The following is a 117,143-nucleotide window of genomic DNA, read 5'->3' as shown; positions in this document are numbered from 1 at the left end:
AGTATTCTCAGGGGATGTTTGTCAATTCTGCCTCTCCTTATCAGTAAACAGGTCAAAGAAGGGGTAGGTTTGGTTCGCAAGTCATCAATCGACACAATTTCATTACGTGACAACTTATGAACCAAAGGACACAATTTCAATAAATGGATAACAAAAGACCAACAAAACCTTCTCCCTATCATGGATTGATCGAGGGAAGTGGTTGACCTTGGAAACTTTAATCATTTCATCACTAGCAAGTATAAAATGACCTAAGTTTTCATGTGTTCAATTAACGTTTGATTGAACACAAAACCTTTTATTATCTTGCATCACTTTTAGTTCCAATTTTATTACTTGATTTCAATTACCATCCATTCATTAGTTCATTAAGTCCAAAAATGAGCTTTAAGTCCTCTAATGGAAATGAGCATCAAACAAAGAGTTGTTTTAGGCATGAGAGAGACACCATGTCGTTGGTAATGAACCCCAAAGGGATTAAACCATTAAGCACAATACCTCTATCTCAAGCTTAAACAAGCAATTAGTTTGAAATAACTTTCAAAACAAAGAAAAAGCCAAAAAAGAAGAGAGGTTGCAGAGGTGATTAGAGATGAATACAAGTATGGAAAGCAAAAAATAAACACTATCAACTCAAATAGATTGGTAGCTAAGGCCTAAACCACCAAACCTATGAGGACCATTATACTACAAGCCTACAATACAAAGCATGAATGAAGCTAGCTCATAAAAACAGTCCTAAAACAGTCTACAAAAGTGCTGGAATTAAGACAAAAACAACTAAAACAAATAGCTAAAATATTGAGGCATTAAAACTAGTAGACAAACACAAGAAGGGGAGGCTAACCCCTCCACTTTTAGGACTTCAAAACATGATTTTTGCCTTTGAAAAACCTTTGAAAATTAGTGGTAAAAAGATCAAAAAAAGATGATGAGAAGGTGGGAAACACAAGGGCAAAGGCCTTGCAAGCAAGGTTCAAAGAAGGGTTATCAACCTCTCTACCTTAAATGACCTTAAACCACAAGTTTCAGCCCAAAAACACAGGTAATAAACAGCTCAAAAATAGCAAGAAATGATAGAAAACAAATAGGGTAAAGATGGTACAAAAAGCACTAGAAGGTATACCTCTTGAAAAGGAATGAACCCTTGAGTTACAAACCGCCAATTTCACACTCTCAAGTGCTTTAAGAGCTAAAATTCAAGCCCCAATCACCTCAGCAAGGAACTCTCTAGGTTTGGTTTAGAGTGTTTGAACAAAGGCCATGTAAGTTGCAAGAAAGAGAGAGAGTTGTAAATAGAGAGAATTTTGCTCTTCCAAAAATATTTTCTCACTCCTCAATTTTTCCAACCTTGAAACCAAGAGAGGAGGTCATCTATATATAGAAAATCATGTGTCTATCTCGAAAATATCTGTATACATACAGTTGGAATAGTGCATGCACATGGGGGGATAGTTGGCAGAAAATATTTAAAAAAACACACAAGTGGCCAACAGGCTACTAATAGTGAACGGTAGGCCACTAACAGTGGGTTGTCGGCCACTATAATGACCGGCAGTCCATACTAGTGGCCGACAGTCCATACTAGTGAGTCTGCAGGTCCCAGGATGTTTAGGTTTGAAAAACACTGTTTTGGTCCAAAACAAGGCACAACGTTTGAGGGTTCAAAACTGAGATTTCTTACTGAGGAAGTCAAGGATTCGACAAGCATACACATTCATCATTGAGTGATCAATCAGTGACGCTCAAGTCTTAAGGGTTGTAAAAAATGGGGTGTCTACAAGAACATGGTAGGTTTTTCACACTTTTATAAACGATAGATACATCTGAATGTGTGAAAAAGTAAAAGAACTTATTGTTCAACAATTGAAAAAGTAACTCAAGCAATAAATCCAAACTTTGGAGGTTCCTCGAGAGTATCATTCTTGTGCAGTTTTTTTCCTCTTGTGAGTTGTGATTATATAAAATAATGTAGGAAATAAAGTATAATTTTATATATAGAATCACTCTAAAATTTAAATGACAAATCTATAATTTAGAATAATATAAAATTGGTATTGAGTATAGAATAATGCACGAAAAATAAGAAAAAAATAGAGGCAATTTAGCATTAAAAAAAATCATAATACCCTTGAAAGAATTAAGAAGAAAAACGTAAAATGCAAAATTGGTATTGAGTTTGTGAATTATCTAAATTTACCATGAAAATTATATGTAAAAGAAATATTTGTCAAATAGAGTTTATATAAAATAGGTAAAGTTAGTATAATTTAAATTAAGTTTAGATTTGTGTAGAACTCTATATACAATTAAGAAAACACATGTTGACGTGACTCTTTTAGAAAAAATAGGCCCTCATAATGTGCCACTTGAGCATGGAAAAACACTAGTTTTCATAATACATATATATGATATGATGTTATACAAATAAATATATACATATATATTTACAAAAATAATTAATATAAAATGACGTGATTGTTATGTGGTCCTATCGTTTCAAATTAAAAAATCCCACTAAATTGATTGTTAATCAAGAAAATATTATATAAAACCCGCTAAATTTTATTTAAATATATTGTAAGAATATATTTTTCTATTATTATCACTAGCAAATCAACATTCCTATTTTATTTATTTTAGATTAGATAGTGGACATTGTCCCTTTAACAAACCACATTAATTGGGTATCTCTCACCAATTATTTCTCTTTTTATTTATAAATTATTTTCTCTTCCCGTTAATTCCCCATTAATTGAAATATTTCTCTGGCACGCATAGGATTAGTTTTCTGTTGTGCCACGAATGTCACAAAAATATCACCATCATCATCATCGCAACTGGAATATTTCATTATCTCAATTTATGTATTATTCTCATTGTAAAATGTCGACCTCTATGGATTTTATTAGATAGGTGAGTGAGTTGCATAAAGATTGCTTTGGTGTTTCTTCGTGTTGGATGGGAAATTACAGCACCAGGTTTATCTTAATAGGCTTTAGTTTCTTATCCTTAAATTTTGTTATCTAATTGATCTTAAATGCAGTTGTTTCCCTTGTTTGTTGAGCATGCTATTGTCTTGATATGTTTGCATGTCCCTAATGTAGCCTAAAATTTGCATGCTATGAACACATCCAGCTTGCTCAGAGGCTTCCATTGCTGATAAACCTTTTCTTATTTTCTTTACAATAAATTTTCATCAATTGAATGATTCCTTTGTGCTGAAAAAACTCTTTCTCAGTATGCTTGGACTTCATGAGATTAGCAATCACTTTGGATTGACAAAATTCTATCAATTTTATAATTTAGCCAAAATTAGTCTGAACATCTCTTTATTCCGGACTTTGTATGTCACCCCATTTTCGGTAGACTATTAGTTTGGGCTTTAATTTTTTAGCTAAATGTAAGGCCATGTTTACCCAAACAAACGTTGCTTATATTCATTGATTCTTTTTTGTTTGGGTATTGCCTTTTCAGAATTAAACCAGAAATTTGGAGGGTTGTAGTTTGGGTGTTCAAATTTTGAAACGAAGTGCACAGGGTATTCAAATTTTAAGAATTATAGGCTGAATTTACCATATGTCGCAGTAAGTAAATATGTATTGGCTTTTGACAATTGGTCAACAAATTTAAAATAATTATATATTTTGCATGAAATTACATATTGCAAGAACTGGATAATCAATTTGAAATTTTATTATTTTAGAACACTGGTTAACAAGATCCATATTAAACATTGAAGGTTTGTTTTAAAATTTAATAGCAAGGGGTTTGGAAAGAGGGGAAGGCACAACCCGGGCAATCAAGAAACCAAGATGGGGGAGAGGTCGGAGAAAAGAGGTGAATGAAGCAGCTTATACTTTCATGTTGGCAAGGCCAATAACGGGACAAATAGATAAAAAGGATTACTAATTTTGTTTTAGGACGAATTACATTAACAGTTCTTATAGTTTAGGATTTGTATTACTTTGATCTCTGACTTTTTAATTGTGATACATTTGACTTTGAATTTTGAATCTCGTTCCAAATAATGACAATTGAAGATATTGTTGCTCCATTTGAAGGGCAAAGTAGTAATATAACTTATTTTGTGTTGGTTAACTTATATATTGTTTGAAATATACTGACTTTTTTTTTAAAAATGAATAATATTGAAACTTTTTTTGCTATAAAGTTCTGTTTGGTTTGATTTTCAGAATCTAGTTTCAAGGATTTTTCTAAGAAGCTAAAAATTAAATTGGTGAAAGTAAATTAAAAACACATCATTTTTATATAAATGGAGTAACAATGTCTTCAATTGTCTTTATTTGAAAAGAGATTTAAAATGCAGGGTCAAAGGTATTACAATTGAACGATCATGAATCAAAATGACACAAGTTTTAAATTATATGGACTATTAGTGTAATTCGTCCATTTTCTTAACTATAAACCAAAAGAAAGAGAATGACATAACCAATAACGAACTGGGTACGTGCATTTGTACAACTGCATACATATATACTCGGTATGTAAACGTATTGGATACTGGATATCCTAACCAGTAGGGAAGACTACAAATTTTGTTTCATTCATTCATTAAACAAAAGAAAAGAAAACCTCAAACAACATTGCCAAGAATTCCAAATAATTAAAGATCTTTGATCCAAGGGCATCATCAAGGCCACACAGGACATGACCAATAAAGAACTAGGTAGCTGCATGCGAAACATGTATACCGGATAGATGAAATACGCAACCAGGAGGACTACAAATCTTGTTTTCATTCACTAAACCAATATCAAACGCGTCAAACAAGCATTGCCAAGAAATAGCTCAAGAAAATTCAAGCAAACCAAATAACAAATGTGTTTGGAAATTAAATAGTTGTTTCCACAGTATTCTTAGAGTCATTTGGATTCAAAGAGAAGGAACACCCAGAAAAAAACAAAACAAAACAAAACAAAAACAAAAAAACAAACTTTGAAGTCAGACCTGAGGTAGCACAACTACTTCCATAATGCTTCACATTGAAGTACCTCTTTTGAAACCTTTGGCTTGAAGCTTGGAAGATTAGGGTTTGGAAAATTAGAGGTATAGTTGGTATTAAGGTGGGGATTCAAAGAGAAAATGAAGGGAATTTATTTTACTAGATGGAGGTCCAAAGAAGTGAGAGTCCAAAGAATAAATATAGGGATAAATAAAAGCCCTCTTTTAAAATATATTGTCCATAAAAACAAGTTCTTACAAAATGACCAAACAACTCAATATATATATATATATATATATATATATATATATTGTTTCCTAAACAAACCCTAACCAAAACTGTCGTTCTCTCTCTCTCTGCTCCATCTCCTTCTTCCTCCAGCGATCTACCTCTGTTACCAATCTCTTCTATCTCCGCTGAGCCACCACCGTCTCTCTCTCAACGCTCAGTTCGATATGCTCAAATCGAAACTGAATTCGGTGAAGAACTTCAACTAGGTTTGGTTGTTGCATGCTTAGATCTGAAATATAATCTGGCCTCACCACCGCCATTCATTGTTGGATTCTATGTATAAGATTGTGAGAAGAGCTCTCCCTTTGGAAATCGATGAGTATCCGAATTTTCTTATGTGGATTCTGATTTCATAGCACTTCAAAGACAGCACAGATCACTCCAAAAAGCACACATCATCTCTCTTTCTCTCTCTACACTACTTTCTTTTCCTATATATATGATTCATACATATATAAATATATATAGGCACGCTCTTGTTCAATCGAACAGTGGTTATCCAAATCTAAACTAGAGTTTCTGAATCGAATCTGTGGTTTCAATTGTGAAATTGAGACTGTTGAACTGTGTGTTATGTAGGTGGATAATGCTCCAGTTCTTAGAACTTGTTTCATGGGCAAAAAAGAGAGGATGTGAAGGAGAAGCCTTGTTACATGTCCTTGCTATGTGGATCACAGTTCAAAAAATGTTGGGTTTGAAACTAGGATTTATTGGTGGAGAGTGTTGTTATGTAGATCACAGTTCAATAATGTTTGTTTTGGATATACTTTTCTTGCTTATTTAAAGCCATAATCAAAAGGATTAGAACTTCCAAAATGCTAACCAACATTGCATTTTGTTTAAGAAATGAAGAAAGTTATAACTTTTTTATGCATTTTGTTTCCAGAAACAAACAAAGGGGCAATAAGATGAAAACACCAGATAACTGCAGAAAGTTTTAAGGTTGTTCAAAGCTATGAAACAGATAGAAAAACTGGATAGGAAAAAAGTAGAGAAATTTAAACAAATAGATTTAATTTGGAGAAAAAATTTAGACAAATAAAAATTATGACAGAAATTTCAACAGATAGAATTTCACACAGAGCAAAAAATTTGAACAGATAGGGGAAAAAACTAAACAAATATGTGCAAATTTAAACATATAGTCAAAAAATTAGGAAGATAAAAAGTATTTGAACAGATAGATATAAATTTAAACAGATGGTCAGAAAATTAAACAAATAAAAAAATTTGAACAGATAGTCAAAAAAAATTTAACAGATAGTCAACAAAATTCAACAGATCGATAAGAGATAAAATTGGAAATAAAATTTCCTCCAAACAATAAAAGAATTTCTCACCAAACTATATCATAAAGGGTGGATTTGTCACCAATAAAAGAAATATGTTGGATCTAATGTCTTATATTCTCCTTGAATTGAACTTTTCTACAATTTTTTCTTTTTAAATTTGAATTGTGATTTTTTTAAATAATAAAATAATTATTTCAAAAAAATTTGCAACTATGTGCAGCCGCACTTAAAAAAAAATTTAAGAAAAAAGAAAATGCATATTTGAAGCAGCTATAGTGATTTCCTACAATAGGGAGCAACAACTCTTATATTTGGGGGTTGGATGCTGGGAGTGTTTTTTTAACAAAAGAACTCTTTATTTTAGCTAAAAAGTAATATAAGGGAGCTGATGGTAATGCTCTTACACTCATTTAAAATTTGAATTTTAACATTCTCAAATTCAGTCTGACTCAAACTCAACTTATTTACAGCCATATATATATATATATATATATTGTTGGTAATTTTTTTATAATAATACTAAAAAAATATATAAAATAAATTAAATAGAAATGGCAAAATAGATTTTTTTTTAATTAAAGAATGAAATACAGAATAAATTACAAAACTAAAAATATAGAAATGAATTAGACTACATCATGAACATATATTGCAAGACAGTTCCACATACACATACAAAATAATGTACAAAGAACAAAAGATGAGATGCAAATCGAAACTTGTGTGATACTACAGTTTCTTTAAAATAGATTCACCGTCTCCCGATGGGTGTTTGAGGTACGCTGGCATTTGTCTCCAAATATACAACGGTCGAAACTAGCTAATGTATAAACACCTTCCGAATAGTTTTGGCGAACTTGACAATGTCAGCATTCTCTCTCTCTAACAAGAACCAAAGAAGAGGCTAGCAAAAAGAAGATAGAAAAATTTCTTTAGTGTAAAACCATTTCTAATTTTGTCTAAAGAAAACCACAAATTTTCCATCTCAAAAATATTTCTATATCATACATCTAAGTTGGAAGGAAAAAGGTCCTTTCTATACTTGTAGGGAAAGTGTTTTAGCCATGAAGGCTTCCATAAAACCTAGCATCAATGGCTATCAACTCTAGCCATTAAGGCTAGAGTTACAAAGATGCAAAACTCCTATGTGCATAATATATATATATATATATTAAATATGTATATAATGCTATTTAAACTCAATGGGTCGCAAAACAGATATGGGTGTTGGGTCATAACCCGATCCAAATGCAGTCTAAAACATATGCACAAGACAGGCCTAGTCCAACATAGCATAGCCTGGCCCATGTCCAAGACTAAGTCCAACACATGCACATACATGAGCTTAGACCAATCCATATCAAGATTAAGACTAAGTCTAAGTCCAAACCTAGGCCCAAGCCCAACTTCTGTTAATGCCCACTTTATGAGACAAATTCTCATTCACAACTCAATAGTTTTGATTCATTATTTTTATATTGTAATTTTCTCACCTAAGAAAATATAACCCTACCTTAACTGACGGCTGTGTCCCACTTTAATTTCAAATTAAAGTTGTCGAAAATCATTATTTTCCAACATATATCACAATTAAAACAAGAATCAAAGGAGCAACATTGAACTCAAATCAAAGTAAACAATTCCAAATTGCAATTAAAATTACATTAAGGCAATATTGTAACCCATCAAGTTGAATGAATTTATCAGAGACATATATGTTAAACGATTAATTTTTGATGATGAACAAAAGGATAAATCCAACCTTAATACGTAACTAACGAGCAAACTTTAATGAATGAAAGAGGGAGAGCTCTGTGCATCTCTAGTTTTATAGTACCGTCGCAACCATTAGGGCTTTCTATTGTCCGTTAGATTGTTTCAGATCCGGCGACAAAAAATATTACCTTCCTCAACACGCCAAAACATTTACGAAGTATTTGTGAAGAACGGAAAATTGTACGATAGTCTCAGAATATCACGTGACTATACTCTCTCACCAATTATCATTCATTATGTTCCGTTATGTTCCTTAATCACTCAATATAAATAATTAATACTCCATCTTCTCCACCAATCATACCATCATAGAGCACCATGTGGTCGTACTCCCAAATTACCGAGTAATCACCCATGAAGAACAAGGATTCTATCCGCTCCAAATTTGGATTCGAAAGTGTTGCTTGGGTTGTGAAATTCAGATTCTAATAATTAATGCTGATAATTCTTATATTTAATTTTTATATTAATTTTATTCTCGTAATTTTAATTGATTTAATTTTGATAATAAATTTATAATTGTGTCTCATTTTAGTCTCATTGATTATAATTGTTTGTATTTTTTTTAATAAAATTCGCACATAATTGATATTGTCATGTTTTTAGAGGCAAAACTATAAAATTGTGCAATCTCAACAAACTTAGTGATTATTTTTGTCAAAAGTTCTAACAACATTATTAATTGGACCAAATGAACATAAATTTAAAATTAAATCTCAAAACTGGGTCAATTGAAAATGTAAGGGTCAAAATAAATTAAACCGATGTAATTTGCCCCTTTTTTTTTTTTCAGATTTGAAGAAAATAACTTAGTAAGCTAATTTTGGCATAATCACAATGGACACCTTAGTTCACATATATTTAGTTTCATTTTCATCAGTAATTTATTAGTCATTGTTTGTTATTGTGTTTTCATATTATCTACATTAGTTTTGTCTATTTAACCCTATTAAAAATAAAATCAATATAATTATGTCAAAACTGTAGAACTTGACGTATTTTCTTTAAATCACAACAAAATCACTAATACACCCTTAATTTTTTGATAACTTTATTTTGTAAGTATTATATATGTATATACCTAGTCGCTCTCTCTCTCTCTCTCTCTCTCTCTCTCTCTCTCTCTTACCAGATCTAATCCCAACACACCCATCTCAACCTCTGTTATCCTCCTCCGATCTCCCTCATTGCCGATCTCCCTCACCGCCATTGCCGATCTCCCTCCGTTGTCCTCACCGCTGATCTCCCTTACTGCTGTTGCCATTCTGCTGTCCTCCTCCGCAGTGCCTTTGCTAATCTCTTCGCTGCCGCGTTGGTTCTTTCTCTGGTTCTTTGGTTCATCTCATCTTTTTGAAGCCCCTGTGGTTCATCTCTTCGTCACCGCCGCTGTGCCTTTTCCAATGTTTGGTTCATTTTTGGTTTTTTCTCTAGTCAGATCTGTATTTTTTTTCATAGATCTAAGGATTGACTGAAGGTGAATGTATGCATAGTGTTAGATCATCTATGTTTCTTCTCTATTTTTCTCTATTTTCTTCTTGTTGTTTACTGTTTGTGTTGTATATTTGTTCTTCCCTCTGCCTCAAAAAAAAAAAAGGTCAAGGATTTTTCGGGGTCGGAGAAACCCGATCCCCATTGGGGGACGGGGACGGGGAGTATTTACATTCGGGGATCGGGGATGGGGAGTGTAATCCCCGGCCCCAGCCCGCCCCGTTGCCATTCCTACTGCTAGGACATGATCTGAATATTGTAAACTCTCATTGTTATACCTTCATGAGTGATAAACAAAAGGGTTTGATTGATGCAATGGCTGAGTTGTTCCCAAATGCTTTACACAGGTTTTGTGTGAGGCATTTGTACAACAATTTTAAGGGTGAACACAAGGGGTTGGTTCTAAAAGATCTGTTGTGGAAGGCTACAAGGGCAACAACTGTTCCTGCATTTACCAGGGTGATGACAGAGATTAAAGAAGTTGATTGTAAGGCATATGATTGGTTAGTTGACAGACCACCAATTTATTGGAGTAGGAGCCACTTCAACACTTTTCCAAAATGTGACTTTTTGCTAAACAATCTATGTGAGTGCTTCAATGCAAGCATCTTGGAAACTAGGAGTAAACCTGTGGTTACAATGTTAGAGAAAATTAGGTTGTTGTTGATGGAAACAGTTCAAAAAATAAAAGATGTAATGCAAAGACACAATGGTCCTATATGTCCTAAGATTCAAAATCATTTGGAGAAAATGAAAGTGGATGCAGGTGGATAGATTCCTAGATGGAATGGCAATGAGCAATTTGAGGTTGTAGGGCCATATGGTGAGCAATACAAGCTGGATTTGCAAGCTTGGACTTGTGGCTACAGGAAGTGGGATCTATCAGGCATTCCATGTGCCCATGTTGTGGTTGCTGCAAATTTCTTGGGTCAAGAACCAAAAAAATATGTTCATCAGTTCTACAAGGTGGAGACTTATCTGAAGATGTATGACAATATGTTGACTCCTATTAATGGTAAAGAAATGTAGCCAAGAACTGAGTATGCAAAGATGCTGCCACCTGATGTGAAAAATAGAGCTAGGAGGCCTAAACAAAATAAAAGAAAGGAGACTGAGGCACCAATTCAAGGCACAAAGCTAGAAAGGCAGGGCACTAAAATGACTTATAATAATTGTGGGAAGGTGGGACACAATAGGAGAAGTTACAAGGTCAAGGGCAGATTAGGTTACATGCAAGAAAGCCAACCTCAGGGGAGCCAAATTGAACCAAGCCAACCTCAAGGAAGCCAAACTAAACCAAGCCAACCTCAAGGAAGCCAAACTAAACCAAGCCAACCTCAGAGCCAATTAAGTGTAGAAGCACCTAAGGTCAAGAGACGTATGAGACAAAAGAAATTGGCTGTCAGTGTTCTTCTTTCTTTCTTTTTTTAAATAGTAACTTAACTGTCCTATATTTGATTGTGTTTAATTGTGGATAATTCAATCTTATTGCAGGTTAAAAGGAGAGTGGTACAAGGAAGTCAGTCAACTTCATCTCCAATAAGTTCAAATAGCACACCAAAGGATCAAATGGTGTGGAGAGGCAAGCCAGTGTACAATGCTAGTGGCATTAAATCAGCATCCACTGGACAAAAAGATGGAGCACCTAGACCATTCACTTGAATTTTTTTTTTTTTGATAGAAGAAGGAAGCATCTACATGATTTTCTCATTGGGGCTTTTTGTATATATAATGATTTTTTGTTTGGAATGGTTGCCCTGAACTTGTTAACTATGTAAAGGTAGTATTTTGGTTGTCACAAACAATTGTATGTTTTGAAAACTTGAATGACAAATTTATGACTGTTGCTTTTGTGCGTGATGCTCTATTTTAATGGATGGTACTCCTCATTTCTATGTAAATGTAGCTTGTGTTGGTTTTGGTTGCCATTATGATTCCAATTGTGTGTTTTGAATGAATGCCACTGATAAGTTTTTTATTCATTAAATGAATGTCATTTGATGGATGGATGTCAGTGATAGGTTTTTTATTCATTGGTTGCCATTTGATGGATGGATGCCAGTGACAGGTTTCATTGGTTGCCATTTGATGGATGGATGCCAGTAATAGGTATTTTATTCATTGGTTGCCAAGGGGCTATTCAAATAGGCCACCAATTAGTTATTTTGATAAATGGATGACAAATAGTTAAAGTAACACACAATGCCACTTTCGTTTTTTTTTTTAATTAAATGATAATGCCCCATTTTTGTAAGGATGAACACAAATTGTTTTTTAAGGGACAAACAAAGGCTGTGATGCTCTGTTTTTTTTTCAGAGTAAAACCTTAACACAAAATTTGAAATTTTCATCCAAAATACTTTCCTCATTACATTTCATTCATAATATTTCCCTTATTACATTTCATTTATAATATTTCCCCTCATTACATTTATTCATTTATAATAGTCCCCCCTATTACATTCTTTCTTATACTACATTACAAATCACATTGATAAAACGATGCACCATGAGGCAACCAAGCATATCCATAGCTTTCTCTCTCTTCTATTCCTTGTCTGCAATATTGCTTCTAGCTTATTAACCTTCTTCAACAGCCCATGGATGATTTGCACTACCCGTGAGCACATAGGTGGGTCTATCCAGGTGTACTGATTACAATCATTCGTGAGACAACTGAGGAACCTCTTACCAGGATTTGCATCAATCCATGATGTTTGTATCACCTTTCGTCTTCCACAGCAAATACATCTCAGGTCCTCCATGTCACTTGCATTCCATCTTCCTTCAGTTGAGCCCGATCTTCCCAGAATTCTTGACCTTATATTCCTCATTATCTCTCACCACCAAACAGATGCTCTATATTTTTTGGTTGAGAGCTTGCCTGTGTTATATAGTAGAATAAAGAGGTTGCAAATAGTAGGAAATTCACTTATATTCCCTTCAAAAGATAGTTCAAGAGGACAACTCATCACATTCCGTTTAATTGTGGATGAAAGGTAACGGGAGAGGTCTAATTGATCAATTTATAAATAAATTCAAGTATTAAATTGAAATAAATAGAAGCATAGGAGTGCGTGTGAAAAACAAGTGATAGTTTAGGTGAGAAGATAATGGCTTCGTTTGGGAAGTTGCTATTTTAGTAGGCTATTTTAGTTTTTGACTATTTTAGTAGGCTAAAATTTTTGTGTTTGGGAAGATGATTGGATTTTTTTATGGTTGGATGTGATATTTGTGAGAGAAAAAGTGAAATGATTATGAGTTTGATGTGATATTTTATCTTATTAACTATTTTAGCCTATTTTATTTTTTTATAAATTTTAACCTAAATTAAGCTATTTTTTTTTCTTTCCAAACACCCCCATTACTCAATTTAAAAATGAAAGTGCCCTAATTAAAAACATGCTTACAACTCACGAGGCGGAGGTTATATATAAATAGAAGAAATCGGAACAGAGTTTAAGGTCGTTCGCAGCACTTCAAAGCGAAGGGTAGTCGTCGCCATGATCTCTCAGTTCTTTGTGCTGTCTCAGAGAGGCGATAACATCGTCTTCCGCGACTGTGAGTCCTCTCTCTCTCTCTCTCTCTCTCTCTCTCTGTACATACATATATACATCTGTATATATACATGCATACTCGCAATTTTGCTTTTACCGATCTCATCAGGAAATAGGGTTGTGCTTCTAATTCCACTTGCTTTTCATTACCTGATCATCATTTAGTGAAAACTGTACTGTTTTAGGATAAAATTTTGCAGTATCTGCAGGAATCAATCTGAAAATCCAAATATTTTTTTTCACAATTTTACTGAATCTTGTGTTTCTCGCCTAAATTGGTGAGATTTGGTGTGAAAGGAAGTCTTTGTGTATAAAATTTTTGTATTATACCTAAATGGGCACTTTGTAGCCTGCACTTTACATCCATGCCCATTATACTCTTGGTATTTTAATTGTCCCACTTAAAATCCTCTTTTTTGCTAAAATTCCATTTTAGTACATTCACATTGGTACTTAGCCTCATGTATTTTAGTGAAATCTCACTTTAGTCCCTTGGTATTTGAAAGTGACTAGGTTCAATTGCAATTTGACTCAAGTCTAGGGGTTGACTGGGCAAAGTGAAATTTGGTGACTTTAGTCCTCCCTTCGTATTTGAATGACGTTATACGATTAGGTCCAATTGTAACTTGACTCAAGTCTAGGGGTTAACCAGGCAAAGTGGAATTGGGTGTGAAGTATGGGGTGCTAAGTGGAATTGGGTGTAAAGTGTGGGGTGCAAAGTGAAATTTGCCCTACCTAAATTGCTTATTTAAATACCAAGCAAATAATATAAGAAGTCACGTCCATTTTGTTCTATTTCTTGTTCATCCAAAGAAAATGGTGAGAGGCAACAAATGTGTTTTTTTCTTTTCTCACTTAGGTGGGTAAACTTAATCTTCTCATTTGCCAAACGGAGAAAACCAATCACAAGTCTGCAGGGTGACACAATTAGGCTAGCCGTTTTGGGGCTACCCTAGTTAAATATGAAGTTCACAAATCGTAAGAATTACAATTCAACGTAATTGAACTGTAGGTTTAGTAATGTTTTTGTTAGTATCAGTAGGTGAAGACACTGTTTAACCTTAAGTTTTTGCTTGCTCTGATTTGGGTTATTTGGTGTACACTACTTGGGAATTTTGTTTGTTAGACATAACGTAATATTTTGTAATCCTGCTTTATTTTACTTATTTGTTTGTTTGTTTTTATTGCCAATGTCTACATTAAGGCTGAACCCAATTTCCTGTAACCATTTGAATGTTCTTTTTTTTCTCCCTCCTCTGAAGACCTTTCAAAACTACTGACTGCAGAGATAATGGCCCTGGACTGCCTGGTCTTGTGGAGGAGTTAATCCACAGTTTTGGGTTGATTTAATATACATCAATTAAAAAACAAATAATGGTTATGTGCACAATATTTATAAATTTATGATGTACAGAAACTAACAAACTATGCAATGCGAGGTAATTAGCTGATTTTGGTATTTGAATTCATTGTTGTGTTGTGCCTATGTACTTTTGTGTTGATTTCCTAGCATTCATTTGTTCTATTAATCTACTTCAAATGGACACCCTCCCTGTGTCATTTTTTTGTGTAACTGTTGTTGGGCCTACATTCAAGAAGTATTTACTTAATTTTTCCGGGGTTCTTAACTAAGCAATTGGACTTGTTTAGAAGTTTGAGGATGACTCAGTTTGACTGCTAAGTGAAACTGTTTCTTCGGAACCCTCCCTTATTGTTTACTATGGAGACTTTTATTGGTTATATAATTGTACTGATGCAGATCGTGGTGATGTACAAAAAGGAAGTGCGGAGATATTTTTCCGTAAAGTGAAATTTTGGAAAGAAGATGGTGAAGAAGAGGCACCACCTGTCTTTGTAGGTATTTTTTCTTTTTAAATATTAATGGCTGCCAAATATATACATATATATATATATATATAGTGTCCTGTTGAAACAATCTCTCTTAATGACTTGTACATCGGTTCTCTATCTGTTCTGTAACCTTGTTGCTCTTTTGAGACTTATAAGGCATATAATTTGAAAAGAAAGATTCATCCATCTAACTTGTAGCATCTTTAAGACTTTAACTGACCTACTTGTTGATCCCTTCTTGGCTTACTACATAGTTTGTTTTAATTATTACTGTCAAACTTGAAATCTTAAAGTTCACACCATATGGACCCCGCAGTTGGGATAATTACAATCTGCTGCAATGGCCCCCTTGTCTCGTTGTTCTAGCTTTTTCATTCATTGCCATGCATTATTGTCTCTGGTGGCGCAAGTCATGAAAACAATTGCTCAAAAAGTGGGGTCGGTTGTGTACATCTTGCCTTTGCCCTTCTAAAACCCCACTTTAGCGGGAGTTTCACGCACTGGGTCACTTTTTTTTTTTGCCACGAATTTATGTCCTAATATCGGCTAATTCAATGCATACTACTGACATTAGCACATGTTTCTTCCTTGTCTTCAATAGAATGTGGATGGTGTGAACTACTTCCATGTGAAGGTTGTGGGATTGCTGTTTGTTGCAACCACGAGAGCCAATGTGTCACCTTCCCTTGTGTTGGAGCTTTTACAAAGGATTGCACGTGTCATCAAAGATTATCTTGGAGTTCTCAATGAAGATTCATTTCGAAAAAATTTTGTGCTTGTGTATGAGTTGCTAGATGAAGTTATTGTAAGTACTCTGTCATGTTGTGTATCTGTGTTGTTTGTTTTGTTTTCTGAGCATCATAAATGGGGAAGGTAGATGCCCTTCACTATGCTACTTGTCATGCCTTTTTTTTATGAAAGATAATTCAATCACTTTGTTCCTGCCATCGAATTCAAGTAAGCTTTATAGTTCATTAAAATGTGTTTAGGATTCATTATTCTATTTGATGGATTTTCTTTTAACATCTGGTTTCTACAAAAATTAATCGCATGAGCACTTGGTTAGCTTTAGAACTTTTTCATTTAATGAAAACTTCACCAGATACAAATCAACTGCAACATTTATGAAATGCTTAGATTTATTTTTGCTTAAGAAGAGTTGCTTGTGTAAAGACCAGAAAATGAACAAGTTTAGTAACTTGGTCATGGCATCTAGCAATCTACTTATTGTTGAATAGATAGTACCACAAAATCTGAGTGAGTTTTTTGTTTTTTATTTTTTTATTCTTTTTATTTTTTTTTTAAAATCTGGAAGCTCGTGAGTTTAAATATGACTTGATACTCTTCTCTTTGTGCCAGGATTTTGGTTATGTGCAATCAACATCTACTGAAGTCTTGAAGTCCTATGTATTTAATGAGCCAATTGTGGTTGAAGCTGCACGCTTACCAACCCTTGGCCCTGCTGGCATCTTTATGGTATTGTGTTTGCCTAATCACATAATCAAATAAATAGACTCAGGTCGCACTGTATTCTAATTTTTTCCTTATGTTATGGTTGGCTTTACAACTTGAACGCATGCAGCAAGGGACCAAAAGAATGCCCGGAACAGCTGTCACGAAATCTGTCGTAGCAAATGAACCAGGGGGTAGAAAAAGGGAGGAAATTTTTGTGGATATAATTGAGAAAATAAGTGTTACGTTCAGCTCCAGTGTAAGTATCTATGTCTTTCATTTAATCAATTTTGGTGATATTATTTTATCCAAGTGCTGCAATAATTGTGGTATTGTGTCAAGAGAAGACAGTCAGGAATTCTGTGAAAATAATGAGAATGGGGTGAAACAGGTCAAATCATGTGAATGGGACAAAAGATGACAATTAGCAGTTTGTTGTTCTGTGTGTTATGCCCTTTGATCAAGGAAGCTCTTGGAACTGTGGTGGTTATGTCCTGTAGAGAGACATTGATACTTGATCACTAGTTAAAATAATGCATACGAAAATCAACATTATTTATTTCAATTCAAACATGATGGATTCACATGTACATCACTTTCCTCTGTCAATATATGGAGTTGTAAACCGTACCTTCTATTAGGGTGACTGTTATCGTTCTACATATGGGTATAGGTGGTGGGGTATACTTCTTTTTTGTTGGCAGTGTTCTACTGTAATTTTGTTACTTAACTACTCAAAAAGGAATTAAAAAGAAGAAGAAGAAGAAGCTGTGGTACCCTTAGTGAGCAAAACCTTGATGGGCTATATTAGTAGTAGGATTTATTAACCACTTTCTGAATTTGTTCTTGTGTATCCACCATTGTTTTGGTTGGTGTTGTTATTTTGTCTCCATTTTCCTGAGTTTAGCAGATTCCTTGGTTTTACAGACTTGTCTTAACTATTTGGCTTCAGCACAATTTCTAGCTGCACCTTTAGATATGACCCGAGAAAGACCTGGGTGATGTAGGACGAGTAGGGATTACTTTCCTGCAAGTAGTGAGCCCGGTTTAAGTATACTAGCAGTAGCAACAATAGACTTATAGAGCTGGATTTGGTGGGATTTTGTAACTGCAGAAATATTTAAAGGAATAAGAGTTTAAGGGTTTGTAAAAGAGTAGGGTTTTGAGAATGAAAACACAAGTGTTCAGGGGCAGTTGGATGGTTGTTCTAAGCACTGTGAACAGTGACGTGAACAGTAACCTTGCTGGATAAAAGAAGAAGAAGAAGAGAGAAAGAAAGAGAAGTGCTTCACCCTCACAAGGGATAGGCCAATCACACAAACACAATCTCAAATTTTCATAATATTAACTCTGCTCTTGAATTATTGAGATTATACATATATTTATAGGCTAAAGACTTTCCTAATTCTATAAGGACTATTTCTCAAATTTAGAAACTAAAAAATATTTAGCAAACTTGGACTTCAAATTCTAGATCAACTATGACTTTAAATTCTATTTCAATTATAATAGGAAACTTTAATGACTTCTAATTCTACTTCAATATCAAAATAGGAAACTTCAATTTTTGACCACTAAGATTATTTTAGACATAATAAAACTCATATATAATAACCCATTTAATAACTTGACCCAAAATAAAATCTATGGGTGACCCCTACAACCCATGTCCAACAATTATTGGAATTACTATTATACCCATAATTACTAAAACTTACTATAATGGCATGAAGACTCAAAATTATAATCCAAATCTTTAATTCTTGATGTATTAAATGTGCTTCATGTGAAATTTTAGATTTGTTCTTTTTCTTATTTCCATGATCTTTATCATTCTCCCCTCCATTCGAAAAAACTTGACCTCGAGTTTTATAATGTTAAAGTATAAGGATTATAGAATCTTGCACTTGCAACTATTTAACTTGATTGTTTAGAACGAACGATGAGAAAATCAAAAAGTTCAATGTTGTCATCACTCCATTTACCACATTGAATTTGTCAGGAATAATAAACTCAATGTGAATTTCATTTTTCTTGTGAAGAGTAGAAAGTTCAGTTGCATTCTCATCATTCTCTTTGGCTTCCTTGGCTTTAAAACATTAATCATGATGATCTTTCATGCTTTCTTTAGTAAGCAAATTAATTTTCGCCTTCCTTTCTTCAATATCCTCAATATTAGTAGCATTGTTCATCTTGTTCTTTCATACCTTCTTCAAAATCTTTAACACTATTATCCTCTTGCTCTTGGATATTAGTCTTCTCTAAAACAGCAGCCAATAACTTCTCCATGGAAGTTTTCAATCCATTTAAAGTTGTTTTGATAGTATGCACATCACTCTTTATTGTTGCAACATCCTCCTTAATTATCGCAAAATCCTCTTTTAACATCGCAACATCTTCCTTGGTAGCCTCATAATCTTTTGAGGAGACTTCGAACTTGGAATTCAATTCAGCGTTTGTCACCATCGTACTCAATAAAACATCTTTGTCAAAAAAAACCAAAAACAATGGAGACTAAAAGTAGGATCTCGAGGCTCTGATACCATAGCTGATGTAGGACGAGTAGGGATTACTTTTCTACAAGTAGTGAGTTCGGTTTAAGTATACTAGCAGTAGCGACAATAGACTTGTAGGGCTGGATTTGATGGGATTTTGTGACTGTAGAAATATTTAAAAGAAAAGGAGTTAAAGGGTTTGTAAAAGGGTAGGGTTTTGAGAATGAAAACACAAGTGTTTAGGGACAGTTGGATGGTTGTTCTAAGCACTGTGAACAGTAACCTTGCTGGATAGAAGAAGAAGAAGAAGAAGAAGAAGAAGAAGAGAGAAATAAAGAGAAGTGCTTCACCCTCACAAGGGATAGGCTAATCACACAAACATAATCTCAAATTTTTATAATATTAACTCTGCTCTTGAATCATTGAGATTACACATATATTTATAGGCTAAAGACTTTCCTAATTCCATAAGGACTATTTCTCAAATTTAAAAACTAAAAAATATTTAGCAAACTTGGACTTCAAATTCTAGACCAACTATGATTTCAAATTCTACTTCAATCATAATAGGAAACTTTAATGACTTCTAATTCTACTTCAATATCAAAATAGGAAATTTCGACTTTTGACCATTAAGATTATTTTAGACATAATAAAACTCATATATAATAATCCATTTAATAACTTGACCCAAAATAAAACCCATGGGTAACCCCTACAACCCATGTCCAACAATTATTGGAATTATCATTATACCCATAATTACTAAAACCTACTATAATGACATGAAGACTCAAAATTATAATCCAAATCTTTAATTCTTGATGCCTTAAATGTGTTTTATGTGAAATTCCTGATTTGCTCTTTTTCTTCTTTCCATAATCTTTATCACTAGGGTATATATAGACCTATTTTTTATGCTGTTTGTGTCTCTGCAGTCTTTTTTTTTTTTTTTTGGATGACCTGCTCCCTGCAATGAGAGAAGAATGCATTGGGTGAACAGCCGACAAAAATGTTGCAAAATTATTTTTGAGTCAAAATAACAACCACCATATTTTATGGGCAAATAATATTTTTTGCTTTCTTAAGCAGCAATGATTTTATACCGATAAGTTATTTTAAAATGTAGATTTTGTCTTGGATATATTCAAAACTGGATTATAATGTTTGATTCTGTTGTCAATCTTTTTCCTCAGTTTATAATCATTAAAATGTTATTGGTTGAACAGGGATATATACTGACTTCTGAGATTGATGGCACTATTCAAATGAAGAGTTATCTTAGTGGCAATCCTGAAATCCGGTTAGCTCTCAATGAGGATCTGAGCATAGGAAGAGGCGGGAGATCAATCTATGGTATTGACATGTTTTACTTCCCTTTAAAATATGACTTATTGTTTTTTAATGCTTTTATGTCATCATTCCAGAGGTGGAAAAGCATGGACTAGCATAGAAGTTCAAATATAAGAAGCCCTTTTAGTGTAGTCTTATATATATATATATATATATATTTGTCTTTTTTAAATTTAATTGAACGGTTAATTTTGTTTGGATATTATTGTGTTTGTCTTTATTTTTCTTTTCAACCTTAGTGCAGTTAGGGGTGACCATTGGTTCAATGGTAAAACCTTGGCTTAATAACCTTGAGATTATGGGTTCAAGTCTTGGGACAACCACTTTGTGCACTATACGAAAGGTTAAGTGCGTACCCAATCTTTTTCCTCCCAAACACACATTAATGTGTACTAATTGGGCGTTATTTTTTAACCTTAGTACAATTATGCATTTTAAGTTTGTTGTAGGATTATATATTTCCTTTTTATTCTTTTATCATTTCTGCATTTATGGTGTAGTGGGTTGTGATTGGAAATTATGATGTTATCCTGTTACAAATAAGTTCTTTGTAGTGTTTGTCAATCTTTTGTATATGTTCTTCATCACCTTAATAAATATTTACTTTCTGGACAGACTATAGTGGTTCCTCTGGGTCTGGAGCTGTGATTCTAGATGATTGCAACTTCCATGAATCTGTACATCTTGATAGTTTTGAGATTGACAGGACTCTCAGTTTGGTGAGTAATTATAAGACAATGTAACCTTGAAAGATGAATTTCAGAGTGTGCCTATTTAAACTCTCTATGGTTAAAACGGATGCCTCATCTTGCCAAAATTTTCAGGTGCCACCAGATGGTGAATTTCCTGTCATGAATTACCGTATGACTCAAGAATTCAAGCCTCCTTTTCGTATTAACACTTTGATTGAAGAAGCTGGGGCACTTAAGGTAAATGTTAACTTTCTCGTGTAGTTAATTAAATGAAAAGGTTGTACTTGCAGCAGTGATCTGGAAATGCCAGTTATTCAGATAATTTCTGTTAGGAATGCCAATTCTCAAAATTTCTCGTCTAGTCTTAATCTTCTTTTGCCTGTACTGTTTAAGGCTGAAGTGATTCTGAAAATACGTGCTGAATTTCCTTCAAGCATCAATGCAAACAGCATTCAAGTGCAGATGCCACTGCCAAAGTATACCGCTAGGTATTGTTCACTACGGTTAATTTCGGTTTGGAAGGTTATATATAAAATTAATTTTTTTTTTGTTTTGGGGTCTAGTACCTAGATTTTGATTGTCAGCAATATTTGTGATATTATTTGATACTTTTTAATGAATTGATGATGTTTTCACCAAGAAAGCATACGTCTGGCACAGTTCAGAGAATAAGTAAGCGCGGCATGCTTTTGGAGATGGGAATGGGAATTATATTTGATGCACCTGGTATTAAATTGTATTGAATACATAAAAAGGAATGGCCAATGCACAATATGTCTGAAGATCATTAGCATCTCTTTTACTGTTAAGATAATCAGATGGGGAAGCAGCATGTCTTTATTTTTTAATTTAAAATCCATAAGGGCATCTTGCCCCAACAATAAGGCTTGTCGTTAGCGCCCCTGGCGGCGCATGTTCGAGTTTTGGAAACAGCCTTTCTAGAAATGGGAGTTAGGTTGTGTACATCTCTTGCCTTTCCCAGACCCCATTTTAATTTTATTGGGAGCATCTTGCACTGGGCCATCATTTAAAAAAAAAAAAAAAAAATTTAAATCCATATTGAAACAATTTTTTGAATTTCTGGTTCTGTGTGAGAAATTCAGTTAACAACTTCACCAATAATCTCACTGAGAGTTCTTCAGATTTTATTAGTTTTTGTGTTTTCAAAAAATTGTTGACTGAAACATAATACATAAGCAATGAGAATTGTCAGAATTAATGCTAGCAGACCAGTCTATTTTTGCAGCAGCTTCATTTTTATCTTAGTATTGATGTTTGTTCATGCTCCGCTTCGTTTTTCAGAGTTAGTTTTGAGTTGGAACCTGGTGCAGTTGGTCAAGTGACTGATTTCAAGGAGTCAAATAAGAGACTTGAATGGGCTCTTAAAAAGGCAATGGTTCTTCTTAATGCTCTCATGCTTTTGCATCCTAAATTCAGTGTGAATTCAATTTATACAAAAAGATCTGGTATTCAAGCAGTAGCAATTATTTTTATGGTTTAAAGAAATTACTGAATGGTGCAATGCACACCAGGTTGTTGGCGGATCTGAACATACACTGCATGCAAAGCTGACATTTTCACAGGAATCACATGGTATGATTTTATTCTTATCAAGCATCTTGAAAAATTAATTCTCACCGAGAGCTTTCAGCGAGTTTATTTATCTGTTCTAGTGATAGATTTAACCTAATATTTTGCTACTGTAATTGTTCAAATAGGAAACATCACAAAGGAAGCTGGACCTGTCAGCATGACCTTTACAATACCAATGTATAATGCCTCAAGGCTTCAGGTAAGATTCTTCCTTATTTTTCTGATTACAATTTAGTCATTTTATCATGAATTGACAATTTAGGTCACTATACTATGAAGCACGGGTACTCCAAAAATAGTGCCGTACGAGTACCGGGTACTTACCGGGTGCGGGTATGCGTACCGGTACGGCGGTATGCGTACCGGGTACGGCAAAAGAGGGTCCGGTATGTTTGGCTTATTCGGGTACGACATGGGTACGCCATGGGTACGGCGTGGGTACGCCAAGGCCAATTTTTTTATTTTTTTTTATTTTCTGCCCTTGCAAATTAGCAATTATTATTATTTTTTTTTATTTTTTTTGGTGCCCTTGCAGATCAGTAATTTTGATGTTTCTCTGTTGACCTGTTTGTCTGTATAAATTGTAGAAGCATATCAACAAATGATTTTAATGTTTTTAAAAAGCAATTTGAACAAAAAAAAATAACAAGGCCTATAAAGGGTAGTTCTGTGTATGACTATGCATTATGCTTTTGCTTTAGATCCTCCTAGAATTTCTTTATAAAATCTTTAATCATAACAAACTTTTAAAGTTTATGCACAAAACATTAAAAATTGATACTGTATTAGTTGATTAGTAGTTGTTGGGAATGATGCAATTTTATGTATTATGCAAATTGCAATTGACAACCTGCACCAATTGAGAATTTTTTTCCTTTATTGTTGGTAATTAACTTTAAATCTTTTTTTGGTCTCCTGTTATTTCTTTGGTCTCACCCTATAAAAATAGCAAATTGATGAGCAAAAAGAAAGATTTTAAAAATAAATTATGATCACAAATTCACAGTGCATAACATATCAAAGTGAGAGATTTCACAAATATTATTTTTAACGCTTAATGGTTTTAAATTATAGGAAAATGAGTAGTTCTTTTTTTAGTTTTGATATTTAATTTTAATTTGTAGGTTGGATCTTTTAATCAAAATTATATTTAAAAAAAAATAAAAAAATATCGGCGTACCGTAGCCGTACCTGTATCGTACTTTTTTTGAGTTTTGCCGAATCGGCGTACCCGCACTCGTACCCGTACCGTACTCGTACCCGCACCCGTGCTTCCTTGTCACTATATATGTGTACATATAATGTATAACTAATTGTTGCTTATCAAAAATAAATATTAACCAATAAAACTGTTTTTTTGTTTTTCTCTTTCATTGTATTTTTTGCATCATCTTGATGCTTGTTCTTTAAAAAAACTGTTTCTTATTTATCAATAAATAAATAAATATTAATCAGTAGTGAACTCTGGCTGGATTGTTTCTTTTATTTGATTGCCTAGTTCTTGCTGTTGTCCTTTGATGCAGGTGAAGTACTTGCAGATAGCCAAGAAATCGAAAACATACAATCCATATCGATGGGTAAGATATGTTACCCAGGCCAATTCTTATGTTGCTCGCATATGACATAGGGAAGACACTCGTCTCTTTTGTTTCCATTTTGTCTTCTTCCTTTCGTTCTGTTTTCTTTTGCTTGACTTGGTTATGTTGTTATGTTATCAATTTGATTATATAAATTATTGTAACATCATGCATATATTCACATACACATGCTGTTAAGAATCATTCACTAAAAGACCAGGGAACATCTATCTTATCTTCTCTCATTTAACGAATTTTGAGCCTATCAGAAATTTTTTAGTTGCTGGTGATGATTTTCTTATTGTTATTGACTTTTTGTCAAGACTGCACCTCATATTGTCAACCCTAGTTCTTATACACCAACCTATTTGATAATTTTGGAAGTGCGCTAAAAAGTTCAACTAACAGTACCAAATGCTTCCTAATAACCATGCGTTTTAGTCACCCTACTAGTCCTATCCCTTGTATAAGAACTTCCCTAGAAAACCTTTGCACGTAATGCATTCTCAATTAGAAATTTTCAGACCTTTGGCCATAATTGCATCTTCTAATCAAATGGGCTAGTTATCAACACACTGCCTTAGTTCTCCCTTCCTCACTTACTCACCCACTAGTCATTGAGTTTCCGGACCAAGCATCCTATCATCTTCAAGTCCTTCCAGCACATATGGGATTTGGTGGTACTGTTCTTGAGTAGGCCTAAAATTGATAGTGTTGTTCCTCACAGTTGATTAGCCTATTGATTAGTACGGATGGTTGGTCTATATTTGTTTGTTTTTGTTTTTGTCTCTGTCTTTCTAGTAGAGCATGTCTTCTTGTGGTGTTTGCTTTCAAAGTTTCGTCTAAGATTGGTTATGTTTGGATTGTATATATTATCTTCTTATGTTAGTTTGTGTTGTATTTGTTAGTTTGTGTTGTATTTGTTTCTTCTACTATCCTTGCAGAAATTATGAAACAAGAAAACAAAACAAAAAGAAAGAGTTTAGAACAGGTAATGTGAATTGTGAAAGCCTTCTGGGTTTTTAGTAAAGAGAAAATTGTTGAAAAGTTCAATTTAGCAATTGTTAAAGCATTAGGTCCAATGGATATTTTTTGGTTGGTGAGAGATTTATCTTTTGTGTAATAGTTTGGCGAGTAGTCTATTCGTTGTTTTGAAGGACATTTTATTTCCATTTTTATACCTTATCTATCTGTTGAATTTTTTAACTATTTATTTAAATTTTTTGACTATCTGCTTAAATATTTTTTTATTTGTTTAATTTTTTGACTATTTGTTCAATTTTATCCTTTATATGTCCAAATATTATCTAAATTTTGTTTTTTGTTTAATTTTTTTAACTATCTATTTCCATATTTTTATTTGTTTATTTTTCTATACAAAATGTTCATATTTGTCCAAATTTTATTTGTTCAATTCCATGGTATGTTTAAATTTTTTTTTCCAGATCTCTTTTCTGTTGAAATTATTCCTCACCAAAACAACAACAATTATATATATGATCAATCTACACAAAGACCAAAAAAAAAAAAGCATTTACCTACGAGTCTTATTTTGTGAACTTATAATTTATTAGGTCTTAGATAAAATTATTTGTTCCTTCAAGTCCTATTAATTTTTAATAAACCAACTTTTCTATCCGAACCCCTTTCCTTTTCTATCAAATTCATCAACGATTTCTCCAAGGAAAGCTCAATTTACAGGTAACACATCCAAACCTCACCTCAATCAATCTTCTCTCTCTCTCTCTCTCACTAGTTTTTTTCTCTCTCTAAAGCATTCAACAATCTTTTTTAAAGGAAAAATGCAAAATCGTATTGATTCGTTGGATTGTAATCAATACGCGTTTGGTTCTGTTTTGCTTGTTGATTTCGTTTGCGCCTGTATCGTTAGGGAAGGTAAGCAAAGGGGCTAGGGAAGAATTCCATGGAAATGAAAAATATAGCAGTAAGCTAAGAAAGAAAGCTATAGAAAGGAAAGGGTCATCTCAGATAAGAAAGATTAGTGGTGCTATCTTACTATATATAATATTTTATATGCATGAGTCAGATCTATTACGGGGATTCGAAATGAGAAAAAGAAAGACTCGCGAGAAAGCACACGGTTTTGAAGGACACAGGCTCGAGGAAGTCAGTTTGAAAGATAGAACAATAAGGCGATCTGTTTATGGGTGTGATCTAGAATTTTTTAAAATTGAGAATCTTTTCAATTTATAATATTATTAATTTTAATCATGAAAAAAATTGAGAAAGTTTTCAAAATTAATAATTATAAATTTTCTAATTTTGATAATATTTTCAGTTCATACTAGAAAAAAATTGAGAAATATTTTAGTTTTGATAATTATAATTTGAGAGCATTCTCAATTTTGAAAACAAAGGGCAAAACGTCTTTTTACGTCTAAATGTGATTTATTGGTTCAAATTTTTTTTGATAGGACCTAAGTTATTAGGACTTTTGGGTAATTAATCTAAAAAATATAAATATAAATATATATATATATATTTATATAAAATAGGGCTGGACAGTCCATAAATAAAAAAATTAATGATTGAGGCCTCAAATTTTTTGGCTCAAATTTGGCTCCAATTTTTTTTTTTTTTTTGTTGGGTTGATGCTTTGCTTGTTATTATTATTTTTATTTTATTTTTTTTTTTCTGCAATGTATTAGCCCAAAAAAAAAAAAAAAAGCATTCGAGTAAATTTCGACCTCATTTTCGCGGCCTCAATCACAGCCGAAATAAAAAATTGGATCACGTCCGCTATCTGTCGAAAAATGGTGAACATGTAAACGAATAACAATCTGACACAAAAAAAATACAAATTTGGATCTCAAGTTTTGAACCAAAACTCGAAACACTGTTCTAAATCTTGAGCTTCTCAGCCAAGAATTGACTTTTCTCAGCACGTATTTTCACAAAACGTGTTTGTATGTGCTGCTTTGTCAATATACTTGAGTATTTGTCCATCACCTGCAATTAAACCAGAAGCATTTGATTGGTTCTCTCTTCTTAAAAAAAAAAAAAAAATTTAATTTTTTTTTTGTTTTTTTTTTTTTTTATATTTTTGTATTTTTATTGATTTTTTTGAATATTTTAAGTAATTATTTTTATTTTTTAAACATTCTTAACATAAATATACTTTAAAAAAAAATATGAAATTTTTTTTTAAAAATTTACTAAGTATCAAACATACAAAAAAAATACAAAAAATTCAGTACATTTTTTTAATATTTTTATGTATTTATAAATTTTTTAAAATATTTTTTACAAATTTTTTATTTTTTAAATACATCTAAGTAAAACGTATTTAAAAAACGTAAAAAAAATATTTAAAATTTTAAAAATATTCACTAAAAACAAAAAAAAAATTAAAAATTTTAATTTTTAAAAAACTTAATCTAAAAAATTTAAACCAAACGCACTGATTTGTTCTTGCTTTACAAACTGGAAATTTAGTGCTGTCATTTGGGCTCTTTTGGCTCTTTGAGTCACAAAAGACAGAATAGGTTATTTGAGTCACAATAGACAAAACATCACATCCAATCCATAATTATTACACTCTTCTCTAAAAAAAAAATTCAAAAAAATTAAAAAAACAAAAAGTCATTCCCAAACTAAACTTTTGAGCCCAGACTCAAATAATCAAAAAAAAAAAAAATCAAAAAATCCACCCACTTCCCAAACGGAGGCACCCTACCTTCAAATAAACCACAATTTGGTCAATCATACCCACAATACTATGGAGAAAAACATTAAGATGACGTGCAAACTTATAATGAAGGTTTCAAATCTGTTTCACGACAAAAAAAATTGATATGTTGCTCAATTTCGAAACCTATGGCAGAGAAGATGACGGTGCGGGTAGGGTTTAGATCGTCAGGAGATCGGTGGTTTGCGATCGAACCAAAGGTCTACGATCGGTATAGATCGAGTATATATTTGAGTGTGGGGCTTCGCTGCAGTGGCGATGGAAGTGGGAGCGGCGGGCCGGTCCAGGTGTTCTCAGCGGAGAAGAAAAATGCGTTGTGGCGAGAGAGATAGAGAGGAGAGAGAAAAATGGACCACTTTGGATGACCCTTGTGCTACGCCGGCGGCGACACCTGCATCGTCGCCGTGGACCACAGCACCACTCTCTCCTCTCTGTGGACTAGTTCATTGAAGGACTGAGTCGGAGGCAAAGAAGATGAGGGAGAAGAGAGAGGGAGAGAGAAGAGAGACGGTTTTGTTTAGGGCTTGGTTTAGGAATACAATGGGGGTGTTTGGGAAGAAAAAAAATAGCCTAACTAAAAATCACAAAAAGACAAAATAGGTTAAAATAGTTAATAAGACAAAATATCACATCAAATCCATAATCATTTCACTTTTTTTCTCACAAACATCACATCCAACTATAAAAAATTCAATTATCTTTCCAAACACAAAAATTTTAACCTATTAAAATAGCCAAAAATTAAAATAACCAACTAAAATACTCACCTCTCAAACGAGGCCAATATATATGCATGGCTATTTTGGTCATCTCGCTTAAGCATATCCTTCTAGATAAAATATTTTAAAATGTGACGTTTTGACCAAATAAAATTTAGATTTAAATTTATGGACAAAATGTGTGTGTGTTTTTTTTTATTTTTTATTTCTCTTCTTTTTTTTTTTCTTTTTTTTTTTTAATCTTGAGCAAAGTTTGACTTATTTTTGTTTATAGTTTTTTTTTTTCTTCTAAATTTTAAAATTTAAACATCAAGTCAAAATTGTAGGTATGTCTAGACTAAAAGCAATGCTAAAAGTTTTTAAAAATTAGAGGCTCTGTTTGGCTGTGAATTCAAAATGTAATTCCACATGTGTATTTCAGTATGATGTTTGGTTGTGTGTTTGGAATCAACTTTCCAAACTTCTGCAGAGAGCTCTGTATTACAGCCGCATTTTTTGTTCAAATTTTGGCCAGGGGAAGACCACGCGGACGTCCTTAGGGACTACCGCCCGGACGTCCATGGGGACATCCACCTGGATGTCCTCTGCTGTACAGGAATTTTTTTTTTTTTTTTTTTTTTTTTTTGCAATTGATTTATATAATTGGAAAAAAAAAAATTCTGAAATTTTTTTAATTTTTAATGTGCTTTAAAATAATTTTGAGTTGTATATTTAGTTATGAGTTGTAAATTTTTGTATCACATATCAAATATCACATCAACAATTCCCCACTCAAATCAAACATCTTTTCCAAAACTATTTTCAAAACTCTTTACCAAACAAATTTTCTACACTCAAATCATAATTTTACAACACACAAATTCAAAATACAATTCATACTCTCAAATCACATTTACAAAACACAACCAAACGCAACCAGAGTTTTTTTTGTCTATAAAATGGTTTTAATTATATTAGGTTATTGTAATGCTAAAAGCAATCCATTTGTTTAGGTAAAAAAAGGCAAAAATATTTATCGTCTGAGCCATTTTCTCATGGTATTATTTATTTCCAAATTATGACCATAATCTCATGATATCTAATAATCCTTAAATTTATTATGGAGTTTCAAGGCACATTTTAAGAAATTTTTACATGAACAAAATTTTAAGAAATTCTCATTTCCATTGTAGTTAATAATCGTTACTTTGAGTGTCATTAAATTTTAATAATTTCATTGTTTTTTTCAAATAATAATTAATTATCCCCAAAAACAATGAATGATATTCACCTTTCCACCTTCAATATTTTGTTTTTAAATTTTAGTTTTTCACAAAAATGTGAAAAATTAAAAACTAGACTATGATTATTATAAAAAATAAAGTTTTTTTTCTTTTATATTGTATTTAGTTAGGAGATTTGGGAAGAGATTTGGAAATAAAAAGAGAAAGGAGATGTGAAATTAGGTAAAATATAAGTATACTACCGTATGCCCGTGCCTGAAGGCACGGTACACATGTTTTACAAAAATCAATTAACATAAATTATTAATATTGGTATTACATCATTTACAAAAAAATCAATTCAAAATGATAATAATTTCACCATTATAAAAATCAATTATAATAAATCAGTTCAAGATATCGTACAATGGCGGTTCATTTAAGTTAAAATATAATTTATCAAATTCATTAATAAAAGTTTAAGTTAAAATATTAATTTGTATTTGAAATTTTTATTAAACATTTTATAGAATTTCACCATCTAAAAAGTACAGTATTTAAAATACTCTGAGAGCTCAAATAACAAACCCTTTATTTTCTTTGTTCGATTTTCCTCTCTGTATTTTTTTTTTCACCCTATTTTATCTTAAATTTGTGATTTGATTTTGTTAAATCAAATAAAATCAACACCCATTTCAAAAGCTTTTTTCAAAATCATAAAAAATCAACACTCATTTTCCATTAAGAAATTAAATCTATTTCATAAATCAAACTGAAAATAAAAATATATTTCTAAAATCAAAACCCATTTTATAAAGATCAACTATTATATCGGACCTAAAACTTTTTAAAAAATTAAATCCAAACCCGTTTTATAAATATCAACTATTACTCATCATCAATTTTGATAACAACAACAATAAAAATTGCAAAACCTAGATTATCAATACCCATAACCCATAACCCTTAACAAACATAAACAATTTTAATCAGAAGTTAAAACACACATTCTCAATGATTAAAAAATGAAAAATGAAATATAAATCAAATTGATCAGTCGATGAACCCAACAAAACAGTGAAATTTTGAGAAAATCCACAACAAAATTACAAAGAAAGAATCATTTTTTTCCATAACCCTGACCACAAAACCCTCATTCTTTCAAGTAAAAACTCTTGAAACCACACAGATCTCCACCCATCCAATATTCAAATTAAGCAAATTCCAAAATTACACAATAATTATCCTTTACCTCCAAATACCCCCAAAATTTGGAAAATTTGTGAATTAATTGGGAAAACCCAATCCCCATAATACAACCCGCTTACATCATCAATCAATCACCAAAAAAATCCAACGAAGAACATCATGCCAAAATACATAACGAATTCTCAAATAAATTGCAGCATTTACAACCAATTTTGAAACCCTAATGCACCAAATTAGCTTGAACACAGAATCAAGAAACCCCATGAAATTATAGAATTATAGAAACCCAACCAAGCAAATCACATGCTTGAATCGAATATATCATCCGAGTGGTTTCCAAGTATCCAATCTTCCACATCAAATTCAACAATCCAAAGACATCAAAAGAAACAAAACAAACACAAAGGCACAACCCAAAACATAAATTAGTGAAACGATTGAGACAAAAGCAAAACAAACCCAACATTCTAAATCGAACAAAGAACAAACCTGGTGTATTGGAGGGTACATTGAATTGGTACAAACTGGGCATTCGAGAAGCTCATGGACACTCGTTGTTGGATGAATCGCAGAAGAAACAACGTTGTTGTGAAGCTTCGAGGACGAAAACTGAGGATGACGATGGTGATGGATCTCATCCTCATCCATACCATCCGATACGCATTCAATTCTATCCAATTCCATATTCATAAAATATATCTACAAACAGAGAATTAACACGAAAACATATTCTCAATGATTAAAAAATGAAAAATGAAATATAAATCAACCTAATCAAGAAACCCCATGAAATTATAGAATTATAGAAACCCAACCAAGCAAATCACATGCTTGAATTGAATATATCATCGGAGTGGTTCCCAAGTATCCAATCTTCTACATCAAATTCAACAATCCAAAGACATCAAAAGAAACAAAACAAACACGAAGGCACAACCCAAAACATAAATTAGTTAAACGATTGAGACAAAAGCAAAACAAACCCAACAATCTAAATCGAACAAAGAACAAACCTGGTGTATTGGAGGGTACATTGAATTGGTACAAACTGGGCATTCGAGAAGCTCATGGACACTCGTCGTTAGATGAATCGCAGAAGAAACAACGTTGTTGTGAGGCTTCGAGGACGAAAATTGATGATGACGATAGTGATGGATCTCATCCTCATCCATACCATCCGATACCCATTCAATGCTATCCAATTCCATATTCATAAAATATATCTACAAACAGAGAATTAAGGGGAGATAAAGATAAGGCAAAATCTGAAACTGAAATATTTTTCTGCAGTTGGAGAGAAGGAAGAGATAAAAAAGAGGAACAAAGAGGGAGATAGAGATAAGGATGAAATGGGAAGAGACGTGCAACAGAAAGGGAGGGAGAGAGATAAAGATGGAAGGGGAGGAGACGTGGGAGAGAGAGAGAGAGTAGAGCGTGCTTGGGCGGGAAACAAATTAGAAACAAATTAAGGGGTCATCTCAACCATCTATCTAAATAGACAAATGAATCATAACCATTGAAATGTCCTAGTAGGACAATTGTGTCTAACATATTTTCAAAATCCGTTCTGCTTTATTATATAGATTTTATTCTCATTTGACTTACTTTTTCTCTTTCTCTTCTCAAATCTTCCAACCAAATACAGCGTTAGAGAATCGAAATGTTATATATATATATATATATATATATATATAATCATATATATCCTAACCTAGTTGGCCATCATGCCTTCCTTAGAGTTTAGTCCCAAGGAGGTCGTGGGTTCAATTCCCCTTAGGGGTTGAATTAAGAGAGTGCAAGCACTTAGGTGCTTTGCCAAAGGTGAGGAGATTTTATCCCATAGGTGCTAATCTAATAACTAACAACTAACATTTGCCGATCAAAATATATATATATATATATAGTGTATTCTCTGGGACAAAGAAAACACCGTTTGGGAAGATAGTTTAGGAGTTTTTTTTGGCTATTTTAGTCACAAAAGACAAAATAAGTTATTTTAGCTCTAACAATCAAAATATCACATCCAACCCATAATCATTACATTTTTTTCTCACAAAAAAAGTTAAAAAGTCAATAAGTTCTTCCCAAACCAAGTTTTTTAGCCTAGGCTAAAATAGTCAAAAAAATTAAAAAGTCAAAAAGTCAACCCACTTCCCAAATGACACCTGGTAAGTGTGAACAGATGATCAAGGGGTATAAATAGAAGTTAATTGAATTCTACAACCCTATTTCATCTCTAATCAAGTTGGATTCTTAGGATTCGTTTGGGAAATGGGTTGGTTTTTTGGCTTTTTAACTTTTTTAACTTTTTTAGCATGTGGCTAAAAAACCTTATTTGGGAAGGATTTTTGACTTTTTTGACATTTTTGATTTTTTTGTGAGAGAAAGAATGTAATGATTATGAGTTTGGTGTAATGTTTTATTTTTGAAAAATTTAGCCAAAACTCCTCCATTAGATCCTTATTTGGTAAAAATGACAACTCAATTTATTTTGCTTCATAAATCCCATAAGGAGAAATATATAATTGAGTAAGGACAAAATAAAATATATATATATTTTTTGAACAATATTACAAAGTAACATATTACCTGTTTATATCAATTTTGACGGTAACAATTTTTTTTTAAAAAAATTTCATAGTCAACATAGATTTTTTTTGATAGATCTTGATAAGAGAATTCTAAAAATATTAATTTTATTAAAAACCGATATCTACATCAAAAGTTATATTATTTTAAAATTTAAGATTTTGATAATAGTGATATGTGTTGAACTTTTTAATGAAAATTTTATGTGCTTATCTTTAATACATTAAAGTTTTATTCTGAGGAGGTTTTGACCAAATCCTCTTTTATTTTTTGTGACTAAAAAATCTATTTTATTTTTTTTAATTATTTTAATTAAAAAAGCCTAACCTTTGACTTTCCAAACGAAATCTAAAACTCTCTCACATGTGAGAATTGGAAAAGTGTCAGTTGTGCATAATACCGTCAAAACTGCACCGAATCGCTCCAAACCGCATCGAACTGTGCAAAATTTCAGTTCTAGTGGGCGGGTTGGGCGGGTTGGGCGGGTGGGAGGACCAGCAGTTGCAGTCGGCGCGGGTGGCAGGTTAAATTTCCCAAACCGCCTGTCAACCCGACCCGGCCCGAGTTAAATTATGAAGGATTGAAATTATTGTGGAATTTGATGAGTAGGTGAAGTTTTTAGATTGTTTGTGGGTTTTGATTAACTTTTCAGAAATTTTCTTTTAGAACTATGGTGGATGTTAGATTTAGATTAACTTTTGAACTTTTGGATTGTTTGTGCACTTTGATTAACTTTTTAGAAACTATGTTGGATGTTGGATGAGTTATGTTTGTGAACTATGTTGAACTTAGATTAATTTTAGAACTTTTTCTACTATTTATTGTCTTGTTAAATTGTTATTGTATAATTTATTTAAAGTATTGGATTTTTGGTTTACTAGTTTGTTAATGTTTAATGTTACATTAGATGAATATTTTAATTTTGACTATTTCAGTTAATTCAAAAATTAAATCTTTTTACTCTTTCATTGAAGTTTTATAATTTGAATTATATTTTTTTATAAACCGCCAATCCGCCCGCACCGCCAAGGCAAATCGGTTGTTATTTGCCAACCGAACTGCCGGTTTTTAGTAAGAAAAATAACAAATTTTAATGACATTTTTATTAATCCGTCACCCGCTATACGATTTTTATTTTTCTCTTAAACCGTACCGATCTGCACCGCGCACACCCCTATTTATAGTTGATCAAAATGTAATTAATTAACTCAATACTCCATTAATAACTTCTTATTTTTTTTAAAAAAAAAACACTATTTTTTTTTTTTTGGCATGGTGATATGATGGGTTACACATTTGTCACGTCAATCATGCAACTTGTAGAGGCAAAATGGCAGAAGGTCCATGGTTGGCAACTGATAAATTTGACAAATTGACAATGAATTTATTGCACTAATTAGAAGTTTCTTGAACACTATATACTTGGAATATTATTATTTATAAATCGTTTGTCTTATGAGTTTGGGATAGATTATTTATGTAAAATATTAAGGTCAAGTTTGGCATGATTGAAAAAAGACAAAAAGTTAAAAAGTCACTATCCTATTTAAGTCACATCATCTTATTTAAGTCACATCAACTCTCTAACACATCACTTCAAACCCAACCCAAACTCAACCCATATTTCATAAAAAGTCAAAAAGTACACTTATTTAGTCTTCCCAAACTAGGCCTAAATTAATAAATCTTTTTAATTTATTTTTTTAAGGTAAATATAATAAAATTATGTGATGATAATTATTGAATTTATTGATTTTTTTAATTAAATAAATATTTAACACACAAGATTTGGTCTAAATATGTATGGAGAATCCAGATGCCATGCAAATAAGTTAAATCTTTACATAGCATTTGGTTTAATAAAATGAAATAAAATAGAATGAAATGGTAATTCTTCATTGATTATTTCTTTCAATGATAAATGATGATATCATTTATAATTCATTACAATATATTTTGTGATGGAATACTAATTCTATACCATTTCGGGGTGTTTTGAAAAATTGGTTAAAAGTTAATTTATTGATTTTTTTTTATTATCTTATCTTTTGATGAATAAAAAATATGAGATGTGATGTGATTTAAAATAAATTAAAAGCTAAAAACTGGCTTTTAATTAGGTTGCCAAAACAATCCAACGCAATAACGCAACAGAACACTAATTATTGGAATGAAATAGAATAATCCTCCCTTAGTTTTTCAATGAAAAAACTATCCTTGTAACAGTTAGCAAGCTACAAACACAAAATAAATAATAGAATGGCTCACATAAAAAAGCAGTTGGAGCCTGAGATTAAAACCAGTTATAAAGGGTTCTGTATTATTATATTTTCTGTGACATTCTATATTTTAATTTTGCATTCCTAACATTAAGATATAATAATAGTGGATGATAATTATACTTATAATATATTCTCAACTATTTTTTTTTGCTTGCTAATAACATTTTATTTTATTCTAATGAATCGCATAAAAATATATACTTTTTACAGTGCCGAATTACTCAACCTTTGCTCATACACTGCATTTTTCACCGCAGTTGCTTTCTCAGTGGATGAAAAAAGTAATTTTTGATACTTAAGGAATGTTAAATTTCTTTTATACGCATATCTCACATTGCAATATGAGAGAATTTAATAGGTCTATAAAATCTATTATTAGTCTCGTTTTAATATTCTGAACCGTTCATTTTTTAAGATTTGTTAAATAGAATATTTATGAAAAAATCAAGACGATCAAATATTAATAGTTACGTGTTTAAATCAAATTTGTATTACAAAAAATAGATAGTTGTTTTTGAAATTATATTTGTCGTTCATTTTTTTAAAATAAATATGATTCAAACATATAACCACCTATAACTAATTATCTTTATTTTTTACATAAATATTTTACTTAACGAATCAAAAAAATTAAATAATTTGGATTATTCAAATTAATTTCAAAATGAATTTACAAACCTCAAACGGTGTTTCAAATTGAAATGACAAGAGAAGGCAAACCTTCTTTTACTTTGAGCAATGCTTGTCTCTTTCTTTTTTATTTCTTTTCCTTTTTTTCAACTTGATAATAATGGTAAATCTTTCTTTTTTATTTCTTTTCGTTTTCTTCAAGTTGATAATAACGGTAACTAGGTAATCAACCAATTAAGTTTGTCCTAGGTAGTTAAAATTTACAACCGTGCTGGGGACCCCGGCACCCCCACTCCACGTGGGGCTCTGTGATTGGCAGAGAAGGAAAAAAAAAAAAAAAAAAAAATTTCAGCCAATAAGAAAACACTGGGGTCACTGGGGGTCTGAAAAACTGGGGGTACAAAGCATTTTTGTAAAATTTATCACCTAAGCCTTATTTGGAGTTTGACTTTTTAATGATTTTTTGATCCTTTAATTTTTTTTATGAAGCGAAAAAAAAATTGTGTTTGGGAATAATTTTTAGTTGTGTAGAAAAATCATGAATAACTTATGTATTTGACTTATATTTTAATGATTTTATTTTTTAAATAATTTTTGGACTTTTTTTAATTAAAAAGTAAATTATCAAACGAGGTCTTAGTACACAATAAAATTATGAATTAGAATTAGAATTTTAAATAGTGGCTTAATGATTAAATATTTCATTTATTTATTTTTTTGAAGTTACTCTAAAACTTATAATCGATAATTTACTAATATATGTGAGATGGAAGGAAAATATGTTTTTGAAGGATTAATTGAGACGAATATTTTGTGAACAAAAAAAAAAAAAGCTTAATTTTTTCAAGTTAATTTTTCGTGAACAAAAAAACACATTGGAGCCACCTAGTAAAGGTTCATTTTCTTATCGACGCTAAAATTTGGTTGAGTCTTAGGTTGTTATTTTTTTTACAATCAATATTAGAATATGAAAAATAAAATTGCATAAACACAGTAGCGATAAAATTCGAATGAATTCCTTATAAGTTGGAGGGATTTAACTAGTCCCATTTAGGAATTAACTATTTTAAATTATTTTTTTAACAATTTATAATGACTTTTTGACTATAAATTCAAGTCCCCAAACAGAACCTATTTCAATTTTTACTTTTATTTTTGTTTTTATGTGGCTTTAACTAATTATTGATGTAACATTCTGAAATAATAACAATAGTCCATCACATAATATTGCTTACAATTAAACAATGACATCACATTTTATATTTCATTTATGAACTTGATGATACAAAAGATGACATGTGTTATACATTCATAAATTTTAGATCTTAAATTTATAACATATGACATGGATACACGAATTAAAAGAAAAGTAAAATCTAAGTAATTATATGTCCTAATAGCTACATATTTCCAAGACAATACTTGGTTACATCAAAATGAGTTCAATTCAATACAATTAAAGTTCAAAGCTTGTACAAAAATAATTACATCAAATAACAAAACAGAAGCCATTGGCTCCAAGTCTTCCCATGCTATGTCTTTGATGGAGGTATATCATCAGCACCGAAAAATTATTTTCCACATAGGATAAGCCAAAATTCAATAGAGATATTTTAACGTAATATATGTATCTTAACAAACGTCATAAGGTGAATGCATATGCATGTCATTTGTCAAACATTTCTCATTTTCATTTCAAAACTATACAATGCCAAATTATAAATAAATTCATGAAAATAATCCTTTTATAACAGAAAATAAGGCAATGGATACAAAACACTATGAATCTCTAGGTACGTGTTTGCCAGTAAGCTATACAAGTACTACCAAAGTCATTTTACCGGTACTAATCGGAAGAATCAACACCTAATCATGTGAGTTTCTGGACTTTCACCAATGACACACGGGCCAACATAACAATAACCACAACCACACCTCCTAACCAGATTCACCAAGGTATTCATCATTTTTTTCTCAAAACTGTAGACGCGCCCGAACGTCCCGGGAGGGAAATCCCGTTTTGTTCATTTCGGCTTACTACAGTTCAGGACTCAATGTCACGGTCCTGTATCTAATCTTGCAGAGTGCAATGCAAGACTGATGAATCATCAAAGAGTCCAAATCCGGCGAATCGTTTTTGAAAACAGATTTTTTTGAAAAAAGTGCCAAACATGGACTGCTTTGCCAGATACAGAGTCGCCACCTAAATATTTTATTTTGGGAAATTTAGGAAATCCTGACTCGTTTGCCTAAGGCCATGTGTCCGTTATCACCAAAGTTGTCTCGGCTCGGGAACTTGGGTATAATTTGGGAAGGTCACTTCGTGAGCACCTCCGCTCGCCCGATCAAAGATCGGCCTCTACTAACCATGATATCGAGTTTTGAAAACATTATGTGCTCTTATTCCGGTTATTAGCCTAGATTTACTACGTGATGCGCATATCATACAAGTATAGACTGGATCGCCTGAATTGGAACAACACATCTCATGTTTGTTTATTTTAAAAATAGTTTGATGGTGCTACCTGCAAGTAGGCTAAGACGTGGATTTGCCACCCTCGGGTGGGCTTAGAAAACGTGATGGTTTGCCACTCTCAAGTGGGCTTAAAACTCACAGTCAATGCATTATTCCAATTCAGATAATCCAACCTTCACCCACAGGCATTCAGGCAGGTATATCACATAAGCACATAGCCTCATGGTAAGCATGCTATCACGGCAGTCACTCACACACACGCAAGGATGCTAAAGCATAAACACTTACCGAGTAGTCCAAGCCAAAACAGAAGCTATGTTAGAAATCCATGCATGATCCTAACTATGCTGAAATGCCTAATGCAACACATGCAGGATTGCAACTACAATAGGCTCGGTTATTCTAAAGATGGCATGTGAAATGCTACAACTAACAAGTATTCAACTCGGAATTAAAATACAATGCAGTTAGTATGATGCGCCGAGCCCGGTGCATGCAATACAGATGAATGATGCAAACATGCGAGCATAAGTATGCTAAGTGAAACATGCCCTAAACTAACCATCATAAGCTGGTAAATAAAAGGGAGAAAGACGTGGGGTTGGAAGACATACATCACACATACGCACACTTATTACAACAATTGGCTCTCTCTCGGAGGGTCTGGATAAATAGCACAAACTGAATAAATAATTAACTACCCTAGCTAATTAAATATTACAAAACCCTAATCACTTAATAAATTAATTACAAAAGGAGGTGGCCACAGCCCCGCCTCGGAATGCTTGAATGATGCATGCTCGATCGCCTCGCTCGGAAACCCGTTGCCATGCCACTGTTGCCTCAGTTTGCACTGTTCTGCACCTCTGAGCATTGTGAAAATATTCTTGATGCTTCTGAACCACTCCTTTATCACTCTAGGATGCCACCGACCAAGGTAAAGATCCACCGGCCATTGATAAATTGTCATCGACCAGTTGTGAAGCCATCGGCCAGATATTTTTGGTCGGTCGGCATTATATGTAGTCAGTCGGCCAAATATTCCTGCAGAATCCTGTTTTGACAGCAGCAGAGGTCAGACAGTGCATGGCAAGGAAATTGCAAAGCAATGTGTGCATGGCCACTTTCCCTATCATTTTATAGACTCAAGGGAGTGTAGCCCTCGGCCCTTGGGCCACCAACCACGCATTTCGATGCATGATGGCCAAAGGCACCAAGCTTGCAAATCAATGTAAATGAATGCAACAAACGAGTGAATGCTTCACGCCCTATCATGTTGAGATCAAGGGCGTCGGCGATCGAGGATTGAGACGTGTTTCGTCACTTTGAGTACGAACACACCTCATTCCCCATGTTTGGTTTGACACCCTAAACCAAGCATAATGCAATGTATGTATGCAATATGGCTCAAGTGTACAAAACGGCATCAAGTATGCAATATGAGGCTAAGTTAGCAAAACATGCTAAATGCAATGCAACCTATACATGCAAATCAACCTATACATGCAAATATGAAATATGCCAAGCATGCAAAATGCAATGTAGCAAATATGGAAAAATATGCAATGAAACTAGCATGTGCCAACACACAATGAACCAAATATGCAACAAACGTGCGACGAACATGCAATGGTGGACTTAAACCGCAAAGGGCAAACCTCAGCCTTACCATAAACAATGGCCAAAAGTGACGAAAATGATGAACAAATGCTCATGCAAACATGCACACCAATTGTCACATCCCGAACCCGCCCCTATGGGTTAAGGACATGACCGGCCAGTAATCCTGTGATTACCTACGGCCTCAGATCGAAACAAGATGACTTGTCAGAGTAAAGGGGCCAAACGGAAGCAAAATTTAAAAACTTTGTCCATAGAGCCGTGCTTATATGCACATCAAACAAACCATACTCAGATACGTTAATAACCCACATCGAAAGTACAGTTTACAAAATTCAGTACAAACAGGATCATCCAAAACGAGTCAACCTATAACAGACTATGTACAGACATACACTAGGCCCTTGCCAACAAGACAAAACATAAGTACATAATAAAAAGGGCAAGGGTGGTCTCATGTGTGAGGCACAAGGCTGACTCTCCAAAACTCATGTTGTCCCTAGCAGACTTCACTGGGGCTGGGTTTGTGCTTCTCTTGGCTCACCTACAAACACATGAATGAGCGTGAGCGATAGCCCAGTGAATAATATCAAATACGACAGTTACATAACAATATGTAGAACAACATGCTCCAAACGGCCTTGGGCCCGATTCATACTTCTATTTAACAAATATATATATAACTCTACGAAATTCAAATCAAACAGCTGTAGTCCCAAACATTCTGGCCTTTGGCCCACTTGGGTTTCCATTCATGGCAAAACGGCCTTCGGCCCATTCACTTATGTCGAAACGGCCTTTGGCCCATTCATTTCTATCACAATGGCCTTCGGCCCATTCATTTATGTCAGAACGGCCTTCGGCCCATCCATTTATGTCAAAACGGCCTTTGGCCCACTCGTTCATGTCAAAACGGCCTTCGGCCCACTTATTCATGTCAAAACGACCTTCGGTCCATTTATTTCTATCAAAACAACCTTCGGTCCATTCATTATGTCCGAACGACCTTCGGTCCATTCGTTTCTATCAAAACGACCTTTGGTCCATTTATCATCGTCAAAACGACCCTTGTCCACAATCCCAATTAGCAACTCATAAAGCTTATAAGGGAATACACAATTGGACATTAATAAGCTTTCAAATATTGATATTACTCACAGTGATCGACTTGCGGATTTGCCCTGGAGCTTGACCTTACACATTACATGAACACAAGAGGGCCACTAACAGTTCAATCCGTTCTTTAACTCACATATTCCTCTTTAGGCTTTATTCCTATCTCATTAACTCATTTACAATGCTTAACATATGCCTAAGAGTACTTACAAGTGAAAGAGAACGGAAAACAAAACACAGAACGCATGAACAAAATTTCAGAAAACAGGGTCCACGCTCGAGCGTCAACTTACCCGCTCGAGCGGACCCTTAAGGCTTGCAAAAGTACTGGTTGCATGAAAAATATGCTCGAGCGTTAAATAGGGCGCTCGAGCGGAAGGCCTGTCAAAATAGCTCCCACGCTCGAGCGTTAATTACCCCGCTCGAGCGGACATCAAGTCTGCAAAAAGTACTGGGAGCACGCATTTTCCGCTCAAGCGTTAGGTTCCCCGCTCGAGCGGACATCAAAATTCTGGAAAACCCAGAACTGTGTTCTTGAGCTTCATTTCGACTTTCAACCAACAATTCATGCATGTTATGGCTCAAATTACACATTTACACATGCTAACATGCTACTAATACAAGATTACAACATCAGGAAGCTCAATTTCATGATTTATCTACATGCATGTCCCAAAATATCTCAAACTCATCACCAACATGCTCAATTTCAAACATTCAAGACTTATACTCCCATGATTTGTACATGCATGTGGGAGATGCTCATCATTCTCAACTTAGATGGTACAAATGGTGATTACAACATGAGCTTTAACCAAAACTCTACATGAATCATGTGTTTCAAGCTCAAACATGCAAATTCAAAGTAATTCCTTACATGCATGAGTTCTAAGACTTCAAACTCAACAAAAATCAACTCATTACATGCTCTTGATCACAAACAACCCTTGAACTTACAAGATCACAATTTCAAACTTATGAATTCAAGACCAAATGCTTACCTAGAGGCTCAATCTTCCAAACTATAGCAATTTCTTGAGTTTAATCCTCCAATTCTTCACAATTTTGAGCCAAACACCTAACTCTCCTCTTTTCCCTCTCTCTAGCCGACTCCCTTCTCTCTTTCTTGCGTTTAATTCAGCCAAGGAGAATAACAAAGAGGGTATTTGAGTGTATAGAGCCTCACTAAGTCATAATATAATAATATAGAGTAACTGGGTACTCATTTTACCAACTTAATCAACTTAATCTAGTCCAAATCAATTTTTCAATTAAATTTCACCTTAGGCTCTAAAAATTATGCCAATTACAATGGCGTAATCAATTTCGGGTTCTGTGGCCGATAAGGCCCTCAATTTAATTTCCAAAGTAGGTTATTCAAACAGATATTCCTACAATGAACAGATAAAACTTCAAAATCATATATATTCGCATAATGGCACACAAAATCATATCAAAACATATAATCACATTGGCATTTGGGACCAATTAGCATAATACAGAACATGGGTGTCACAGTCTTCCCCCCTTTAGGAAGTTTGGTCCTCCAAACTTAATTTACCTTCGTCGGGAAACAAATGTGGATAGCGTAGTCGCATTTCCTCCTCTTTTTCCCACGTAGCATCCGTCCCATAGTGTTCCTTCCATTCTACTTTCACCATTGGGATGGACTTGTTTCTCAATTCTTTCACTTGTCGGTCAACAATTCTTTTCGGCCATTCAGCGTATTCCATATTCTCATCAATAGCTACCCGATGATAATCAATCACATGTAACGGGTCTCGGAGGTAACCTCTCAACATCGACACATGAAACACGTTATGGATTTGCTTGAATCCTGGTGGCAAAGCAACTCTATAAGCAACTGGACCAAGGCTCTCCAAAATTTGAAACGGCCCAATGTAACGAGGCGACAACTTACCCTTTTTCCCAAACCTGACTTGGCCTTTCATCGGAGAAACACGGATGAACACATGGTCGCCGACCTCATACTCAAGAGGTCTTCTCCGAACGTCTGCATAATTCTTCTGTCGGTCTTGAGCTATTTTGAGCCTTTGCCGAACAGTTTTGATCTTTTCAGAGGTGTCTTGTACAATTTCAGGCCCAAGCAAAGCTCTGTCCCCGACCTCTGTCCAACAAATAGGTGATCTACACCTCTTACCATACAAAGCCTCGTATGGTGCCATACTGATGCTGGAGTGGAAGCTATTATTATAAGCAAATTCTGCAAGTGGCAAGTAATCTTCCCAACTCCCCTGAAAATCCAAAGTACATATGCGAAGCATATCTTCCAAAGTCTGTATCGTTCGTTTTGACTGCCCATCTGTCTGTGGGTGGAATGTAGTGCTGAACCTTAGTTCTGTTCCCATAGCTTCCTGCAAACTCTTCCACAATCTAGATACAAATTTCGGATCTCTATCCGACACAATGGATACCGGAACTCCGTGTAAACGGACAATTTCATCAACATAAATAGTAGCCAACCTGTAAGCAGTAAATGTAGTTTTGACAGGCAGAAAATGTGCAGATTTAGTCAGTCTATCAACTACAACCCAAACAGAATCCATACCTCGGGAAGTCCGAGGTAGGCCAACAACGAAATCCATAGTCACATGTTCCCACTTCCACTCAGGAATAGGGAGAGGTTGAAGTAGACCGCCTGGCTTCAGCCTTAACTTGCTGACACTGAAGGCACTTGGACACATATTCTGCAATCTCTTTCTTCATTTTAGGCCACCAATAGGTTTGTTTCAAATCCCGATACATTTTATTGTTACCCGGATGCATAGCAAATACGGATCTGTGGGCTTCATCTAAAACCCTCTTCCTTAGCTCCGGAATATCAGGGACGCATATTCTTTTCCAGAATTTCAACACTTTATTCTCAATGCTAAACTCTGCTTTTGGACTTGTCTCAAATTCATCAATTACTTTTCTGAGGAACTCATCCTCTTTCTGTTTCTGTTTGATTTCATCAACAATTGCCGGTTCGGCTGTAATAGCGGCTATCAATTCGCCCTGTTTACATACCACCACTTCAATTTCAGACTTTTCAAAGTCTTGCAAAATCTCCCTTTGTTCAGTAAGCAAACAAGCCATATTCCCTGTTGATTTTCTGCTCAAGGCATCCGCCACTGTATTAGCTTTCCCGGGATGATACTGAATCTCCAGATCGTAGTCTTTTATCAGTTCCAACCATCTTCTCTGACGCATATTCAACTCTTTCTGCGTGAAGAAGTATTTCAGGCTCTTATGATCCGTGCAAACTTCACATTTCGCTCCATACAGATAATGCCGCCAAATCTTCAAGGCAAAAACAACTGCGGCCAGTTCTAGGTTGTGCGTTGGATAGTTCTTCTCGTATGGCCTCAACTGTTGGGAGGCGTAAGCAATAACCTTTCCGTTGTGCATTAACACACAACCCAAACCTTTATAAGATGCATCACTGAAAATCACAAAATTTTCCGTACCTGAAGGTAGTGTCAAAATTGGTGCAGTGGTCAATCTTGTCTTCAATTACTGAAAGGCTGATTCTCTTTCACTATTCCACTCAAATGGTTGTCTTTTACGTGTCAATTGGGTAAGAGGTACTGCTAATTTCGAAAAGTCCTTTACAAACCTCCTGTAGTACCCAGCCAATCCCATGAAATTGCGAACTTCTGTCACATTAGTTGGTGTAGGCCAATTCACAATTGCTTCTATTTTCTGCGGGTCCACTGAAATTCCTTCATTGTTGATCACATGCCCTAAGAAAACAACCTCATCCAGCCAAAACTCACATTTCTTTAATTTAGCAAATAGTTTTCTTTCCCGAAGTATTTGTAGAACAGTCCTCAAATGATGTTCATGTTCAAGTCTATCTTTAGAGTATATCAAAATATCATCGATGAATACGACAACAAACTCATCAAGGTAGGTTTTAAAAATTCTATTCATTAAGTCCATAAATGCTGCCGGAGCATTAGTCACTCCAAATGGCATAACAAGAAACTCAAAATGACCATACCTCGTTCTGAATGCGGTTTTCTCAACATCCTCTGCTTTAACCTTCAGCTGATGATACCCGGATCTCAAATCAACCTTAGAAAACACCTGTGACCCCTGTAACTGGTCAAATAAGTCATCAATACGGGGTAAGGGATATTTGTTCTTTATCGTTACCTTGTTCAATTCCCAGTAATCAATGCACAGGCGCAAAGTACCATTCTTCTTCTTTACAAATAACACTGGTGCACCCCAAGGCGAAGTGCTAGGCCGGATAAACCCTTTATCAAGAAGGTCTTGCAACTGTTCCTTTAACTCTTTCATTTCGACAGTAGCCATTCTGTAGGGAGCCTTAGAAATAGGCTGGGTGCCTGGTATAGTTTCAATGGTAAACTCGATCTCCCTGTCTACCAATTCCCCTGGTAATTCATTCGGAAACACATCCGGAAATTCTCTAACAATAGGAATATTATTCAATTCAACATTCTCAGATTGTTCAGACAACACATAGCACAAATAACCCTGGCACCCTTTCCTAATTAGTTTACATGCTTTCATTGCGGATATCAAATACGGTGGAGGCACTACCCCATTACCCACAAACACAATCTCTTTCTGTCCTGGTGGTTTAAATACAACCCTTTTTGCTACACAGTCAATGGTGGCACAATACTTGGTCAACCAATCCATGCCCAAAATTACATCGAAATGTCTAAAGTTCAAGGGCAACAAATCTACATATAGGGTAGCATCCTCAATGTGCATGTCACAAAACCGATATATATATTCACATAACACCGATTCCCCCGATGGAGCAGACACACATAACAAATATGGAAATAACTCTAGGGGTCTATTCAGTCTAGATGCAAATGTACATGTCACAAATGAGTGTGTTGATCCAGAATCAATTAATACAAAGGCATCCTGGTTACATATTGAAATAGTACCTGAGACAACGGCATTGGCATTCCGTGTATCGCCCGGAACGAGTGCAAAAACTCTCCCCTGTCTCACTGTATCTCCAGTAGTAGCAGATCTCAAAGTATTTCCCGGCTTTGGGATCGATGCAGTGGAGCTAGCAGCTATCTTTCCACTATTCTGATTACAATCTCAGGCTATATTCCCTTGTTTCCCACACTTAAAACAGGCTCTTGATGCACGGTAACAGACTCCACGGTGCTTTTTGCTACAAATGGTGCACATGGGAGCTGTGTCTCGGGAAGAACTCGAAGTATTTGAGGAGCCCGTGTTTTGCTTTTTCAGAAATTTCTTCTTCGAAAAGAAGCCTTGTCTTTTGTTGCTTTCCATTCTGTTGTTGGTTTAGCTTGTCTAGCTATGTTAGCCTCTGATATGATGGCCCGATCAAGCACCCTGATGTAGGTCTCCAACTTCAGGACATTCACTCTCTCTAGGATGTCACTTCGGAGCCCACCTTCAAAATGCCTTGCCTTCTTATAATCAGTGTCAATTACGTGCGGTGCAAACCTGGCCAACTTAGTGAATTTGGACTCATACTCAGCTACAGTCATGCTGTCTTGCTTGAGTTCCATGAACTCTGCCACTTTCTTATCCCGGACACACTGCGGGAAGTACTTGTCATAGAAGATTTCTAAAAATTTTACCCAATCAACATCTCTGTGGTTTTCTCTCATCAACATCCACCATCTTCTCGCTTCATCTTCTAGCATAAAAGTGGCTAGAAGCACTTTCTGTGTATCCGAGCACGGAAACACCTCAAACAGTTTTTCGATCCCAAGAACCCAAGCCTCAGCTTTCAAAGGATCTAGTCCGCCATGGAACTGTGGTGGTTTCATTTTCTTGAATTCCTTGGTGAGAGCTATTATCCGGTCATCGTTTTGATTATCTGGCACGGGTGGTGCCGGAGGTGGAGGTGGTGGATGTGGTTGCTGCCACTGTTGTTGCCACTCCTGTTGCTGTCTCAAAGCTTCTGCCATTTCCTGTATCAGTCTTTCCATTCTGTCCAGTCTGGCAGTAGAAGATTCCTCTATCTCATTACCTCTGGTTCTCACCATCTGATTAAACTTGCATTATGTTTCATACAAAAGGTACACAAGTATGCATACACTAAGAAGCACATATTTTTAGATAATTTGCAATGCAAGTAGTTCACAACTTTCACATATAATTATTCCTAACAAGACATTTAAGCATATAATCAATGCTTCCAAACTCGCACTTATCACATGAATGCATCCTAAATCTTATCTAGACGCTTATTGCTATTTTTGGACAAATGTGTGAGTTATTAACTCATGCTCTAATACCACTCTGTCACATCCCGAACCCGCCCCTATGGGTTAAGGACATGACTGGCCAGTAATCCTGTGATTACCTACGGCCTCAGATCGAAACAAAATGACTTGTCAGAGTAAAGGGGCCAAACGGAAGCAAAATTTAAAAACTTTGTCCATAGAGCCGTGCTTATATGCACATCAAACAAACCATACTCAGATACGTTAATAACCCACATCGAAAGTACAGTTTACAAAATTCAGTACAGACAGGATCATCCAAAATGAGTCAACCTATAACAGACTATGTACAGACATACACTAGGCCCTTACCAACCAGACAAAACATAAGTACATAATAAAAAGGGCAAGGGTGGTCTCATGTGTGAGGCACAAGGCTGACTCTCCAAAACTCATGTTGTCCCTAGCAGACTTCACTGGGGCTGGGTTTGTGCTTCTCTTGGCTCACCTACAAACACATGAATGAGCGTGAGCGATAGCCCAGTGAATAATATCAAATACGACAGTTACATAACAATATGTAGAACAACATGCTCCAAATGGCCTTGGGCCCGATTCATACTTCTATTTAACAAATATATATATAACTCTACGAAATTCAAATCAAACAGCTGTAGTCCCAAACATTCTGGCCTTTGGCCCACTTGGGTTTCCATTCATGGCAAAACGGCCTTCGGCCCATTCACTTATGTCGAAACGGCCTTTGGCCCATTCATTTCTATCACAATGGCCTTCGGCCCATTCATTTATGTCAGAACGGCCTTCGGCCCATCCATTTATGTCAAAGCGGCCTTTGGCCCACTCGTTCATGTCAAAACGGCCTTCGGCCCACTCATTCATGTCAAAACGACCTTCGGTCCATTCACATATGTCAAAACGACCTTCGGTCCATTCATTATGTCCGAACGACCTTCGGTTCATTCGTTTCTATCAAAACGACCTTTGGTCTATTTATCATCGTCAAAACGACCTTTGTTCACAATCCCAATTAGCAACTCATAAAGTTTATAAGGGAATACACAATTGGACATTAATAAGCTTTCAAATATTGATATTACTCACAGTGATCGGCTTGCGGATTTGCCCTGGAGCTTGACCCTACACATTACATGAACACAAGAGGGTCACTAACAGTTCAATCCGTTCTTTAACTCACATATTCCTCTTTAGGCTTTATTCCTATCTCATTAACTCATTTACAATGCTTAACATATGCCTAAGAGTACTTACAAGTGAAAGAGAACGGAAAACGAAACACAGAACGCATGAACAAAATTTCAGAAAACAAGGTCCACGCTCGAGCGTCAACTTACCCGCTCGAGCGGACCCTTAAGGCCTGCAAAAGTACTGGTTGCATGAAAAATACGCTCGAGCGTTAAATAGGGCGCTCGAGTGGAAGGCCTGTCAAAATAGCTCCCACGCTCGAGCGTTAATTACCTCGCTCGAGCGGACATCAAGTCTGCAAAAAGTACTGGGAGCACGCATTTTCCGCTCGAGCGTCAGGTTCCCCGCTCGAGCGGACATCAAAATTCTGGAAAACCCAGAACTGTGTTCTTGAGCTTCATTTCGACTTTCAACCAACAATTCATGCATGTTATGGCTCAAATTACACATTTACACATGCTAACATGCTACTAATACAAGATTACAACATCATGAAGCTCAATTTCATGATTTATCTACATGCATGTCCCAAAATATCTCAAACTCATCACCAACATGCTCAATTTCAAACATTCAAGACTTATACTCCCATGATTTGTACATGCATGTGGGAGATGCTCATCATTCTCAACTTAGATGGTACAAATGGTGATTACAACATGAGCTTTAACCAAAACTCTACATGAATCATGTGTTTCAAGCTCAAACATGCAAATTCAAAGTAATTCCTTACATGCATGAGTTCTAAGACTTCAAACTCAACAAAAATCAACTCATTACATGCTCTTGATCACAAACAACCCTTGAACTTACAAGATCACAATTTCAAACTTATGAATTCAAGACCAAATGCTTACCTAGAGGCTCAATCTTCCAAACTATAGCAATTTCTTAAGTTTAATCCTCCAATTCTTCACAATTTTGAGCCAAACACCTAACTCTCCTCTTTTCCCTCTCTCTAGCCGACTCTATTCTCTCTTTCTTGCGTTTAATTCAGCCAAGGAGAATAACAAAGAGGGTATTTGAGTGTATAGAGCCTCACTAAGTCATAATATAATAATATAGAGTAATTTGGTACTCATTTTACCAACTTAATCAACTTAATCTGGTCCAAATCAATTTTTTAATTAAATTTCACCGTAGGCTCTAAAAATTATGTCAATCACAATGGCGTAATCAATTTCGGGTTCTGTGGCCGATAAGGCCCTCAATTTAATTTCCAAAGCAGGTTATTCAAACAGATATTCCTACGATGAACAAATAAAACTTCAAAATCATATATATTCGCATAATGGCACACAAAATCATATCAAAACATATAATCACATTGGCATTTGGGACCAATTAGCATAATACAGAACAGGGGTGTCACACCAATGGGCCTAAAACTAAGGCATAAAAGGGAGCATTCCACTACAACTATCATGACCACACATGGCATGGATTATGCAACCAAAAACAGAGTTTCAATGCGTCAAAATACACCCTAAAACCCACTGATATGGCAGCCCAAGGACTTAAACAAAAAGGCATACACCAAGGACTCAAACATGGAGCATAGGACCACAATTCTTCAAGGCATTGAAAGGGTAATCAAATGCAAGCATGTAAGCGTAAAACATGGACTGAAATGGCATGATAAGTGATTCCAAATCACTGAAATAGCCTACGTAATGCATACTAAAGACTCACACACCCGAAGCCAACAAGCTAAAATGCAAAGAGGCTATACAAACTATGGAAAGCATGACCAAATCAACACCCAACAGAGCTTGAACATGATAAAACAATGACCAAAAACTTCACAAAGCTAAGCCAAAACATGCAAGCATGGTGATCCAAATGCAAGATGCATCTCTAGGCAAAATAAAGGAATGTAAGGCAAGTGTATGGTGCATGCAAGGGGTCGATGAACCAACATGGAACAGAGATAAAACATGCTAGATAAACGCCAAATAACCTCTTAAATAAAGCCAAACAAAGCTAGGCATGCATGCTTCCCTTATGAGCCAAAACACAAGCAAATGAGACACAAAGGGAGAAGGGTGTCCCTCCCCTATGCAAGACCTCAAAACCCCTTCACTACCACTGAAAATCCTCTGGATTTCAATGGCGAGAAGGCCAATACACGAAAGTTCCCAAAGCTCAACAAAGAAAGCACAAAAGAGGCCAAACAAGGCCTAAGAGGGAGAGGTCGACCCCAAACACAAAAATGACCTTAATGAAACTTCTTAAATATGAAAAATCAGAACTTTTATCAGTTATACACAAAGCTCAAAACAGCATGCAAAGTAGGTTAAAAGCTAGTGCAAAAATGGGGAATATAAAGCAATAGTGCTCACCCTTGAAGAACACTTCAAGAACCAAAACTCCAGCCTTCTTTTCTGATCAAAACCAACTAAAAAGCTCCAAAAAAAACCTCTCAACACCTCAATAACCAAGGTATGGTGTAACACTAGGTGTCTTAGTGCAAAACTAAGAACAAAACTCACTTTTGGACACTCCAACACACACAAATGTAGAGAGAGAGGGGGATATAGAGAGAGAGTGGTGTATATGCCATATATATCTCTAATTTGCTGAACCTCTTCAAAGGAGAAGAGAGGCCTTCTCTTATAGAGCAAGACAAAGGCAAAAGCAAAAGGGTTCAAGGGGGGCAAGCTTATTGAAGAAGCAAAAGCAAAGGGATCAAGGCTTCTTGAGGAAGCCAAGACAAAGGTCCAAGCTTCTTGAGGAAGCTAAGACAAAGGGTCAAGCTTCCTCAAGAAGCTAGAGCAAATGGTGCAAAGGGTGCAAATCCTCCATATGGAGGATTGGTCCGTTCACTCCAGCTGGCACAGCTGGCATGCACAATGCCTGGAAAAGGCAAAAAGGAGGTACCGGCCAGAAAAAAAGACAATCGGCCAACTAAATGGCCGATCGACCAGATATTCGTGCCGGCCGACCAAATATTTGGTCGGTAGAAATAAAGCAAGGTCGGTGGCTTCGTGCCACGGCCGGTGGGTTTGAAGGATGGCTAACAAGCCACTTCCTACCCTCAGGTGCAAAAATTACAAGTCCTTGGTCTACAACCAAGCACAAAACAGTCAAGTCGAGAGAATCTAAGGCAAGGCGCGCAGCCGAGTCCTTCGGGATCTCGAAACGAACACGAACATGGATGATTACCGAGTGTTCAAAAGATGACGTCCAAGTCTTGAGGACGGTCAAAAATGGGGTGTCTACAAAAACAAAACATTTTCAATGTTTAAGTATGTAATAATGTTCAATGCAAAATGGATGAATTAATGATTAGTTTTAATTCACCTAATTCTCGTGTAATTTCTACAACAATCAAAGCTATAGACCAAAACAAATATTTCTATACAATAAATAATTTTCCAACAATAGATATAATCTCTTCATTTTCAACATGGGAGTGATATTACGTATCCAACTCCACTATCATCATCAACATATACATTGTTTTGTTCTTACCAAACCTAACATCGTTTTTCATTTTCTTTCACAAAACTAAAAATATCCATAATTTGAGAACAAAGGAAAAATCAATTTTAAGTAAAGAAATCCATCATTTTAACATATCTCAATCATAAACACATTTCTACAACATTTCTGTCACGACCCAAACCCGTCCCTGTAGGTTTAGCACCGTAACCGGCCAGTAATCCGTGGATTACCAAGGGCCTCTGAATAGATTAGCAAATAATAAGGGGCTACGGAAGCAATAATACAAAATAGACAAGGTCCAATGAGCTGTGATAACGTACATGGGACAGAATATTTCGAACTTATATATATACATAAGCATGCCAGTCAAAGGACACCAATATTTACAAAGTATTTACATCCCAAGACCTGTCTTTACAAAATACATACAGAGACTAGCATGAATACAAAAAAAAAAAAAAAATAGCCATAGCATTAGACTTCGACCGGAACCTCCTCGGGAGACGCAACAGTTGGCTGACAAAACAGAACAGAAGGCCGTCAACTCTAGCCCTGGTCATGTGCCGGCTCACCTACATACATAATAAAAGCTATAAGCGAAAGCCCAGTGAATAATAACAGAGTAAAGGATTTAATGAATGATGTTTATCACAGAGTTAGAAATCAAATTCTTATCAGAAACAGATTCATATACATATTCATAATCATTTCCATATTCAGATTTTGCATATAATCATACGTAGCACATCCATTAGCGTTAACAAATCTAATGACCCATAAAGGGACAACCTTGAAGGCATTCTGATAACTCATGTGCACAGAGACGTTTCTGATGACCCATGAAGGGACTTGATGACCCATAAAGGGACGCATATCATATGAAGCTAAGGATGCCACGAATAACTTTCAGAATCTTGGACAATCATTCATTCATTCAAAACATAGCGTAGCATTTCAGAAAACTAATCATTTTATGTCATAATGTTCAGAAAATATTTAACATTGAACATAACTTTACAAAGTTATTACTCACAGATGATTGGTAGCCCTAACTAGATGCTAAGGCGGCCCTTCACTTGTTCTGAGGCACGTGACCTACATGAATACACATACGAACACACACACTTGAAACACATGTTCGAATTGTACATAATTTATGTCGTTTGTTCTTAGTGTGTTTCTAACCCTTACCCTCATTATGGGGTCTTAAACATGGCCTAGGAATGCCTAGGATGGAATGAGGATGCAAAAATGCATTGGAAAACATTTCTCAAAATTTACTGAAAATAAGGTCCACGCTCAAGCGGGGCTTTCCCCGCTCGAGCGGACATGCAGGCAATGAAGCTCCGCTCGAGCGTGGACTTCCCCACTCGAGCGGACTGTAAACTCATGAAAAAGTGCTAGATGCATGAACTTTACGCTCGACGGGCGCTCTACCCCCGCTCGAGCGTGTGACACTGACCCTCGCTCGAGCATGGCTTCCCCCACTCGAGTGAACTGCAAAACACAAACTTATGGGTATATGCATTTCACGCTCGAGCGTTTCTCTCACCGCTCGAGTGGAAGTGCATGTACTCAGGCTTCACGCTCGAGCGTGAAAGTCCCCGCTCAAGCGTGGGTCAATTTTCTGAAAAATCCAGATTGACCTTCAAGCATGAAACTCAACCTTCAACCAATCAAAACTCATTTTTCTGCGCCAAAACTTTGAAAACCCTTGGTAACTCATAAAACAACATGTTTAAAGCTTCAATTTAAGAAATTATGGCCCAAGAATAAACCAATAATGCACAAACTCAACTTACTCTTTATAAAAGATCCAAAACATGACATGCATGAACATTTTTGAGCTAAAGCTCTCCAAAACATAACCAAACTTGATAATTGGATGGAAAACAAGATGAATGACCAAAATGTAGGTGAAGTTAGCACATGCATAGAAGAAACCTTTGAAAACATGCTCAATTTGCAAGAAAATATACATGCATGCATGGTATGGCCCATTTTTAGTACAATTCCCATATGAATTCACTTAGTTCACTAATGATCTTGTTGAATCTAACTCAATTACTCAAAGGAGAGTTTAGTTTCTTACCTAGAGGCTCCAATCTACGAAATTAAGGTTGAGGCTTTACAAATCTTCTTCAATTGTTAACAATCCTTAGCACCTCCTTGAATTTGAGCTAAATCTCTAAATCTTGGACCAATTCTTCTACTTTCACGTTTTTAGGTCTAAGAGGACTCAAGAGTGTAGGTAAAATGAAGAAGGAAGTGAGTGGGGGGGTGTTATTGTGCTCAAAAGGGCCACTAAGGCTCTAATTAGGCCGTTAAACAAAATGTGTTTAGCAAGGTTGATTAGTGGCATTAATTTAATCAAATTTAATCGTTCCGAACCGAAGTTTAATTAAAAACCTACCATAAAATTCTATAAATCCTAACTAGCACATATATCATGTCAATTTCGAAATCGGGCGCCGATAAGGCTTTCAATTCGCAATTCAAAACTAAAACATGAACAGATATTTCTACGCCTAACAGATATAAACACAAAAATCATGCAATACTCATGCAAATTAGTTCCAAATCCTTCCTAAATTATTGTTGGGCTTAACTAAGCACAAATTAACGTTAATCTGGGGTCAGAGTTATTACAGTCTTCCCCCCTTAAAAGAGTTTGGTCCCCAAACTCGAATTACCTTCATTCTAGAAGAACATCGGGTTCAATGGAAACAGTTCTGGATATCTTTTCATCATGTCTTCCTCGGTTTCCCAAGTTGCATAGGTCTTTCCGTGGTTTTTTCAGTCAACTTTTACTAGTGGTATTTCTTTATTTCTCAGTCTTTTGATCCTCTGATTCACAATCTGGATAGGTCTTTCCACGTAGGTGTAATCATCTTTCAAAAGTACGTGTGTTGGCTCAATGACATGGAGTGGATCTTTCAAATACTCTCAAAGCATCAATACATGAAATACATTGTGCATATGCTCCATTACCGGTGGTAAAGCTACCCGATACGATACTGGATTGATCTTTTCAAGGATTTCGTAAGGTCTAACATACCTCGGCGCCAACTTGTCCTTAACACCAAACCGAGTTTGACCCTTCATCGGGGTCACCTTTATGAACACATGGTCCCCCAACTTCATATTCTCTATCTCTTCTTCGGATATCAGCATAGCTTTTCTACCGACTCTGTGCAGTTTTCAAGCGTTGCTGGATCAGTTTCACTTTCTCGGTTGTTTCTTGCACAAGTTCCGGTCCCAACAAAAGTCTATCACCTACTTCAGCCCAACATATCGGAGAACAACATTTTCTTCCATACAAAGCTTCGTAAGGAGCCATTCCAATGCTTGAATGGTAACTGTTGTTGTACACAAATTCAACTAATGGCAAGTAGGTCTCCCAATTCCCTTGGAAGTCTAACACACACATTCTGAGCATATCCTCCAGAGTTTGGTTCGTTCGTTCAGTTTGGCCATCTGTCTGTAGGTGATAGGCACTGCTCAGTCTCAATTCAGTCCCCAAAGCCTGTTGCAAACTCTGCCAAAATCTTGATACAAACTTTGAGTCCTTGTCAGACACAATAGATACTGACACTCCATGCAATCTCACAATTTCAGTCATATAGATATTGGCCAATTTATCAGCGTTATAAATAGTTTTGACAAGCAGAAAATGGGCAGACTTAGTTAAACGGTCAACTATAACCCAGATAGAGTCCATACCTCGAGAAGAACGAGGCAATCCCACAATAAAGTCCATGGTAATATGCTCCCATTTCTATTCCGATATTGGAAGTGGTTGTAGCAAGCCAGCGGGCCGTTGATGTTCAGCTTTAACCTGTTGACAATGTTGACATCTAGCCACAAAGTTTGCAATACTCTTTTTCATTCCAGGCCACCAAAAATTATGTTTCAAATTATGGTACATTTTCGTGTTCCTCGGGTGCATGGCAAACTTACTGCTGTGTGCCTCGGTCATCACACGTTTTCTCAAATCACAACAATCGGGTACACAAAGACAGTTTTGGAATTTCAGTACATCAGTGTCAAACACAAATCCTGGCCTCGGCGTTGATTCAAACTCCTCTATAATCTTTTTCAGGTATTCATCTTCACACTATTTCTGTTTGATCTCATCAAGAATTGTAGGTTGAGCGGAAATAGCAGCTACCAGCCCAACTTGTTCTAGGTCATTCAGTAATTCTTTCCGATTGGATAACAGACATGACAAATTTTCCATTGATTTTTGGCTCAGGGCATCCGCTACAGTATTAGCCTTTCCTAGATGATACAAGATTTGCAAATCATAATCTTTGATTAGTTCTAACCATCGTCTCTGTCTCATGTTCAATTCCTTTTAGGTGAAGAAGTATTTCAAGCTCTTATGGTCGGTGTACACCTCACAAGTTACCCCATACAAGTAGTGATGCCAGATTTTCAAAGCAAACACCACAGCTGCTAACTCAAGATCATGCGTTGGGTAATTCTTTTCACGAGGTCGAAGTTGTCTAGAAGCATAAGTAATCACTTTTCCGTTTTGCATTAATACACACCCCAAACCTTTGTAGGAAGCATCACTGTACACTTGAAACCCATCAGTACCATTAGGCAAAGTTAAGATTGGTGCAGTCACTAACCTGGTTTTCAGTTCTTGAAAAGCTGCCTCTCTTTGTTCGTTCCAGTCAAATGGCATATTTTTCTGAGTTAACGGAGTTAATGGCATGGCAAGCTTGGAAAAGTCTTTCACAAACCTCTGGTAGTAACCTGCAAGTCCCAGAAAACTTCAGACTTTCATCACATTTGTCGGTCTAGGCCAATCTACAATAGCTTCAATTTTCTGAGGGTCAACAGAAACACCCTCCTTGTTGATTACATGTCCCAAAAATGCCACACTGTCAAGCTAGAATTCACACTTGGACAATTTAGCATACAATTTCTTTTCTCTCAAAATCTGCAAGGTGGTTCTCAGATGGTTCTCATGTTCTTCTCTGTCTTTAGAATAAATCAGAATGTCATCGATAAACACAACAATGAATTCATCAAGATATTGTTTGAAAACCCTATTCATTAGGTCCATAAAAGCTGCAGGTGCGTTTGTTACTCCAAAAGGCATTACCAAGAATTCATAATGTCCATATCTAGTTCTGAATGCAGTTTTCTCTACGTCTTCTGCCTTAACCTTGAGCTGATGATAACCGGACCTAAGATCAATTTTAGAGAACACTTTAGCTCCTTGGAGTTGATCAAACAAATCATTTATTCGGGGTAATGGATATTTGTTCTTAATGGTCACTTTGTTCAATACCTGGTAATCGATACATAATCTCAAGGACCCGTCTTTCTTTTTGACAAATAATATTGGAGCACCCCAAGGTGAGGTACTCGGACAGATGAATTTCTTGTCTAAGAGTTCCTATAGTTGAGCTTTCAGTTCTTTCAGTTCAGAAGTTGACATCCTATATGGAGTCTTGGAGATGGGCTGTGTTCCAGGTGTTACATCAATGGTGAATTCTATTTCCCTATCAATTAAGTCCCCAGGTAGGTCATTTGGGAACACATCGGGAAATTCACATGCAACCGGGATAGTTTCTACCGTAGTTCCGTCAGATGGTGCAGTCAGTACACAACACAAGTAACCCCTGCATCCCTTTCTAAGCAGTTTTCTAGCTTTCAAAGCTGAAATCAGATATGGGGGAGGAACTACCCCATTCCCAGTAAAAGTAAATTCAGGTATACCCGGTGGTCTAAACACAACAGATTTACTTGCACAGTCAATGGTAGCACAGTATTTAGTCAACTAGTCCATTTCCAAAATACAATCAAAATGGTCAATGTTCAAGGGTAATAAGTCAACATATAACATCATATCGCCAATCATAATATCACATGCTGGATAAACATGAGTGCACATCATAGAATCCCCAGACGGTGTGGATACATATAACACATATGTCATAAGTTCTAAGGGTCTAGTCAATTTTCGAGAGAAAGCATGCGATACAAAGGAATATGTAGAACCAGAATCTATCAATACGCATGCATCTTGAGAACAAACAGAGAGTGTACCTGATACCACGATATAGGTGTTTGGTACGTCACCAGGCGCTAAGGCGAACACTCGACCCTGTCTCAGAGGCTCTTTCCCAGTATTGGCCCTCGTATTCGTCTTGGATGCAGAAGCGGATCCGGCTGAGCTTGCCGCTGGTTGGTTGGTATTTTCGAATCTGATAGGACAATCCTTCATCATATGACCAGTCTTTCCACATCTAAAATAGGCGCCCAAAGCTCGATAACAATTCCCCTTGTGTTTCTTACCACATTCCGAGCAAGTTGGTATAGTACCACTACTTTGGCTTGAGCTACTGTAAGATCCTGTGTTTCGCCTCTTATTCCCAGAAAATGAATGACCCTTTTTTAAACTGTTTCCATATCTTTTCCCCGTCCAATCAGTTCGTGGGACAAGAGTTTGTTTCCTCGTTGTTAGAATGGATTCTGTCATTAATGCCCTATCCAAAACGTTCACGTACGTGGGTAGGTTCAGGACTCCCACCCTATCCAGTATGTCCAGGTCCAATCCACCCTCAAACTTGCGGGCCTTCTTGTAGTCTGTGTCCACCATGTGAGGAGCAAACCTGGCCAACTCAGTAAACTTAGCCTCATACTCGGTTACAGACATTCTGCCTTGTTTGAGTTCCTGGAATTCTGAAACCTTCCGGTCTCGGAAGCACTGGGGAAAGTACTTGTCATAGAAAATTGTATTAAATTGAGTCCATGTCATATTTTTGTGGCCATTTCGAATCAATAACCACCACCTCCGGGCATCATCCTTCAGAGTATAGGTGGCTAGGAGGACTTTCTGGACTTCGGAACAAGGGAACACCTCATATAGTTTCTCCATTTCAAGTAACCACGTCTCTGCTTTCAACGGTTCAATTCCACCATAGAATGTCGACGGTTTCATTTTCATAAACTTCTGTGTCAAGTTGATGACGTCATTGGTGCCCATTTCAACTTGAGCCGGCAGGGGTGGAGGTCGTAAAGGTTGTTGCCTCTGTTGTTGCATTACCACTTCGGTTAAGGTTGTAAGCATTTGTTCCATTCTATTCATTCGGGCATCAGAGGACCCTGCTGTGTCATCATTCCTTGCATTGTCCATTTGCTATAGGTAAACAAAACTTTATGTATTCAAATTCACATGTTTATACTTGAACTTATGCTTTCACTTTCGAACAATACATATAAACATGCAGATGAAATGCCCCTACTTCTTACTAGGACTTCCTAAGCTCATATGGACCTGTGTGTGCGGTAGAAGAAGTACTCTGATACCACTCTGTCACGACCCAAACCCGTCCCTATAGGTTTAGCACCGTAACCGGCCAGTAATCCGTGGATTACCAAAGGCCTCTGAACAGATTAGCAAATAATAAGGGACTGCGGAAGTAATAATACAAAATAGACAAGGTCCAATGAGCTATGATAACGTACATGGGACAGAACATTTCGAACTTATATATATACATAAGCATGCCAGTCAAAGGACACCAATATTTACAAAGTATTTACATCCCAAGACCTGTCTTTACAAAACACATACAGAGACTAGCATGAATACAAAAAAAAAAAAAAAACAGCCATAGCATTAGACTTCGACCGGAACCTCCTTGGGAGACGCAACAGTTGGCTGACAAAACAGAACAGAAGGCCGTCAACTCTAGCCCTGGTCATGTGCCGGCTCACCTACATACATAATATAAGCTGTGAGCGAAAGTCTAGTGAATAATAACAGAGTAAAGGATTTAATGAATGATGTCTATCACAGAATTAGAAATCAAATTCTTATCAGAAACAGATTCATATACATATTCATAATCATTTCCATATTCAGATTTTGCATATAATCATACGTGGCACATCCATTAGCGTTAACAAATCTGATGACCCATAAAGGGACAACCTTGAAGGCATTCTAATGACTCATATGCATAGAGACGTTTCTGATGACCCATGAAGGGACCTGATGACCCATAAAGGGACGCATATCATATGAAGCTAAGGATGCCACGAATAACTTTCAGAATCTTGAACAATCATTCATTCATTCAAAACATAGCGTAGCATTTCAGAAAACTAATCATTTTATGTCATAATGTTCAGAAAATATTTAACATTGAACATAATTTTACAAAGTTATTACTCATAGATGATTGGTAGCCCTAACTAGATGCTAAGGCGGCCTTCACTTGTTCTGAGGTGCGTGACCTACATGAACACACATACAAACACACACACTTGAAACACACGTTCGAATTGTACATAATTTATGTCGTTTGCTCTTAGTGTGTTTCTAACCCTTACCCTCATTATGGGGTCTTAAACACGGCCTCGGAATGTCCAGGATGGAATGAAGATGCAAAAATGTATTGGAAAACATTTCTCAAAATTTACTGAAAATAAGATCCACGCTCGAACGTGGCTTTCCCCACTCGAGCGGACATGCAGGCAATGAAGCTCCGCTCGAGCGTGGACTTCCCCACTCGAGCAGACTGTAAACTCATGAAAAAGTGTTGGATGTATGAAATTCACGCTCGATGGGCGCTTTACCCTTGCTCGAGCGCGTGACACAAATCCTTGCTCGAGGGTGGCTTCCCCCGCTCGAGCGGACTGCAAAACACACAAACTTCTGGGTATACGCATTTCACGCTCGAGCGTGACTGTCACTGCTCTAGCGAAAGTACATGTACTCAGGCTTCACGCTCGAGCGTGAAAGTCCCCGCTCGAGCGTGGGTCAATTTTCTGGAAAATCCAGATTGACCTTCAAGCATGAAACTCAACCTTCAACCAACCAAAACTCATTTTTCTGGGCCAAAACTTCGAAAAACCCTTGGTAACTCATAAAACAACATGTTTAAAGCTTCAATTCAAGAAATTATGGCCCAAGAATAAACCAATTATGCGCAAACTCAACTTACTATTTATAAAAGATCCAAAACATGACATGTACGAACATTTTTGAGCTAAAGCTCTCCAAAACATAACCAAACTTGATAATTTGATGGAAAGCAAGATGAATGACCAAAATGTAGGTGAATTTAGCACATGCATGGAAGAAACTTTTGAAATCATGCTCAATTTGTAAGAAAATGTACATGCATGCATGGTATGGCCCATTTATAGTACAATTCCCATATGAATTCACTTAGTTCACTAACGATCTTGTTGAATCTAACTCAATTACTCAAAGGAGAGTTTAGTTTCTTACCTAGAGGCTCTAATCTACAAAATTAAGGTTGAGACTCTACAAATCTTCTTCAATTGTTAACAATCCTTAGCACCTCCTTGAATTTGAGCTAAATCTCTAAATCTTGGACCAATTCTTCTACTCTCACGTTTTTGGGTCTAAGAGGACTCGTGAGTGTAGGTAAAATGAAGAAGTGAGTGAGTGGTGGGGGGCGTTATTGTGCTCAAAAGGGCCACTAAGGTTCTAATTAGGCCATTAAACAAAATGTACTTAGCAATGTTGATTAGTGGCATTAATTTAATAAATTTAATCATTCCGAACCGAATTTTAATTAAACTAACCATAAAATTCTATAAATCCTAACTAGCACAGATATCAAGTCAATTTCGAAATCGGGCACCGACAAGGCTTTCAATTCGCAATTTAAAACTAAAACATGAATAGATATTTCTATGCCTAACAGATATAAACACAAAAATCATGCAATACTCATGCAAATTAGTTCCAAAACCTTCCTAAATTATTGTTAGGCTTAACTAAGCACGAATTAACGTTAATCTGGGGTCGGGGTTATTACAATTTCTCAATAACCCATTTGAAAACCCCTATTTTTCAATTCAAAATTAAACCCTAGGTTTAACCCAAAAATTTCCAAATCACTAGACCTTTTCAATATACAAATAATTAAGGTAAAAATGACACCAAAAGTTGAAGAAATCCCTACCTCAAAATAAAAGACAAGCGAGAACTAGAGTTGAAGTTTGGTGGAGCCGAAAATGATAACTCCTCTGATTAAAACAAAGCCCTCGACGTGCTCTACCTTTTTCTCCAAAGGGCTAGGGTGTAGAAATTAATAAGTTGGGAGTATTTGGAGTTAGAATGCAAGAACTAGAGAGAGAGAGAGAGTAAGTGAAGAACTAGGGCTTGGAATGTTTTTAATGAGAAAGAGATGAAGTGAAAAGTGACTCAAAATAATTGATATACATGCAGATCGATCGAGCGACCAAAACACTGTTCAAGCGTTAGACATAATAAGTGACACAGCTCAAGCGACCAAAAACAAAGCTCGAGCGTCAGAGATAATAAGTGACACCACTCAATCGACCAAAAACACCGCTCGAGCATATGATGACCCCCTCTTAGAAGTTCAGATCTACAAAAGACCGCTCCAGCGCAAGAAAAATTGCTCAAGCGAAGATACCACACTTCTAGTAGTTTTGTAAACTGTAAAAGATCACTCGAACGCAAGAAAAAACCCTTGAGCGAATAGGCAAAAATCTGGGGCAACAACTCTTTTGAAAAACTTATTCTCAACCTATTTCAAACATAACCATAACTCCCAAATAATCAAACTCAACTAGCAATGAAAATGAAATAAACAATAGTTAAGGACATAAATTTCCAAAATAAAAAATAAAGTCTAAATCAAAATCGTCATAATTGAAGAGTTTAATTTTGAGTTTTTAGTCAATTTTTTATAATAATGACACTTTAGTAAGTAACTCAAAATACTCTAAAGTCAATGATGAAACTTCATAATCTAATCCTAACCACAAAAGTGAAAAGAAGTGTTCAATTCAATCCTCATCCATCATGACCATGAATGTAACATTGCATGAACCACTAATTTGATTTTCATTGATCAATTTAATAGGATCAAATACTTTTTTATCTAATTTATATAAAGGGTTTTTGTTAAGGATGCATTAAAATCATCTCAATTACCTCCATTATTATAGAAGATAGGAAAAGTTATTAATGTGTTTTGTAGAGACTAAAAATGCCATTTTCTCCAATTCTCTCTATTGGTATTTCAACATTATATACTTTTCAAATGTAGTTTATTTATTTTTTTATATATTTTTTAATCATAAAACTAAATACATTTTATTTTTAAATGAAATTTCATTTTTTTTAAATTTTAAATGTCCTCTATTTTCAATCATAATTAAATTATATGAATCTAAAAATTAAAAGAATGAATAAAAGTGAATTTAAAAATAAAAAAAGGAAAATGAATCTTAAAAAAATAAAGGGCATACAATTTTTTTTATATTTTTTACAAAAATAAAGGGCATTTAAAAATTTAAAAAAAAATTGAAATTTCATTTAAAAATAAATGCATTTATTTTTATGATAAAAAAAATATTTAAAAATTAAATAAACTACATTTGAAAAGTATATAATGTTGAAATGCAGAGAATTGGAGAAAAGAGTATTTTAGTCTCTAAAAAGACACATTTATCGTTTTCCTAATAGAAGTGGTTGAGATGATTTAATGCATCCTTAACAAGGCACTTGTTAACAAAACCCCTATATAAAATAAGATAAGAAGTGTCATGTATTAAATAATGTGAAATATTATTTTAAATGATGTGAAATACATGATATGATGATGTTCATTAATCAATTCAGCCTCCGTTTGGGAAGTGGGTTGACTTTTTGGCTTTTTTGACTATATGAGCCTAGGCTCAAAAGCTTAGTTTGGGAAGGGCTTTTGGCTTTTTGGCTTTTTTGATTTTTTGTGAGAGAAGAGTGTGATGATTATGGGGTTGGATGGGATGTTTTGTCTGTTGTGGCTCATGAGTCTATTCTGTCTTTTATGGCTCATTGAACCAAAAAAGCCCAATGAGCCCTTGCCAAACCAACCCTCAAACAAATTACTATGTGGAGAATAGATGTTGAGTTAAGATCCTCTGTTGTGGAAGCCTGCGGCCCTCTCTGTCATTGTGCCAAAACGGTATCCTTTTGAAAAAAATTATGTCGTTTTAATTTTTTTTCCTTTCACTTTTCCCCTGTTTTCTTCTCTCTCGGAAGCATTGGCTTATTTTGGGAAGATGGTAAAAAGTGACTTTTTGGCTTTTAACCAAGCTTTTGGCTTTTTTAGACAAATGATTTGGGAAGTTCGTAAAAAGTGACTTTTGACTTTTTTCATTAATATTTGTTTATAATGTCAAATCATAATGAAATGACCAAAGTATCCCTAGTCAATTGAAAAATTACACATTTTTACCCTTTCATTTTCCATCTATGGAGGGTAATTTCGTAATTTTTCTTTTGGCCTATAACCAACATCCCAAATCAATTTATGGCCAAAAAAAGTCACTTTTTGCATTTTGGCAAAAAGCCAAAACGCCACTTATAACCAACATCCCAAATTGAGCCTTTGTTGTAGTCATTTTTCTCTATAATTTCTTCTCCAAAACCCTCGATTTCTCACTCCCACCCAGAAAAACACCAACATTAACAACCATCCAAACAAAAATATGAGATTCAAAATTTTGAGATGTATGTATATACCTATATACACAAAATAACACTAGAACATCCTAAATGATAAATCAAAATTAAAAAAAATTAGATCAATACAAACACTCAAACATTAGATCCAACAAAGTGTATGAGAATAGTTCATATCTTACATACAGATCTAGTAAAAAACCCAAAAAAATACTCAGAATTAAGAACTCAATCAGTATCAACAAATTTGACTCAACAATTCGGTGAATGGCGAATGACCATCAACAGACAGCCTATGAGAATCTAGGTCAGATACAGTGGGTACCATTGTATGATAATAATGGGGGTGATTGATGATGATGATGATGATGGTGTTTGAATGGTTTGAGGAGATAGACAACTCGTCGTTGCTACCTCACCGCCGCTGTGGCCCTCTTTGTATTCTTTGGTTGTTTGTGCCCTCCTCGTCTTCGGTCGTTCTTTGTCGCCTTGTTTGCTTCATTTGAGAGCTCAAAGAGAAAAGAAAACAAGAGAAAGAAAAGAAAAAAAAAATAAAAATTCCAAAACGACGCTGTTTTGGCTTAACGGTAGGGAGCACCGTAGGGTACCACAGTAGAGGATCCAGACTCAATAGATGTTATGTTTGGTGGGGTCCACTGTTAATCGATTGATAATTTTTGAGTTTGTAAGGCATATAGTATGCCATTTACTTATGTATTTTTGTGACTTAAGTAACACACTTTTGTGAAAATTTACGACACTTTTTATGAGTTAACTTACGCTAATTTGTATTAAGTTATGCGATTTTATGAGGTGACTTACGTATATTTGTGAAAACTTACGTCAAATTGTAATTTCTCAAATTCTTATGGGTTAATTTACATGAATTTGTGTTTAATTTACGTGATTTTGTGAGGTGATTTACGTATACTTGTGAGAACTTACGCCAAATTATGATTTCTCAAATTTTTATAGATTAGTTTATGCGAATTTGTGTTTAAGTTATACAATTTTACAAGATAACTTACGTATTCTTGTAAAAAATTATGCAAATGTATATACCCCTTCCATATAGTGGGTGTCTGGGAAGTTGCTATTTTAATTTTTGACTATTTTAGTAGGTTAAATTTTTTGTATTTAGGAAGATCATTGGATTTTTTATAGTTAAATGTGATATTTGTGAAAGAAAAAAAAATGAAATGATTATGAATTTGATGTAATATTTTATTTTATTAACTATTTTAGCATATTTTATTTTATTATGAATTTTAGTCCAAAAATAAATAAAAACCAAATCCACTTACCAAGGTGGTGTTTGGTCTAGCTTAATTTGAACAGATTATAGCTTTCTAAAAAGCTACTACAGAATGTTTGGTTAAGCTTCAGGCCAACAACTTAAGCTTCTACAGATTTTTTTCTTACATAAAAAAGTCGAAAATCAGAAGCGGCTCGGAGCAGCTTCTACAACTGAATTATGTGGAGGGGTGTCGAAATTACTTAAATGTCCTTCACTAATTTGAAGTATTACCAAATTGCCATTATATAAACCACAAAATCACTGTTCATTTCTGTGAGAGAGAGAGAGAGAAAAAGAGAGTGGCGATTTCCGGCGTGTGAGAGAGAGGCAATTTTCGGCGTTATGAACCAGATCTCTCTCTCTCTCTCTCTATCTCTCTCCGACGTTGTTCTCCAGTTGTGCTATGAAACCCATTGCGATCTGAAACACTTATTCTCCTCTCTGGCGTCGCGAATCTGAAACCTTTCTTCTCTTCTCCGGCGTCGCGATCGCCATCAACCGTAGCTCTCTCTCTCTCTCTTTTCGCGATCAACCCTAACTCTCTTAGTGTTCACTCCGGTTTTGCAGAAGGCTGCTGGAGTATGGGATGAGGAGGAGGAAGAGAAGAAAGGCGCGGCCGGCGGTGGCTAGGGTTGCCGGCGGTAGCGTTTGGTATTGTGTTGAATTACTAAATTAAAAAAAGTTCACAATTTTTATATTATTAATTAAAATTAATTGTAATGAATTAATAATAAATTAAAAAAATTAACAATTTTTATATTATAATTTGTATTATAATAAAAAAAATAATCACAATGTTTAATTAATTGATATTGTGCATAATGAAAAAATAAATCACAATTTTTATATTAATTGGCATGTAATAAAAAAAAATGAAGAAAATGAAATAGGTTAACAATTTTTATATCTAATAAGTGTAAAAAGGACATTACATAACAAAAAACTATTTTACAGCTTATTAAACAAACGTTACTTAGCAATTTAAATTTTTAATCTAACAGTTATACCAAATAGGTTAATAGCTTCTGATTAAATCTATAATTTATAATCTATTAAGTTATAAGTTATAATATGTTTTAACAATCGCACCAAACGCCTCCCAAATAGGGCTATAGTGTGCAATCTTTTAAGGGGAAACACTTCCCTTAGGCTTCGTTTGGAAAAAGGGTTGGATTGGATTTGAGGTTATTTTAATTACAAAAAAATAAAATAATTTTTTTTAATCTAATGAAATAATATATCATATCTAACCTATAATCATTATATTTTTTTCTTATAAAAAGTTAAAAAAATCCTTCCTAAATAAAATTTTTTAACCCCAAAATAAAAAAAAAGTCAAAATATCATAAAGGCTTGGTTTGGGAAGTAGGTTGGCTTTTTGGCTTTTTGGCTTTTTTGGCTATTTTAGCCTGGGCTAAAAAGCTTGGTTTGGGAAGGGCTTTTTGGCTTTTTGATTTTTTTGACTTTTTTTGTGAGAGAAGAATGTAATGATTATAAGTTGGATATGATGTTTTGTTTGTTATGACTAAAATAGCCTATTTTATTTTTTGTGACTAAAATAACCAAAAAAGCCTGAAAACCATCTTACCAAACACAGGTAAAGCCAACCCATCTCAAACGAAGCGTTAATCTTGCAATTTGCAAGGAAAGCGAAAGGAGTGGGTGATTGCGTGCGATCTAGTTCACTCATACTATCCAACACCTTCACACTTTTTATTACTATCCCCATTTGACAAGTGTAGTGTACGCCTACCCTTTTTGACTTTTTTTTTTTTTTTGAACACATGTGGGGTTGGTTTGGAAAGTGGGTTGGTTTTTTGATTTTTTGATTTTTTTAATTATTTTAATTTGGATTAAAAAGTTTGATTTGGGAAGAATTTTTTGATTTTTTTGACTTTTTTTGTGAGAGAAGAGTGTAATGATTATGGATTGAATGTGATGCTTTATTTATTGTGGCTAAAATAACCTATTTTATTTTTTGTAACTAAAATAGCCAAAAAAACCCACAACCTATCTTCCCAAATGGAGCCGTGATAATGTAGAATTTTTAGAAAAGTTTAAACCCATTTAGCACTATGATTATATTTTCTAATGTAACAGCCATAATAAAATTATAATGTAAGCCTAATTAATAGAATAATATTATACGTACTATTTATTGTATTAATTACTGTATCAATTAATGATATGATATATTTTAAGAAATTTTTAATATTTATAATAAGATTAATTAATTAGTGTTGATATAATAATTAATACATTAATTGATATATATAGTACCACCGTAATTAATATGGTTATTGAACTATGTTAGATGGGAGATACATTACATTAAAATGATAGGAGTTTAACAATCACTTGAAAGTGTGTCGTTAAAAGATGTGAGCGTAAATTTTAAATTAATTAGTAGGGTCAAGTCCGGATGTTATGATAAGAGCATCTCTAACCCATCTTCTATATCTTTAAATATGGAGGATCCTCTCCCAAAAACAACTCTAACCCATCTTCTGAGGATGAATTGATCCTCCAAATATAGAGGGAGGATGAAAAAATGGAGGATCACTCTAAAACACTATTCACTTTATATTTCTTAATTATATTCAAAATAACTTTTAATGTGTAAATTTAGTTTTTATAAAATTGACATCAATAAAAAGTATGAAATCATACATTTAAAATGAGTATAATATTAAATATGTTTCACAAATATTTTAAAATTAAATATTTATTAATGAACAAAAATTACTTTTTGATTAGAGTTTGAATGAAAGAAATAAAAGTTTGTGGTTAGAGTTTGAATAAACAGTGACCTCCTCTATATTTACTTTTTAAATAAAAAATATTATTTCTATCCTCTTGAGAAAAGGATGTGGTTGGAGATGCTCTAAGGTATTACAATGGGAAATGGTACGGTGTGCAAGGATCGTACCTTCAACAATTTTAAAAATATTAAATTTAATAAAATTTTATATTTTTAAATATATTTTTGTATTTCATAGGGATAATTTTGGATTCGTTCTTGTGTGTGCACCCTTTCAATGATAGAGAAATGCTTGAGAACACTAAATAAGGAGCTTTAGGAGAGTTCTAATGAGTTAGCCCCTCTAATGATTTGATAGTTGTCTCTGTTGTTGTTGTTGTTGTTGTTGTTGTTGTTGTTGTTGTTGTTTTTTCTTTTTCTTTTTTTTCTTTGCATTTTCAGCTCATTAGAGCGAGCTGTTAATGCTCTTATTTTTAGAGCTCTCAATCAGCTCTCTTAATGATATGCACCATATTACAAAAATATATAATTTTGTCACAAAATTTGTAACATCAATTACAAAATACGTAATCTCATTATAAATTGACGTAATAGAAAATATCGTACGTTAATTTGTAACGATATTAATCATTTTGTGATTAATGTTATTATATTTTGTAATAAAATTCCACTTTTTGTGTTAAAATGCATAAGATATACACATCTAAAAGAATGCATACCATAGGGTTTCAGTGTTACGTTAATAAAAATGATATAAAAATAGTATTCTTGATACAAATATAATTTTAGGTCTACCTCATATCAGAAGCTCCATAAAAGGATAAGGAAGGGAGAATAAGACGGGAAATATTCAAATTAAATCTGGTATTAGAACCACACTAGTGTCGTCGAAGATTCACCTCTTCTCTTGCCAATTCGCCTGATTAACTCAGGCCATGTAGATTAATCTTCATCAGTTTTCAATATAATTATTTGTAAATATATTTTTAATATTAAAATTGTGAGTGTTAAATTTTGAGAACTAAGCCGTAGAGCACGTGTAAGAATAGAGAAACCTAATACCTATACGCAAAAAGACAACAAAATTAGTGACTCATTCACTTGGGGACATTCTGACAATCAAGTTAATCAAATAATCTAACAAAAATCTCGACTCAAACCAACAAGGGTGCTTCGTCTTCTAGAAGTCTTATACTCTATTCCTTACAATGACAACACTCGTCTTATTAGGATTATGATAAACTTGCTTAAGAGTCTTACCTTTATCTAAACAGAAAGTCTATTATCATCTTAGACTCTCAGTCTTCATATGATACAAAAATCTCGACCCAAACCAACGGAAGTGCCTTCCTTTTATAATCATAGTGTCTTCGTCTTCTAAAAGTCTTATGCTCTATTACTTATAAGGATAACACTTCTTTTATTAGGATTATGATGAACTCGCTTAAAAGTCTCATCTTTATCTAAACAGAAACTCTATCATCATCTTAGACTTTCAATCCTCATCTAATTATCTCATTCAGTTGTGTTACACCTCGACTAATCAAAATTATTCAAATCTATCTTGACTAATTACTTAAACCATGTGAACAACTCACAAATTTTGGCCCCATAAAAATTACATAATAATATATAATAGGGTAAATTATAAATACATCCCCTGAAATTTGATTAAAATACGAATCGCCCCTGTAGTTTTGAAAATTATATTCCACTCCCTGAGATTTCTAATTTCATAACAAATCGGTTATTTTATTAATAAATCATCAAGTCAATTAACAGTTTTAATGATGTTAGAAATATGTTTTAATTAATAATTTAAATAATTTTATTATTCTATAGGAGAGTAATTATGAATTTATTTTTTAATTAAATTTATTAAATAAAAAATATTAACAATAAGATATTTATAATTTTTTAAATCACAAAAAATAATCTGTATTATAAATAAATTTTAAAAATATATTTGTAATTTACTTTATATAATAATTAGTCTATCACAAAAAAAATAAATAAATAAATAAACAAACAAACAAACAAACACGTGAAGTGAAAAATATATTTTAAAAAAAAAGAAGATGAACATCCCCCTTATCCCAAAAGAAGCACATCAAGGGGAGTCATTGTCAATCCATTCGGTCGGGAGGCGCCAAAGACGAACAAATATAAGGACTTTTTTGTATTGAGGATATGTATTATTATATCATAGTCATAAAATATTTAGGTTAAGGACTAGTTTGGCATGTACTAAATAAGTTAAAAAGTCACTATCTTATTTAAGTCACATCATTTTATTTAAATCATATTACCTCTCTAACACATCACATCAAACCCAACCCAAACCCAACCCAAACCCACCAATAAGTCAAAAAGTACATTTTTTTTAAGACATTCCAAACCAACCCTAAGTTTGACAAGTTGAAAAAAGTTAAAAAGTTATTTAAAAAATTAAAAAATTATCACTATTCATTAAAAGTCAAAAAGTATGACTGTATAACTCTTAAGTCTAGTTTGGGAAGACTAAATAAGTGCACTTTTTGATTTTTTATGAAATATGAATTGGGTTTGGGTTGGGTTTGAAGTGATGTGTTAGAGAGGTGATGTGACTTAAACAAGATGATGTGACTTAAATAGGATAGTGACTTTTTGACTTGTTGTCTTTTTTCAATCATGCCAAACTTGGCCTTAATCTTAATTTTTTCTTATACACTAATTTATATAATTTTTTAATACGCATTTTTTTTATAAAAAGTCAAAAAGTTAACCCAAATAATCATATTTTTTTCCTCAATTTTTTAGTCCAAAAAGTCAAAACGTGTACTTATTTAAAACATTCCAAACAATTTCAATATAAATTTATAGAGTACTTCTTCATAATTCTCTTTTTATATGCTTATGTTGCATTTAATTTATATTATTTTTTTATATTTTAATAAATTATATTAGTGAAATAATTATCAAAAACATCTCTAATAATATTTATATTTATAATATGAATGTTCTGTGACGTGAATGTTCAAACCGTCAATGTGAATATTAATATGTCAATGTGAATATTTACATTGTCAAGGTGAATATTCACACGTCAATGTGAATAATGGTATTGTAAAATATGAATGTTCATATTATCAAATTATTAACTGTTCAAAAATATTTATAAAAGTAAAATGCCCACAAAGTACTTTCACTATGAGAATTAAGATTGATTGATCAAATAATAAAATTTATTGAAATATAAGAATATCTTATAAACTAATTAAGATGTAAATACTTGTAAAAAGAATTTTTTAATGAATCTCTCTAAATTTGTTATTACTTTTAAGTTAAAAAATTATAATAACCGTTAAAGTGATTTTTTTTTTAATTCTAAAATTTTTAATTAAAAAATTGGCGGTCAAATCATCTATTACAACTGTTTAATTGCGAAAATATCAACATCATAAATAGTGCAAGAACCGTGGATACTATTTTATATAGGGGGTTGTTTAGAAATAAATTATTTTAATTGATTATTTTTATGCTTTTCATAAAAAAAATATGTAAAAAAATAAAAAAAAAATGTGTGATTGAATATTTTATTTTATTCACTATTTTAATTTAATTAAATTATTTTGAGCTTTTTCAAATGGGGGCATTATGTCAGTGGCTAATAAAAAATTATAAAATAAAATATATAACTTGTCTTTCACTAAAGTCGGTCAATTAATTAAAAAATCTTATATTTACAAAAATATTAATTTATTTGATAAGTTTATTTTATTTTGTTGGCAAAAACTCAATTTATTTTAAAAAGTTAAAAGATTAAAATGTACCAAATATTTTTTTTAGAAGACATACTTTTAACAAATTTAAACTACAATCCAAATCATAATACAATGAGATTTTTTATTTGATGATACTAGTCTAGAGCATACGAAAAATTATAAATAGATGAAACAGTCACAAAATAATTGTATTATAGATAAAAAATTTTGGGTATAATTTTAATACATATGATATGAATAATTACACTAAGCATATGAATGAATTTATACTATACACACAAGAGAGTTTCATTATCATAAAAATGTAATTTTTTTATGAAAAATGTTTGGGGGCCCAAATTCTGTGGCTCAAATGTGGCTCAAATGGCCAAAACGACGTCGTTTTGGCCATTTTGATGTTGTTTTGTACTCAAAACGACGTCGTTTTGGCCATTTGAGCCACAGAATTTGGGCCCTCTACCATTGCTCTTTTTTTATTTATTATTCCACTAAAATGCAATTTTCCCTAGAGTAAATGCCTAGTACCACCGCTAATATCATTATTATGGATTTGTTTAGAAAGAACTTTTTTAACTTAATTTTTAGCTTTTTAAGTTCTGTTTGGAAATAATTTTTTTAATTTTTATGAAAAAAAATAATTATAATTTAAATATGATATTTTATCTTACTAACTTATTTAGGGTTGGTTTGGAGTGTCCTAAAAACGTGTACTTTTTGTCTTTTTACGAAAAGATGTGCAGAAAAGTAGAGAGGTGATGTGATGAAAAAAAGATAAAAAAATGAATTATATAGTGTACTCCAAACCAGCCCTTAACATATTATATCTTTTTATATTTGTTTAGTCCCAACCAAACCCAAACCCAAACTACTTGCCAAAGCGCAGCTATATATGAGAAAATTTTCATACTCTTAATAATATGTTTTTTTAACTTGGTCCACAATAATATGACATTAAATGCCAAATTTTAAAATATGTAGTACTCAACACTCTTATAAATTAATTATGGGTTTCTAGTGTTTCTCGTTATACATGTTAAAAGACTATCACCTTCTCTTTGCAATAGTTCAACACTCTTATAAATTAGATAAATATTATGATATATACCCCTCAATTTTTTTTTAAAATTTTTTAATTATAACTTAGAAAGTATGAAATTATATGTATATATTTTTAGTTATAAAGTGTATATGGTACGTAACTTTTGAAGGGTGTGTAACATAACGTTTATCTACAAATATATATATATATATATATATAAAAAGGAAAGTATGGTTTTTAACCCATAAGCCTCTAAGAGCTCCAAGTTCCTAATATAAATTTTCTAATTTTCTAATTTTTAAAAAATTTCTATTGGCTAACTCTCATTCAAGCAAAAAAATAAAAAATAAAAATAGAAATGAATATCCCTTGATTTATGACTTTTAAATGAAAGTATATCAAATCTTAAAAAAAAAATTAAAAATATATTAATCTATTTCAAAATTCAAATTTGAGGGCCACTAAATATGAAAAGCAAACTATTAATTTAAATTTAAAGGTTTCACAATATAGACTTAAATTATAATGATCTTACCCATGATTATAAGTTTTAAATATAAATTTAAAATTATCATAATTAGTTCATAATTTTTGTTTTAAATAGCAATAAGAATAACGTTGAGATTATTTATATCTATATGTTTTACAAAAGAATGCTTTTAAGCAGAGATATAATGAGAGTTTTAAAACCTCACACAAAATTATTTTTAAAATCAAAACCTCTATTGACTAGCACATTTAAGTATAAAATTTAAATTCATAATCTATGTATTATTATTATTCCAAAACATTGTCATCTCATTAAGGTTAAAAGTTGCAATTATTTTTTATCATTTTTTTTATTTTGTTTAATTTTTGTTAATATGTGTCACAATATGATCGATCTATAAATTAAATTTATATTCCTAAAATAAAAATTTCAAATTTGGATTCTTAAAATAAAAATTTCAAATTTGGATTCTTAGTTAAATTATGTTACTATAATTAGAATGAAATCAATATTCATTCTTTAAATTATGCATCCTTTAAATTATAAAATAAAATTTCAAATTATATTACTACAATTAGAATGAGATCAATATTCACATGTGTCATAATATTATTGGTCTGAATATAATTTTTTTAAATATACGTGTTCAAATTATTAATCGCCATTAAAAAAAATTATTTTTTTTTATTTTAAATTTTATAAAAGAGTTTATATCCTTCTAAACTATAAGGATTCGAATAATAATATTTTTTAATATAATTTTTTTTAACAAATGAATAATTGTTTTAGCATTTGATTCTGTTATTTTTTTTTATCTCAATTGTCAATTAAACAAATTAGAAAAAAAAAATTTGCTTAAATAGCTAAGTGACTTTTGTTAAAATCAAATAGAAATAAATATATATTTTTTTTGTTAAAAGTGATGGTTGTTGAAACTTATTTTTTATAATAAAGAAATAGGAGTTTTACGTGATAATTCATGGTTCATCTAGACATTTTTGGCACTTGACAAATATGATGGATCGTGCTAATTTTTTTTAATCCCAATTGTCAATTAAACAAATTAAAATAAAAAAAAATATTTTTGACTCAAATTGCTAAAAATTAACTTTTGCTATAACAAATTAGAAAGAAATGTTAGTTTTCTATTAAAAGTGATGATTTATGAAACTTTGTTTTTATTAAAAAAAAAATAGGGTTATAGGTGATAATTTATTATTCATATAGAATTATGTTCAAATCAAATGAGAATACTATATTAAATTTTCTTCTTACCCACCCTTTTATTCAAATACTTTTATTTTGTAAGAAATTTATTTTTATTCTATTTAACTTTTTATTGTAATTTTAAATTAAAAAGAATTTCTAAAAAATCATATTTAAATTATTTTATGCTATTAAAAACTTATTGGATGATGCATTTTTAAAAGGTGTATTTTTTAAAAATATTTTCCAGAAAAATTCTATTGTAAAATCTAAGTATATTATTTTTGCTTTTGTTCATTAATATTAAAATTTTAATTAATTTTATTTATTATTTTAAAAGATAAATTACCAAATAATTTTATATATTTATATATTTTGTTTTGGTTGCTGTTATTTGGTATCTCTGCCCAAGCCTATTCAAATTTAATTTGAATTTTTGCATAGCTCATCATTTAATTAAAAATTATGTTATCCAATCTTTAGGAAAGTTGAAGTTAGACACGAATTGTTTGTGTTGAGCTCATTTAAGTTCGAAATTCTAGTAAGGGAGTTAAAAGTTACAAGATTGAATTTGTGATAAATTAAAAATTAATAAATAAATTGTGAAACTTAAATTGTAAATTTTAATCTTTTTTATATATTTATATATACAATTTTGTTTTGGCTGCTGTTATTTAGTGTCTCTACCCAAACCCATTCAAATTTAATTTGAATTTTTAAATTTCTATATATGTCATAACTTAATTAAAAATTATGTTGCCAAATTTTTAAAAAAATTTAAGTTGGACTTGAATTGCTTGGTTTGAACTCAAAATTGCAATTCTGGCAAAGGAGTTGTAAGTTACATGATTAAATTTGTGACAAATTAAAAATTAATAAATAAATTGTCAAACTTAAATTATAAATTTTAGTCTTTTTTGTTTTCATAATTGTTATACAATAATATAACTATTTATACTTCTTCTGTCCTAAAATATTAATTTCTTATTCCATTTTTTATTATCTCAAAATATTAGTCATTTTTCAAAAATAAAGGAATAAAATGATATGAATTTACTATTTTACCTTTCTTTTAAATTCATTTATAACATAAAAAGTATAATTATGACAATTGATATTTTTAAAAAATAAACTATCAAAGGATAATTTTAAAAAAATAATATTTTTAAAATATAATAACTATACTATAAAAAAAAAATTAAATTTTTTAAAATAAACTATTATTTTAAGACGGTGGAAATATTATTTTGTACAAATATATATTATGAAAATTTGTAAATGTCGTGCGGATTATTACTAATTTATTAATATAAGTACTCCATCCGTCCCAAATATTAGAGCATCTCCAATGCACTAGGCATATCATACTTGTTAGTTAAAATGCCTAGTGTGATTCATTTTTTTCAATTCCAACGCACTAGGCATATGATTAGGCATTTTGGCTCAACTCATATTCACTAGCTACATGTAGCTAGCCTTCAACGCTAGGCAAAATGTATTCAATCATTAGGATCATTTCCCTCCATCTTTGTTGTTGACGTGGCATTCTATAAAATTAATAGTATTTGGATTAATAGCTAAAATAAAGAGCATGGTTGGAGTAAAAACATAAAACAGTTGATAGGCAAAATAAAATATATACTTTATAGTAATATTTAAATAGGTAAAATGCCTACTACCGTTGGAGATGCTCTTAGTCACTTATTCTATTTTTCATTATTCAAAAATATTAGTCTATCTTCAAAAATTAAGTACAAAAATAATATAAATTTTCTATGTTGCCCTTCTTTTAAATTAATAAATAATATAAAAAGTACAATTATGACATTGATATTCTCAAAAAAATGTACTATCAAAAGGGTAATTTTAGAAAATCAATTTTTTTAAAGTGCAATAACTGTACTACCAAAAAAAGTTAGATTCTCTAAAAGGGACTATTATTTTAGGACAGAGAGAATATAATTTTTTTTAAAAAAATCATATCTCACTCTTTTCTTATATTTTTTTAGGTGCTTGAAATAATCTAAATAAATATATTTTATATTTTTTTATAAAAAAATATAAAAAAATAAAAAGGTGGATTATTGAGGATGCCAAACCACCGCTTAGCAAATCTTACGAAGTCGTGGTTTGTGATTTGTAATCTGTATTTGATTCCACGATCAAACATGAGGAAAAGAAAGACGGTGAAAGGGTAAGGGTTGAGCTGGACAATTGCCTGCCTTTCACATCTCTCACTCTCTCTCTCTCATGATGTGGATCTTTCTTTACCTCTCTCACCAGCGGCGCTATTGCTAGTCTTTTACTTGCTTTCCAAGCTCACCCATCCCCCCCTCCTCTCTCTCTCTCTCTCTCCTCATCCCTTTCATTATATATAAAGCAACTCCAAATCCCAACCCCACCCTCTTCTTCAACCTCTCTCATCCTACCCCCCTTTCTTCTTCTTCTTCTTCTTCTTCTTCTTCTTCAACCTCTCATCCTAAGCTGTTCCAGCTTCGTTACTCACTTTCACCCACCCACCCACCCACAAAAATATAGATATATATATATACAGAGAGAAAGAGGGAGGGAGGGAGAGAGAGAGAAAGGAGGAGAGAGAAGATGAAAGGAGAATATGTAGAGGAAAAGGATCACCTAAACATGTTTGCGAAGCTCCACCAGACCCAGAAGTTCCAACAACAACAACAACCTCTCCATCATCACCCCCACCTCACCCCCCACCATCACCACTTCCAACTCGGCCGAGAATCACAAACGTCCGATGAACCCGACAGCCCCACCACCGCCACCGCTTCCAAAAAAGAACCCAACAGCGACGGCGCTACCATCGAGGTCCACCGCCGCCCCAGAGGCCGCCCACCCGGCTCCAAAAACAAACCCAAACAACCCCTCCTCCTCACCCGCGACCCCGAACCCTCCATGGCCCCTTACATTCTCGAAATCCCCCTCGGCGTTGATCTCATCGACTCCCTCAATCGCTTCTGTCGAAAGCGAAACATGGGGATTTGTGTTCTCACCGCTTCGGGGACCGTCGCGAATGTCAGTCTCCGCCAACCCATGACGCCAAACCCTGCTGCTACGGTCACGTTTCATGGCCGTTTCGATGTACTCTCGCTCTCGGCCACGATTTTACCCGCTTCGACGTTGTTTGTGCCGAAGGGGTTCGCGATTTCGTTGGCGGGTCCGCAGGGTCAGATCGTGGGAGGGACGGTGGTGGGGGATCTGGTGGCGGCGTCGACGGTTTATGTGGTGGCGGCGTCGTTTAACAACCCGTCGTTTCATCGGTTGCCAGCGGAGGAGGATGATGTGAGGAATGATGGGTCTGCTGGTGGTGGTGGTGAGAACGAGGGACAGTCGCCCACAGCTGTTTCCGGGGGCGGAGATAGCGGGCATCCGCCGTCTGCGGCGGCGGAGTCATGTGGGATGCCTATGTATAGCTGCCACTTACCTTCTGATGTGATATGGACATCCAGTGCTAGACAACAATCTTCTCCACACTACGGATGAGTTTGGTTGATCCTCTCTCTCTCTCTCTCTCTCTCTCTCTCTCATAATTCTGTGAATTTTTTTGGAGTTTATTATTGTGTTGAATTTTCTCATGTTTAAGCTTGGTGTTGGGTATTTAGATTTAGATTTTCTTTCTAGTGAAGGAAACTAAACAGTAGTGTAGCTCGTCTGTAACAATTTACTTCCATGTTTAATGGTTGGGTTTCTCAATCCAAAATCAATTTTCATATACATGATGTGTATGTATGTATTAGTATTAGATTAAAAAATTAAGAAACACAGTAAGGATGATTATTATGATCATTCTAAATAAAAGTGATAGGATTGATAGTATGAGAATAATGTGATGGTAAAAAAATGAGACGAATTTATTTGATATCTGTTGTCTTTGTTTCTTCCTTGTTAAATCTTTTGATGTTTACTTTTTGTGGTTGATTTGGTAGTAGTGGGAATCAGGGCTTTAAAAGGCCTACCCAGAGGGTGACCTTTTGCCCATAGGTTGATAGTGGGAACGATTCGTCTAAATCTGAAAAGCTCATCCTATCAATCTTTGTTTCGTGTTTTTTGCTGTTGATGAATAATCCCGGAGTGTTTTGGGTTTAATATCAAAGATCTTTTTACTCGATCAAAGCCCTTTGTTAATTTGAATTTGAATTTGAATTTAAATTTTTTTGATATCCATATAAAGATATCCTGTTATAGATTTGTATGTGTTGTTGATATTAGTACATATCTTAAAATTTTTTATTCAAAAAAATGGGGGGTGAACGTGGGGACGAGTAACGGTGGAGGTGGATTGGAATTAGCCTAGCTAATATAGCTTTGAAGTTTGAGACTGATGAGTGAGTCTGACCAGTGACCAATATATCTGCGACTGAGTGCTGAGTTTTCTGCATTAAAATGGGTGAAGAAGACGATGATGCTTTGATAGAGAGAGAGAGAGAGAGAGAGAGAGAGAGAGAATGTTCGATTCGACTTGAATTTTGCATCTTGTGGCAGTTCTGGGTCGTTTCATTAGTGGAACAGGTGTCGCACCTCATGAATTCACTGTAGAAGATCACTCTAGCATTTCACAGAGGATCTTAACGCTCTGATAAAAGCGTGTTGCAGTAGGAAACGTGCCTAGGGTTTGGTTTGTGCGTTGCCAGTTCTTTTCAGTGCTCTGCGGAGATAGAGATAGGGACATGCAGAGAGAGAGAGAGAGAGAGAGAGAGAGAGAGAGCGCTTTATCCGATATGATATGATATGTTACGAATGCTCAAGCCTCAAAATACCAAAATTTTCCCTCTCGTTTCTCACTGATCAATCTGTACTTTTGGTTTGTCTGTTTCTTTGGTGGAAAAAAAAGGGTGAGAAAGTAAAAGGATAAAGAGGAGGAAGAAGAATAGGTGTGTGCTTTCCTCTCAAATGTTCACAAATTGGTGCCCTAAATTTTGGTTATTTTTGAGTTATTGGCATTTACTTTTTTATAATCACCGTCCTCCATTGCTAGTAGGTTTAGAATAAGGTCATATTTGGTGGAGTTTTTTATAAGTAAAAAATTGATAATCAGAAAATAAAGTTAAAAGCACTCTTATCTCATTTTTTAAATAATTAGTTTTTTTAAATTTATTTTAGTTACTTTTGTCTAATAAGTTATAAGTAAAAATCACACCAAACATTGGGGGTATTTGGTGTGGATTATAAGGGGTGATTATAGCTTATTTTAATTTAAGAATATGTGTTAGATTGTTTGGTACAGGTATGCTTACCGTTGTTTAGGTAAAAATAGTTTAAATAGGTTGAGAAAAATTAATTATTTAGAAGTTGAAGAAGAGATGTTTTTGATTTTTGCTTATCAGCTTTTAGTTTATAATAAGTTTCACAAAACAACACCATTCTAGCATAGACTTTCAAATCAAAATAAACTATAATCACTTCGAAAGTTGTAACAAACAGTACTATGTGGGTGTTTGGTAAAACTTAATTTTAACTTAAAGTAGTTTTTGACTTAAATTAAGCTATATTGGTGCGTTTGGTATAGCTTATGAGGATAGTTTATGGCTTAATTTAAGCCAAATTTCAGCTTAAATTCAAAGTTGCTCTGGAGATGCTTAAAAAAACGACTTATGCGCGCAGCTGTTTGGGGAGGGGCTAAATGACTGAAATGCCCCTCCTAATCACCATTATTTACGAAAATGCCATTATATAATCCCATCTGAAAACACTGTTCACTCTCTCTCTCTCGATGGAGGCGATTTCCAGCGAGTGTAGAGGCGATTTCCGGCGGTCCAGGTAATCTCCGTCATTGCGATCTCAAGGCATTCGACATTCATTTTCATCCTCAACACAGCACAACATCCATCGTCATCGCGACCTCTCTTCTCTCTCTCTCTCGATCATCATCTCGATCTTCCCCGTCGGAGGAAACCCTAGCGCCGTCGTCATCTCAATCTTCCCCGTCGCGATCTACTCTCGAAGCTATAGAAGCTCTCAAAACCAGAGGAAATCCTAGATCTGATCTGCAATCTCACTTGATCTCGTTTCTCTCCTCTGTTGTAGACCACCGGCGACGAGGAAGATCGAGGCTAGGGTTGCGGCGTACGAAGGCTAGGAAGGAAGAGGAAGGAAAAAAATTAAATAAATTAAACAAAAATAATAACTAAAAACAAAATAATAAAAATAATATTGAACAAAATTAATTGAAATAAAAATAAAATAATCAAATAATCAAAATAATAATAAAAATAATTTATTAATATTGACATAAATTGTGCAATTCATATCCATTAAATAAATAACACAATTTAATTGTAATGAAAAAGAATAACAAATTAAAAAAAGAATTATATTAACATTATAATAATTATATTAATATTAAAAGAATTAAATCAATTTCACAATTTAATTGTAATGAAAAAGAATAATAAATTAAAAAAAGAATTCTACTAACATTATAATAATTATATTAATATTAAAAGAATTATATTAACATTATAACAATTTAATTGTAATTAGTATTAAAAAGAATTATATTAAAAAAAATAATAATTAGTATCAAATAATATTAATATTGTTTGATATTAATTACATTTTATCAAGTGTAATAATTTTTATATTAGTTGATACTAATTAATACTAATTATATTAACTTTTATTAATGAAATAATTTTTTTAAATTAAAATTGAAAAAAAAATGACAAAATTATCATTTTTATATCATATAAGGGCAAAAAGGTCAATTACACAGAAAAGCTATTTTACAGCTTATTTACCAAACATTATTCTGCAACTTAAATTTATAATCCCATAACTACACCAAACAGGTTACCAGTCTATGCTCACAGCTGTAAGCTATAATCTGTTAAGTTATAATCTGTTAAGTTATAATCTATAATCACTTTCTCACAGTTCTATCAAACAGGGCCTATGTCTTTCAACAGAATCAGTCATAGAATAAACACCATACATATACGAACAGATAATGTTTATAATGAATCTCACTAATAAATTTTGTTTATTTATATATATTGTCAATTCTATAATTGATTTGTGAATTCATAGATTTTTTTTTGTTTGTTTGTTTTTTTTTTTTTTTTTGAGGAAATGTATCCGTAGATATTGATATGGAGGTTTTCAGAACTTCCGAAAACAAGTTACAACTTCCGTCTATCTCATTTCAAATCTATAATGCTATATTTATCCTTTTTTTTAAAAAAAAATCAATGTTACAGAGCAAATCTAGGCCTGGTTATTAGAATTCTCATTTTCATTGGGATATTATGATCTTATGATTTTATGATCCATTCAGACAAAATTTATTCGGATAGCATAGAAAATTCCTTGTATATATGATATTTCGATCTTAGTAGTTGGATCTTATAGAATTGTGAAATGTTGTTGTGAAATGTTGATTTGACACGATTCAAATTTTAAGCATTGTTGTCAAAATACTAATTTTACGTGTTGTAAACAAATAAAAATCTCATATTAAATTAAAACAGACTAAGAAAAATAAAATAAATATTCAAATATTGCAGTAGTTTAAAAAAACTAGGGAGTCTAAAAAATAAACTCATTCTGAGGTCTTCTGGAAAGCACAAAAAAAGTTTATTTTTAGTTTTTTATTCATTTTGGATCACATTATTTTTCACATTTTTTATTTACAAAAAGACAATAGATTAAAAAAATTAAAAAAATCTCTCCTTATCCAGTCCGTTCAAACAAACACACCTATATTGTATACATACCAACCTTCCCTTAACCGTTAATAATATTAAAAATTATATTAAAATATTTAGATAATTTGATATACATTATTAGATTTATTTCTTAACAATTTAAATTTATAAGAAAATTAAGAACTTAACATGATATTATAACTCAAATTAAAAGAACTCTTAAATTTATTAATAAGTCCCTGCGTTTTGTTTTTCCGCTACGACAGGGTTGCACAGGAGGTGAGGAAAGGTTAAAGAGACTGTAGACATTAGTTTCCATTAGTCAAACTTTTCCAAAATTGGGTAGTACTGTGTAGTGGTCAAAAGTTTCCAAGGTCAAGACTATACACAAGTTTCTTTCCTTGAGCCCCTTTTGTGGACTCCTTGTTTGCCCACTTTCTCATCTGGCTGCTCATATTTTTAATGGTAAATTACAAATGCATCCTTGAAGTTTATTTAAATTATAAATGATTTCTTATAATTTTAAAAATTACATTATGCCGTTAAGATTTTTAATTTCATAATAAATAGGTCCTTTTATTAATAAATTATCAAATTAATCAATAATATTTTATAATATTAAAAAAAAAATTAATTAATAATTCAGATAATTTTATTATTGTACAAGTGAATAGTTAAAAATTTCAATTTTTCAATTAATTCTGTTAAATAAAAAATTCTGACAGGAATGTATTTATGATTCTTCAAATTACAGGAGGCAATTCTTATTTTAAGCAAATCTCATGAGGTGTATTTATAATTTACCATATTTTAAAGCAAAATGCTAAAGTTCCTAGAATTTGTATTTCAAAAATTATCTTAAACATGATTTGTATGATATAAATTTAAAATGAGTGTGATTTAGGTCAACACTAGAATTTTAGATGATTTTTTTACATAGACCTTGTTTAGGAAGTTAATTATTGTAGTTGATTGTTTGAATTTTTGACTATTTTAATCTGACTAAAATAGTTGTATTTGGAAAGTTAGTTGATTTTTTTTATTTTTTGTAATTAATTTGATGATTATGAAAAAAATGAAATGAATATGAATTAAATGTAACATTTTATATTTTAATAAACTATTTTAGTTTAACCATCCTTCCAAACACTCCCATAATATTGTTGCATTTTTAGTCATCAACAAACAATGTTTGTCTGTTCAAAACAAAAAAAAAAAACAAACAAACAATGTTTGTCCTAGAATCTAATTTTAATGATGATATGTGCTTCTATGTCAAAGCTTATGATGACAACTTTGCTCCCAAGTTAACTGTGTTTGCAACTTGTTTCTTGATCTCTTTTTTGACATTGTTATTAATTGGTGCTTTGTTCATTTCATTTTGATAGTTACATTGCAATCAACGCGTTATACTATTTGAAAATTGGCGACATTATTTAAATGTGTAATGCTATACAAATTAATAAATTTTATAAAGTAGTTATTAACTTTGTAACTTAAATTTGACTTTTATTTTCTGAATTCAATTTTCTGAAAATTGAGTTTTTTATTTTTGTATTTTTTTTTAATTTTTAGTGAATATTTTTAAAATTTTAAACAATTTTTTTTTTTCTTTTTTAGATGTACCTTATTTAGATGTATTTTAAAAATAAAAATAATAGTACAAAAATATTTAAAAAAATTAATAAATACACAAAAATATGAAAAATTTATTAAATTTTCGTATTTTTTTTTGTATTTTAGGTATTTAGTAAATTTTTTAAATATTTTTTTACAAAAATTATACTTTTTAAGTGTATTTATGTTAGGTATGTCTAAAAATTAAAAAAAAATACTTAAAATATTAAAAAAAATTCAATGAAAACAAAAAAATAAATTTTCTGAAAAGTGAATTATGAAAATCAAAACTAAGCAGAGTGTTGTTATTCTTTTTTTTTTAGATTGGAAAGTTTTATCGTTGCTGGTCATATTTGTTCATAATTTTTTTTTTTGTAAAATATACTTTACTTTTTAAACAATGAGATGGAAAATTAGTGTTCTGATTTAAAGTGATATTTTTGTTCAAAATTTGTGTTTATATATATACATTAAATATTTTTTTTTTCTTTTTTAACATATGCATTTAATACTTGATTGATACCATGTGAATAATGTATTTTCACTATTCTCTCTCAACTTCGGCTGTATGTGTACAAAAAGTCCTGGGACATAAATGAAATACACAAGACGTAAATGACTCTTTTGAAACACTATTTGTTGATTTTTTATTTTATTTTCTGTGTTTCCAATATGTAAAAGTTTTATGGAAGGGTTTGGTTTGTATATAAGTTTATGAAAAAGTTTAGAAATATAAAAATCAATCACAAAATTAAATATAGGCTGTGTTTGAAATGGATTTTTTTGTTTTTGCTATTTTAGTCACAAAAAGTAAAATATGCTAAAAAGTCAATAAAATAAAATATCATATTCAAATCATAATTATTTTATTTTTTCTGTCATAAAGTCAAAAAAGTCCATCTCAAAAGAGATTTTTTAACCCAAAGTTAAAATAGTCAAAAAAAAATTAAAAAATTAAAAAACTAATTCACATCCCAAATGAAAATATAAGGTTGCGTTTGGTAGAATTTTGTAAATATGATTTGAGAGTATGAGTTGTATTTTGAGTTTGTGAGTTGTGGAACTATGATTTGAGTGTAGAAAATTTGTTTGGTTATAGTTTTTGAATAAAATGTTAAATTGAGTTTTGAATTGCATGTAGAATTGAGTTTTGAAAGTTTGATTTGACATGTGAAGTAAGAAAATTTGTTTGTTTATGAGTTTTAGAAAGAGTTTTCAAAACTTAATTCAAATTGTTATAACTCATAACAAAACACACTACTTTCACACTATTGAAAATTCTGATCAACAATCATAACCAAATTCTTTTTAAAATTCAATTAAAAAAATTTATTATTAACAGAAAATAACATTAATCAATTTTTTAATTGAAAATACTACAAAGGAAATACTTTTTTTTCAAAATAAATATTCAAAAAATTTAAATCCTAAATATTTAAATTATTTTGAATAATCTAAAAAATTTAATAAGTAAAAAATTAAAATAAATATTCAAAAAAATTTAAACCGTAAAAATTTAAATAATTTAAATATTCAAAAATTGTAAATAATTTTAAATTTTAATATTTTAAATTTAAAAATAACTCTACACTCAAATCGTAACTAAACAAATAAAATAAAACTCAATTAAGAAATTATTTTTAAAACTCATAACCAAACACATAATTCGAAATTTCATACTACTTTCATAATTCTATACTCAAATCGTAACCAAATACATAACAAAAAAAATTAAAATATTTAAAAATATTTTAATAAAATAGAGTTTGAATTTATTTTTATAAAATATTTTAAAATTTTAAAAATTAAAATCGTAATATTTAAAAATTAAAATATTTTAAAATATTCAAAAAATTAAAAAATTAAAAAAAAATCGTAAAATATTTTAATTTTTAAATATTTAAATATTTAAAATCTTAACAAAATTAAAATATTTTAAAAATATTTTAAAAATTAAAATATTGATTTGAATTGAGTTTTAAAAAGAGTTTTGAATTATGTATTTAGTTATGAGTTTTGAAATGTAATGATTATGTTTTAAATTGAGTTTTAAGAAATAGGTGAAGAATTATGATTTGAAAACTCAAAATAAATGCCACACTCAAATCAATAGATAAAATTATAATTTGAGAGACTTACCAAATAGAACCTAATTTTTTTATCTAAATTGTATTTGATCTTAAAGAAACGAAAGTTTTAGTTGTCATTTCAAACATTTCCGTCTTGTTGGTTAGCTTTTGTAAAGTGTGACCCCAGTTTAGTTAAAAACACTTTCACTTCTCTCTTGATTTTATACCTCTTTGATTTTATATTGCTCTCAAACAACTAAAGAAAGATTTGGTACTTTAATTATTTAATTTTTAAGCATTTCGAGTGCTTATTCTGTCATGGAGCAAGGATTTACTCCTTGCATTATTTCTTATTTATAGGATCATTGGGCTTACTTTTAGGCTTAATTTTGATAATCTGAACTGTTCATATTTTAAGATTTGTTCAGCATATCATACCTATAAAAAATTAAGTTAATCGGATATCAGAAAGCATGTGTTCTGAAAAATCGAACTAAAAACTATTTAAAAAAAATTTAATAAACAGTTTTCCGAACACATGCTTTATGATATCCGATTAACTTGATTTTTTACAGGTATGATATATTGAACAAATCTTAAAATATCAACGGTTCGGATTATCAAAATTGAGCCTAAAAGTAAGCCCAATAACCCTGCAAGTGGAAAATACAAAAAAGAAGTACAAAGAAGGGATCTTGACTCTCTGCCATGTCCCAATTTGGAGGTTTTCACAAAAACATTTCCACTAATCAACCGTGCTGGATACCCCCAATGGGTGTCGCGCCCCCACTGGTTGAAATTTGAAAAAAGAAAAAAAAAAACAATTTTTTTTTGGCCAATAATGGAGTGCCACCTCACTGGGGTGGGTGTATGAGCCATTTTCCTTCCACTAATTACAATTACAAATTTTTTTCCCATCAAGTAGTCATCTTGGTTCATCAATTTTGTTAATGACGTGGTCATACAATTTCTATGCTCTGTATATTTTTACCTTTAAAAGGAGATTTAGACAAAATACTAGATATATAATCCAAACAGTGGTGCTAGCGACCCCAGCACTCCCAGTAGGTAAAAATAATTTTTTTTTTCTTTTCCTTCCAATCATCCAGTGTCACGTGGCACTGGAGGTCAGTTTTATTGGGGTCTGCCGCATTTTTCATAATCCAAATTTGACAAGATTTATAAAATTGAATTTGACGATGTTGAAAAAACTGAAAATCAATTTTATCAAGTAAAGTAAACATAATTTGTGTTGTAATAATTCTTAACTTGCTTTCATAATTGTAATAATATACTTAACCATTGTTAAAAATTCATTTTATAGTAAAAAATATTCTCTATCAATTTTGTAGTATTAACAATTTTAAGTTGTGGTGTGTAGAACAACAGCATATCATGGCTATTACTATTTATAAGGATTGCCTAGTGCTTATCCAGCAAATTAAGGCAGCTAAGGTGATAGATTGGTAGATTAGGCATATGATATTAGATATCAGAATTTTATGTAGTCTAATGATTCGTAGCTCTAAATTTAAAATTTTAATAATGGCTCTAATGATATGATATGGAGTAAAAAAAATAAAATAAGATACATATATCCAATCATTTATGAGTGGGGCCCACTGTCACATAAATAGAATTTTCATTAAAGCTCTATTTTTAGTGCTCTTAAACATTTGGTAAATTACTAATAGGTCTTAATAGTTAGACTTAATTCCTATCAAGTTCTATTGAAAATAAGTCTTAATAAAATTATGGCTAAAAATAATTTTTTTGTGATAATTTTTTATATACGTTGCTAAAAATTGACAATTAATGACTTTTTTTATCATATGATTTTTATAAATTGTCGCTAAAACTTACAATTACTGACTTTTTTTATGATAATTTTTTTCATAATATTTTTGTTTTATGTAATCAGTTTAGTTATGTTTGTATATCTAAGGCTCCAAGGCTCCGTTTGTTTCGGGTTATAGAGAGGAGATTGGATTAGGTAGTGAGGAGGGGATTGAGAATGAGGTGTTTGTTTTGAGAGATAGGGAGGAGATTAGTAATCCCTTGGTATTAGTAAGGAGGAGGAAGGGGGATTGGTAAAGAGGAGGTAGAGATGGTATTAGAAAAATAGTGAGGGGATTAGAAATTTTTTATTTTTTATATATTGGGAATTTTTTTTTAAACATAATGTTTAATTTTTTTTTTTGAGGGAATTTATTATTTTATATAAAAATAATTTAACAATTCCTCACTATTAATCCCCTCACTATTAATTTCTTCACTAATAATCCTCCTACTATTAATCTCCTCCATATAAATTTCTTCCATTTTATCTCTAAAAATAAACGGGTTCCAAGGATGGTAGTGGAGGCAGCACATACAGCTGCTAAAATTGCCTCCCAGAGGAGCCAATCACTTTATGTAATGTTCTTATGTGCTATGGCATTTTATTTTTCTTCAAGAAAAATAAAAAATAAAAATAAAAATAAAAATTCTAAGCCTCCGTTTGGAAAGTGGGTTGATTTTTTGATTTTTTTGACTATTTTAGTCTGGGCTAAAAAGCTTGGTTTGGGAAGGATTTTTTAATTTTTTTGACTTTTTTTTTTGTGAGAGAAGAGTGTAATGATTATGGGTTGGATGTGATGTTTTGTTTGTTGTGGCTAAAATAGCCTATTTTGTCTTTTGTGACTAAAATAGCCAAAAAAAACTCTTGCCAAACGGAGCCTAAGTTCAATTTAAGCCTTGTTTGAGAAGTTAGCTATTTGGTTTTTTGAGTATCTTAGTCTAACTAAAAAAGTTGTGTTTAGAAGTTGATTGACTTTTTTTGAGAAGTTGTGTTTAGTCTAACCAAAATGAAATGATTATAAATTAGATGTGATATTTTACCTTATTAAATATTTTAACTTACTTTATCTTTTAGTAGGTTATTTTAACCTAAGAAAAATGCTATAGGCCTCAAATTTTTTACCAAGTGAACCCCACACCCACGTGAGACATTTAGTCATTTAAAAATAAAAAATTTAGTATCTCTAACACTACCGTTGACCTAATCCTCTTCTCAAACAATAGGGTGTTTTGGCAACCTGGCTTTTAGTCACTTTTTTAAGTTAGTAGCAAAAGTTAAAAGTTGGCTCTTTTGTCTTTTTTTTCATTTTGGAAGTTGATTTTTAGCCAGTGGTGAAATTTTAATTTTACCGCTAATGGGTCAAAATGTGTTACATAGGTGAAGTTGTAAATATTTTAAATAAATAGGCACAGTTTGGTCATTTTATTGTGATTTGACATCCTAAACAAATATTAATCAAAAAAGTCAAAATTAACTTTTACCAACTTCTCAAATCATTTATCTAAAAAAACTAAAAACTTGATTAAAAGTCAAAAAATTATTTTTTACTATTTTTTCAAAATAAGCCAATGTCTCAGTATATATTTATTCACTAGTTTAAAACTTAGCCATCCATACTAATTTCATTATTCAATTACATTGTACTTGTAATACCAATCAATCTAATTGGAGAATCAAACAAGAATAAGAATATTGTTTTGTGATTAAAATCCATTCATTATCTCAATGTCTGAGTACATGGATTTTTTTTTAGAAGTGTGTTTATAGATTTGGGCTCCTAAGGCTACAAAAAATGGTTAAATTTTTTTTGGTGCATATACCGTGCGTATTTGAAAAGTTATTATTTTAGTGAGTTATTTTAGTTATTAATTATTTTAGTAGGTTAAAATTTGTGTATTTTGAAAGATAGTTAAATTTTTTTATAGTTGAATGTGATATTCATAAGAGAAAAAGTAAAATAATTAGGAATTTAATATAACATTTTGTCTTATTTACTATTTTAGTCTATTTTGTCTTTCTATGAATATTAACCTAAAAAATTAAAAAATAACTTTTACCAAACACCCCACCATTACCATTATAACACCTTTTGTTTTATTAGGGGATAAAAATATTAAAAAAAACAGTATCTTTTAACTCAATTTGCTTTTAAAAAAAAAAAAATTAAACTCAATTTATGCTCTCAACACTTCCAGATTGCACTTCCAATACAACCAAAATTGAGCGGCAACGATTTTCCAAAGACTTCAAATAAATCAAAATAATCACAAAAACAATTTATTCTAGGAGGGAAAAAAAACATAACAGAAAACTAGCACTCCATTTGTTTTGACAAAAAAAATATTTTTAAAAAATATTATTAATATTTTTTTAACATATAGTGGTTGTTTGGAAAGTGAGTTTTTATGTAGATTTTTTAGTTGTAGGATATTATTGAAAATTTTTTTTTTGGTGTTTGGGAAGAGAGTGGGGTTTTTTTGTCGTTGGATGTGATGTTGTGTGAGAAAAAAAAGTGAAATGATTATGGGGTTAGATGTGATATTTTGTTTGAATTTGTTTTTTTTTTAATTTTGCAAAAAATTTATCTTTTAGTGGAAAAAATAAAAGAAAACCAACACACAAACTTCCCAAACACCATAGTATAACAGAAAACGAAAGTCAATCACTTTGTTTGTTTCTAATTTTTAAAATTAACTTTTCAAAAAAAAATATACTTTTTCATTTTTTGTATTTTTTTTTTCACTAACTTTTTTTTAACATTTGAAGTAATTTTTTTTAAAAAAGTTTAGATGCACCTAACATAAATACATTTAAATAGTATAATATTTGTAATTTTTTTTTTCTAAATACCAAAAATTTAAAAAAATATAAAAATTCAATATATTTTTCATATTTTTGTGTATTTATTAATTTTTTAAAATATTTTTCACAAATAATTTACTATTTAAATACATCTAAGTAAAATATATCTAAAAAATTTTAAAAATTACTTCAAATTTTAAAAATATTCACTAAAAACCAAAAAGACGAAAAATAAAAAAATTTAATTTTCAAAAAACTGAATTTAAAAACTAAAATAAAACACACTAAATAAATTTTTTAAATTATTTTTTTTGTGATCAACAGAAACCGAGCTTATTAGACTAAAATTTGCTTTTCACCTTCAAAATGTCAGAAATCTTGTTCGTACTATAGTACTAATGCCACGACACTATGCCGCCACCACTAAGACAATATTAAAGATAGCCACCATAATCTAAGAAAATCTTTTTGTAAATCTTTTTTAATAAAATTTTTTTTTTATCCAAATAAATAGAATATTAAAACCCCATTTGTTTTGAGATTGACAGTGAGAGAATTAAATAAAATTATGTTAATTTTGATAATAGTTGTTAGTGTAAGAATTGTTAAATTATTTTTATATAAAATAATAAAATAAATAAAAATATATAAAAAAATTAAACATAAATATTAATAAAAAAATTCCCAATATATAACAAATAAAAAAAATAAAAAAAATTATTATCCCCTCACTATTTTTCTAATATCATCTCCCCAACCTCCATCTCAATTCCCTCCCCAACTTCTATCTATATCACCTCTACCATTCTAATTCCCTCCCATCTATTTAACTCCAAAACAAACGGGCCCTAAGTGAATTTTCGAACACAACATTGTACACCAGCAAAAAGAAAATGGATGCTTTATATATAAAGGGAAGAGAGAGTGACAAAATGATGGCCAATCTTCTAGACAAAGCCCAAAACAAAAGAGTACAATACGTACAAGCCTCTCTCTCTAACCCCTCCCCAAAACAAGAGTACAATACATACAAGCCTCTCTCTCTCACCCCTCCCCTCATTCCTAAACTCTTCTTATTCCCACCTCCTCTCTCTAACTCAATATCTTTACAATAAGAAAAACGCTTTTTAATCTGTTCTTTCACTCATTGATCTTCTAAAACACACATCAGATTTCTTGTAAGCCGAAGGGTTAGCCCATCGTAATCTGTCCAAGTCAGTCTCCCTACAACTAGTACTAACTAACTTTCTACACAGACTGCTTCTATCACAGTACAAAAAGGGAACATTACTTGCCTCATCTTCTTGGTTTAAGCTCCCACCGGGTATTCTTCCCCAAAACCCATGGTCGTCTGATTCCCCATTCTGATTTTGAAAGCCACTGGTCTCGGGATATCCTGAAGAATAACGGTCAGAATCAGCAAGTGGTGAATGCCTGGAGTACAATGGGGAAGGTGAGGAAGAGGATGATGAAGTTGATGAGTCTGAATCTAACGGGTGCCTCCACAGGCTATTCCAGTTGTGACCCAGGTCACCAAAAAGGGGATCAAAGTGGTCATCAGTGCTAGAAGTGTCCCTGTTACTGCTGTCGGTACTGCATGAACACACCTCGGAGAAGATGGAGGAAGAATTGTCACTTGAATTATCCTCTTCAAAAATCGTCCGGGCTGGCTGAAAACTTGCGTGATTCGGATATAAGCATTCAATACGGGTCTGACCATTTACAGGAACAACCCTAGAAACATTCCAATGATTAACTGTAGGACTCTCTATTTTTCTGGGATCACGCTGTATAATTGAGCTCCTTAACAATCTTGGGGCCCGGGGAGAGCATCTGTCAAAAAATATTAGTTAGACATCTAGACATCCAACTAGTAAGATGCTAAAATATCAACCAAGAGAGAGATCATACCTAGCATATAGGAGCATGTATGCCCCTTCTGTCAAGACACTATCAAGTTCCACAGCCCTTACCTACCATAATTGACAATAATGCAGAAGAAGAGAGACATATAAATGAAATTTTAAGACCCATAATGTAAAAAAAGGACAAAAATCAAAAACTGAGACCCCGTTTGGAAAGTTGACTATTTTAATTGACTTTTTGATTATTTTCGCCTCACTTAAAAAGTTGTATTTGGGAAGAATTGATTTTTTTTCATAGTATTTGATGGTTGGAAAGAGAAAGAGTAAAATGATTATGGATTGCATGTGATATTGTCTTATTGAAAATTTTAGTCTATCATCCTTATTGGCTATTTTAGCCCAAATAGCCCTTCCCAAATAGGGCTTGAACATGCCTAAAAATTTGGAATGTGGGTCGAGGGCTAAATTAGGCAATAAAGAGAAAATAAGATATTTTAGCTAACAAACCAAAATGTCACATTCAAACCATAATCATTTCATTTTTCCTCTCACAACCATGAAATCAACTACAAAAAAATAAAAAAAATAAAATAAAAAACCAATCATCATCCCAAACTCAACTTTTTTAATGAGGTTAAAATCGCCAAAAAATCAAGCTAAAAGAGTTTATCCCAAGCGAAGGCTTAATTTAAGATAATGAAATGACTAACAAAACAAGTCAGATAAACAAAATGGCAATGAATAAGAACATACTGTACTGTCATCGATCTTGAACCATTTGTTCTGGACATTCTTCACATAACACACATAATGACCGGAAAATGTAGCATTCATGATATCCAGGTGAACCACCACTCCATAAAGCCTGTATACAGGCGATTTGTCACTCGTCCCGCTCATATATGGGGCCAGGTCCAGAATCTCCGGGAATTGAATTGACTTATTAAGCTTTCCAAATTTACCCGACTGTAGAAATCATGCAAAGTTAGCAACAGATTCTGAAAACATCATCGATAGCAAAACATTACTCTTGATTTACACGGTTACCTGAAACCGCTTTAATGCTATAGTAAGAATATTAGGAGCCTCCAGTACTGTCAACTTCTTTTTGGCTCTCTCATAGGATCTGCATCTGTAAAAACATATAATGTCAGTTCATTATCTGAATGTCTTAACATGCCCCCACAAAAAAAAAAAAAAAAAAAAAATGAAGAAGAAGAAGAAGAAGAAGAAGAAGAAGAAAAGAAAATGAAAAAGAAAAAGTTGAATTTGGTATATACAACATTCTGCTGATGAAATTTGCATACATTTCTTTTTGACAAAAATAAAAATAAAACCTTACAAGTAAATACAAAACTATTAAACATACAATTCTAGAATTGCATCGATATGAACTACACATCCACCATACAAACACAAAAGAGTGTAGTCCGTTTGGATGGATGTATTTCAAATCAAGGAATTTTGAGATTGATTTTTACAAAAATATTGGAGCGTTATGTCACGGCTTTGGTTATTTCCAAGCACTCCGTGCGGCACTTAGACGTTCACAAGCCTTATTGGTGAGGCTAAGACAGCCTAACTCACAGGTTTGCAAGAAAAAGAAGTAAGAAGACAGAGAGAATTTGAGAGAATTCTTTGTATTCACTTAAAGCTATGTTTGGTTTAGGGATTTGGAAAGAAAAAGGAAAAAGGCGTATGAGACTAAGTGAAATATAGGTATATTTTATTCACATTTCACCTACCTTTTCTCTTTCCAAATCTCACCTCAAATCCTCCAACCATACACAGCCTAAGAGAATTTGTACAACTCTTAGATGGATTGGAGCAAATGAGCTCCTCTCCTATTTATAGGCTACAAAGAATATTCTAGAACTACAAGGATGGAGAGTGTTCTAGACTCTTCCAACATCTCTTACAATGAGAATGTTCTAGAACCTATTCTAGAAAACTCTATGTATATTCCACAATTATGTACAAGTATGCTAAGTACAATTCTCTAGATCCTCCCATAAGATTCTCTAAGCCTCTAGGGGATTCTAGAGAATTCCATAAGCCTCTCAAGTCTTCCAGCATTCTCCACAACTTCCAGGAGGTTCTGGAATCTTCCATTAGCCTCATTCCTAGAGATCCTCTTCCGTGTAGGATTTGGCAGTGTAGGATTTGGCAGTGTAGGATTTGGCAATTTTGACTAGGTAACTTGGCGGGACATGATAGTTAGCTATTAAAGGTGGATATTTAAGGATTTGAAATGCATGGATTTGGCATTAATCATTCAAGGAGAATAGCTCAAATTTAGATGTGATAATTTACCTATGGATTTCAAGATTGAATTATATAGTTTTATCATGTTGGATTTGAAATAACTAAATAAAAATAGTGTTTTGAAATCATGCCAAGGATTCTCCTTGTAGCTTCAAGGATAAATCTCTTCTATCTTGACCTATTTTCTTAACCTTAATTTTTTATAACATGTATAAACAAGTTTAACGTAGCAGCTGAGAAGTAATATTAATGTCTAATGATCCTACAAATCATATAAATGAACAATATTTGTCACCATCTGACAATTATACCAAAAGTCACTTTCTAGAATTTCAAGAAATAAAACAAACCAACCAACCTGCTGCACTGATACTTGTTTTCACCATCCAGAATCTCAGTGCCCGTAAACTGTCGCAGAGCCTCCTCTAGAGTTCCTATATTTCCTCCTATTTCAACAGTGAGATCCATCATCCTTTCATGCCGCTCAGATTTGCCTCCACACTTCATGCACTTTATCTGCAGAGAGTATCAAATTCATAAGCATAACTCATATTCCAGACAGCGAACAATCTTATAACTTGCCAAATAAAGTTCAAGCAATCATTAACGCAACAGGATGTGTGTGTGTGTGAGAGAGAGAGACAGAGAGAGAGAGAGAGAGTTATATAAAGCTCTGAAAATTGGACCACCAATTTACCTTTGACCGAAGATAGCCCCCAAATGTAAGGCCTATTAGAGTTGTTTCTTCTTCTAAAGACCCTGATGCATTCACTCCAGCTTCCTTGAGGCAAACAGATTGCATCGTATCTATAGCGTACCTGCCGATCTCATCTTTTAAATGGCTTGCACAAACACGTATCGTGATGAATCATAAAGAAACTTGAAATGCGTAAATTTATCTAATCAGGCTCCACATAAATAAAAGTAATGTCACCTTAGAAATTCATGCGCATCTTCCTGTCTCCCATTACCAAGATGACTTCCATTGCTTTGAATCTGAGATAGTATCCCAATTGGAGACAGTGGAGAAATTCCTTCCTTTGCCTTCAGAATTAATCTTTCAAATTCACAGGTGAAGCACCATCCTTTTGTCTCACCTTGTATCAAAGAGAGAAAAATAAAAGAATTTGATACAATCAAACAGTCAAAACATATGGCACCCAAAAATCTGAAACATGATGGATCCAGCAAAAGAGATCATAGAAACATACATGCTTTAGAATGAAGTCCTTGGAGAAGATAAGCAGTCAGAGGTGGCGTACATGCCAGGCACTGGAGCACGGCATTAGCATAACAGCTGCGAGAGGTTTGAAAGAATACACGCACATGTATTAGAAAACAAGAAGGCACTTTACAAATCAAATGAAAAGAAATGAAAAAAATACATATATACTTTATCAACTGATGAACACAAACCAAAACTTTTCTAGAAAAGAAGAAATCACATTTTTGTGAGTGTGATTTCTGATCAAGTTTGACTGAAACAATACAAGTAGGAACTATATTACATGATGCCATACACACGTCTAGTCCACAAAATTTATATGATAAGCCAGTTTTCACTCCTCTATATTGATAGTATCAACATATTGTGAATATAGAAAAAAAGGCACTACAAAAAGATTCTGAATCTTTAAATCATATTCATAATGCAACACGCAATATGTCAATAAATGTTTCCTCAAGCATACATAATTAGCATAAACTAAACCAAACCAAACCAAGCCTTAAGTCCAATCAAATGGGGCTGGCTGCATGAATCCTTCTTTTCTACGCGTCTCTATTCAAGGCCATTTCATTAATAAAATTAAGAAGATTCATATCTCTATTTACTACACTAGGCCACGTCAATCTAGGTCTACGCCTTCTCCTAACACTACCATCTACCGTCACTGTATCGCATCTCTTCACTACTGCTTTTGTTGGCCTCCGTTGTAAAGATGTGTGCATACCGACAATCATAGTCAGAGGCGAGCTAAAAACTAGTGTGTGTGCATGTGTTTGCGTACAAATAAATGCATTTGCATATAGCTTTTGAGGAATCAGTGCAACACAGTTTGGAGACAGCTTACGTGTTCCAAACTATCAACAAACTTGATGTTTCAATTTAACAAAAAATTTTATTCTTGTGGCTGCAAACTTAAAGCTTGATCAATACACTCGAATATGAAATAAGCAGTAGAATAGGAAAATGAAATAGTCCTTGGCAAACCAATGTGACATCATGAACAACTTCAGCAGAAAACAGACGGCAGATTATAGCATACAAGTTCACAAAATATAACACTGCTTTTCTAGAAAGAACCATTTAAGTAAGCAATGGTCAAATTTTATCACATAAAAAAATTAAATACTGAAAAAGAAAAGGATGTCATGTAACAAAATATTTTGCATATAGAATAATAGTGTATGTAGTAGCAGAAGCAACACATCAATCAAGGGTACAACAAAACTTTGAGAATTATGGACAACTTAACTATCTGCTTTTCAGAATGTAGAACAGCTCTAACTTACCTGTTCCCACAATTTATCAGGCCGCATGGCCACAGTTCAATCTTGTTCCAGTTGTAAAGCTTGACAAAAAGTTCGTATGAAAACAGACCCTGTAAAACAAAAGACATCCAATGCAAGTGAATCACACATCCCAAAATATATAAGTTTCAGGCACAAAATAGCATAACAATATTCTTGTCAAACCTTGTTATCATATCTTCCAGCAATCTCACTCCCAACCTCTGACTGAGACTGTCGCGAAGATTTAGAGGCTCTGAGCTGGCCAACAACTTTCAGCATTGATGTTTTCAAGCCATTAATAGCATTTGGTGAATAACTTGTACTCTCAGAAGAACTAACAGAAACTGCATGAGCACTATCATCCTTTCCAGATTTTGCACCCTGAAGTGAATGCCTTCTTGTGGTAGACGATAAAGGTCCACTTTCTTTAGATTCCAATGAACGAGGAGTAGTGCTACTGCCATTACTCACATGATTTGACCTTTTAGGGCTCACAGACCGGATGCTACTGACCTTTGAAGCATGTGTACTAACTGAAGGCCCTCCAGCACTTGAAGTTGGATAAGCATAAGCACTAGACGAGGTATATCTAGGTTCTCTGGACTTCGATACAAGTGAATCACTGCTAGTGTGAACATCCATGTGATTAGACTTTTCAGGGCTTGATAATAATGGTGAACTCCTGCCCTTTGAAACATCTTCACCAATTTCTTCTGACAGAACAGCCCTATCGATAGGTTTCTTGATCCCTGAAGTAGTTGAATGAGCACCATCTGATATGACTGTTGTGGTATCAGAACCTTGTACATCTGCAGAAGGAACAGAATTCCTATTATCAAAGTTGAAGGAAGAACTTAGAGATGATGGAGAATTGTGTATGTTGCCATCACCAGCCCCACTGGAACTGGACTGAGCAGAAACGTCAAGGGTATCAATTTTGGGCCTACTAGATTTGATAGTTCCTTCCCAAAAACCAGAAGATGGGGTAGAAGGCTCAGAAAATGAAGAGTCATTGGTGCCATCAGCACTCCAGCCTGAAGTGCTTGTTGATTCATACTGAATATCATGATTTCTACCATTGGGTTTGGTCTTGTTTAACTTACCTGAACTAGTAAGACGATCTACAGAACCCACAGAAGTGTTGTGCTTTGAAGATGGTGGCCCATTTTGATCCATGTCAACACAATTGGTCTCAAGCTTATCAGGGAAAACATTAGCAGACTGATGTCCAACTGATCTCTTGGTTTCACGTGAACTAGAATTTTTCTCTTTCCCATTAGCAGCGCACTTAACTTCACTGTCATCACTACCACAAAAACTATCAACAGAGCCATTTGATTTAGAAAATGCAGGTTCCTCAGGTAAATTTTTAACTGATTCAGCATACTGCCTTTCCTCAGTCTCAAAGCTGTTGCCATAAATCTCCTCTTCTTCTTGCTTCAACACCTTTTGACTGGCACCACCACCCAGGTCATTGATCGGGTAAGTAGTAGTAATAGAACGGCATTCTGCCTGGTGGCCTTGTCTCCAATGAATAATTTGACACTTACCAGAGCTGAAACAGTCAAATTCTCATGTGAGTAACTGCAAACATATAAGAACTCCAAAGGCACACAAAACATTAAGATATTGAAGGATTGATATTATGAGACATGCTGGTGGTTGCTGAGTAAGAGAACATGCACATATAAACACATCGTGAAGCAATCCTACTTTCACAGCTACTGCCTACACACAAGGAATTCATGACAGAATCATATTTGAAGGCTATAAAGTTTGTGTATATCAATAAAGTTCAACTGAGATTAAAAAAAAATCACGAATATTTACCAATCAATTGTATTACAAATACTGTAGACTCATCGGCAGCTTCAACACCTATATAATATATTATATATACAAAGTTTGATAAGTTGAGAGAGAATCAATCGAGATAGTTTGGTCATATTCAACGGAGACTAATAGAGGCAGTAATGAAGAGATGCAATTCAATGGCGGTAGATGGAAGTGTTAGGGGACCAAGTAGGCCTAGATTAACGTTGGCTACCGTTGTAAATAAAGATATGGATCTACTTAATTTGACTAATGAAATAGCTTTTGATAGAGCCGTGTGGAGAAGGAAGATTCATGTAGCCGACTCCATTTGATGGATCTTAAAGCTTGGCTTGGTTTGGTTTGGATTATATACAAAGTATTGCCCAAATAACTTTGCTTGGCACCAACTTTGATAGGGAATGTCTTCTGATGAGAAATTCTCCCATTTCTGGTAGGAAGAAAGTTGTCTTTCATCCATAACTTCATCTCAACCCCATGATTATAGGGGGTTGGTTGGTCCTTTTAAACTGGTCCTCCTTTATTGCCCCTTTAGTTTCAAAAGGTGTACCAAAGGGGTAAGAGTATAAGAGTTTAACACTGAAAGAAAAGAGAGAATTTTGGGACTGTTGTGGAACTTTGAGCAGTCTCTGTGAATAGTAACCAGGGCCATAATGTGTTCTTGTAGGCACCAGGGTTATGTAGTCACCGTGAGCAAGAGACTCAGGTTGTGAACTATGATTTCTAGGATTGAGTTGAAGTTTAAACCTTAGTATCTCCCCAAGGTTTTCAAAGAGCCGCACCTAGAACAAATCAATGGAATCTCACCAATGCAAGAGAAAAATCTACTGAGAAATATAATTAATCAACTTACCCAATATATTTAAAAAGTTTTGCTTAAATAGAGGTATACAACTTCTCCTACCAGATTAAGGGTTCCTAACTTCCTAATAGAAAAGGATTTCAGAACTGAACTAGGACTTGAACATATTTCTAATTATTTTCATCATTTCTCACACCTCACAAGATCATGTCATGCTTCCCCTCTCTACCAATCCGTATTTCTGCCACAGCCAGATGACTCCATTGTTGCCATCACTAAAGTTGACATGAGATACAAATTATTATTTATTTATAAATATCCAATGTAATGCGAGCTAATATATTTAGATATGTTATAGATCTACAATCAGTCTTTTCTCCCCGTAACCCAACTCTCAGTTGGAAACAATATGCTTTGCTAACAAAATGGGACAATGTAAGTTGAAGATGGGTTTAATGAAGTTTCCCATGAAGGCATTTGAGACTCAAAATTCAAATGCATCATTGGATCAAGGTGGAGAGAGATCCAGGGTTTGTTCTCGTGGCATATTGGGTTGGAATATCATACGGGGCGTCATTCTTATCCATAAGTTCACCTCCATAAGTTCACCTCATAATCTCAGATTAGCATAAAGCTAAACAGGGTGTTGTACGAGCATAAAATCCAACATGGCAGGATTCACCAATGAAGAAGTATCCCATGAAGGCTTTTGGGACTCAAAATTCAAATGCATCGCTGGATCAGGGTGGAAAGGGAATGATGAATTCTTCTAGCATATAGGGCAGCGATATCATATGAAGCCTTGTCACACACCCACCTGCCATTCCTATCCATAAGGTTCACCTCATATCTCAGATTAGCATAATGCTATACAGGCATTGTATGAGCATAAAATCAAAACCTCATAACCATGAACATACATAACTAGCACATTGTATGAGCATGAAGGCTTTATTTTTTCCTCTCCGCTCCTCTTGTTTTTTGCATGCATACTACATCAGCCAGCCGTGGATATGAACATACATAACTAGCACATTTGATAGTCATTTGTACCTATCTTAGTTGATGTTTCGTCACAACCGGCAGATTATTTTTTGGCGGACAAATTGTGTCGCCTGAGTCAACCACATGGCAGGGTTCATCAATTAAGAATCAGTGTAAGGAGGAACATAATAGGAACATAATATTCCCCTTGGCGATTTTACGTCCATTTTTTACCAGTATCTTTCCATTTTTAGTCCGCAAGATATGGATGGTATAAAGCCCTCCCGGAACAGCTTTTGCTTAACCCCTTTCTCATCAATTTCTACAATTCCAACCAATAATTCTTATTAACAAGAGATCAAGTCCATTCTCACCAAATTCATCTAAAATTAGTGCAAACAATATGCAAATTAAATTGATGTACCACAATTCAGGTCAAGATCAAAACATGCCCTAATTTGTTGAGCTGAATTTTAAATAAACAACCAGGGAAACAAAAAGCAATCAAAATTCAACAATCCATAATTAAAAAAAAGTCATGAATTACAATACCAGTATCGAACGGCTTTGCACCGAGAACAGCGAGTTGTGGTGGGGGAATAACACACGGCGCAGCGATACGGTAAAGGCGGAGGAATCAACGCCGGTGAAGTGACATAGGTAGAGGCCTCAAGCTCAGCCCTAGCTGTCTCCTCCGAAGCCAAGACCAAAAGCCTCTTGATCTCCTCAGTCCTGGCCACCGAAGCCCGCCATTTTCGGCGGACCACGAATGCAATCACCGCTGGAGCCACCAAGGCCGCCACTAGGACCAGGTACGAAAAACCCAGATCCCCTCCCAGAGGCATTTATTTATATCATGCATCAACGAAACCCTAATTTCAAGCACATAGATTCTCCGGCGACGATCGAGGCGGTGGTGACAAAGATCACGATGATGCGAATTGCGCATGCAGGTGGTGATCAAGCTCGGAGGAGAAGATTCCTCTGAATGCAACGAGTCGATGATTGTGTCATCATCGTGGCGGTTCTGGTGAAAACTGGCGGTGATGATAGAGAAATAAACTGCATAAATATATATATAAATTATATATATATATATATATTTGTGTGTGTGTGCGCGCGCGCGCGCAAAAGATTTACACCAAATTTCGCTAGCTGTGATGATTTTACTGCTTTCCCTTAAAATTTTCAGATCGATATTTCTAGGGTTTTTCTGAGAGAGAAAGTGGAGAAAGGAGACGCGGAAAATAAAATGTATATATTTTCTTAGTTAAGAATTGAAATTGGAAATTTATACATGAGTAAACATTCAAACCAAAATTATATAGGAAAAACAAAAAAATAATAGACACCTCTAAATTTTTATCAAATATTTATGGAAAAATATTCCACTATTTTGCCTAAAATAATTATAAATTATTACAAAATTTTATAAATATTAATAATTATAATTATAATTTTTTATGAATGTATATATTTTTCATAAGCGCATTATATGTTGGTGGGGTGCGGAATTTTTTTTACCAAAAATTATGGGCTTGTTTGGTTTGTTTTTGGAAGAGTTATTTTTGAAAAAAAAATTAGGGAGAGAGTTTAGAAATTTTTTTGATTTGTTTGGTTGTATATTTTGGGAGAGTTGTTTTTTTGAGAGTTTGTGATGATTTGATATTTTGGAAAAATTTGAGTAGATGTGTGTGAGAAAAAAAGTGATTGAGAAGGAGAGAGGAGAGAGAAAAAGTGATTGATTGATGTGTAAGAGAGATAATGTGATTTTGAATTTTTTTTGAGAAAAACTCAAATCAAACAATTTTTTAGAAAATTTTTTCTAAAACTCATCTTCCAAATTCAAACCAAACATACCCATATACATCCACGGATATATAATTCATCTTTTAAAAAAAAAAAATTTGACATCCAATTGGTTACAATTACCGTAATATTCATGTAAGTGTAGGTGTGAGTTGGTGTAAGTCCAATGCTCATGTGAATATAGGAAGAGATTTGTTTAGGATGTGGGTTGATATTTTAATTATTTTAGTTTAGAATTAAAAAATTTTATTTGGGATAAGATTTTTTTATTTTTTTTATTTTTGTGAAAAAAAAATGATTATGATTTAGATGTGACATTTTATCTTATTGAGTTAAAAAATCTATTTTGTTTTTTTTGAACTATTTTAACCAAAAAAAAAAAAAAATTTAGCTTATGCCAAATGAAGACTAAGAAAATTGATATAAATTTTTTTATATTTCTACTCATACAAAAATTAAAATAATGTGTTTCATTTATGGGAAATGCTCTTGTGAATGCAATTCTAATATAAAATTACGTAAGTTCTTACATAAATAAAAAAACATATATATATATGCTAAATATAAATTTATGTAAATTCATAAAACTTGTATAATTTTATATTAAGGTCTCATAAGGAAAAAAAATTCCCTCATTTATATCCTTTATGAAAAGTTAAAGAATAATGTTATATGTACCAATTAATATACACACTAATGTGTTAATAGATGATATGATATCAGTGGTTTGGTTTTAAATATTTGTAACTTGTATAATAAATATGATTAATAATAATATTATAACACTAGTTATAATATTAATATGTATACTAATTTATACATATAACACTACCAAAAATTAAAATGTGGGTCACTTTTGGGCTATAATAATTGTGACAAGATTGTTGTAATCACAATATCTATGTAATAAATGGTAATAAATGCCCTTTAACGCTTGTTAGGTTTGTTGACATATAAGCCAAAAATTGTTGGCAATAAAATCATACAGATGATAATATTATGCATTTGTGATCTTTTGATTAATAATTGTCCTTTCTTAAAAATTAAATATTAGATGTAATGATAATATTATGTAATAGTATCACATTTAATGAATAATTTTAATTTATGATAAAGATGGCAATATTGTTTGATAAATGAGAAACAAAAAATTTCATCTAATTTTATTTGTGATTTTATTGATCACTATTACTATAAACGATTGTCACCATTATATTCAATATTTTTTTCATCTTAACATATATTAGAATAATTATATACAAACACAAGGAAAAAAATTCTTAAACCTATTTTGATCTCCCAATTAGATTCATAATGATACGGCATAATAAATGTCAATTTTTGATTTATTACGATCATATTGGCACAATTTGTGAGTCTAAATTGCAGTTCCTAACATTTCTTAAAAAAAATTACCAAAATATTAAACAGAATGGCGTGACCAATTGTAATGTTTTTATTTAGAAACATAATGCTGATCACTTTGGTCATAATTATAAGAATACAACTGTAACATTATTATTGTAGTAAATTATGTACAAAAATTTAGATAAATTAGCATTTTTTTACTTGATAAAATATTATAAAGTATTTTGAAATTCAAAAAAAAATGTATTGGATTTAATAATAAATATTTCAAGATCTATACATATTTTTTATCTTTTTCTTTTTTCCTAAAAATACTCGTTAGCAATATCTAATTTTTGTTATGAATTTTACGAGTAATGTTAGAGATCATGAAAAAAATATCATGAAATGCATCATAAAAAATTTTCATCATTTGATTTGTGTGTGGTGTTTTATTGTATGAGTAATTTAAAGATGGAGAATATTTCATAATCATCTTCATAATATTTTTTTCATAATTTCTAACTTTACTCGAATTTTATATAAAAATTATATATGCACATCATTGCCATGGCATTATTTTCCTTTATTTTATATATAAACGTTCAAAAATGAGAATTGGACGTTACGTTAAAATGAGAAAGCGATGGTTGGAGGAAAGGAATTTTGTATAGAGGCGTCGAGAAGCGTGAACTCTTCGCTCATCAAATATTCGGACCCCCGGCCAACCCATCAACAATTGAAAGGGCCGGGTTCGGATTATTTGGTTTCCCGTGTTTTTAAAAATAAAAAATATATTTTTCAAATGGGTCAAAAAAAACAAAATAAGTGTAAAGCTCAATCCATTTTTTATTAGTTTTATAATATTTTTTTACTCATTTTAAAACACTTTTAACATTTCACTATTTTCAAAATACTTTTTACATTAATCTTAACATTGAACAATATATAGGGATACTTGTTTATATTTGTCTTTTTAAATTTTGAATTAATAGAGGGGTTTGGGGGTAACGAGAGAGGGATGACTGGTGGGACAAATGAAGAAAGATAGATAAAAAAAGGGTCTGGCTTTGATCCAGTCCATCATCGGACTAGACTGTGTTATTGGGCTCGTGGAGGCCCACTACGGGTCCTGTTTTGAAAATTTGAATTGTTTAATATGTAGAACTCTTCGAGTACTATATGCCTGTAAAAAATTACGTTGATCGGATATCGATAATTATGTGATCAAATCAGTTTCTTACCAACCGTTAATTTATTCACCGTCCATTTTTTTATACAAAACTGATTTGATCACATAGCTATCGATATCCGATCAACAAGATTTTTTACAAGCATATACTACTTGAAGAATTCTACAAATTGACGGTTCAGATTTTTAAAACGGGACCCATGGTGGGCCCTCACGGGCCCAACAGCACGGTCTAGTCCAATGGTGGACTGGACCAAAGCCGGACCCTAAAAAAATGGGTAAAAAGTATAACTATATCCAAATTTTGTTAATATTTTAAAAAAATTAAATATTATACATTTTATATGAAAATAAGTTAATAAATAATGTAAAATTCTTTTAATATGTGTTTTAAAAACACATGTTTACCAGACTTGTTATATATATATATATATATATTTTCCAGTTCTAATGAGTGCTTTTGAGGTTCTATTCACTGTCAAAATTGTAGTGAAAATTACTTTAAATATAGATATAAACAAATTTACAAAGTATTTTTATTCTAATAAAAAAAAAAAGCATGTCTGATATTTTTTTTCTCCTTTTTTTTTGTTTTGTTATGTCTTGGAATTTTTTTTTAGAAATAATCTTTTTTTATTTTTATTTGTCAATTGATAATTTTGCAAACTTTTTATTTTTGTAAAAATGTAATATGCAAATTACACGGGTTTTGCTAGTATTATGCCTTCGCTTGAGATGTAGGTTGGCCTTTTGACTTTTTAATTATTTTAGTCTGAAGTTAAAAAATCTCGTTTAGAATAAATTTTTTAACTTTCATAAAAGAAAAAATAAAATAATCATGATTTGAATATGATATTTTATCTTATTAATTTTTTAATTTATTTTATTATTTTAACTAAAATAATCAAAAAAAAAACCAGCCAAACATAGCATTTGTATACCTACTGCAAGGCACTGTTGAAAAGAGATGACTAGGAGCAGACAAAGCTCGTTGACGAAAGTAGAACACGTTAAATAAATTTCTAAAGTCTATGATCTAATTCGTTGACAAGTCTACATTGTTGCGAATTGAGAGAGACTGGGCTTTGTTTGGTTTGTTTTTCGAAATTTTTTTTCTATAAATGAATTTTTAAGAGCAATTAAATCAAATAAATTTTTTTAAAAAAAATTTAAAATTTTATTTGATTACCTACTTTTCAAATCAGTCTCTCTCTCATACATATTAAGGCCAAGTTTGGCATAATCTAAATAATACAAAAAGTCAAAAAGTCATTATCCTATTTAAGTCACATCATCTTATTTAAATCACATCACCTCTCTAACACATCACATCAAACCCAACCCATATAAGCCAATAAGTCAAAAAGTGCACTTTTTTAGAACATCCCAAACCAACCCTAAATCAATTATTTTTTTTAAGATTCTCTTATCAAAATAATTTTTTAAAATTATTTCTAAAAAAAGATAAACCAAATAAATTTTCATATATTTTATCTCAAAAATTACTTTATAAATACAAACCAAATACACCCTTCGTATTAATCTCAGGATATACCTATTGTAAGTGAATATGAAAACAATGATGTTAACGGTTTTTTCGCTTTTTCCTTTTTTTATTATTATTCTATTTTGGGGTTGTGCGTGGAAGTTACGTGGAGCCAAAGAAACATGAAACCAAAAGAATACATTTAGTCTCGTTTGTTTTGAGAGATAGAAGGGAAGAAATTAATAGTTAGGGGATTAATAGTGAAGAGATTGATAGTGAAGAATGGTTAAGTTATTTTTATATAAAATAATAAAATAAATAAAAAAATATAAAAAAATAAACATTATATTTAAAAAAAATTCCCAATATATAAAAAATAAAAAAAATAAAAAAATTTCTAATCCCCTCACTATTTTCTAATACCATCTCTACCTCCTCCTTACCAATCCCCCTTCTTCCTCCTTACTAATATTAAGGCCCTGTTTGATTGGGGGATATAAAGATTGGGATTGGATATTATATCCGGTGGGGTCCATATATCCCATGTTTGCAATTTTTTTTTGAAGGGGATATAATATCCGGTGGGATTGTATATCTCCCAAAAGTGGAGGATATACAATACCACACCCCCCCCATTATATCATATCCCCTTGGTGGGGATATGATGTAAAAAGTCCAATTTACCCTTTTTTCTATCTAACATAATATAATTTAATATATTTTTTTGAATTTAATATAATATAATTATTGAATTTAATATAATATAATTATTGAATTTAATTTAATATTATTGAATTTAATATAATATAAATATTATTGAATTTAATATAATATAATATTATATTATTTAATTTAATTTAATTTAATTTAATATAATTTAATACAAATTTTGAATATAATATAATATAATATTATTGAATTTAATTTAATATAATATAATTTAATATAAAATTTTGAATTTAATATAATATAATATTATTTAATTTAATATAATATAATTATTGAATTTAATTTAATATAAATATTATTGAATTTAATTTACTTTAATATAATATTATTTAATTTAATACAAATTTTGAATATAATATAATATAATATAATATTATTTAATTTAATTTAAGTTAATATAATATTATTGAATTGAATTTAATATAATATAATTTAATATAAAATTTTGAATTTAATATAATATAATTATTGAATTTAATTTAATATAAATATTATTGAATTTAATTTAATATAATATAATATTATTTAATTTAATATAATATAATTATTGAATTTAATTTAATATAAATATTATTGAATTTAATTTAATTTAATATAATATTATTTAATTTAATACAAATTTTGAATATAATATAATATAATATAATATTATTTAATTTAATTTAATTTAATATAATATTATTGAATTTAATTTAATTTAATATAATATTATTGAATTTAATTTAATATAAATTTTGAATTTAATATAATATAATATTATTTAATTTAATTTAATATAATATAATATTATGAGGGCAATCTTGGAAATTACTTGTTATATCCCACAATATATTTTGTAAAACAAACATGCATAACATATATCCAATCTTATATATCAAGTCAACAAACATGACTTGGGGGATATACTATCCAATATTTATATCTTATTCATTATATATCCTGACTAAATCCCACATCATATTATATCCTCCATTTTATATCCAACGAAACAAACGGGGCCTAAGGGATTACTAGTCCCCTCCTTATCTCTCAAAACAAATACCCCATTCTCAATTCCCTCCTCACTATCAAACCTAATCCCCTTTCCATAATCCCAAACAAACGGGGCCTTACTTGTCAATTAGAAATTAAAGAAACTATGTCGCATTATCTTGAATTACATGTAAGTAAATTTTTTATTCGTTATATTATTAAAAATATTTTTATCCTTAGTTAGGTTTCGTTTGGCAAGAGCTAAACGGAGTTTTTTTGGCTATTTTAGTTACAAAAGACAAAATAAGCTATTTTAGCTACAAAAAATAAAATATCACATTCAACCTATAATCATTACATTCTTCTCTCACAAAAAAAGTCAAAAAAGCTAAAAAGTCAAAAAGTCTTAAAGTCTTTTCCAAACCAAACTTTTTAACCCAAGCTAAAATAACAAAAAAAATTAAAAAACTAAAAAGCCAACTCACTTCCTAAAGGGAGGCTTAAAAATATATCAAAGTACCTGCTTACCACTTGGCAAAGACGGCTTTGGCCTCTGGGCCATGTAATTGGTAGGAATGGCAACAGGGCGGGACGGGGCGGGGCCGGGGACTACCCTCCCTGTCCCCGATCCCCGAAGCCATAAGATTCCCTAGCCCCGGCCTAGGCCCCGATCCCCGACGGGGAACCCGTCATGCCCCCCACCCCCATCTCCAAACGGGGATCGAGTTTCCCCGACCACGAACAATCTCCGTACAAAAACAACAACTAGCACAATATGAGATTGATTTGATCAAGATAAAACCATAACATCATAGATCTGTTACAAGCTAAGAATGAGATCTGAATATATATATATATATTGATCAAGATAAAACCATAACAACAAAATCAGAAAAAATCATAGATCTGTTAAAACCCTAACAGATCTGAGAGAGAGAAGAAAGAATATATATATATATATATATATTGATCAAGACTTTTATATGTAATCAGATCCGAATATATATATATATATATATATATATTGATCAAGACTTTTCAAAAAAAAAAAAAAAACATAGATCTGTTCAAAAAACCACGGTGGGAACGAGATCGGTGAGTCATGTCCCTGCAATGGTGTACGACGACGGTGGCAGTGGGATCGGTGGTGTACGACGACGGTGGCAGTGGGATCGGTTGTGTACGACGACGGTGGTAGCGAGAGAGAGAAAGACACTGAGAGAGAGGAGATCGATAGTAAAGAAGATCGGCGGTGGAGGAGAGAGTGGTGACTGACAAAAATCGACGGTGGAGGGGGAGAGAGAGAGGATTGGTAGAGAGAGAATGAGTGAGTGGAATGAAGATTCAACAGTGAAAGGGAGATAATAAAATGATATTTAGAAATATATTTTATATATAATATATACGGGGATGTACGGGGCTTATTCGGGGCCGGGGCCGGAAAACCTATCCCCGTCCCCGGCCCGAAAATTATCAGGGATTTAAATTTTAATACCGTCCCCGGCTCTATGGGGATAATTTTCGGAGAAAAACCGTGTTATTCGTGATCGGGGGGTCGAATCCCTGTCAGGCCGGGTTTAAATTGCCATCCCTAGTAATTGGGTTCTTCAAGGTACGCCTACGTTAATGAAGGCACTGCTCCAGAAAAATATTCAGGATATGGGTTCTGCCAGTTTTGTGTTTTTTTAATAGGTGTTTTGGGGAAGAGTAATGTTAAGGTATCTCAAAAATGTTATTAAATATTTCATATGAGTGTGGGACTTACATAATATGGGTTACATATAGGTCTCACATTCATGTGAGATATTTGGTAGAACTTTGGTAAAATTTTTAAAATTTCTAACATTTTTGTTTGGGTAAGCTAAAAAAGTGTACTTTTTATTTTTATTTTTATCTACATACATTTATTTGAGTCATTCTTACTTTTCTAACTATTTTCTCTATTTTTTTACACATTTTTTTTTTATAAAAAATTAAAAAGTACATTTATTTAAAACATCACAAACCACCCATTAGTTTCTATGACTTGGGCCTTCATTTTACCAACAAAAAAAAAAGAAGAAAGAAAGTAAATGGTGAATTTTTTTTTTCAAAAAGATCATAAATTAAATTTCATAAAGCTAAAATCATAAATTAAATTTCATAAAGCTAATTTATTGTAAACAAAACTATTTATAATAATGTTGAATTTGAAACCAATTTCATTTTTCTATTTTTTTAGAAGAAAAGTAAACCCTATTTTATGTGGCATGGAGGGCGGCAAAGACATTCGAGTCTCCTGGGTTGAATTGAAACAGTGCACGTGGGTTCACAAACTCAAATGGGGCACACCTGTTTGGACTTAAAAGTTAAGAATAGGAACAACTTACCTCCGGTCTATAATTGGATTGGACGGTATTGTTCTGTTTGTGAGAATCCATTATGGATCATTTTTTGATAATTTGAACCGTTGAATATGTAGAACTCGTTGAGTATTATATGTCCGTAACAAATTACATTGATCGAATATCTTTAGCTATGTGATCAATCAGTTTTGTATAAAAAAAAAAATGAACGGTAAATAAATTAACGGTTAACAAAAAATTGATTTGATCACATACTATTGATATCTGATCAACGTAATTTTTTACGGATATATAGTACTCAATAAGTTCTACACATTGACGGTTTGAATTATCAAAACGGGACCCGTAATAAACTCTCACAAGCTGAATAATATTATTGAATCCGATTAAAGGCCGGAAGCAAACTAGACCTTAAGAATAGTACTTGTACCCAAAATTTGTGACCCGTAAACCCTAACTAAAGTTGTGATCCTCATTATTTTATTTTTTTTCTTTCCTCTCTCTTTTCCCTATTTCTCACAAATTGTGTGGGGTTGTGGGTCTTGTGTCTCTATCACCCCACAGAAACTGTTAAAGGCTCTGAAATCATTGATGATGTCATTCCACTGTTGTTAGAGTCATTTTTGTGACAATAACGAGCGAAACACAACGTTTATACAGAATCACATTTAGGAATGTTTTGTGAAATTAGTTAAAAGTTAATTTTTTTTAAAAAAATATATAAAAAAATTAAAAATTTGAAAATTTTAATTATTTCTCTAAAAAATAACTCGTAGTAGCTTCGACCTTTTATTTTAGGAGAATTAATTATCTCCCATCCACATATGAATTGGAGGGGTATTATTTTATTTTGACAATTTGAAAGGTTTATTTTATAAAAATGATCCGAACCTTCTTTTCCTCCACTCTCTTAACCTTTTCTTTTTTTAATTGATCAGTTTTTTTTTTTTTTCCTCCTCCTCCTCTAATCACCAACCGCCACGCGTGTGTGGGGTGATGGGGTGGTGATTAGAGGCATCTCAATCACTTCCCTTTGCGATCCTTAATTTTTTTTTTATTTTTTCTCCCTCGTCTCTCTCCTCCCTCTTCCTCACAAATTGTGTGGGGTTGTGGGGTCCTGGGTTCCTATCACCACACAGAAACTGTCAAAGACTCTGAAATTATTCATGATGTCATTCCACTGTTGTTAGAGTCATTTTTGTGACAATAACAAGCAAAACACGACATTTACACAGAATCATATTTAGGAATGGTTTGTGAAATTAGTTAAAACTTAATTTTTTTTAAAAAAAATGTGTAAAAAAGGTTAAAATTAAAAGATGGTTTTTAATCATCTTTTCAAAATAACCCGTGGTAGATTCAACCTTTTATTTTAAGAGAATAAATTCTCTCCCATCCTCTTATGAATTGGAGGAGTGTTATTTTATTTTGACAATTTGAACGATTTATTTTATAAGATTTTGTGTGGATTAGGTAAGAATATTCATAAAGTGACCCATATGCCACATGTTTGTTTTATTTATTTATATTATATATATTTAATTAGTTTAATGATTAATGGGTAGCTCACGTCTGTTCACTATCACATATGCTGGTTTTATGAAACCTTACAACTTCCCACCATCACTTGGATATGGGTCCAACCCTATCTATATATGTACCTTATCTTAAAGTGTTTAGTGAGTGGGTTTTGTTTGTATATTTAAGATTTGACCATTCAATAACAAGATTAAAAAACTTGAACATCATGGCAGAAGGCATTCTTCTTTTTGAATTAATATTATCTTAATTCTCACAGATCATATTGATCCAATTTCATAATTACATAATTTCATTTCGTTGTTTTGATTTTTTTTTTTTTTCAAAAACGCAGAAGAAGAAAAATGAAAAAAGAGGAAGAAGAAAGAAGAAGAAGAAAGGAGGAGGAAGAGGAGAGTAGCAGAGAGAGAGAGAGAGAGAAAAAAAAAATCATCAACAACAACATCATGATCATCATCTTCAGATCTTCATCAACAACCATTCAACACATTTTCATCATCAACAACAACATCTTCATCTTCATCATCAACAACCATTCATCATCAACATCTTCATCAACATCACCATCATCATCATCAACACATTTTCAGAAAAAAAGGGGCTGCGATTGATCGACAATGACTGTGATCGATCTGAAAAAAAAATCAGAGGCGGCGGCAATCGGTGACGGCGATCGACCCTCTCTCTCTCCATTCCCTCTTCCCCTCTCTTCTCTTTCTCTCCTTCTCTTTCTCTCCCTCTTCCTCTTCTTCTCTCCCTCTTTCTCTCCCTCTGTTTCAGACATAAGGAGAAAAAAAAAAAGAAAAAAAAAATGGTTTTGATATTTCTTATTCCTAAATCGATATTTCTCACTTTATTTTTGTAATAGTTTCTAAATACATTTTCTTTGTGAAATAGTTTTGATTTTGATTTCTGGTGGATCACATTCTTCTTCCACCATAGAGAGTCAAAAAGGCTATCACCTAAAAATCATATCCTTAGTCTTTTCGAAGTTTTGCACTTAAATTTCGTCATGAAGTTATTTGATGAAAATATGGTTTTGCCCACAAAACACCTAATTTCTTGCTAGAGGGTTGTTTGGTACAGTTTATAGTGATTATTATGATTTTTTTGAAAGTTTGCATAGTTTTTCTTACAATTTATTTAAAAAAAATAATTTAAATAAATCGAAAAGGCTAAGTATTAAAAGAGAGTGTCTTGGTAAAAAGTGATTTGAGGCACAAGAATTATATTTTTTAAAACAAGAAAAAAAAAAGACGCTTTCTAATATTTTCGTTACACTTTTTATTAGTTCAAACAAAATTATAAACTTTTTCACCATTTTCAAATTATTTTTAAACAATTTTCAATATGAAGCAATGTTATGGGGATACTCGTTAAAGACAACTCCAAATGTAATTAATCATAAAAAAGTGACGTGAAAATAATAATTTTTTGCTTTTAATTAGAAATAATATGTATCAAATATCGTTTATGAAAAATATTTCATTCACACAATTTTCTCCCCCACAATTCTCATAAATGAGATGACAAAGCATAATAATTTAAGTTCTATACCAATTGCATGTAGTGTGGGCCAACTTTTAAAATTTTACTTGCCACCTCATTTGTGAAAATTATAGAGAGAAAATTTTGTGAATGTAGCATTGTTATATAATTTATATTTAGAATATGGTTCTTTTTAACTTCTGAGCGGAGTTATTTATTGAAACAAAATTATTATGTCCTCCGGAAAATGCTTAGAATATAAATTTTGTGGAGCAAATTTGAACTTGGTATAATATAGACTATCCATAAAATAAATTTTAATCAACACATTTAAAATTGGAAAAATTTCATTTCAGGGGTTGTTTTGAAAAATAATTACAAATGAGTGATAAATTTTATAAATACTAGTAATTAAAAACACAAATTTTTTCATTAATCTATAATAATTTTATGAAACCACCACTAATAGCTAGTTTTCCTTCTAAAATTTTTCTTTTTTGGCTGTAAATTTATTTTTCAATAGAAAGCAACAACTCCAACAAATTCCGTGTCATAGTACGATGATGCAAAATTCTTCCCTTTTTTTTTTTGTCTGGACCTTTTTGGTATTCTTCGCATTCCATTATTCTCTAAACTTGCATAAAGACTTTACTTGTGAGATTGCTAGCCTAATGATTCCCTCTTTGTTATTTTCATGTTCACGTCATTGGACATGTACAAAACTTTATTAATTATTAGGAATAATTATAATTTTTTTTTTAAAAAAAAATTGATCATTGTAACAAAATAAATCTTAAAATTTTAATTTTATTAATTCAAACTCAAATTTATTTATTTATTTTTAATTTAAACCATTTTTTATTTTCAGTATGTAAAACTAACGAAAATTTATTATTTTAGTCGTTAAACTCAACAAAAAATAATATTTTAGATATTTTATGTACACCTACATTGAGTTTAAAGACTTTCTCAATGATTTTACTTAACAAAAATAGGTTGATGATTTAGATTGAAAATAAATAAAAAAAATTAGGGTTTAAATTGACAAAGTTAAAAATTCAGAATTTATTTTGTTACAAATGTCAAACCTTGAATTTTATTATATATATTTTTTTGTAATTAATCCAAATCATTATCACTGCTATAATTGAAATACTAGTTATTATTATTATTTTTTTATATAATTTTTTATTTAATTCTTAATTCAAACATCATCTTAAAATTTAAATTCATAACGTGTGATATGAAAATCAAAGTCTTAGTTGATTATAATAGATGATTACTCACCTAGATTGTGCTTTTGTTGTTAGTTGCACCACCAAGGAACCATCCTAGTTGGTAAGGGAATATACTTCTCTCTTTACTGATCAGGGTTCGAATCCCCTACTACTTAAGTGAAAATCCGATGGTGTAAGTAGATCAACTAGCTTCCCGCAATTTGGCTTGTAAGGTTAGATTCTAAGGGAGCCTTGTGGGTGTTTTGGGTATTAAAAAATATATATATATATATATATATATATATATTGTTAATTGCAATTCTTTAAGCTAAAATTGGTTCATAATAAACATATATTGGGGATTAGGTTTGTCTACCTGCACCATTTGCCCTAGTCTAAAGATCATGCTTAATACATGTGATATATAAAAAGGAAATAGAATTTTGAAACGTAATCACATTTATGTATTTGCTCTTCAACATCAACTATTTTTAGCACCATATATATATATATATATATATAAATAAGGTTAATGTAGTTAAAATTGTCAATACAAACATACTGTGTGTGAGACTGGATAGAAACAGAGAGAGAGAGAGTCTGTGTAGTGAGCAATAATTTTTGATTTATTGATTTTACTTGTTGATTTTTCCAATAATAGGTAGGCAAAGTTAAATATTTGAGAAAAATATTAATTATAATGTTTTTTTTGAGAATCAAAATTGTGTGACCAAACTTCATCACCAGCATAAATTGTGTGTTTTATTGTATAATAGAATAGATATATTATATATATACACATTTACAAAACAATTTAAGATCTCAACAACTGAGATAATAATACTATCAACGGAATATCACCGATCATATAAAATAATGGGGAACTTACCAATAAGTCCCATATATAAAGTTTAATA

At 32.6% G+C, this 117,143-nt stretch overlaps 4 protein-coding genes across 5 annotated transcripts; 2 read left to right on the top strand and 2 right to left on the bottom strand.

The window, feature by feature from the left end:
* The first annotated feature begins 13,166 nt into the window (after positions 1-13,166).
* Positions 13,167-24,637, top strand: LOC114269185 (Clathrin adaptor complexes medium subunit family protein). Its single transcript, XM_028210436.2, has 13 exons — positions 13,167-13,374; positions 15,130-15,224; positions 15,823-16,026; positions 16,581-16,697; positions 16,804-16,932; positions 20,398-20,524; positions 21,137-21,240; positions 21,346-21,450; positions 21,607-21,701; positions 22,516-22,603; positions 22,746-22,806; positions 22,932-23,005; positions 24,330-24,637. The coding sequence occupies exons 1-13, from the start codon at positions 13,317-13,319 to the stop codon at positions 24,426-24,428; spliced, it is 1,356 nt and encodes a 451-aa protein (XP_028066237.2). The 5' UTR covers positions 13,167-13,316; the 3' UTR covers positions 24,429-24,637.
* A 33,582-nt stretch (positions 24,638-58,219) lies between these two features.
* LOC114286520 (uncharacterized) lies at positions 58,220-59,962 on the bottom strand. The gene is made up of 2 exons (XM_028229708.2): positions 58,873-59,962; positions 58,220-58,482 (listed from the first exon to the last, which is right to left on the bottom strand). Exons 1-2 carry the CDS (start codon positions 59,960-59,962, stop codon positions 58,220-58,222), a joined length of 1,353 nt encoding a protein of 450 aa, XP_028085509.2.
* Positions 59,963-77,933: 17,971 nt separating this feature from the next.
* Positions 77,934-79,582, top strand: LOC114286509 (AT-hook motif nuclear-localized protein 17). The gene has a single exon (XM_028229678.2). The coding sequence runs from the start codon at positions 78,446-78,448 to the stop codon at positions 79,349-79,351; it is 906 nt and encodes a 301-aa protein (XP_028085479.1). The 5' UTR covers positions 77,934-78,445; the 3' UTR covers positions 79,352-79,582.
* Positions 79,583-92,726: 13,144 nt separating this feature from the next.
* LOC114286510 (ubiquitin carboxyl-terminal hydrolase 17) lies at positions 92,727-103,449 on the bottom strand. Of its 2 annotated transcripts, XM_028229680.2 has the most exons (12): positions 102,655-103,397; positions 99,587-100,038; positions 98,667-99,292; positions 98,484-98,572; positions 97,181-97,266; positions 96,904-97,066; positions 96,667-96,787; positions 96,328-96,485; positions 94,752-94,836; positions 94,458-94,670; positions 93,751-93,812; positions 92,727-93,672 (listed from the first exon to the last, which is right to left on the bottom strand). In XM_028229680.2, the coding sequence occupies exons 1-12, from the start codon at positions 102,945-102,947 to the stop codon at positions 92,967-92,969; spliced, it is 3,054 nt and encodes a 1,017-aa protein (XP_028085481.2). In that variant the 5' UTR covers positions 102,948-103,397; the 3' UTR covers positions 92,727-92,966. The 2 variants fall into 2 exon arrangements, with proteins under 2 accessions (XP_028085481.2, XP_028085480.2); XM_028229679.2 differs by having other exon boundaries at positions 98,667-100,038; positions 102,655-103,449.
* Between the last annotated feature and the right edge of the window lie 13,694 nt (positions 103,450-117,143).

The sequence above is a fragment of the Camellia sinensis genome, chromosome 3 (genome assembly GCF_055761805.1).
Source record: "Camellia sinensis isolate YWXY chromosome 3, ASM5576180v1, whole genome shotgun sequence".
In the NCBI taxonomy this organism is placed as follows: Eukaryota; Viridiplantae; Streptophyta; class Magnoliopsida; order Ericales; family Theaceae; genus Camellia; species Camellia sinensis.
Note: the sequence above shows the minus strand (reverse complement) of the source record. Positions and strands in the feature narration are given on the sequence as shown.

What these genes read in the sequence shown, in the direction of transcription:
- LOC114269185 (XM_028210436.2), top strand. Translation starts at nt 13,317, where the DNA reads ATGATCTCTCAGTTCTTTGTGCTGTCTCAGAGAGGCGATAACATCGTC. An exon ending in TTGACAGGACTCTCAGTTTG is followed by an intron (nt 21,241 to 21,345) that starts GTGAGTAATTAT and finishes CAAAATTTTCAG; the next exon opens with GTGCCACCAGATGGTGAATT. An exon ending in ATAATGCCTCAAGGCTTCAG is followed by an intron (nt 23,006 to 24,329) that starts GTAAGATTCTTC and finishes CCTTTGATGCAG; the next exon opens with GTGAAGTACTTGCAGATAGC.
- LOC114286520 (XM_028229708.2), bottom strand. Translation starts at nt 59,962, where the DNA reads ATGGACAATGCAAGGAATGATGACACAGCAGGGTCCTCTGATGCCCGA. An exon ending in CACCTATATCGTGGTATCAG is followed by an intron (nt 58,483 to 58,872) that starts GTACACTCTCTG and finishes ATCTGATTTCAG; the next exon opens with CTTTGAAAGCTAGAAAACTG.
- LOC114286509 (XM_028229678.2), top strand. Translation starts at nt 78,446, where the DNA reads ATGAAAGGAGAATATGTAGAGGAAAAGGATCACCTAAACATGTTTGCG.
- LOC114286510 (XM_028229679.2), bottom strand. Translation starts at nt 102,947, where the DNA reads ATGCCTCTGGGAGGGGATCTGGGTTTTTCGTACCTGGTCCTAGTGGCG. An exon ending in AGGACTTCATTCTAAAGCAT is followed by an intron (nt 97,067 to 97,180) that starts GTATGTTTCTAT and finishes CTTTGATACAAG; the next exon opens with GTGAGACAAAAGGATGGTGC. An exon ending in TAGCATTAAAGCGGTTTCAG is followed by an intron (nt 94,671 to 94,751) that starts GTAACCGTGTAA and finishes TGATTTCTACAG; the next exon opens with TCGGGTAAATTTGGAAAGCT.